Below are 134,754 nucleotides of genomic sequence, written 5' to 3' on the forward strand. Positions count from 1 at the left end.
AGATAGTAAAATTCATAAAGACAGAAAGAATGGTGTGGGACAGGGCCTGGAGGAGGGATAACAGATAGTACTTTCTGGGTTTCAATGACAACATGAAAAGAGTTCTGGGGATTGTATGCACAACAATGTGAATGTACTTAATACAACTGAACCCTTAGATGGGAAATTTTATGTTATATGTATTTTGCCACAATTAAAATTTAAATTTCTTAAATGCTTCCACCTAAAAAATAAATAGAATATACCTCATATGCTATTGTAAGGATTAATAATAGATGAAAAATATTTATGATTTGTAGACTTCTCTTTTTTAAAGATTTTATTTATTTACTCATGAGAGACACACAGAGGGAGGCAGAGACACAGGTGGAGGGAAAAGCAGGCTCCCTGTAGGGAGCCTGATGCAGGACTCAATCACAGGATCCCAGGATCAAGACCTGAGCCAAAGGCAGATACTCAACCACTGACCCATTCAGGTGTCCCAATTTGTAGGCCTTTCTTAATATGTATTGTACTTTAATAAAAAGTTTACACAAAGAACATGTGAAGTACTTAGGGTGTGCAGAATAAGTGAGCAAGTGAGTGCTGGGTGAGCGTGCACCATGACAACTGCACTGCAAGTGCCTGACTGCCCAGCTAGACTATGAGCCCTCGAGAACCCAGACTGGCCCACCCATCCCTGCCTCCCCAGTACCCCACACAGGACGCCACACAGTGCCTAGCAGACACAGTAACAGCAACAACAACCAATAATAAGAACAAATAACAGCAAAATAACATTGATTGGGTTTCCACCATGTTCCAGGAACTGTTGTAAGTGCTTTATCTACATCAATCCATTGAATCCTCACAATAACCTATGAAGTAGGTACTATCACAATCCCCATTTTACAGACGAGTAATTTGTCATCAAATTACTTAGGTGACATGATGTGGTATCATCCACTTCCTGCCTCTGCCTGGAATGCCTCTTTGCCAGTCAAACCCTCCTTGTCCTTCCTCATCCAGCCTGGGTACCATCTGCTCCACATCCATCCCTGATCCTCCTCCCCACACTCTTATCAACACTGAGTTAATTCTTCTCCCCACTCCATCAAATCTTTATACATCACAGCATTTTTCCTGCTTTGTTATGATTCATCTCTTTCTTATCTGCCTTTTCTTTGGGACAGGGAGCCCCTTTAGAGTAGAAATCACTTCACATTCCTGGGGCCTGGTATATAGTAGGTGTTTGATTAATGGTAATTGAGGGGATAAATGAACACAAAATTAAACATTGGATCTATCCCGTATCCAATGCAGAAATTCCCTTTATCACATCCCTCCTGTGTAAATCATTTTGGGAACATGGCAGGATGTAAATGTATCAACCAAATGCAATTTAACTTCCTTGATGAGAGGTGAGTCAACCTTTTGATAGAAAAATGGGGCTGCTCCTGACATATACAATAACAAGTTTCAATTAGTGAATAAGCACTTAGTGCACACCTATTGTCACCAGGCCTCTCCTGCGTGGACCTGGCATAATAGCACCTTACTTATCCCAAATAGTACAATATACTTCTGAAATATTTCTATAACACTGCCTCATCTGATAACCCTTTGAAGTGGACATTACAGGTACAATCATCCCTATGTGACCAATGAGGAAACAGAAGCACGGGGAGTTACTCAAGTTTCTTCCCATGGCATGTATCTGCTTAGTTGCCAAAAAGCACACATTAGAACCAAAAAAAAGTGGCTTTTCTGAGACTCTCCTTAGGATCTGTTCACAAGCTTGGGATGGGGCCCACAGTGACCTGTCTCAGTGAGGGTGAGGATGCGGTTGATGCAGATGATGTCATCCCATATCCCTGGCCCTTCAAGGGATGCTTCCTTTGGAGGCAGTCCCCTGAGAACAGTCCCAGTGGAGACAGCTTTCTTCATCCAGAAATTAAGGAAACCAGGCTCCAGGTCCAGGGAGAAGACCAAGGCAGACATAAGCCATGACCTCCTTCCAGCATCACATGCTTATTCATGGAACTTGCTGAGTAGCGAGGCCTTGAAAGTTGCCGCAGAGATGCTCCACCTGGACCGACAGTCCCGGGGCCTGAGGGGGAGCAGGAGCCAGGCTGGCAGCAGGCTGAGTGACTTGCTAGAAGAATGTGCCAGGAACTGGGTAAGCACATCAGGGAAAAGGCACAATCTGTAATCAAACCAGCGGACATGGGGAAACCCCAGGACAGCGGAACCTGCTCCTACTTACAGGAAAGAGTTTAGTCCTGGGCATGTGTCCCAATAGCTCAACCAAGCCTGTGCCCACGGCTGAGGAAATGAGGACACAGCGGCCAGTGTAGAAACCACTGCACACTCCCCCCACCCATACTACAGGAAAGGGCAGGAGGTCTAGGGTGAGCCAGTCCCTTAGCCCTCGAAGGTCTGTGGAAACCAGCAGTCTTAGGTCAGACAGGCAGGAAGTATCTGGCCCTAGGCCTGGCTCACTTGGCCATCCATGCTTCTGGTCATGACTAGAGATTCCCAACCACAGGCCCCATTTCTGCATTCCTTACTGCAGCCATGCTCACAACAGTAGAGGGCACACATGGCAAAACACACCCAAGGTACACCAGCACATGCACCTCTGCAGACCCCATGGAGCATGCAGGAAAGTCCAGAGGAAGAGCGCTGGGACCCAGCCTAGTCCTGAACGGCAAGCACTGGTGGATTGGCAAATGTACAAGGGGCGTCCGTGGCAGGCCAGGTCCAGGGAACAGTGGGGGCAACACCATGCTTTAGAGCTCGACTGGTCAGAAACAAGGGCCCCTGCTCAGCCCACAGGGCGCTGCCCCTCCTGTGGCACAACTGGGAGAGGGAACCTAACCAAGTCCCATAAATGATTCCTCAGTCATTGGCATAGTGGCCATGATGATTGCCCGTCGTTCTTGGTAAACTCCTCATTGTTATCACAACACACTCAGGACATAGATTCCCAGACCATCCTCTGAGAACTAAGCCACCATGATGGGCCCCAGCAGGGCCTACGGCAGAGAAGACTGACCCAGAGAGATTCTGCGTCAGATTCCGCGTCAGATTCCTGGGCTCCCGGGGAGAGAGAGAGAAAAATAAACACAAAGATGGGCAGGGGCAGATCCCTCCTGGGAGGGGGTCAGAGACCACAGGAGGACTTAGATGGTAAGTCACATGAGCCCCAAGTACAGTAATCCCCACGTCAGCCTCGATTAGTAAAACCCAGACCCCACCCTTCCCTCCTCCAGGAAGACTTCCCTGATTGACCGTATCCCAGGTTCCACTCATCCCTCTTCACCATAATAGGCTGGAGTGTTCCCTTTGCCCTAATCCCTGTCTCTGACTCAGCATGTGCAAAATCCAGCTCACAATCTCCCCCAGACTGGCCCTGCCTGATCCAGCCAGCCCAGGACAATTACCCACATCACCTCCCGGTCTTGTTCCAGCCCCTTCTCAGGCCCAAGCTACTCCTGCTTTGGAGTAGCTGATTCCTTGGCTCTGATTCCTTGGCTCTCCTCCAAAGCAAGGAGACCCTCAAGTGGGTCCTGGCCCAGTGTACATGTGCCTTCTTGGCTCCTGTCCCATAGTGTACGCATAGAGCATGAGTGGTCAAAACATCACCAGTAAGGCCTATCTTCCATGTCAGACAGACAGCTCCCCAAGAGAAGAAACTCCTCCCTCAGACAGGGGCAATTGGAAGCAGGGGCGTTCTTCCCTCCCCCCTCAGACTGGGCCTTCTGGAGGTGAGACCATGTCTCCCCTCTCAGTCCAGGGCTCCCTCCTCAGACTGGGACTGGAATGGATGATCCCCAAGGGAGCAGCAAACCTCCTCTCTGGACTCATAGCAGATGCCCAGAACCATAAACAAAGAATTCCCAGCACATTTGTGGTGTTGCTCTATTCTCTTCTCTCACAGGTATGCATTGCACATGCCTGTGCACAGGTACAGGCACATGCAGGCACACGCTGACTCGCGGGGCAGAGCTCTGCAGCAGCTCAGGCTCCTGCTCCTGCTCCTAGATAGACACCTGGGGGCAGAGGCTGTGCAAGGCGTCCCTGTCCAGTGCGGGCTGTTCAGGGGCATCCCCGTCCTGTGCGGGCTGTTTAGGGACGTCCCTATCCAGTGTGGGCTATCCGGGGTGTCCCTGTCCAGTGTGGGCTGCTCAGGGGCATCCCTGTCTTGTGCAGGGTGCCTGGGGGCATCCCTGTCCAGTGCAGGTTGTCCAAGGGCATCCTTATCCAGGGCGAGCTTTCCGGGGTGTCCCCATCCAGTGCGGGCTGTCTGGGGTGTCCCTGTCCAGTGTGGGCTGTCTGGGGTGTCCCTATCCAGTGAGGGCTGCTCAAGGCTGTCCCCGTCCAGTACGGGCTGTCTGGAGTGTCCCTGTCCAGTGCGGGCTGTTCAGGGGCATCCCTGTCTTGTGTGAGGTGTCCGGGGGCGTCCCAGTCCTGTGCGGGCTGTTTAGGAGCATCCCTATCCAGTGTGGGCTTTCCGGGGTGTCCATGTCCAGTACAGGCTGCTCAGGGGCGTCCCTGTCTTGTGCGAGGTGTCCGGGAGCATCCCTGTCCAGTGCGGGCTGTCCGGGGTGTCCCTATCCAGTGCGGGCTTTCTGGGGTATCCCTGTCCAGTGAGGGCTGTTCAGGGGCGTCCCTGTCTTGTGTGGGGTGTCCGGGGGCGTCCCTGTCCTGTGCGGGCTGTTTAGGAGCATCCCTATCCAGTGTGGGCTTTCCGGGGTGTCCGTGTCCAGTGCGGGCTGCTCAGGGGCGTCCCTGTCTTGTGCGAGGTGTCCAGGAGCATCCCTGTCCAGTGCGGGCTGTCGGGGGCATCCCTGTCCTGTGCGGGCTCTCCGGGGCATCCCTGCCTAGTGCAGGCTGTGCCGGGCACAGTAGCAGGCACACAGTTGCCGGTGGTACAGCAGGTGGTAATCCTTCAGGAGCCGGCCCAGGATGAACAGGAATTCGTCGAAGCAGATCTGGTTGTCCTTGTTCTTGTCTGCAGCCCGGAACAACTCTGAGACATAGTAGGGCTCCTTCCGGCCCTGAGGAGGGGCAGAAGGTCAACCACCTGCCCAGGCCCCCCGCCCCACAGCCACTGGGGCCTCCACCACCTTGCAGGACACAGCCCCTCCCTCAGGCAGAGGCCAGGTCACCATGTGGGGCAGAATCAGGCTCCAAGGGGACATGTGGCAGGCCCTCTGCCCACTAGACCTGGGGCTATGTGGTGGACTGCACGGCCTGAGCACCCCCACCAGCTGCTGAGCTGTGCTGAGTGGCCTGGGGCATCCTGATACATCTGTCCACCGTCAGTGGCTGCTAAGCCTATCTTCCCAGCGGCCCTGGGAGCTGCCCTGCAGGGACAGCCAGGCCAGGGGCTTCAGGGTGGAAGGCTGTGCCCCCTCCTTCACACAGAGAGCTCCTCAGGCACAGCCCACCTGCTCCTCGTGTCTGCATGTCCAGTGCTATTACGGGGCCCCCGAAGAGCAGGATCAGATGTCTGTATGCTGTGGCATCTGCCCAGGAGTTGTTTATGACACTGAGCCTACGTCATCTTTGGATAGTGCAAAATGGGGAGAAAGACAATGTTGTGGGCCTTGAGGCTGTCCAGCACGGCCCAGAGCAGGTGGCCAGGAGGGCTGAGGATCGGGGATGCTATAGGGGAGGAGCAAAAGCACTTGAGGTGGAAAGAGACAACAAGAAGGAAGGCCAGGGTCAGCGGGCAGGAGCACCAGGCAAGGCCTTGAGCTGGTTTCAGCAGGATTTGGCTGGTAGATGTGGGGACCCAGAGTGGAGTCCTTGGAAAGCCTCCCAGGAAGGAAGTTGCATCATCTGTCAGCAGCCAGGGGTCTGGAGGGTGACCCTCATCCCTGTGGGCAGGTCTGCACCTCCTGCTTCCCCCTATAGCCCACCAGCATAATTCACCTCATCTGATGTCCTCTGCAAAACTGGTTGGTCCTGGACCCTGGGGCTTCCTGCATGAGCAGGCTCTCCCTGGCTCCCCTCAGCTCAGCCCCCCTGGCCCAGGCTGCCCACTGTCTGTCCCTGAGGGCCCTGTACCTGGGCAGGGCTGTGAGCCCCTCGTGGCAGTGTCTGGCAGTCCCATACCCAGCCACACAGTCTAGGCATTTGGCCCTGGATGACAGTCGCCCTAGTCCCCTCTGTGACCCTCATGGTTATACTCCAATAAACTGAGGGCAAGACTCTCTCTGATGTTTCCCAAAGGTAAGTAAGGGGACATGCCAAGTGAATGAGGCGGCGCTCCTTCTGGAAGGCAGTGGCCTCCAGTCAGTGTACGGATCTGAAATCCTCTAGAGATGGTGGTCCAGAGACCCGCCCCCAGGCAGGCCCTGAGGGCAGAAGACAGCACCCCAGACGTTCCTGCCAGTCCCCAAGACACCTGGTAATTATAGGGCCTGAGAATGGAGAAGCTGTGCAGGCCTGAGACGGTTTCTGAGCCCCCAAGCTGGCCCAAGAGCCTCTATTAGCCCTTCAGACAGCAGCTGGAAGGGGACACTACATTTTCTTTCCCCACCTGGCTTCTGCCCAAACTGTCCTCACCCTGGTGTGGTGACAGGGAGGCTTGTGCTAGTCCCTGGGAGGGGAGCTAAAAGGGCAGGTTTGGGGCAGGGCCCCTGGCTGAATGGGGCTGCAGGCAGAGCAAAGACTCAGGACCTCTTCTCTTAAGAAACAGGGTGAGCAGAGGGATACACAGGCTGGGATAAGGACAAAGTCTCAGGGATTAGCTGCAGTAAGGACCAGCAGGGAGTTTTAGGAAAAAGAGGAGGAGAAGCAAAGCTGGGCCAGATCCACCCTCCCTCTGTCAGACCCTGCCCTCCCAACCCTGCCCCAAGTAGGGGAGATAATTCCCTGCACCTATACCGTCACTACTCACTTCCAACCCCACAACCAATCCTATACTTCATCCCCACCTGACCCCAGACCCCACACACCAGGCTCTCCATGAAGCAGGGCACATTATCCATAAGCAGAGCCTTCAACTCCTCCAGGGACAGAGTCTCCACGTCCCCCTCCCGGGCCGCGTACTGGTGGTAGCAGTGGACGATTTGGAAGAAGGATTCCTCCATTGGCTTGTGTGTCATGGCAGCGAGGCCCTGGCCAGGACCAGGAGCACCTGGGAACAGTGGAGAAACTGAGAGGAGAGCAGCACCTTGGCTAACTCTTAGGGAGCCAGCCAAGCACTGGATAAAGCCTTGTATACAGAGAATCACATGTAATCTTCATAGTGACCTTATGAGGTAGACATTCCCACCATTTTCCTGACGAAGAAATGATATCCAGAGAGGTTAAGTAAATTTCCCAAAAATCACACAACTGATCCAGCTGGAGATTCAAATCAATTGGAGAACCATGACTTCCTTGTTAGGACATCCATCCACTGCACACATTCTCCAAAACAGGTGAGCTGCCCACTTCTGCTTTCTCAGACCTGCACAGACCCAGGCCTGTCCACCCACCTCCACCATTCTCACAAGAAGTGCTGACCTGTGCTGTTGGGATGGGGTTGCTCCAAAATCACCGTGCCAGCGTGTGGTTTGTCCTAGAGATTTCCCAGAGCTTAGGCAGGAGGCATCAGTGCAAGCAGGGGCCCAAGCACCGAGTCCTACGTCCTACCCATCTTTGGTGCTTCTAGTTATGGCAGCCAGTGTCCTGACCTTTCACAGGTTCTTCAGCAAAACGACTAAGCCATAATTGCATTCCTGAGATGATGTCACATGACACTTGCTTCCTACAATTAACTCAGCCAGTTTCAGGGACCCACCTTCCCTCAGAGCCTGATCTGAAACATCTCAGAACCACGGGAGGTCATAATGTCAGTCTCTCTACCTCAGAGTTCACCCTCCCAGCTCCAGGCCTTAGGTGGGGTCAGACACATAAATTAAATACATCCTCCTCAGATGTCCTCCCTCAATTACTGAGCCCCCGGACGCTAGAGTCATAAAGCATATTAATTCATCCAAAAACATTTCCGGAGTCCCCACAGTGTTCCAGGACCCGGTTAGGAATGTGCGTACAACATGAGGCCAGCTCACAGTGTGGGGAGAGCACAGAGTCACACACTGGTATGATCCACTGAAGAGTACTAGTTTCATGGCATGAACAAGGTACCCTGGTGCCCAGGAAGGAACACTTGCTGCCTAGAGAAGAGTTGAGGAAGATTCCTTAAAGAGACAATATTTGAGTTGGGCCTTGAAGAAAACATTTAACTGCAGGGAGAAGCATGGAGAAGGCTGGAGAGGCAAGGCGCCTTGGTGCCAAGCCAGGGCTGCGCTATATCTTATGCCCAGAAAGAAGCTGACAGGATTTTTAATGGATTGGGTGATGAGGAGGGGATGAGAAAGAAGTGGTAGGAACAGGTTTGTTGTAAGAAAATTACCAACGGTGATATGGGAGTGACCCTACCCTAAGGGGGCTCCTTACAAGTGTCCCTCTCTCAGCCCATCTCAGGCCCTCGATTTCCCTGGGAGGGGCCACACCAGCTGGTGAGTGCCTCTCCCAGAAGGCGGCGCCAAAGGACAGGTAATTGAGTCCCTGAAGGTATGAGAGTAGGAAAAGACGAAGCCAAAACTTTTTCAGTTTGCAGAGTGAGCTTTCTTCTACCCAACAGTGATTTCTCCAGCAAGTAAGTGGCTCACCAATACACATTTATGTTTCCAAAGTAAAAACAGGGCTCAAATTTCTAATAAAACAATTGACAATGGTAACCTATTGTCACAGAGATATTTATTGAATACCTTTAATTTAGCCATCACTGTCCTGGGAATTTATCCCAAGAAAGTAATTAAACAGATATTAAAAAGCAATAGATGGGGCATCTGGGTGGCTCAGCAGTTGAGTGTCTGCCTTCAGCTCAGGGCATGATCCCGGGGTCCTGGGATGGAGTCCCGCATCGGGCTCCCTGAAGGGAGCCTGCTTCTACCTCTGGCTGTGTCTGCCTCTCTCTTTGCATCTCTCATGAATAAATAAATAAAATCTTTAGGAAAAAAAAAAAGCAATAGGTAGTAAAATGTTCACCTTTGCATTGTCTGGAGCTAAGAAACAAAAATAAAAATAAAAACTTTGAAACCACCTAATTAACAAATTTGGTATGCCAATATGTCCTTGGACCATCACTGGATAATAGTCTGTCACTCAAAAGGAGCTCCGTTGCTAACCCATAACTGGTTTGTGAGGAGGAGATCATACTGCACCCCTCTTTACCCTGCCTTTTGCTCAACCTGGACACAACGACTCCCCTCACCATCCCAGTGCACAGTGATGACCTCCTTCCACAACTGTGCTATAACCACTCTTTTCACTTAATGCTAGACTGTGGACATCTTCCTAGATCATCTTCCAGCCTTCCATTAATCAATGCTCCCTGATTTTAATGAATGCCTAGTGATTATTTCTTTGCATGTATCAAAATTTGTTTCATTAATCTATTATTGGTATACATTTAAATTACTTTAAATTTATACATTTCAACTAACTCTTCCTTAATATTGATGTTTCTTAAGAATTTTACCATGTGTGTTAGGTGCTGGGGGGCAGGGGGACAGAAATGGCTTTATACCCCCTTCCCCAGCCAGATCTGCCCTAGTGTGCACTGAACCCCACCTCCCAGACCAGAGCTGCCACCCAACTCCCAGATGGAAGCGCCTGAGCTCCATAGCTCCATAGCTGTTTCCCATACACCCACATCTAGACACAGGTGTCAGTGCTGCAGCAAGTACACCCATAAGCAGACCCATGAGAGATCCTATTGGCCATGACTTCCTTCTGTGGGGGAAAAGAACAGGAGTACCCCCAAAGACTTCCCTGCTTTAATATAAAAGTCAATAGACACCTTTACAGTATTACATTAATCTGTATATCTCCACATATTGACCTTTACCTGTGAGATTTATGCTTTCCTATGCTTTCATGTTGCTGTTTAATGGGTTTTCATTTCAATTTTAAGAACTGTATTAAGGATTCCTTGTAAGTATAGTGATGAGCTCCCTGTTTTGTTTGTCTGGAAAACAAAAGAGTAAAACCTAGGACCCATGGATTTATGGGTGAGTTCTACCAAACATTCAAAGAATTAAGGCTAATGCTTCTTAAACTCTTTCAAAAAATGGAAGAAGGAACACTTCCAAACTCATTTAATGAGGCCAATATCACCAGATACCAAAAGTAGCAAAGACACTGCAATAAAAAACTACAGGCCAATATCCTTGTTGAACATACATGCAAAAATCCTTAATCAAATCCTAGCAGTGAATTCAGCAACACATTAAAAGGATCATGCACCACGACCAAGTGGGATTTATCTCAGGAATACAAGGATGGTTTGACACATGCAAATCAGCCAAGGTATTATAACAAGTTAACAAAATGAAAAAAAAATACATAATTACCTGAATAGATGCAGAAAAAGCAATTGACAGAGTTTAACACCCCTTCATGATTAAAGCCTAATAAAATAGGTACAGAAGGATCTTAACACCATATATGAAAAACTTTAAAGCAACCTTATAATTAATGGGAGAAACAAACTAAAAGCTTTCCTTCCAGGATCTAGCAGAAGGCAAAGACATCTACTCTTACCACTTCTTTTAAACATCATACTGGAAGTCCTAGTAGAGAAATTAGATAAGAAAAAGAAATAAATGGAATCCATACATGAGAAGGAGAAATAAAGTTATCTCTATTTGCAGATGATCATACATAGAAAATTCTAAAGACTAAACAACAATAAACTTGTTATAAATAATAAATTCAACAAGGTTGCAGGGTATGAAATTAACATAAAAAATCAATATATTATTTACACAAACTATCCAAAAGAGAAATTTAAAAAACAATCTCATTCACAATTGCAACAAAAAGAACAAAATGCATAAGAAATAGCTTACTTAAAGAGTTGAAAGACCTACACACTGAAAATTATGAAAATATTGATGAATGGATTTTTAAAAGACACAAATAAATGGAAAGACATCCTATCTTCATAGACTGGAAGAATTAATATTGTTAAAGTATCCATTCTACCCAAAGTTATCTACAGATTTAATGCAATCCATATTAAAATCCCAATGGCATTTTTTTATGGAAATAGAAAACAATCCTAAAATTCATATGGAACCACAAAAGATCCTGAGTAACCAAAGAAATCTTGGGCAAAAATCACACTTGCTGATTTCACAATTCATTACAAAACTATGATCACCAAAGCAGGATGGTATTGGCATAAAAACAGAAATGAAGACCAACAGAACAGAATAGAGAACCCAGAAATAAGTCCACACATTGGTCAACTGATCTTTGACAAGAATACTGAAATGGGGAAAGGGTAGTCTCTTCAGTAAATGGTGCTGGGAAAACTGAAAGCTGAAGAATGAAGTTGGATCCTGATCTCACATCATATACAAAAATCAACTCAAAATGGAGTAAAGGCTTAAATATAGGACCTGAAATCATAAAACTACTAGAGAAGAACATAGGAAATAGCTTCCTGACATTGGTCTGGGCAACAATTTTTTTGGATGTAGAGACCAAAATCACAGCCAATAAAAGCAAAATTAAACAAGTGGGATTACATTAAATTAGAAGCTCTGCACAGCAAAGGAAACAATCAACAAAGTGAAAAGGCAACCAACAGAATGGGAGAAAATATTTGCAAACCATATATTTGATATCCAAAATATATAAGGAAGTCATACAACTTAATAACAAAACAAAAAATATTTTTAAATTAATTTTTTTTTATTTTTTATTTTTTTTTAATTTTTTTTATTTTTTACAATCCAACAAAAAAAATTTTTTTAAGATTTTATTTATTTATTCATGAGAGACACAGAGAGAGGCAGGGATACAGGCAGAGGAGAAGCAGGCTCAACACAGGAACCCAATGTGGAACTCGATCCCAGAACCCCAGGATCACGCCCTGAGCCCAAGGCAGATGCTCAACCACTGAGCCATCCAGGCCTCCCCAACAAAAAAAATTTTTTGCCTGTCTTTTTTTAACAAAAAAAATTCTTAATGGGCAAAGAATCTGAACAGACATTTCTCAAAAGAAGACACAGAGGCACCTGGGTGGCTCAGTCAGTTAAACATCTGCTATTCGGCTCAGGTCATGATCCCAGAGTCGTGGGTTAGAGCTCCCACTTGGGCTCCCTGCTCAATGGGGAGTCTGCTTGTCCCTCTGCCTTCTGCTGCTCCTCCTTCCTGCTTGTGCTCTCTCTCTCAAATAAATAAATAAAATCTTTTAATAAACAAGAAGACATACAACTAGCCAACAGGTATGTGGAAACATGTTCAACTTCACTAATCATCAGAGAAATATAAATCAAAACCATAAGGATATATCATCTCATACCTGTTAGAATGGCTATATTCAGAAAGACAATAAATAACAAATGTTGGCAAGGATGTGGAGAAAAGAGAATACTTGTATACAGTTGGTGGGAATGTAAATTAGTAAAGCATTGTGGAAAATAGTATGGAGTTTCCTCAAAAAAAAAAATTGAAAATAGAGCTACCTTATGAATCCAGCAATCCTACTTCTGGGCATACATCCAAAAGAAATGGAATCGGGGGCGCCTGGGTGGCTCAGTGGTTGAGTGTCTGCCTTTGGTTCAGGTCGTGATCCTAGGTCCTGGGATTAAGCCCCACATCGGGCTCCCCGCAGGGAGCCTGCTTCTCCCTCTGCCTGTGTCTCTGCCTCTCTCTCTGTGTCTCTCACGACTAAATGAAATCTTTTAAAAAATAATAGAAGAAAATAAATGAAATCAGGATCTCAAAGAAATAATCTGCACTCCTATGTTCATTTCAACATTATTTAGTAATAGCCAAGATATGGGAACAACATAAATGCCCATTGAACGATGAATGAATAAAGAAAATGCAGCATATACATACAATGGAATATTATTAGTCATAAACAGAAGGAAATCCTGCCATTTTCAACATGGGTGAACCTGGAGGACATTATGCTAAGTGAAATAAGGCAGACACAGAAAGACAAATACTGCATGATCTCACTATATGTGGAGTCCAAAGAAGTTGAACTCATAGAAACAATAGAAAAGTGGTTTCCCGGGGCTGGAGGGAGGTTGGAAATGGCGAAATATTGGTCAAGGGATATAAAATTTCAGTTATGCAAAATGAGCAAGTTCTGAAGATCTAATGTAAAACAATGTGACCATAGTTAATACTTTATTGTATACTTGACATTTGCTAAGAGAGTAGATCATAAGTTTTCTCACCACATAAAAAATGTAATTATATAAGGTGACTAATATGTTAATTAGCTTGATTATGGTAATTATTTCACAATGTATCATGTATATCAAATCATCAAATAGTACACCTTAAATGTATACAGTTATTAACTGTCAAATATTTCTCAACTCAAAAAAAGAACAACACCCTATCTTCTAGAAGATTATAGTCTGGAGGTGGAAGCAGACACCTACACAACAGCTGAAGGTCATGTGTGCTTAGAAGACATCCACAAGCTTTGTGCCAGAGAGACATACCTGCGGTAGCCAGGGCATAGTCCTCACCTCACCTCCGTCCAATTGTAAAGACAGGCCACAAGCTGCTGCAGCAAAGGACTACCTGTCTAGTTAGCTTGAGAAAGCTAGCTCAAAATTGGCCCTGAAGCCCAACACCTCTAGAGAATATTAGGTTCCGGGAGGCAGGGGGTGGATTTCAAACAATTACTTTAAAAAGTAAAGAAATACGGCCACTTTGACACCAAAGATAATGAACCAGGTTATAATGGTTAAATGAAGCTCCATTTGGGATTTTTACCAGTTCTCATCAGTGTTTATCTACTTTCTATTTTACAGACCCATTTTTATCTTTATCGTTAGAACCAACTAATATCATACTCAATGGCCTCCCTGGTCGTATCTGGAACTACCCAGTGATGGTCTAAGCCTGAGAGGGGTTATTAGATGCTTTAGAATCATTAGGGAGACTCTTCGAGATGAAAGACAAAGTGTGACATTATTGCATTTTCTGGGTAACTTCGTTTCTTTGCCATGTAGAAAATTAGAATGGTATCAGTGTATGAAGAGTGACGGGGCTGCTTCTGTAGAATCAGAAGGCTTCTGGAAACAGAGAATATTACTAAATATATAGAAATAACTAAATGAGCACTTCCTCTGGCCTGAGCAGACTCCACACCTACCCATTCGTCTCACCTGCATAAGGATTGGTGATAAAGGGCAGCCCCGGTGGCACAGCGGTTTAGCACCGCTGGAGATCTGGGATCGAGTCCCACGTCAGGCTCCCTGCATGGAGCCTGCTTCTCCCTCTGCCTGTGTCTCTGCCTCTCTCTCTCACTCTGTATCTCTCATGAGTAAATAAAATTAAAAAAAAAAAATGATTGCTGATAAAGAACCCAAGGATTGCTGATAAAGAACCCAAGGAATCAGTCAAGGAACATGCTCAAAGCAACATAGTTACTAAATGCAAAGGCACAATTCAAACCTAGACTGGCTCCATGGCACCTATTTTTCTTTTCTCTTTTTTTAACAGCTTTATTGAGGTATCATTGACATATAAAAATTATATATATTTAAGATGTACAACTCGAAGGTTTGATACATGTGTACATTGTGAAATGATCACCATAATCGAGCTAACAAACATCTTCATAACTCTCCACTATTACCATTGTGTGTATGTGTGTTGGGAAGATTTAAGATTTATCCTTTCAGTAGATGACAAGTATGCAATACAGTTTTGCTAACTATCATCACCATGTTGTACATTAACCATGTTATCGTGCCTCTGAATAACAGACGATCCTGCTGAGAGAAGAATCCTGTAGTTTGAGAAAATGGCTGATCCAAGCGCACATGCAGGTGGGAGAGACAGAAGGAAAACAGCCAGAATAATGTAAACGAAGAGCAGAGAGACAGAGAGAGAAAGGAGGTGAGATTACATCTGTGAGGGATGCAGAGGCCAGACCAAGGAAGACTTTGCAAATTTGGAGTTTATTTGGAGTTTATTCCATTCCTAAATGGGATAGAAAGCTATTAAAAGATACACCATGAAAAAAAAAAAAAAAAAGATACACCATGTTCATGGACCAGAAGATTCTGCTTTTTTTTTTTTTTTTTAGATTCTGCTATTGCAAAGCTGTCAATTCTCCCAAAACTTACCCGAAGATTCAGTACAATCCCTATCAAAATCCATCCAGGATTTTTGCAGAAATTGACCTACTAATTCTAAAAAGTATATGGAATGCTAAAGGCTAAGAATAGCACAGACGATTATGAAGAAAAATCGGATGAGTCACAGTACTAGATGTTAGGGTTTATTACAACAGCTACCACAGGGACTGAGAGGAAGCCACAGAGGCAAGAGTGACACCCCAGAGCCAGAACCTGCCAATCTTTACACAACTTGGCATCCCGCCACCCACTAAACGAAGTGCTCAAGTCTCTGGTCTGCAGGAGATGGCCCAAGTTCTGGCCAGAACAGAACCAGAACCCTGGGAGACCTCACCTCCCCACTCAGGGGCTGATATCAAGGCTGAGGCAGCAACTAAGGCTCCATAAGAAAATGGATGTAATGTCAGGGACCTTCTCTGCCCAGACCTCCATATGAAGAAGTCACTGGACTGCACTGGTTTTAACTAAAGCAAACAGGCAGCAGCACCCTCCCCTTGTTTCAATCCCTGGATACAACATTTTAAGATGGAAGAGAGAGAGAGAATCGTTGGTTGGAGAACAAAGGCTCTGGCAGCAGATGGAGTTTGCTTCTGGACTCTCTCAGTAAATGAGGTGAAAGCAAAGGGCCTTTGGCCCTTTGTTATTATATTCAGCCTGAGCAAAAGTACTTGGACAGGACAGCTGGCCTTCAGTTTGGGGACTTAAATCAAAACACAGAATAAAAAAGGCAACTTACGGAATGGGAGAAGATATTTGCAAATAACATATCCAATAAAGGGTTAGTATCCAAAATATATAAAGAACTATAACTCAACACCAAAAAAATAATAAATTTAAAAACTGGCAGAAGACATGTACAGACATTTCTCCAAAGATGGTATCCAGATGGCCAACAGACATGCAAACACACTCAGCATCACTCATCATCAGGGAAATGCAAATCAAAACCACAATGAGATATCATCTCACACCTTTCAGAACAGCTAAACTCAAAAACAGAAGAAACAGCTAGTGTTGGCAAGGATGTGGAGGAAAAAGGAACCCTCTTGCACTGTTGGTGGGAATGCAAACTAGCACAGCCACTGAGGAAAACAGCACAGAGGGTCCTCAAAAAGTTAAAAATAGAACTACCCTAGGATCTAATAGTCACACCATTGGGTATTTACCCAAAGAATACAAAGACACTAATTCAGAGGGATGCATGCACCCTGGGGTTTATGGCAGCATTATCTACAATAGCCAAGTTACGGAAGCAGCCCAAGAGTCCGTCAACTGATGAACAGGTAAAGAAGGTGTGGTATATATACAATGAAATATTACTCGGCCATCAGAAAGAATGAATACCTACCATTTACATTGACGTGGATGGATTTAAAGAGTATCATGCTAAATGAAATAAGTCCGTCTGAGAAAGACAAATATCATATTTGTAGGGTAAAAAAGAGAGAGAGACGAACCAAGAAATCGACTCTTAACTACAGAGAACACAGTGAGAAGGGTGGGAGGAGAGGGAAACAGGTGACGGGGACTATGGCATGATGCAGCATGATGATGGATGATGATGGGTGATGCGTGGAAGTGCTGAATCACTACATTATACACCTGAGACTAATAGAACACTGTATGTTAACTATACTGGAATTTAAATTAAATTAAAATTTCAAAAAACAGGGGACACGTAGGTGGCTCATAGGTTGAGGGCAGCTCGGGTGGCTCAGTGGTTTAGTGCCTGCCAGGGCGTGATCCTGGAGACCCAGGATCAAGTCCCACGTCGGGCTCCCTGTGTGGAGCCTGCTTCTCCCTCTGCCTGTGTCTCTGCCTCCCTCTCTGTGTCTCTCATGAATAAATAAATAAAATCTTTAAAAAGAACTTTTTTTCAAAAAACAGAGTAAAAAAAACACACACACACACAAAAAGGCCCAGAACCAATTAGCTTTTACTCTATCCCATGCCACCCCATTCCCAACTGCCAGGGTGAATGATTCAGAGGTCTGTGTTCTTTGGAGCTGAGAAAATAGATCATTGGTTTCTGCTCTGAATGTACGGCACAAGCCCCTGAAACCCTTGGGATTTCCTGGGTGATGAAAGCACTGAGAACATCTTGGGTTCTAATATTTGGTCATTTACTCCAGTTCCTAAAACAGGGCTCCTGAAACCCTTGTAATCTCCTATGTGATAAGAACACTAGAAGCATCTTTTGTTCTAATGAGGTGAATCTGGGTGGGCACTTGGATGGCTCCCAGGTTGGGGCTGGTCACTGGTAAGAGCAAGCCCTGATTAGAAATTGAAACTTTCACTCCCCCCTCCCCACCCTCCAGACGGGGGAGAGGGGCTAGAAATTGAGTTAATGATCCATCATGCCTATGTGAAGAAGGTTCCATAAAATCCAAAAATGTGGGGTGCAGGAGCTTCCAGGTTGGTGAACAGTTGGAGGTATTGGAGAGGGGTGCACCCAGACAGAGCATGGAAACTCCATGACCTTTCCCACATACCTCTCCCTATACCTCTCTTCCACCTTGATGTTCGTCTGTATCTTTATCATTCCCTTTAATAAACTGCTAAGTGTTTCCCTGGATTTTGTGACCTGCTCTAGCAAACTAATCAAATCCAAAGGTGTAGGAGTTCAGAGGAAACTCCAATTTGTAGCCAAGTTGGACAGAAATTGTGAGTGACCCAGGGGCCTACTACTTGTGATTGGCATCTCAAATGGAGGTATGGGCATAGTCCTGTGGGACTGAGCCCTTAACCTGTGGGATCTGACACTGTCTCCAGGTGGATGGTGCGGTGTCAGAACTGAATTAAATTGTAAGACGCCCAACCAGTATCACAGAGAATTGCTTGGTGTAGGTTAAAACCCCACACACTGGTGACCAGAAGTGTCAGAAGTGCGATGTTCTGGGACACCTGGGTGGCTCAGCGGTTGAGCATCTGCCTTCAGTTCAGGGCGTGGTCCTGGAGCCCTGGGATGGAGTCCTACATTGGGCTCCCTGCATGGAGCCTGCTTCTCCCTCTGCATGTGTCTCTGCCTCTCTCTGGGTCTCTCATGAATAAATAAATAAAATCTTTTAAAAAAGAAGAAGAAGAAAAAGAAGAAGTGCAGTGTTCTGTGTGAGTGTGGTAGTCATGAGAGAGTAAAGAAGGTGAGCAGGAAAGAAGACCACGGTAAAAAAAGAACTGGGATTTCTGGCTCAGGAGGAAGGATTGTGGGTTTTACCAATTTAGCGCACCTGAGAAGAAATGCCAGGAAAATAAAAAACTCTCTAGAGTTTTAGGGATGCATTTCACTTGGTATTATGATCTCTACTGTGTTACTTCCACTCTTAGGGGTACATGAGGAGAAACTACCAGAAGCAGCAGTTGAATCCAAAGAGGTGAGTCTAATGGGGGGAGATTTTTATTGCAGACAAAAGACACATGTTTGACCAACAGACCTTTCCCTGACCCACAAACCAGCATGGATTACTGTCTAATAATGATTGTTAACATCTCTACCCCTCCTTCCACTTTCCAAAGCATGCTCACATACGTCGCCTCACTTAAGGAGGCTCACCTATTTTACATCAAAGGTAACAGGCTCAAGGGGTAAGTGATGTGGGACGCCTGGATGGCTCAGTGGTTGAGCACCTGCCTTCAGCTCAGGGCATGATCCCCAGGGATCCAAGGATCCAGGCATGGAGTCCCACATCGGGCTCCCTGCATGGAGCCTGCTTCTCCCTCTGCCTGTGTCTCTGCCTCTCTCTGTGTGTCTCTAATGAATAAATTTAAAAAAATCTTTAAAAAAATAAAAGGGGGCTAGGCGATGTGAGCCTATTTGGAATAATATACAAACCCCTGGGTCTACAGTTCTGCTTTCCCTGGTTTGTTACTGTCAACCATTCACATCACTTTCATTACAGCATATTGTCATGCTTGTTCTATCTATCGCTGTCGGTAATTCTTTTAACATCTTACTAATTTATACATTAGTAAAAAGTAGTGCCTAATTTAAAAATTAAGCTTTACCATAGGTAGGTGTTGGGAAATGTTGTGCCTACAGGGTGCTACAGTGAGTCTGGGTTTCAGGCATCCACCGTGGGTCTTGGGCCATGTCCCCCATGAATAAGTGGGGAAACACTTAGCAGTAAATGTCATTGCCGTGCAGGAGCCCCTACTGCTGTGCTGGTGAGCTGTGGGGACAGAGAAAGCCTTCAGAAATCCCACGGTTAGGTCTCAGTCTTTTAGTGGGGCCTGGCCCAGGGCTGGGACCTTCACAAGCTCTGCAGCTCCTCCTCATACAAGGCACAGGAAAGCCTCGGGGCTGAACTAGGCATCTCTCATCTCCTGGGTTGTCTAGGCCCTGATAAAACCCCAGTCAGATAGACTCTGGTAAAATATTTACCTTCAAACAGGAAAGGAGAGCACAGAGCTCTAGCTTATTCCAAATGGTTATGATTTTCCTCCTTGCTAGAAGCCCAAGGAGGTTCTTCTGTGATCTTCACCTTGAGAAGCCAACGCGACTCCCAGAGGTAAAACTCAGGGAGGTATAAAGGCTCCGGGAAGGCCGGGCCCCAGGAGCTTTAGTCACTCACCTTCTTCACACTGACCCTCTAGCCAAGTCCCCTCCAAGTGCTCCCCCCAGGCTCCAGCAGTGGCCTCTGCTCCCGTCAGCTGGGATTTCCTGTCTTTCTCTCTCATCTTCAGGACAATGGTTTGCCCTGTGACCTCGATTCTCTGAGGAACCCAAGTAGAGTTGTTGGCTTTTAGTTTTTTCAGCTCTTTTCTTATTGCAAGAATGGGAATGACAAAGTCCACACTGTTTGCACACTGGACTGGGAACCAGAAGTTCTGTGCTGATGATTTACATACACCTTTCCAACCTCTAAGCTGAGTATTGCTGTCCCCGTTACACAGATGGGAAATTGAGGATTTGAGCAGCTCAGTAACACAGGCAGGATGTGCATCTACTATATGCAAATCCAGGACTCGAACCCAAGTCAGCCCAGCTCCCAGGCACCTGTGTTCCACGTTCTATGGGACACTTGTTGTGTCAGCCTCTGGGGCAGGTAAGGGGTCACCCAGGGCCTGTGCAACACCATCGATGATCTGGAATGCAGATAGCCGTGAACACGAATGTCTGCACAGCAAAGTCACCAGGACTGTAATGGGGGCAAGGGGACCTCCGTCCAGGGAGCCATGTAGGCTCCAGGTCCCAGCAGCACTGAGTGGTTTCCAGAGCCCTGGTTTTACCCTCCTGCCGCTCTGACAGGGACAGCTGTGTAGAGAACACTGACACTTTGAACAAGGGACTTTCTCCAACAGTGAGGCTCCCTGAGCCAGTCAAGGCACTTTCAGTGACATCATCTTACTAGACTCTCAAAGAAACCCTGGGGGAAAGACAGATTATTGCACAGAGGCAGTGGAATGACAGACATAGAACTGGAACCCAGGACCCCTGACTCTGCCACTTCCCCATAAAACGCCAAGGGAAGCCTAGGCCATGCAGAGAGAACCACTATCTAGACCCAATGAGATGGTGACCCCAGAATTCAGACACTAGGAACAAGGCCAATGACTCCAGGGTTATGAGACTTGACTTAAAGAAGCCAGGAAAGGGTAAAAAGCTCTAGAGCTGAGCTTCTCCACAGAGCCTCCCCCACCAAAGAGCAGATAGGATTTCAGACGGCAGGGGCCTAGGAGAGGGGTCCCTTGGACTCATGAAGAACGGCCCAGCTGACACTTTTTGGGTTTCCTAATTCCATCTGCCACATTCCCCAGATAGGCTTTCCCATATGGATGCAGGATCCTCAGGCAGCCACCTCCATACAGGCACCTGTGTCCCTTAGAGCATTATCTGCTCCTCACAGTTTGTTCTGAAGGAAATGATATCTTTAGCCTTCCATGTGTTTACTGGGATGACCCAAAGTCATCTGGGTTTCTCCTGCAGCCACTTTGCCGAGAAACAACAAATCTAACACGTGCTTCCTTGAAAGGATCTCTTCATGCTTCTCCCCACCTCCCCAAGGCAGGGCCTGGTTCCTGGTCGCTCCTCTTTCTCACCGATACCCCAGCCTCTCCATAGGCTCCTATCTCTTCATTTGCTGCTTCCTCATGGTCATTCCTTGGCTCAGAGGTGTCTGAAGCCTTCTGGGACCAGCAGCAGAGGCCTCAAACCTTTTCTCTACATGCCGATAGATAAAGTAGGCTCCCTTGAGGGAAGCAGAATGAACCCCACTCACTTTGTCAGTTCAGGACAGTCTCGGGCCACTGCCAAGAGAGCCTGACAGCTTCCACAGGTGCTTAGGGAATGCCTGGACCCAGGATAAAGTCCAGAGAACTTGCCTTTCTGTCACCACCCTCAACACCCCCCCTACAGGCTGCCCCCTGGGCCTGAGGACTCCACAGGTCATCCCACTCACAGCGAGACTCTGCTGCTCCCTGGTCAGCACTCGGCTAGCTCTACACCACAGCAGTCCTGCCCTCCGACACTAGGCTTTCCTTCTCTGGGGCATGGGGCCCTCCACTGAGAATAGAGTAAATTACACTTTAGATTGCATTGTCCTTCACTGCCACAAATTTTCTACTTGTTTCTGAAAATATTTTGAGTATGACCTCTGGTCTTGACTTCAAGGTCCCTGAGAGCAGGGCTCAGATTCCCTCATCAAATATCCAGAACAACCTGGAAGCAGAGTACCATCTCCATACCGGAGAGACCAGGCCTCGAAGGAGGAGGCCCACTGCACCCTGCAGGGTTTCCTGAACTCTCCATGCCCTTGCCCACACCATGCCCTCTACCTCCCGTTCACTTAGAAAACTCTGGTTCATACCTCAGACATCCACACTCACCTCTGCCATGGAATATTCCACTATTTCAAGTAGAGTCTTTGCCAGGACCCCAGGTTCCAACGGCGCCTCCTCTTCTCTGTCTGTCCTTCCACACAGCGACCTGCCTGTGGCCCCCAGACAGATCAAAAATAGGGGTGCCCGTCCTAGGCCCTCTTCTCCATATACTGTATTTCTCTATTTTAACTGCCTCCACTGCTCACTCTCTTGTTCAAAGCCCGTAATTGGGGTACCTGGGAGGCTCAGTAGGTTAAGTAGCCCACTCTTGATTTCAAGATCTCAAGGTCCTGGGGTGAACTCCATGCTCAGCAAGAAGTCTGCTTCTCCCTCTTCCCCTCCCTGCACTCGAGGGCTCTTTCTCTGAAATAAATAAATCTTAAAAAAAAAAAAAACCTTAATTGAAATTAAGGCTCTGAAAGCCCAAAACTTCTTATCCCAAAACCCTTTTCTTTTTTTTTTTAAGACCTTATTTATTTATTCATGAGAGACACGGAAAGAGAGGCAGATACAGGCAGAGGGAGAAGCAAGCTCCCTTTGGGGGGCCTGATACAGGACTCAATCCCAGGACCCAAGGATTATGTCCTGAGCTGGAGGCAGATACTCAACCTGAGCCACCCAGGCGTCCCTCAAAAATACTTTCTTCAAACAATCGTGTGAAGAAAGCAGATACTTATAGCCAACAACAGAACTGCTCTGATAAAGGAGAGAGACAGAGCCCGAAGTTGGAGGAGGAGGCTCAATCCCAGGACCCTGAGATCATGACCTGCGCCCAAGGCAGGTGCTTCACCAGCTGAGCCACCCAGGTCCCCCAGAAGCTGCATTTAAAGGAGTGTCCAAAAAATAGAAATAAAAATAAAAATAAAAATAAAAATAAAAATAAAAATAAAAATAAAGGAGTGTCCCAAGGTTGTTTGGTTTATTCTCTCTTGCTTTGCTTTGAGTTGGGCTGGAATTTTTCTTACTGTGTCCTAGAGAAAGTCTGAGAACCACTGATTGTAGTCTAAGTTCCTTGGGGGCAGGGACTGGGTTTCCGGAGGCATCATCAATACAGATATGTGGGCAGCCCAGGTGGCTCATAGTTTAGCGCCGCCTTCAGCCCAGGGCCTGATCCTGGGGACCGGGGATCGAGTCCCGCATTGGGCTCCCTGCGTGGAGCCTGCTTCTCCTTGTGCCTCTGCCTCTCTCTCTCTCTCTCTCTCTCTCTCTCTCTGTGTGTGTGTGTGTGTGTGTGTGTGTCTCATGAATAAATAAATACTTTTAAATTTAAAAAAAAAACTTTAAAAATTCATTAAAAAAAATACAGATATGTCCATGACTCCGTCACCTCAGGGACATGCAAAAGAACCAGAGACAAAGGCCATGGGGCTACTTCAAGGGGGCTACTCTCCACTAGGAACAGGACTCCAGGTTCACCTGCATGCACCCCACCCCCCACCACATGAGCCCCTCTGGACCCCTGACCATACCACGTCCTGCAGGGACCCCTCCCAACCTCCATCCACTCTCTCAGCCTTGCCTGTGATTCTCTTCCCCCCATTCTCTGACTGCTTTACAAACCCTCCTGCTTCACCCAAAAGAGTTCCCTCCCCTTCTCTCCAGACTCCCCAGGACCCACATCCGTATTTCTCAATTCCCACATTGTACTGAATGCAAGGGTCTCTATCTTATTCTCACTGGTTCCACCGCAGGCAGCTCCCTCCTTAAACCCTCACAACCAGACACAGTACCTGGCACAGATGAGGAGTAATGAATCACAGGGAGAAAAGACCCATGTGAAAGAACTGACCCATGAGTTGGAGGTACTAGGGCCTCCGCTTCAAGATCCATTATCAGATCTCCATATGGCTCTGGAGAGCCACTCATAGTCTCAGGTCCAGGAACAGCCAGAAATGATGGAGATGAACACATTGTATTCAATACAAGTATGAGGTGATAACAGAATTGCAGGTTGATTTGTTGCTGAGGGAGTAGACTATAGAAGCCCACCAAGGAGGTAACAAATGTACTGAAAACAGCTCTGGGCAACCGTTCTATTTACTATCTTGAATTCTTTGAATGGAAGAACTTTCCCTCCACAAGTGGGCTATTTGGTTATCCTGAAACACAGCTCATACCAGAGAAGCAGAAGAAATGCTTAATTCCTTCTCTTTAATCACAATTTCCAGAGAAGTGAGATGAGGACGCTGACGACCACCAATGACATCCTGGCATTCATTAAGGCTGTGTCCCCACCCTCCCAATCATCTGTCTATCCCTTCCTCCTTCCTTTTCTCTCATCCTTAGGAATACTTGGATTTTCACATATTCATTTGTCTTTATAAATAGCTGACTCTTTTACCTTATTATATAACCTCACGAGCCCTTGACAGAATTCTTGATTTATGGTTCACCAACATGTCCAAGCTTACCTCATCTATCTTCTGGCCCAGTTTTATACTTTTTAATATTATTTTAGTTGATATACTTCCCATTTCTCTCTGAATTGGGGATAAGGAAAAGTTGTGTTAGCAATAACAATGGATTAAACTGTCCTGGAGAGGCCTTCATTCATGAATTAATTACCAATGGGTCTCTGAAGAATTGAAGATCAGCACTAAAACTTGCAGGAATAAATATGAGCAATACTAAAGAAAAATGAGCCTTGAATCAGACAACGGTTGAGGGGAGGGTGTTCACCCTCAGCCTCACCTAGTTCACTCACTGCCCTGGGAGAGTGGCCACAAGACTGCCAGGTCATAAGCCCACTCTTATATCTGCCTCAGTTCCACCCCCAAACTTCCTCAGATTTGAGTTCTGTCCCAGCCATTGTTCCTGGGACTATCTGGCATCTTCTTCCATCCTGGGACCTTACTCCAGCCTTACCAGGAAACTCCTGATCTTCCCCAGAAACACATGAAATCCTGCTTGCCTCCATCAACCCCAGTGCTTCCATGATTTCTGTGCCCTATCTCTCTAACTTTTGCTTTTCAAAATAAAACTAGTTTTATATCACTGGTTTAAAAAGTAATGCCTATTCATTAAAAATAAGATCATAAAACATGGTGGCCTAACATAGTTTCATCATCCAGAGGTATCTCCTTGCAGTTATTTTCTATATATTTTCATATGAGAAGCAATTTAACAAAAAAAATCAAGTCACTACACATACAAGCTGCAAGCATATTCTTGATACTATTTCATTTATTTAAAAAATATTTGTGGTACCTGGGTGGCTCAGTCAGTGAAGCATCTGCCTTCGGCTTGGGTCATGGTCTCAGGGTCCTGGGATTGAGTCCCACATAGGTCTGTCTCCCTGCTCAGCAGGGAATCTGCTTCTCCATCTTTTCCTCTGGCTTCCCCTGCTTGTGCACTCTCTTTCTCTCTCTCTTTCTCTCTCTCCTCTTTCTCTCTCTCTCTCTCTCCCAAATGAATAAACAAAATCTTTTTTAAGACTTTATTTATTTATTCATGAGAGACACAGAGAGAGGCAGAAACACAGACAGAGGGAGAAGCAGGCTCCATGCAGGGAGCCCGATGCGGGACTCGATCCCCAAACTGGGATTTGCCCTGAGCCAAAGGCAGATGCTCAACCACTGAGCCACCCAGGGATCCCGAATAAATAAACTCTTAAAAAAAAAAAAAAACTGGGTTTGAAGCTTAGAAAAAAGAGCATTCTGACACCTCACTGATGTAAAGTTTATATTTATAGCAAAAGACCCAGAGAACTCCACTTCCACAGAACATTCCAGAGAATGTCAGGCTGAGGATGTCCTCCAAATAGTTTCCTCATTTCTCCCTCATGTTCTCAAACTTGTCGTACTGAAACTCCAGCAGTTTCAGAAACTGCCTTTAGGAAACCACATCACCTGGATCTAACTCCAGCATCCAGATATAATTTCTTCCTGGCGATGAGCCCTGTCTTGCTGCATCACTCACCCAGGCAGAGCCACACTGTAGCTGGGTCAGGATGGCCAATCGGCCACTGTCCGTCAAGTGCCTCCTATGTGACCGTGCCAGGAAGGACTGGGCACAGCAGGCTGGCCAAGGCCATCGGCACCAGGAGCAGTGCTGAGGGAGCAGCCATGCCCACGGTCAGGTGCTCATCCTGGGGCAGGTAAGAGTAAGGCAGTATGTCTTGGAGCACCACCGGGTTGAGGTGGCGGTAGGGAAGGGGCAGTGGTCAGACTGGTGTGGCTGGACGTGAAGGCGGCAGTAACACCAAGGACCGACTGGCCTCCATGGGCCTTCGCAGGGAACTCTGAACTTCCCAAGTCCTTCCATACCAATAACCTGGTCCCCGTTGACTCACTAGCTCTGTGCAGCTATCATGAAATAAAGTGTCCACTTCCAAGACAAGGAAGGGGGTTGCAGAAATGTTTGCAAGAAAACCACAAGAGCACATGCGTCAGCTGCCCAGGCCAAGACCCGGGTCACTGCACCGCCCAGCCAGAGAGGAGAGATGACCCCATGGGGAGAAAAGAACTGGACTAGTTCTCAGGGATGCAGGACCCCCCTCCCTGCACACACACACACACACACACACACACACACACTGGTGAAAGCCCACAAGGCAAGTTGTCCCCAAGCAGACTGAGCGAGCATCCTCAAGGACAGGTAGGTGGGAGCAGCCTCGGCAGGGACCTGTCTTCTCCAACAGTCTCCTGCCCAGGGGCCAGAAACCAGCCTCACCCTCCTCTGAATCCCTCACCATGAACCCACCTCCCAGACATCCTCCTCCTGACGCTTCCTGCCAAACCAAGAAACCTGAGCCGCCCGCCTCACTCCCATCTGCTACCCACCCACCTCCCACCGAGGACAAGTGACACCAGAACCAAAGGCTCTGCCAGAGTTGGGACACCCCTGTGGGCAGCCCTGGTCTACCTCACCGCCGTATGGCAGGCTCCGCAATTATCCTGATTTTAGAGAGGAGACAACTGTGAAAGAGAGGAAGTGGTGTTCCATGTGTTCCATGTGTTCCAAAAACACATGCCAGGCAAGGAGAGAGCTAGGGCTCACGTCTCCACCTGCACAGCCACAGTTCTGCTGGTGACAGGCCTGTCACTCGGGACACTAAGTTCAGCTGTGCATGTGTTCATTCCACAAACCTAAACTAACAGGGTGCTGTCTCCCTCACTGTGACCTCAAAGCTGAGAACAAGGCTGTTATATGTCTACACAACCACCTTCAAGGCAGGAGGTGACTTGATCCATCCCTCACCTCAAGGGTAGGGAAGACTGGGGTGCTCAGAGAGACGAGTAAACTGGAATGCTGGCAGGGTGTGTCCTCCTTCCCCACCCCACACCCCATGGAGGGTGAGGGCAGGGTGCTTCCCCTCTCCCTAACCCAGGCGAGAGCCACTCAGAGAGCTCTGGCTGCGTCCTACGGAACTGGCACCCACCAGCAGTGATTCCTGACTCATAGCCAAGACCTACAGGGAAGAAGCGTCCTGCGCAGCAGCAGATGGGGAGAAGTGTCTCCAGAGCGGTGTGACTGCAACCCCAGTAGCCGGGTGGCTGCTCAGGACCTGCAGCCACATGTGCACCCCCACAGAAGGGGGATGGCCTACCAGACAGGGTGGCCCCAGTGAAGAGTCTGTGGAGACTTTTGTTGGAAACCAGGGGCAGCTCTGACAAACCCACAAGAATTACTCCCACCACCCAATGAGGATGCCAAGGCCAGATTATAAATACATTGGGAAGAGAGAACTTTGTGGTCTCACTTTCTCCTCTCACCTGCCTGGAGGGCCAAAGCTCCCATGGAGCAGGAAGGAGGCACCGGTGAAGATGCTGCCCTCACCCTCTCCCATGGCAGCTTCCCCAAGACCAGGGGTGGGGGAACCTCTGACTGGGGCTTTTCCCATCTGAAGACGGAAAGGCTATGAGACCAGAAGGATTTCATTCAGGGGTAGAGAAAAACGATGGCCAAGAAGGGGTTATTGGAGAACACTTGGAGGGGACAGGCTGGTCCACTGCACCTCACAAGTCCCATGCACTCATTGAGCTGCTTATAATAGTAAGTGCCTGCATTAGGGCAAGCACCATGTCGGGTAAAGGCACAGAGCACCCTGTGTGCCCACCAGAGCTGGGCCTGTCCACCAACCCCTCAGCAGCAAGAATGAGCCCTCACTGTGTTCCTGAAATGATGACTGATGGGTTTGTGGGGCTTTGTGGGACTGCAGTCCTACATGAAAACCTCACCCCTAGGTCCTGCCTCCAACCCACCACACTCTCCAGGGTGGAAAGGAGTTCATCCCTTCAACAAAGATTCATCAAACACCTACTGTGTAGTAGGCTCTGTGCTCAACAAACATGAGGATGACATGGTCCGTGGCACTGAATAGGTCACAGTGGGTATCAGGAGTGGGGCTGGAGCTGGAAGCGGTCAGGCTTGCAGAAGGATTGTCACACTCTCATGTGATAAGGACAGGCATAGAGGACTGTGGGAGCTCTTACCTGTGCCTGGGATCCGATATATCATAAAGGATAACCTGAGGGGGCTTCCAGGAAATACAGGGGATTGCATGAACTTGGCAAGATCAGACCAGACAAGTGTCTGGTATGTGAGCAGCCCTCCTTTCTACTCGCAGAGAGCAGCAAGTTTATCACAAGGGCTCCATTCTCTCTCCCTCTCTCTCTTTTTTTAAGATTTTATTTATTTATTCATGAGAGACACAGAAAGAGAGGCAGAGATATAGGCAGAGAAAGAAGCAGTTTCCCTGCAGGGACCCCGATGCAGGACTCGATCCCGGAACTCCAGGATCATGCCCTGAGCCAAAGGCAGACGCTCAACCACTGAGCCACCCAGGCGTCCCACAGGGGCTCCAAGGGCTCCACTCTGATGACCTCTCCCAAACCTGATCATACCCCACAGGCTTCACCTCTCTAGGTACCATCACATTGGAGATTAGGACTTCAGTATAGGAATGGGGGAGGAGGGAACTGTATTCAATCCATAGTAGAAGCTGGTATGATTTTAAACAAAGACAAATTTGACAGCAATGTAGGAGAACTAAGGCCAAGATGTCTAATTCAACTTTTTCCTTACCCTGTGGGGCTGCAGTCACTAGCACTGTGTGGCACATCCCTAAAGAGGAGCAGAATGCTCTGGTTTCTGCTCCAGCCAGCCAGTGTCCAAAGATCTGGCCATCTGCCAGGCTGTCCATGGCAATCATGCTACCTCAGGCCTCTCAGGGCACTCCCAGAGGACAGATGGCACTGAGCGGAGCAGCCAAAGGACTGGCAACCAGACCATCACCAGGTTGCTCAGAGCCTCTCTCCCGTGGAAGCGCCTGGGTTCTAGGCCCCAGTGCAGCCTGATCCCCCAGGTCACTCATTCCCAACCCTGTGCTCTAACCCTTGAATGGGAGCACAGAAGGAGGAGTGCGTACAATTTTTCCCCAAACTGGGGACAAGGGATGGGGAAACAAACACACACAAACATATGCACATGCACACACACAGTTTGTTTTAGAGGCTTTTCCAGTTTCTTGGAGAAGTTTTACTTACCAAAGTCAGTAATTTCCTGATCGAGCTCTGGATCACACATTTGTGTGTTCCTAAACTAAAGCTGTGGCTCTGAGCTGTGCACAAGGACACTTCTCAGAACATACAATAATAAACTGGAGCTGGACTTATGCCACAGAACTGACTTTTTCTGGTAATGACTCACACTCTTGAGACTAACTCCCAAGTAAACACTGTGTTTATGAGAATATTTATTTACGCCCACATAATCTGTGACTGGTTGGAGAAATGGACACCCAGAAATGATCTAGATGTCTGAAATAAATGGACGTCAACAGGAAGGAGCTGTGTGCTGTCACTGAAAAGGTAATTATACACTTAGGAAGATTTGGTAAGAAAACAGAAATATTTGTTTATCTTTGCGGGGGATGCATTAAGGAATTTGACCCATTTCTGGAGGCAGTTTCCTCAGGGCAGACTGTGAACATCTTCCCTCCCCCAAGAGACTGAGAGTGGATGCAGGCATCTTGCTTAGCTGGGAATGTGACTGTTGCTTGTTTTAGGGAATAAATGATTACAATGTCTGTTTTCTGTATTTCAGAATTCTGCTATATTGTACAATTTTTAGGGATCAAACATTAGCATCTTTGTTGGTATAGCAATGCTACTTCAGTATTTTTTAAAGTCTGAAATTTTAATCCTTTATATATTGAGATGTTCCTAAGAATTATAGATATTAAAACTTCAAATCAAAGATTCACTCTACTAGAAAGCATTCTTCTACACCTTCATAATCTATAAGAGGAGAAAGAAAATGCAATCAACAAGCAAAGTCCCCACCTCAAGAATTATTCTTATCTCTGAGCAGGTGATGGATGGACATTTCAGCGCTGAAACTAATACTAATTACTCTGAATTGGAATCTCTATCCATAAATGAAGTAATTAAGGGAGACAAAGCAAATAAATATTTTTCAATACAGAAACTATATAGCTTATGATTAACAACAGACTGCATGCCTCGAAAAAAATTCAAAAGCATCTCATTGATCAAACAAGAAATGGGATTATGTGGGACACCTGGGTGGTTCAGCTGTTGAGCATCTGCCTTCGGCTCAGGTCTTGATCCTGGGATCTGGGATCGAGTCCCACATCAGGCTTCCTGCATGAAGCCTGCTTCTCCTGCTGCCTGTGTCTCTGCCTCTCTCTGTGTCTCTCATGAATAAATAAATAAAATCTTAAAAAAAAAAAAAAGAAATAGGATTATGTGAAGATGGTGTCAGCCAACCCCACCCCTGTTGACCTGAGCGTAGAATCAGTGTTTCCAGCAGCAGAGGACACACCACAGCCCAAAAACAGCTCCAGTGATGAAGATGGTCCTTTCTTTAAGATATCATTTCACCTTCACTTTCAAAGTTAATTTTCTTTATTTTTGTAAAGCATTTACTTTTTGTATGATTTTTATTAATTTGATCAATTTATTTTTTTAAGATTTTATTTATTTATCTGAGAGAGAGAAAGAAAAAGAGAGAGCACAAGCAGGGGGAGGGGCAGAGGGAGAAGCAGACTCCCCATTGACCAGGGAGCCCAACCTGGGGCTTGGTTCCAGGACCCCAGGATCATGACCTGAGCTGAAGGCAGATGCTTCACAGACTGAGCCACCCAGGGACTAATTTTATAGACTTATTTGGATCAGAATAGTAATGGTTCAGTGGTTGAGCATCTGCCTTGGCTCAGGTCATGATCTCAGGATCCTGGGATCGGGCCCCCATGTTGGCCTCCTTGCTCAGTGGGAAACCTGTTTCTCCCTCTCCCTCTGCTGCTCCCCCTGCTTGTGCTCTCTCTCTTTCTCTCTCTCTCGTCAAATAAATGGGTAAAACCTTAAGAAAAAAAAAGGGAAAGGAAGGAAGAGGAAGAAAGAAAGAAAGAAAGAAAGAAAGAAAGAAAGAAAGAAAGAAAGAAGAAAGAGAAAGAAAGAAAGAAAGAAAGAAAGAAAGAAAGAAAGAAAAAGAAAGAAAGAAAGGACGAACACAGAGACCAGACAATGATTCCACTTGGAGGGAAGGAGATAGGATGGGGAAGGCCATCCAAGAGGTTGAAACATAAAGGTAACAGTCGAGGGTTTTGTGCCATGATTCTTACATCTTAGATGTGTTCTACAAATCATTTTGTATACTCTCAATATGTAATTAAGACATGTAGAAAAAAAGATGAAGAAAGAATGGCCAAACTATGTCATGATAAGATGCACACTAGGGGCGCCTGGCTGGCTCAGTTGGAACAGTACTCAACTCTTGTCCTCTGGGTCGTGCATTTGAGCCCCCTGTGGGGGACAGAGATGGCTTAAATAAAGAAAAAAAAAAATTTTTTTAAAGGCACACTTGTGCACTGACAAGGGGCTGGCGAAGGCCCAGCTCTGATCCCATGCCCAAGTAGAGGCTCTTACCTCCCTTTTCACTCAAATGGGGCTGATAACCCATAGCACATGCAGGTCTTCTGAGGATTACAAAAGACAATGGATGTTAAAGTGTCTGGTAAAAACAAAAGTGCTACACCAAAGTAAGGTGGCCTTATTCTTACTAATTCCAGATTTGCTGGGCAAGGAACAGAGAGCTCCATTCTGTGACTCAGTCCTCTCCCCTTCCTGGGCCCACCCCAGCTCACAAACACAGCAGCTTCATGCAGGGCCATGAGGTAGAAGAATTAACATCAATTATACACAGCAAACAGAAAAGGACCCTGAGCTAGGTGAATGAGGTCACACTGCCACTTCCACCGTCCCACCAATGGGTGACCTAGACTCCCATCAGAACCTCTCCCCTTGGGCAGCTCCGGTGGCTCAGCAGTTTAGCGCCACCTTCAGCCCAGGGTGTGATCCTGGTGACCCGGTTCGAGTCCCACATCCGGCTCCTTGCATGGAGCCTGTTTCTCCCTCTACCTGTGTCTCTGCCTCTCTCTCTCTCTCTGTGCCTCTCATGAATAAATAAATAAAATATTTTTTAAAAAAAGGAAACTCTCCCCTCCTGTTAGCCCAGACCGCTTCACGGAGTGAGCTCCAAGCGTTCACTTCAACTTTACATCAGAGTCAAATACAATAAAAATGAATAGTTCATGCATCCACTACCCCTAAGAACATGACTGCACCCACCAGATAGCATTGGAAATGTTGCTTCCTCCCACCACCATCACCTCCAAAACAAAACCTTTAAAATCATACCCTGGGCTGCCTAGCTGGCCTAGTCAGTAGAGCATAGGACTCTCGGTCTTGGGATCTTGAGTTTGAGACCCACATTGTATGTACGGATAATTGAAAAATAAAATCTTTTAAAAATTGTCATACTCCCAAAGCAAACAAAAAGATTTGCTATTTATTCAGGGTTTGTTTTAATTTTTAAATCCTCTTTCCCATTCCCTCCACTACTGTGGAGAAGCAGAAGCCAAAGAATAATCCTGTTTAAAAAAAAAAAAAAAAAGAATAATCCTGTTTATTCAGCAGGCGGACTGTGCATGTTTGTAGTCTCACTTCAGCCTCTTGGTCCTCCAGCCAGCAGAGCACCCCAGAAACACAGGGGTGAGCCTGGCCAGAGCAGCTCCTCCCTGGGGAGGGGTCTTTACCTGCTGAGACAGCTCCCCCTCTCACTTTGCACCAAGGTCTTTTCACCCCTGAAAGAGGGGAAGAGGTTCAAATTCTGACTTTGCAAAAGGCCTTCCTTTCACTGACTCACTCACATAGGTGCCTCGTAGACAAAGTTGAGTTGTTTATGTAGGAATCTATGCTGGAGCCGCTGACATCCCCTGGGTGGCCAGATACTGTCTCCCTCTTCATAAGAGGAACTCCCTGAGCACCAGAGCTGTGGCAGCTTCCATCCCCCAGGCTCCTCCCCTGGGGTTCAAAAGAACCCATACCGGTATCCCCCAGCACCCTGCTGTCTGCCCACAGGATGGTGAGGGTGAACGCCCCATGCTCCAGGGGCCACCCCCACAGGCAGGGAGGGTACTTTTCCAGATGGAGTTGGAAGGACCCCGCCAAGGCTGAGATGAGGCTTTTCAGCCTGTGGGGGCTGAGTCCCTGGCTGGTGATTCTGACTCCCTGAGGGGCAGGAGGGGTTACTAGAGGACTCGTCGCCCTTTCTCCCCATCGTAGCCCGTTGCCGTTCTCCCCTGTTCACTCATCGTAGCCCGTAGCCCGTACAGAAGGATGACAATTCCACCAAGTTGGGCCCCCAGGAAGTGGGGGAGGAAGAGGGGAAGGAGGATGTGGTCTCCCTCCAAGGTGCCCAGAACTTACAGAGGAACTTGTCTGGCTCCGACTAGGCCTGGAGGGCAGAGAACAGTGACAAATGCCCCATTGCCCTGAGATACAGTTTACCCCCACACCCCATACCCTGAAACCACAAATACAAACAATGGATTCACACAATAATTCAATTAGTCATCCTCCCTGATAGGGGCTGAGAGCCAGGCTTGGTTCCCATGAAATGACTGGGGTGATTCATTCTGAGGCTACAGGGATGGGCTCACTGAATACTGATCCAGAGGCCAGAAGCTGTGGCTAGCCTGCACCCACCCACCCCCACCCCCCCCACCCCGATCCCAAGCACCCCCTGCAGCTGCCAGCTACTCAGACCTCCACCCCCAATGCAAAGAACACTTACACACTGAATACGGAGACAGTATGCCCCCCCTTCAACTGGGTGGTGGGCAGCTGCCATGGACGCAGCCATCCAGTGTCCCGGGTGGCCTCTCCAGCCAGGCTCTGGGCCTGCCAGATGTGGCCTCTCTGCCTCCGCTTCACTGCGGCACAGCCAGGGCCAAACAGGCAACTCGATCATCTTCAGGGGTTCAGGGCCCCGACTAGCCACGCAAGGGAACAGGCAGAAGGAAATGTAAAAAACCCTAAACGTCCTTGTAATCTGCAGTGCCTTGAGGCCAGCAGAGCAGAACCTTCCTCTAGGAAGCTCCTGGCTGTCTCAATGCCCTGCTGGAGGGAAAAACAGCCTTAGCTGGATAAAAGCAATGCCCCCAGGATCCTGTGAATCTCCTTTAGCTGATAAAGATCCTTCTGGAACTTCTCTTTACTTCCCCCAACCTCAATAATCAATTGCACTATCCCGTCCCTGTGCATTAACAAAACCACCTTTTTGCACCAAAGAAATCTCAAGAATTCTTTCTTGGCTCCAGACCTTGCCAACCTCACCAACATCCCAAAAGTACAGCACCCGGACTTTCTCTGCCCCAATCCAGACCCATCAGAGCCAAGTTCAGGCACCATTTCCTTCTCCACTCCTCTTGGTCCCATCCCAGAAACCTTTTTCCTGGGAACCATGTGAGCCTTCGCCCAGAGTGGGACCCTTTTCGAATCCATGTAAAGGCATCTTATGACCTAGCAGTGGCCTCATCAGGGTGGCCCCAAGTGTGGGGCCTTGCAAGTCACCCCCGGAGGTGACTGTGAGCAAACTCTGATGGCTGGTGCAGCAACCAAGCAGAGCAGGACATAAATCACTAGGCTACCAGGACACAGAGGAAGACTTGACCAAAGAAAGGTATTTATTGAACAGTTACCCAGCACTGGATCTCAATTAGGCAGGCCCGATGGAGGGTGGTGTCTCCACCTTCCTGCTGTATGCTCAGCCCTTGAGGGCGTCATTATAGATCAGAGCCAAGGCCCCCAGGAAGGTGACGTACTCCTGGAAGTTCACCACCTGGTCCTTGTTTCTGTCCAGGTCGTCCATCAGCTTTGCAATGTCAGCATCCTGCAGCTTCTAACGGGACAGAATGGGAAATCCAGACTCAATGTGAGGAGAGCCTGAGGTTCTCTTCCTCTCCTCCTCCAGGCAGCCCTCCCTCATGCAAGTAGCTCTGCACTCTCCCTGTCACCAAAGATGCGAGTCCACCTTGGGCTGGTTCTCCACACCTGCTCCTCACTGGGGGCAGGTACCAGGCTGAGAGTATCAAGTATCGGGAAGTGACCAACCGTCTCAGTGAGCGTCCCAGTAACTGTGAGTCAGATGCACCTGGCACCTCTCCCTCTCCTCACCCTGCTTCTAGGGCCTAGGGGAGACTTAACTCACCGGGCCAATGGTCAGCTCCTTCTGGATCAGCTCCTTCAGCTCCTTCTTGCTCAGAGTGTTCTTGTCGCCTTCCTTGCCCGAGTACTTATGGAAGATGGCCACGAGGAGGCCAATGGCCTGATCCAGGGGGCACGCCATGGCTGGGCACTGGGCTGGGAGCTGGGGGCGCAGAGGCTGCTCAGTGCTGGAGGCCCCCCCCGCCCACCCACATTCCCCAACAGCTGTGTCCCCACCCGCGTCGGGGTCCCCATCAGGAGTCAGCCCAGGGCTTGAGGGGAGGGAGAGGCACTCTGGAGGCCCGCAGGAGGGAGGTGGCCAAGGAACCAACCGGACGGCAGCGAGAGCGGCCCGGGGGAAGCTGGGGAGCCTGAGGGGACCCGCACACGCCCCCGCAGCCCGGGGCCCCTCGGGCCGGGGCGGGCGCCTGCTGGGCGCGCAGGGACTCACCGCTCGGCGGGAGAGCGTCCAGGGACCGACCGGTGGCGGCCTGCGCGCCTTTTAGCGGCGGGGAGCGAGGGCCGGAGGCCGGAGCCCACTCCCCCCGCCCCCAGGCCCCCAGCCCCGCCCTGCCCCCCCTCGCCCATGTCCCCCCAGCCCCGCCCCCAGCCCCTCCCGCGCCCCCACCCAAGCCCGCAGGGCGCCCGCGTCTACAGGACACACCCTGGGGCGGGCCGGGGCGGGCCGGGGCAGGGGGGGGGGCAGCCCTCCGCGCCTCCCGCTCGGGGCTGTTCCGGGTTCCGCGTTCCCAGGGTGGAGCGGGGATCGCAGGGGAGACCGCTGCGGGGCCGTGACACCGAGGTCCCGGCCAACACCACAGCCCACGGGGAGGGGCGGGGGTCCCCAGAGGGTGTCGGGTCAACCCTAGCTGAAGGAGAGGGAGCAGCCAGGTCTATAGGATATGACTCAAAGGGCATCTACAGCACCCACCCCTCAACAGAAGCAAGTTCCCGCCCGCACCCCACAGCCCTCCGTCCCCGCCCGCAACCCCACCCTCACCCCCATAGCCCTTCCTCCGCGCCGCCCGCACCCCCACAGCCCAGCCTGGAATCCCACCTGCAAGCCTCTTGCGAGGCAGCACTTGCTGACCAGCCCTGGCCTTACTTAGCTGCTCTCCAGTGAAAGGATTTTCACAGTGGGGAGTGGAGACAACAGAAAGCACAGATTGGGGTGGGGTGGGGTGGGGTGGGGTGGGGTGGGGTGGGGTGGGCTTGCTGGGGGAAGCTGGCATGGGGTAGCCTCAGGCTGGCTTGTCCACCACTGCCCTCAGGACCCTCCCCAGTACCTGTGCTCCTCAAAGCACTTCATCTTAGCTTTCTCTGAAAGGCAAGTGAAAGCCTGCCCCAACTTCCCCATCTCCCTGAAGGGCAGAACTAAGCCCAGGAAGCCAGGTGGCATCCACACTGGGAAGGGCAGGAGGTAGGTGACCCTAACGCCCCGAGGCTCAGTTCAGGGAGAAGTCCTGCCTCACCCGACCCACCCCCAGCCCAGGTGGACAAGACATCTGCAAAACCAGCCAGGAATGGAAAAATCTTTATTTCCTCTGCTGGAAGGGAAGGCAGAAGCAGGGTCCATCCAGAAGGGAGAGCAGGGCCAGGGGCCAGGGAGTGTCTGGGAGACAGCTGAAGAGGCCAGGGGCAAGGGGCTGAGCCCTGGTCATTTATCTTCCTCCAGGAAGAAGTCGTTGTAGGCCATGCACAGTGTGGTCAGGAACACCGTGTACTCCTTGAAGTCGATCTCCTGGTCACTGTTCTTGTCCAAGGTCCTCATCAGATCATCGATGCCGCTCTCTTTCATCTTCTTCAAGAGCACAGGGAGAGGGACAGGTCAGCCACCCCATTCAGCCCTGCCCCCCAGTGCACGGTGCCACCCACCCCTGGGAGGACAGCCTCAGGGTGACCCTCAGCTGGTTCAGCAACACTGAACATCTCAACCCCCACGGTGTCCCCAGCCCACACCCAGCACAAGGCCTGGCACCATGTGGTGACCTGACTCCTAGTCTGAGCAAATATCCAGAGGAAAGCTGGTCCACCCTCCCTTTTCCTCAGCACTTCCCACCATCCAAAGAAAGAATCATCTGGACTTTATACAATATCTAACAAAAATGCTTTGGTGACTATGTGGCACTGAGCATGATCCAGACTTCTGTCCCCACAGTGGGTAGCTGAGAACTGACCCCGACAACACTCCAGGAGAGCAGTGTTGGGGCCGAGCAGCCACTGCCACCTCCCTTTCTGGGGGGCACAGCCATATGGAGATGAATCCCTGGCTCAGCCACACTCCGTCTGTCCCCTGCTCTCCCAGCCCTCCTCCACTAGGAGGATGGAGACAGGGCCCTTGGGTGGGACAGGAAGACAGACAGACACATTCTGCCCTCCCCTCTTTACTGCCCTCAGCTCCCACTTTTCCACAGGAGACGGGCGTCAGGAGAGATGGAGATGGAAACAACATCTCTGTGCTGTGGTCCTTGCCCCCAGACTGGGCTCCTGTTAAACTCAGGCCTACCCCAGGGCCTCTGTCCCCCGTAATTAACCCCTAGGGGATCTGTGGCCCCTCCCCTCGCCCTCATTAACTCCAGAATGCAGGGAGCCTGGCAGGCAAGCCAGAGGGCAGGCCTGGTGAGACCCACACCTGCTCCATCCAGTCCCCAAAGGAAGGCTCTCTCTGAGGAGGCCACCAAGGTTGACCATGTGACTGGAGAGGCCTCAAGACTGGATTTTCAGGGGAAAAGGAAGGACTCAGCCTCTTACTCGCTGAGTGTCCTTAGACAAGCTAGATAATGTTTCTGAGCCTCTTTTTTTTTTTTTTTTTTTTTTTTACCCATAAAAATAATATAACTTCCTCATAGGCCCTCCCCTCCGTCGGCCGCCTCCCAGCTTCTCCATCTGGCAAGAAGCAATCTGTTTCCTTCCAACCTTGTGTTCACACTCCAGCAGAATGATCCTTTTTGTTCCCATGTCAGTGCCAGCTGAGAGCCCCAGCTGTGCCAGGCATGCAGGTGGGTGCCCTGCCCTTGCTCTAGCTGGGCGCCCTGGTGCCTCATGCCCCATGGCTCCTCACACAGGCTCTCCCATGGCTGATGGGCTCCTTGACCGCTAACCCCTCACACGGGCTATAATTCAGCCTCTGACACTGCCCTCCCTCCTTCTCAGTGAAACCCAGTTCCTCCCACACACACAGAGGTCTTGCATCTGTTGGCCCAAGATTGGCACCTTCTTCACCACAGGGGTTCCCTTTGGCCACCCTTCTCCTGGCTGAGACTAGAGCACTCAGAGAATGGGTGTGGGTCCTTTCGGCTGGGTCTCTACAGATGCAGAACTGAGGCTTCCTCCTTCGCAGGAGGGGAGCCCCTGACAGTGGAATGTAATTCCACTTTTTTCCTCCTCCCCCATGCTGTGCACAGGGAGAACTCAGGTCTTCGGCTGCAGGTGACAGTCACCTACCTCTCCAAGACACAACTCCTTCTTGATCAGCTCCTTTAGTTCCTTCCTGCTCAGGGTCAGTTTGCTGCCTTCTCTCCCAGAATATTTATGGAAAGTGCTGACCATAGTGGTCAGGGCCTTCTCAAGAGGAGTCTCCATCAATGGGTACCTCTGGAGGGTGAAGGGAGAGAGAAGGATTACCTCCCCGGGAAGCCAGACCTTTTACTTTCCCCATCACTAGCCCAGCCCTGAGGCTCTCTCTCAAGGACCAGAAACTAGAACCCAGGTTGAAACAGAATTTACCATCAAGTGGACTCAAATGTCCCAGAACAGGTTGTATAGTAAGACCTGAAGCAAATGTGGAGCAGCTAGACCCATGAGACCAGCCAGCCCCAAAGGAGCTGCATGTTCCAAAAATGCTGGAAAGGGCTCTAGGTGCAGATGACAAGAGGACCTCCCCAAAAGATAAACTGGTGGTAAGGGCCCCTGGCCCACAGAGCATGGGCACTCATTTCCTAAGCACCCTCCTTTGCCCCAGTGCCTGAATCACTGGATGACAGAGTGTGTCCTCTTGTACAAGGGGAGGACCGGGCAAAGAGAGAGTCCAGGGCTTGGAGGGGGCTGGGGTTGGAACTGGGAGATATGGTCTCAGCAGGAAATAGGGGAGAGGTTACTGGACTTGTCCAGCTGGTCTCCATCTCTGGCCCAGAGAAATGCACACACGACTGGCACCAAGTGGGTTGGGCGCATGGAAATCTCCGGAATCTGAGATTGGACCCAAAGATTGGGTTGGATGTGGTCCTCCTCGTCCATCAACACAGCCACATCCACCCAATCCATCCACCTTCCATCCATCCACCATGGAAGGCAGACTCAGACTCAAAAACCACTTCCTCTTTGGAAGGGACTATACCCCCCAACACGTGGGGATTCCAGGTTAATCTGTGTGGAGTCAGAGCAAGGAGGAAAGAGCATCTGGTTCCCTCCCTCAGCCTGAAGCCCACCTAGTGATTCTTGAACTGGATCCATCAGTGACCTCTCGGCACCCCAAAACCTCAGCTTAGCCTCCCCCAGGAGACTCAGCCAGGACCACAGGGAAGAAAGGGCTTCCGGACATCTGCAACAGAGCCCCTTCTCAAGAAATTCTGAGAAGCACAGCTTCACACTTGGCCGTCCTTTCTGAGCAAGTGCCCACTCATGCCTGGCCTTCCTTGGTGGAGGTCCCAAGGCTTGTCATCGCCCACTTGCCCCACCACAGAGAGGAGCCAGGAGGTGAGAAGGAAGGACTCACCTGGGAAGGAGCCAGCAGACAGAGCACACAGCAGAAACACACTCCCTTCTACACTCCCTGCCTTTGTTTCCTTGCTCTAATCCCCAGGAAACCAGGGCAGGGAAAGAGCCAATGAGAACGGGTGGGGACCCGAGGAGGCCTCCTGGGACGGGGCTGAGGAAAAACCCCTCTGCCAGTCTTGCCTCCCTCCTTTCCCAAGGGGAAGGGACACCTAGAGTTCATTGTGCCACACACAGCTTCGGGGCCAACCAAAAACCAGCACTCAATCTGTTGGGACAAGGGGATGGAAAAGAAACCAGCTACTCTGGGAACACGACCCAGGAGTGTGGGCCAAATATAGGGACTGTGCTTGTGCCCGAGGCCACTGTCTACACCAAGAGCAAAGCAAGCTTACCTGGAGATGGGAATCCATGAGGGAAGATGTATCCTGCCAAGGGCACTGTCAAAGTCATTACTGAGGATAGAGCCTATGGCGTTTGCTGAGTTTTTAAATAAATGATTTCTCTCAGCCTCAGTGGTCTTCATGGGAAAGATTTGTCAGACTTGGAATGGAAGCCTAGGATCAGGGTCCGGGGAAGGCACACAGAATGGGGAGCCCAGGCAATGCGGTGGGGGTGGGTTGGAAGCAGGTTCAGGGTGTGTGAAGGAAGGGGACAGGGTCAGGACGAGTCCTCTGAATCCCAGGAAACACATAGCTCTACCACCAACCAGTTCAGGTCTGAGAACAGAGCCAACTTGGGGTTTGTTGTGGTGCCATGGCCCCACCTGGCCTGTCTGGGCTCTTCCTGCCCCGCTGTGCTCTGTGTCTCACCACCATACACCCCCCACACCCCCGCCCCTGCAGGGCTGCAGAGGCAGCAGGGACTGGTTGCCCAGCAACAGGACTTTCCAAGGCAGAGTGCTGCAGGCCCAGGGGAGGGCTCCCTCCGACCACAGAAGGGGAGGAGGCGGCTGCTTCCTGGACCCAAATCCTCCCCAGGCCTCTGCAAGTCACATCTGCAGGAATATCTGAGTCACCTGCCCTCTGCTCTGACACTTGAGAGAAAAACAGGATGGAATGAGAAGGAAGGAGGAGAGCTTGAAAGGTCAAGGGGACCAAGCCCCCTGCTGAGGACATGACCTTCGGAGGCCCCCAACCCACCCCAGCCTGGCCTGGTCGGCTGACCTCAATCACCTGCCTGTGACCAGAAGGGACACATCATGCCTGATATTTTCTGGGGGAAGAACAATGTCAATTTCATTTATCAGATCCGGTGTCTGGAATTTCATCTCCAAATTTATGGCCGTTTTCAGCTCCAAAGTTATGGCCACCTCCCACCACCTCCCTCACCCTCACCACAGCCACGATCCTCCACTCATCCCTTTGAGGTCCTTTGTCCTTCTCTGGAGGACCATGACCCTAACTGCTAACAACCCTCATCCCAGGATCTCTGGGGCAGGAACAAAGGTCAAAGGGGTGATATCCTGGGGCTGCTGCAATGGTGTGGCCTCCAGAACCTCACCATGGACAGGCTGGACTCACCCATCCCTGGGTTGGAAGCCAGGCACTGATTCAGCCCCCTGTCCCAAGGCACCCAAACCCCATTCCAGACCCCAGCAGGCGCACTACAGTCTTCTGCTCACCACTCCCTGACCTTCACCAGTCTGCTCCCCACAGAACTGCCCCCACCAGCCTGATCCCCCACCCAGACCCAGAGTCTCCCAGACCATCAGCCTCAAAGCTTCCAAGAATCTTTATTAAACATGGTCTACAACTTGCACACATCTGGGGAGCCAGGGTGAGGTCCCGTGTCTGCTGCCAACAGGTAAGACCTCAGCTGGTGGACCCAACCCCTCCGCACAGAGGCCTTTACTTCTTCCGGGGCTGCTTATCAGGGAAGCCTTCGAAGAACTCATTGCACATCATGGCGACGCAGGACAGGAAGACACAGTACTCCTGGAAGTCAACCTCGTTGTCTCTGTTGCTGTCCAAGTTGCTCATCAGCTTTTGGAAGGCGGCTTCATCTGTCCTTTTCTGCAGGAAGAGGCTACAGGTAGGACCGCAAGCTCTGGGGATGGAGCCAAGACTAAAGCAGGTTTCCACCTGCAGGTGGGAGCTCAGGGAGGCACAGCGTCTCCCTGGGCCTGCCCTGGGGGCCCTGCCTGGGAACCCTGCTCTCGGCTGAGCACCTGCACTCGGCTAGACCAGGGACCACAGTGCCTTCCCCCAGGGTTGTCCAGAGAATAACATATAAACTGCATAAAGTTTGATATAGACGAGAGCCGTGAGTGCTCAGGGGTGTGGGCAGGTGTCTCCGTAACTGTGTCTTCTTGTCCACGGAGACTCAAACCTTGCTCATTGCTGGGCTGGTGGCAACCAGAAGACTGTCTCAGTGTGTGAGTCTCAGCTTTGCCCTTCCACTACCTGAGGGAGTAACTTAGGTCTGAACTTTTCTTCCTCTTCCGTTAACTTGTGCAATGCCTGGCACATCTGGCCTGCACCTTACCCATTGGGTCCCGGCCCTCTTCTTACTAGGCTCCAAGAAATGAGTGGCAAGTGCTCACCGTGTTTCCAACTGCGTTTCCACAGCAAGCTCTGTGCCCGACTTCCCCATCTCAGTGAGATGCTGGCTGCAAACCCTGCCCCCCCACACACCCTGGCCCCAGCCCCTCCTCTGTGGGGAAGGGGGCACTCAGAGGCATACTCTCAGGCAGGAGCCACTCACCCCCAAGAAGCTGGGCAGCTCCCGCATCAGCAGCTCCTTTAACTCTGATCTATTGAGCTTGAACTTGTCACCCTCCTTGCCAGAGTACTTGTGGAAAGTAGACACCATCACATCCAGAGCCTTCTCCAGGGGGAACGTCATGGTGGCTGTCAGGATCTGAGGACAAGCCCAGAGACACCCTTATCTCCCCCAGCCCCAACTTGGGGTCTGCATGCAGCATGCCCCACCCCATTTCCATCCCTCAGGGAGCACCGGGTGAGACTCTGCTCCCACCAGAGGGGGACCCCAGAAAGGTGGGCTCAGCCCTGCTGAGAAGCGTGTGCTTCAGGCCTCCAACACTGACCAGGACCGTTGCACAGGCTGTGTGGGTCAGGCAGCATCCCTCAGGCTGGGCCTCACCGACTGCCCCCCCAGTACTCCCGTGACCACAGCAGCCCCACCCTGCCCCATCCTCCCCCTCCCAGGGCTGCTGGAGGCCTGCCCAGGGGCCTGCATCGGAAAAAAACAGTGGCCTAGCCCTAGAGTAGGGAGGGGCAGGGTGCGGTGGCAGAAGCAGGGGTTGGGGGGGGGAGGCAGGCTCCAGGCGGCTGGTGCAGAGCAGAGGCTCCAAAGACACAACCAGACAAAAGGCTACAGTGGCCTTGAGTTAGCATCCCATTCCAGAGTATGCACACACGCATGGCTCACACACACACCAACACACACTACAGCAATACACGTGCAAAGCCCAGCATCTCAGGACCACCCAACTAGTCAGATCCAGCCACGGGCACACTGCTTGTGTTGTTGTTTTATCTCTTTCACATGCATGCATGTAGGAGCACGCACACACACATGCACCACCCCACACCAAGGCCTCCACATCATGATCTCACACTGGACCCAGTTAGTGCATCTGGCTCTCACCAGTCACTCCTTCCTCTGCCCAGAGCCTGACCCCAGCCTGGGCCCGACACCCCGTGTGTGCTAATCAGGAGACTCAACTCACCAGACCAAGAAGGAGAAGAGATGAGGAGAGAGGGTGCGAAGAGAGGAAGAGTGGGGGAAGCCCAGCGCTCTGTCCTATTTATACCCTGGTCAGGCCCTGCCCATAGCAGGGGTTGGGGATGAGGGAGAGCCAGTCCTCCCGTGGGCCTGCAGCTTCCTGCCCAGGGCAGGCACACAGGACAGTGGGAGAGCCCGTACGGGCAGGGGTGTCAATGTGGTGGGCACAGCTCAACCTGACTTCAGGGCCATGGGGGTCAGGGCGCAGCATCCCACAGGCAGCAAGGAAAGAGGACACAGGCGTGCTGAGTGAGGCCCGGGAAACCACCTGGCTGACTCAGTGGGTAGAGTGTGTGACTCTTGATCTTGGAGTAGTAAGTTCAAGCCCCGTGTTGGGTGTGAAGCCTTAAAAAAATAAATAAGATGAAAAAAATTGAATATTGGGGAAATAAAAGAAAGAAATTACCCTAGAGATGTAGCTGCCCAGGAACTAAGGAACAGACCCCAGGCTCAGTGGCACTGATCTCACTGTCCTTCCCCTCCATAGAGAGCACTCCGCCACACTGATGAGGCCCAGGGCAGGGGCTGGGGGTCTGTAGGAAGAACAGAACAACACCCAGAGGTGATGCTAGGACCAGCCCAGGCATGTCAGTGGACAGAGGTCCAGGTGAGGTGGTGATGAAGTAGGGAGCAGGAATCAGACATGGGGCTCAAGGATGGACGGCAGGTACCCCGAGGGCTGGGCAGTGGGAGGATCTCAAGAGGGGGTATCTAGAGTTGGAGTGGCATTAGGATGAAGAATGCAGGTTGGAGTGGATAGTTAGAGGAGAAATGGCACAAAAGGGGGAAGGCAGGGATTGGGGTCACCTTCTCAGAGTGGGGTATGAACTCAGGGTGACTGAGAACCAGGAGTAGAGCCTAAGGCACTCGGCTGGCCCTGGCTCCAGCGATGGGCACTGGTCAAGGTGTCCCCTTCCCCTCCGATGCAGGGCACCCCTCTCTGGCCAGGAGCAATCCCCTCATCAGACCTCAGACACCCTAATCCTATTAGTTCTGCTCTCTGGACTCCCACAGCCAGGCAAACAAGCCCGCCCCACCCCTACACCCCACCCTCCTCCTCAGAACAGGAACAGCTCGTGAGAACTGAGCTCCCACCCCAGGGAGCCTCTGGCTGCCCCTGCATCTTCCTTCACAGTCCAGGGCTACCGCTTCTTCAGAGACCCCAGAGAGAGAAAGAGAAACAGACACCCCGAAGCCCCTAGACTCTCCTGGTACGGAGCCCAGCCCTCCTGCAGGAGGTGGAGACGGTGTGTTGTTGCTGAGCTGACTTTGGCCTCAGCCTCCTGCTCCCCAGGGAGGAGTGAAGACTGCCCCAAACCCCAGGCTACCCTCTCAAAAGAAGCAAGCCAAACCAAGTGACGCCAGTTCTTTATTAGGAGTTAAGTGGGCCTTTCCCTGTCGTGGTCTCTCGTGTGCACACAGGCTCTGAGCGCTGGCCGCCTCCCACCACCACGGCCTCAGTAGGGAGGCAGCAGCAGCCTGCTCTGTGTCTCTAGCCATGACAGCCATGATGCTGAGGAGGTCCCCTCATGACTCAGGCCTCACAGGTACAGGGCCAACAACCCAGCGTAACCATGCGGAGGGTACAGGACGGGGCTGGGGGAAGCAGGGCCTACTGGGAGCAGGGAGGGTCGGGGGCGCAGCCCTTGAAATACTCGTGGCAGTAGGTGCAGAGGCAGGCGAGGGAGCGCATGTACTCCACAAAGTCCACCTCGCAGTCCTGGTTGGCGTCCAGCACACTCATGAATTTATTGTAGTCACACTCTCGAAGCTCCGTCTGTGCAGGGGAGGGGGGGGAGGAGTGAGGGTGAGGAGTGAGCATGCCACGTCCCACCCTCCCCTTGTGGGCCACCCCTCCCCCCACACACACACCCCCCACCCCACGCGCACCCCTTCCAAGGCCAACCTCAGCCAGCCCCTGGCCGTGCCCCCTGAGCACCCTCCCCAGGTCCCACTGTATGCTGCTCAGGGCCCACTATGTGTTGGGAATTCTGCACAGTGCTCTTGCTCCAGCCTCCCAGAAGCCCTGCAAAGCAGCAGCAGTGGCGCCCACAGGGATCCCATCTTGGTGTCCCTTCCTCGCAGCTCCGCCTGCGCCCCACCGGCTCAGAGTGCATCCCTGGGTGCTCACCGGGGTCCAGGTAGGCAGCTCCTTCTGCAGCAGCTCCTTGAGCTCTGCCTGACAGAGCTTGTGCTTGTCCCCGCAACGGCCTGAATATTCCTGGAAGGTGCACACGATGGCAGCTACCGCCTGCTCCAGAGGCCTGGCCATCCTCACTGTCAGAGAACAAGGATGTGAGCCTCATGCCGGAGACTCAGGGAGCCTTTGCCCAGGTGTCTCCCACGGACCACTCCCAGACCTTTGTCTCCCCAAGGCTTCTGGCCCACACGCTCTACCTCCTCCGAGTGGCCTTCCCTGACCACTCCAGCCCCTTCTAAGACATTTCCCAACTACCCCATTGTTATTCTCCTGGACAAAGGTCTTCTTTCTCCACCATCACTGTGAACTCCTCAGGGAGTGTGCCCCACCCACCAACAACACCCCCACACTGGGGACCCGTGAGGATTCCCTGATCATCCTTGACACCCAGTCCCACTCTGTAGCACCATAAAATGCAGTCATCCAACCTTTAGGACCCAAGGTCCTTCTGTAGGAAACAGCACGAGCTCTCAGAGGAGCTGGACATTGTCGGGGAGGGGTGAGGACTGAGAGGCACCCCCACCAGCTTATCACCACCACCCTCACCCACCCCTCCTCCCCCGAACTCTGCATCCAAGTAGCCATGCCTCCTCAGATGAGTCATTGACACTGGGTGTCAGGGGCCTTATCTGTAAACTGGGGTTTGTTTCACCTCTCAGGCAGACTCAGGGACCTGAGCCAGGTGGTGTACAGAGAGCCAGTTTGGGGATTTGCCCCACCTGAAGCAGTCTCCCACTTCCCTGGGGGTCTTGAGCTACAAGCTCTGCAGAGGAATACCCTGTTCTGTTGGAGGGGCAGCCTTTCCGGGAAATGCCTGCTTCCCCCAATCCCATCACCTGCTCGGAAACTACCGAGGCAGCCGGGGAGGCAGGCTGGTCCCCATGACCCAGGGGACAGGAATCAGCAGCACTGCAGCCAAGGCCAAGGCTCTGTCCCTGCCTCCCCTTTGCGGGCCTGTGGGGTAGAAGGCTGGCCAGGCAAGGGGCAGGAGTGAGGGGCAAAAAACTGCCTGTAGGGTCCTTGTGACAGCCAGCATTGGAACAGGGTGTCTGGGTTCCCAGCATAGAAAAGGGCCACAGCCCAAGGAATGTGGAACCTAAGAGGTGCTCCGTGGCCCTTCTGGGCTCCTCTGGCCTGGCTGGCACCAGGTTGCTTTTTCAGAAGCTGGTTGTCTGGAGACCCGAAGGAATCCTCTCTCCCCATCGAGGCCCCTGCCCCCACCAGCCCTCAGCTCTGCACACCCCTAACCCAAACTCCGGGCAGCCTTTCACTGTACAGAAGCCCCCTGAGCCCCCTATACCTGATATCCCTTCCCAGCCCCACTCCCATCCGCAGACCCTGAACTACCTGACACCCACTGCAGGGCAGGACCCCAGCAGCTGGCACTCACCACTGCTGCTGGTTTCAGCTGTAGGAGGCTAGAGACGAGGCATCTCTATTTGTACCCTCCCAAGGAGGGGAGGAAGCAATTATGGGGACCCAAGCAGGTCAAGCTGCGGATGCCCCTAGGGGCTCCCCTGCCTCTTGCCCTGGCGGCCCTTATTACAGGCCCCGCCAGCCCACCTACCTGTGAGTACATCAAAGGCCCAGTCTGGGCCACAGACACCACCACACCCTCATGCCCCCATCCCCTAGCAGAGCACTTGGAGGAGACAGGCCAATCTGTCACATCCACCACTACCTCCTTACTCTAGAGGGGTGCCAAGTGCAGGCACACATAGCCTCCTCAGAAGACCCCTGTGCCAGAGGGGATCTTGGGGAGCATCTGCTTTGCTCCTCATCTGCGGGCAAGAAACTGAGGCCTGACATAACCTCCCTGCCTGATGAGATCGATGGTCCTCAGTGGCTTCAGGCAGGGGCTGCTCTGTCTCCTGAGGACCACCTGCAGGATGTTGGAGGAATAGGAGGAGGTGGCTGCTCTGAGGCCCTTCCATACTCAGGCTGACTGCTCCCCATCCACAACTGCCCTAAGAGCTGTGAGGAGCTACAGACCCTATGCACAGGGTCCCAAGGTATGTCCTGTCCTCCCTTTCTTGAGGCTTGATGTAATGGGGCTGGGATCCTTCAGGCTGCTAGCAGGGGTATGTAGGTAGCCCTTTGGGGTCCCGACATGATGGGGGCTGCCCTTCATCTGCCCTCCTCAATGAGCCCTGGCTTCAGCATCTGTCTTCCTCATTCCACACACTATGAAAGCCAAAGGTGGTTTTGGCTCAGCTTGGCCAATGCTCTCGGGACATGAGGGCCCCTGGTGCCAGCTCACCTCTCAGAGTTGGCTTTCTCTTAGATTTTGGTCTCCTCATTCCTTACTGCCCCGTGAGCTCCTCATTGCTGGAAACACATTTTTTTAAATCCTGTCCAGCATTTTTTATTGTTTTTAGATGCAGTGGGCACAGACCACTGTATTACCTAAAGTGGAAACCCCTCCGTATCATTGACTCTATTCCCTCTCTCCCACTCCCAGCCTGAGAGACCCTCCCCATTTCATAGCAAGAGAACCCGAGACCTGCCAGACTGTGCAGGAAGGGGAGACAAGGTCGCACCCAGGCCTCCGTGGAAGGCCGTGCTGGTGGAGGCAGTCAGAGAGCCCACAGTGCCTGGACCCCAGCCCTTCCCAGCACCCAAACTTTGCCCCTGTGGGTGAGGGGAGCCAGCAGGGGCAGTTAGGGAAAGGAGAACTGTGATTAGCCCTGTTTTATAGGCAAGGTTACAAGAAGGAGGGCACAGAAGTGGGGGCCTGTGATTTCTGGGCTCTGCCGCCAGACGCCTCCCTGCCACAGGGCAGCCCGCCTTCTGGGCCTCACTTCCGTCTTCTGTCCATTACCAAGGATCATAATGGTGGCACTTCATAGGATTGCTGTGGGGCGTATACGAGTTCAGATACACAAGTTCACAGATAAATAGTGTCTGTGCATAGGAAGTGCATAGGAAGGGCATAAATGTTAAGTGAGGTCACACAGCTAAGTGGCAAGCCTAGGAGCCACTCATTACTCATGTAGATATTTAAAGACACCTGTCCAAGGCTTGGTGAGCATAGTCATAAGGAAGACAGGTCAGTCCTGGGCTCTGTGGAAATGACACAGATGGGACAAATAAACATATGGTGGGCTGGTGGAGTCCATGCTAGCAAGACCCACAGAGCAGGGCCAAGGGGGAAGACAGTGGTGGCAGGCTAATCCCCTACGGGGTGGTCTGGAGAGCCACAGCCTGGTACTCAGAGGTCCTTTGCAATCCTGAGTCAGTCGCACTTTCCAGAAGCATGCTCCACCTTTGTTTGCCTGCTACTGGGAAAGGCAAGAGCTCACCTGGGACTTTGGGGTCAGAGGACAGGCATGAAAAGAGCCCTTCACTGGATTCGGCCACAGACTCCAACACCCTCCTGCCACCTGGAACTTAACCCTGGCCTTGTCTGGCCCTCCAAAGTGGGTTTGGAAGATTCCTACCCTAAGACTCCCATGTGAAGGGGCTTGATGTCATTCTCCATTCCAGCCTTCCAGCCCACTGAAACCCCTCCACAGAGGTGTCAAGAGTGGGGAGGTGGAAGGAGAGTGCAAGGCCCTTGTCACTGGGCCACTTGGTGCAGACTTTTGCCTCCACACAGAGCACGGGTAAGCTGCAAACCCTTGCTTTCCTGGGTCCTTGCAGTGTTGGGAATCCACCTGCCTTCCCAACCAGCTGGCCTGGACTCTCTTCTGCAGAGTTGCAATGGTCCCTAAGGTACCTCACACACACACCCCAGGCCAGTGGGTGGCCACCCTCTTTGTCCGCTGCCGGTGGAGACCTATCCTCGATTCTCTATACTTGGGCTCTCCCCAGAGCTGCCCTGTGCAAGTGTCCAGCACATTTGGAAGGTGAGGGTCCCTCCTTGGCCTGTGGGTGTGCGGGTAGGAGTAGACACAATCTGATCGGGGAGGACTTCCCCTAGCGCTGGCCCTCCCTTTCCCTGCCTCTCTCCCTCCGCTCTCTCTACTGCCCCCACCTTATCCACCATGGTCTTTGAAAGGCTCCTGGGAAACTACATTGCCCTCTGAAGCTCAGTGTCTGGTTCTGCACTTCAGGGAGAAATAAGATGAAGTGTCCTAGAGCATCTGGACATTCACGTGCTTGTTCCAAAAGGACATGGGCCTAGGGGCAGGGTGAGTACCCCCAATGCCATAGCCCCGTGGGGCCAATGAAGTGTTGTCAGACTGATCCACCTTCTTCCTCATCATCTAAGCCCCTGAAGAAGAGGTGAGCAGGGAATATTTGATTACTGGGCTCCAGCCAGGGAGCCTTTGCTGGGAAGAACGGAGGCCAAGGAGAGCCTGTACAGCTTAGGACACCACCTCTTTTGATGGCCGAGCCGGGTGGGAGCGGTGAGTCATCGGAGAGCTCATGTGACCTGAAGACAGGAGCACGGGGAGCTCTAGTTCAGTCATTCATCTCAAGAGCCACACTTGACGTCACTATCTTTTCTGCAAGGGTTAATAGGCTGCCAAAGGTAGATCCCAAAGAGCCAAAAGCCAAGGGAACAACAGGCCCTCCTCCCAGCTGCGGCTCCAGGAGGAGGGAGGGAGAGAGCTGGCCAACCTCTTTGAACCTGCCATTTCTGGACTCTTCTGCCCTCTGCCTCAGCACAGATTTTCTAGGAAGACTGTTGCAACCAGCTAGCTAAGTCTAGTGTTTGTAAGTCTCTCAGATGTGCATAAGGAAAAGAAATTAGCCCCATTCAGTGCCCAGCCAGCTGAGGCCAGTCTCCACAAGACAAAACAGCCCAAGAATGGGGAACTGAGCCCCAGCAAAAGCCAGGGTCCACTGTGAGCATACAGACCACCAACAAATAAGCCGTATTTCCCCTTGATTCATCAAGAGTCCAAGAATGAAAAAAAAAAAAAAAAAGAGTCCAAGAACGTCTGGACTCTGCTTACCCAGGTCCCCTTCCCTTCCCACAAAGCCTAAGCTTCATTTATTTTTTTAAAATACCATCTTTATTCATTTATTCATGAGAGACACAGAGAGAGAGAGGCAGAGACACAGGAAGAGGGAAAAGAAGCAGGCTCTATGCAGGGAGCCCAATGTGGGACTTGATCCTGGGACTCCGGGATCATGCTCTGAGCCAAAGGCAGACGCTCAACCACTGAGTCACTCAGGCATCCCAAAGCCAAAGGACAGGGGCAGGGGAAAAGGTGGGCGGGGGAAAAGGAGGAAGGCCCAGACCCCTGCTCCATATCCCATGTCCCATAGAAGTGAGGCCTTTTCTTACAGACCTGGGTAAAGTCCCAACACTGTTCCTTATTCAGCCTCTCCCAGCTCCCAGACAGTTCAGGAAAATATTGTCGATTGCTTGTCCACTGTCCATTCTTGTCTCTCCTTATTATTAAAACCCATTTTGGGGGCACCTGGATGGCTAGTTGGTTGAGTGGCCAACTCTTGGTCTTGGTTCAGGTTGTGATCGCAAAGTCCTGAGACCAGATGGCAAAGCCCTGCATTGGGCTCTGTGCTGAGTACAGAGTCAGCTTGTCTCTCTCCCTCCCTCCACCTCTGTTCCACCCTCTGCTCCCACATATGTGTGCTCACTCTCACATTTTATTTATCAAATGATAGATAGATAGATAGATAGATAGATAGATAGATAGATAGATAGATAGAATCTTTAAAAAAAACAATTTTTTTCTTTCACATGCCCTGGTGAAAATACTTGGTTGCAGCTAGGACTAGCCATAATATATCCTTAAGATCAAAGAGATGCAAGTGGAAATCCTTGGAGAGACTAGTTTTTGCATAATAAAAAGGCAAAGTCTAAGGAAAAGGTTTTTGCACCTTACCCTTCCTCTAACTTCCAGACTAGAACACAGACCTGGAGGTATAGCAGCCATCTTGTGATCATGAAACAGCATGCACGAGGTAGAAAGCATATATACTATAGGTTACAGAGCAAAAAAACTGAAAAGACACTTGGTGTCATGTGGCATCTCTGCACCCCTTGAACCAACCCTGAACTGCCCACCCCAGACTTGTTATATAAGATAATTTAAGTCACTTATTCATCAGGTTATTGCAACTCAGAGCTGAATACATTCCAAACTGGTGGAGAATTTTACATCTGAAAGTGCAGTCCTCAAATAAAAGAATCAAATGTAGAATTGGCTATGTGGAGGAGGAAAGATAGAGAGATACAAGAGCCCAGATCGTCCAGGCTGGAAAGCCAGGGACCCTTGTTATGAAATGACAAAATATTTCATTGAACTGTTCATTGATGTATCTTGGGGATGCAGGCCAAATGGAAACTACACATAGTGATAGAGGAAGTGGTAGGAAAAGCTTAGTAAGTTAATATGAGCTGGTTCCTTGCAAGAAGGGATGATGCTGTTACACAAACCATTGGCTTTGGGAGCAGGCAATAAGTGAAAGCTAGGAACACCTCAAAGAGGTTCACAGGAATAATTTAGAGGGTAGTGAGGCAATTATTACTGAAGGCTGAAGGAAGGGTGACCCCTAGTAGGCAGTCGTGGAATGTCTGGGAATTCTATGGTAACAGGAAAATAGAAAGAGTACCTAATGAACTCATGATCCAGCTAAGGAGATGTTTAGACAGAATGCTGAAAGGGCCTACTTATTCTGACACCCATGATAAAATATGAGAAGAAAAAAATGACCTAAGAAGGAACAGCTCAGGTTTCTCAGAAGAAGTATAGAGGACCCAGAACAGTCTTTATGGCCAGCATGGCTCTCAAAGTGATAAATGGCCTCAGGGCAAAGTCAAATGCAGGGCCTCACCAATAGAGAAGGACACCAGGTAAAAACGAAGTCAAAGGTATAGACTTGGAAAGATTTAAAGGCAAGTCTCACATATCTTCTTGGATAAACAAGTTGGCTTCTAATAATTCACAAGTGTGCCTTTCAGATAAGAGCTCCCTGGCTGTCCATCTAAGGGAGGGAGGGGCTGGTCTCTGGATGGTTAGCTAGTGTGGCTTTTGTCTAATCAAATGAATTATAAGTTGATACACAGAAAGCCCACAACATTTTTTTTAAGATTTTATTTTATTTATTCATGAGAGACACAGAGAGAGAGAGAGGCAGAGACACAGGCAGAGAGAGAAGCAGGCTCCATACAGGGAGCCCAACGTGGGACTCGATCCCAGGTCCCCAGGATCACACCCCGGGATGAAGGTGGCACTAAACTACTGAGCCACTGGGGATGCCCCCCACAACATTTTTAAAGGAATTACATAATCTTGGGCTGAAAATCATAGAGACGGTGCAAACAAAAGAAGCTTTGGGTTGTCAACTTCCTTTGGGCAAGAGACAGCTAAGAAAGCTACAAACAGACATTTCTTTTTTTTTTTTTTTTAGACTTTATTTATTTGTTTTAGAGAGAGACAAGCAGGGGAAGAGGCAGAGGGAGAAGCAGACTCCCCATTGACCAGGGAGCCTGATATGGGGCTCGATCCCAGGACCCTGGGATCATGACCTGAGCCAAAGGCAGACACTTCACAGACTGAACCACCCAGGGGCCCAACACAAACATTTCTTATGGAAAAATAAAGAGTTAAAGAGAATGAAATCAAGAGCTTAGAAAGTGGACCCATGAAGAATCAGTTATAGGGAGCAAAACTGGCCCTAATCAAGATTCTGGTGGCACACGTCCAACTCAAATTCAGAATTGCTATGGGCCAATGACACTTTCATGCCCTCAATCCACCACCACTCCTTTTAGACTAGGTGTGTTTATTACCTGTCTATCTCACCTTTGTGCGTTGAATGTGTTGTTCATAGGTCTTCAGGTCCAGGGGAATTGTTCTCAAGGAGCTGTACTCAGCAACACCCAAACTTGGGGCTGACATAATGGCAAGACCCTGGACTTCACATTGATGCCTTAATGGGGTGAGACTTGGTAGGTCTAAGGAAGGATGCCTTAATAGGGTAAGACATGGTAGGTCATGTGCATTCTACACATGGTTGCTAGAAGTCAGACTATGGTATACGGTCTCCAAAGGTGGCCAGTGTCGATTTTGTGCTACTGCTCTTCACATGAAAAGATGGAACCTTAAATCTGGGCCAGACTAATGACTTGCTTGATGAATAGAATGCAGCAGAAGTGATATTCTTGGGTTTCTGAGATAAATCTTGAAAGTCTCATAGCCCCCATTGGGACCTCTTGGGATACTCACTCAAGGGACACTCCTTATCAGAACCTAGCTGCCATGCTCTGAGAAGTCCAAGCTACATAGAGAGGTCCAGATGACAGTTTCAGCTGAGCTCCCAGCTTACAGCCACCACCAGTTGCCAGACATATTAAGTGAGCTACCTCAGAAGTTGAATTGATTGGAATTTTCTGATGACTCCAGCTCCAACATCCATCTGAAACCACATGAGGAATTCCAAATGAGAACCCCACTGACTGATCGTGGTCTTCTTACAGAAACTGGAGGGAAAATGAATCTGTCTTAATTCACCAAGTGTTGGGTGACTTTAATGCAGTGACAGGTAACCAAACAGCATCTCTGAGTCACTGAACCAAACCTGAATTGCATATCTCAGACTTATTTAATGAGGCACTTAAATGCCAATTTATTTATCCCATTGTTAGTCAGGTTTCCTGTGCCTTACAACTGAATACATTCCTAACTGTAGAGAATTTGGTAACGAGGATTGGGACCCATTAAAAAGAAAGAGAAAGAGAGAGAGAGAAAACCTAATGTATGTAATTAATTGAAGAGAGGACAGAATAAAATATGCAGACCTCGGGCAGCCCAGGTGGCTCAGCGGTTTAGCGCCACCTTCAGCCCAGGGCTTGATCCTGGAGACCCTGGATGGAGTCCCACGTTGGGTTCTCTGCATGGAGCCTGTGTCTCTCTCTGCCTGTGTCTCTGCCTCTCTCTCTCTCTCTTTCTCTCTCTCTCTCTCTCTCTCGAATAAATAAATAAATAAAATCTTAAAAAAATATATGCAGACCTCAACTTTGCTAGTTGGAAAGTCGGTGACCCTGTAAGGCAGTGACAAAGCACTTGGTTAGGCTGTCACCTGATTGAACATAGGGTGCAGAACAGATGGCAACCTCACTATACAAGCTTAGGGAACATGGTAGAAAACAATCAGGATGCTGATAGGAATGAGCTTGGTAGCTTCCAACAGAGACCAGAGAAGGATGAATTCACATGAAAGCCAATCTGAGAGCAGATATCAAAAAAAAAAAAGAAAGAAAAGAAAAAAAACTTTGCTAAAACAGGGCCACTGCTGATGGCCTGCAACCTGGCAAGAAGTCCTTCATGAGGAGGTGTGCCGAGTCATTCAGACCAATGTATACCTCTTGAGCAGTTCTGAGTACAACTGTTCACAGCATTGAATGTCAAGGCCTGTCCTTTGTTCTGAGTATATCCTTCCTCCTTTGTTGGAATTTTATCTTTTTATGAAATGATGGTGATGGTGAATGGGATTTGCCTTTTTTATAATATCTTTATTTGGCAAAAAAAGAAAAAAAGTTAGCAAACTATCTCAATTTTTTGATGGTATTTGAAATCACAAAGTCTGGGACCTGAGGCATAGCTCTGGCCTTGAGGAGATTTCCAGAAAAGAGTCAGGGCCCAGGGGAGGTAGGATCTAAGGAGGCTCTGGTTTTCCAGCACCCCAATTGTGCTGACCAGGGTATGGGGCATCACTGAGCAATTAGAATACCATCAACAGAAAAGTTTATTGAATACAAAAAGGAAAGCTAGAGTCCTCGTAGGCCAGGAGGCCCTTGGCAGAGTAAGAGTTCTGCTTCAGGGCCGGTCTGGGGAGTCCTGGAAGAAGTCATTGCACATGATAGTGACCAGGGCCAGAAAAACCGCGTACTCCTGGAAATCCACCTGTTGGTCACTGTTCTCATCCAGATTTCCCATCAGCTTCTTCAGGCCCTCCTCATCCACCTTCTCCTGAAGGGAGAGAGAATACCTCAGCAGGCTGCTCTCCACCCACCCCCACACCAAACCCACACCCACTATGGGTTTGGTTTTTTTTTTTTTTTTTTTTTTTTTGGTATTTTTAGATCTTTATTGCTGATTCATAAATGCTACAAGTGAAATTTGTCCAAAAACAAAAGAGGGGAAGAAGATAGGTTAGTCTTGAAGCAGTTTAGGTCAGATACCAACCACTGTTCAGCAACCCCTTCCAGTTGGGGCCTAAAGCATAATATCCCACTGGGATCATTCATCTGTCACCGGTGATCCAGTATCTCTTCTGTACCACACATTTGGTAAGGTGCAGGCACACAGAGAAGACACAGTCCTTGCTGTGCTCCAGAGCCCAGCCCTCTGTCTGCACTGGGCAGTAGGTAAGTGGGCCGGGAGCTCCGGGGAGCTACGAGGAGACCACATGAGTGAGGACAGGTAGGCCTTCGGTGAGAAAGGTCTCCAGCTGCCTGTACGGGGAGTGAGGGGCCCCCAGGTAACCACCACCCCCCGAGACCAGCAACGTGGGCATCGCTACCTCACGTTGCTGATGAAGAAATTCCTGAATTCAGAAAAGGCAAAGTTTTTAATACCAGCCAAAAGGAAACCAAATTAGAAAGGCTTAACCAAAAAACATTTTAAAAGAATAAAGGACATGCTGCATAAGTCCACAGCCTGAGGCCTGACTTAAAATTATTCAGTAGTCAGTATGGGGAAGGCAAGGGGCAAACTGAAAGTTGACTGCATCTGTCTGCAAACAACCCCAGGCTGCATGTGCTAGCTGCACTTTTCTCTCCCGGTGTCCCTTCTTAGTCTGGCATAGAACATGGAAACTAAGAGCAAGAGAGCTGTGTGCTCCTGGGCCAGTCACTTCCCCTCTCGGGGCTCTGGCTTGCTCAACTCAGGGAGGGGACTGGACAGATGGCCGCTGAGGGCCCTGACAGCCATCCATCCTCTGGAGAGCCGTGGGAACAGCAGTGATAGGGTACTCCCACTGGGGCCTCAACCTCCTGCAGCAGCAACCCCCCCACACACACATCAGGACCCTCTCATCCCAGCCAGCCCCACTCACCCCAACAAAGCTGGGCAGCTCCTTCTGCAAAAGTGTCTTCATCTCCGCCTTGCTCAGCTTGAACTTGTCACCCTCTTGGCCAGAGTACTTGTGGAAGGTGGAGACCATCACAGCCAGCGCCTGCTCCAGGGGACTGGACATCTTGGATCTGGGGCACAGGGGTGGCAAGTGATGGAGACACTTCAGCCCTTGTGCTCCTCTCTGCGTCTGTCCAGACACTGTGCCTCCCTGGGTAGAAGCTATATATCCACTGCCCGCTGCAGGCAGATGCTGAACTCTTCCCCGTGTTTGGAAATCACCAAGGGCAGGGCTTCGTGTCTCCTCCGATCGCACCTGTGACACAGACCTGAGGGCAGGGCTCCCCACTTTGAGTGTCTGTGGAAAGGGAAATGAGCAGGTGGCCAGAGTCCCACCTACTGTCCTCTCCATGGAGCCTCTTCCACAGACCAGTGGGCTCTGTGCCAGCACCAGGAAGGTGGCCTCTCCACAGGCTAGTCAGTCACAGCTGCAGCCCAGGGTATGAGAGTCCCCGAGGAGTCATCTCCCTCATATACGAGGGGCCCGTAAGGCTGGAGGCAGTGCCCTTGGGCAAGTGTGTTTTGTCCACTGGACTAAGGACTCTCAGAGGACAGGGATGGATCTTCACTCACACTGGAAACCTCTGAGCCCCCAGGGGAGGGGCATTGTCTCAATCAGACAGGGAACTGGTGGAGGCCACTGAACAACCCTCCCCAGAAAGAAGGATCCTATTACAATTGGTACTAAAGGAACTGCATGTCCTGTGCCCTGGGAACAGCAGGCAGAACTCAGAGGCCATCTTTTCCACGGCTCTGCCCCTGAGAATGCTCTGAGCAGCCCTGGGAAGCTTGGGGGTCCTGGGGTGAGGGTCCCGGGCCAAGGAGTGCCCTGGGCCCACCCTGCTAGCACTGCCTTCTCCAAGGGGAGGAGTTGAGAAGGGGGAGGGCAGGGCACCGTGCCGCCACTCAGGGCAGGACCCAGGTACTTGAGATCCCTGGCTCTTTCCCTCAGTCCTGCTAGAACCCAGGACTTCACAAAAACAAAAACCACAGTCAAGACTCTCATTACAGCACCACCCTCCACACCTCATATTCCTGGGCCTAGACCCCCAAGAAGGGTCTCTAGACTGAGATGCCCAGAATAAGACCCAAGAGAAGGCCTCAGAGCTACCCCCACACTGAGACCTCACAGAGGAACCTGGGAAAAGCCCTCATTCCCACACTTCAAACAAGGTCCCCTAGAGGGAGAGATCCAGAATGAGGAAAGTATGGAGACAAGGGTCAAGACACAGGAATAAGGCAGAGACCCAGGGGACCCCCCCAACCAGCCCTCAGCAGGATGGAGGTACTCACCAGACCCGATGATGACAGACACACTCTGCAAGGAAAGCAGAGGGCCAGGTGTGCACAGTGGGGTTTATATGCCTGCCCCTCTGGCCCCCAAACCTGCCCTAACCTGATCCCGCTAGAGTCTGGCCTCCTGCCACCCCCACCCACTCCTGGCTAGCCCCCTCCCTCCCAGACACCTTGAGCTCCACCACCAGCTGGAAAGGAAGGCCTCACCCAGGTCGCAGAGAGGAGTGGGAGGTGTCTGGGGAAGGGGCAGCCCAGGCCCAGGGTGAGGGGCAGTGGCCCCCGTTGGTGGGCTGAGCGTCTCATGCCAGGCCTCTTCTGACACATGCCTGCAAGTCACAGCTCATCTGTGAGTCAGAGGATACAGGCTCCCAGGGACTTCCCGGGCAGGCGTGTAAGTGTGTATGTATGTGAGCGTATGTGCGTGTGAGTGTGTGAGTGTGTGTATGTGTGCAAGCTGACTTAAGGAGCTACGGGAGTGGGGATCCCTGGGTGGCTCAGCAGTTTGGCACCTGCCTTTGGCCCAGGGCATGATCCTGGGGTCCTGGGATCAAGTCCCACATCAGGCTCCTTGCATGGAGCCTGCCTGTGTCTCTGCCTCTCCCTGCATGTCTCATGAATAAATAAAATCTTTTTAAAAAAAAAAAAAAAAGGAGCTAGGGGAGCTCCTGGGAATTCCTCTTGGTAAGGTAATGAGGGAAGCCTGTGCAGAGAACACGCTGAGAGGCCCCGTGGGCAGGAGGCGCGTCAGGGAGGCAGGAGGCGGAGGCTCTGCTCGCCCTGTTGGTCTGGGCGCTGTCAGGGTGCGGTCTGGTTGGTGGGGTGAGCATTCTGTGCGAGACTGTGAGGGAGACCCTGGAGGTTTGCAGGGAGCAGGGAAGGCCAGGATCCCCTCTCCAGTGTGGGGGGTGGGCAAGTGAGCAAGGCAGGCAGCTTCCCCAGTGGAGGCCAGGCCTGGGGCAGGGCACAGTCACCACCCTGGGTCACCCCATCCTGCCAGGCTCCTCCCCAAACCCAGCAGCCACTCAGGGCCCAGCCCAGGGGAGGGGTTGCCAGGGATGAGTGGCTCCCGGCTCTTTGTCCACTGCCCCTGGTCCCCCCCCCCCCCCCAGAGCTGGCACTGCCCTTCCTGCCTCCGCCCAGCCCCCCTCCCCCTTCCAGATGTCCAGCAGCTCCTTTTCCATCCCCCGGGCCCTAGTCCCAGGTGACTCAGCCATGGCTCCAGCCCCAGATACCCAGGCAGTGACTCAGCGGCACCCGCCTCCTCTCAGAAGGCCGGAAAGCCGGGGCAGTGCTTGGGGAGAGGGCACTGGCACAGGGCCCTTCGTGGGGCACCCCTGGGGGCTTTGAGTGAGTGTGGAGGAGCTGGGACAGATGTGACAGGGTCACATAGATGCTGGGCTGCTCCTGCCCAGGGTCACCATGGGACCTGTGGCAGACTGACCCATGCAGATGGACTCAGGCCTTGGAGCCCCCCTAACCCCCATGTCCCCTCCTTCCCAGTGCTGGTGGACCCCTCCCTGACTGACCCTCCCCATCAAACCCTACTGCACCCCACCAGTAAAGCCCAGTGAGTGGAGTGCTCTTGAGAAAAGGCCTCTCAGGCTTAGAGGGCACTGTGGCCCGTGGACCCCATACACAGCCTGGCCCTGAGGTGCTGGGACTCTGGCCCCACCTGCTTTGGGGCCTCTTCTGCACACAGCCTACCTGCCTCGAGCACAGCTCTGCCTTCACCATGAGACCTGTTGCGGATGCTGGCCCCTGCACCCCATAGCCCTCTTTCCTGCTGAAATCTCAGCTACCCCCCCAAAGGCCAGTTAAAGGCCACCTACTTCCCCAGGCCCAGCCAGATTCCATCTCTACCTGCTCTGTCCCATACAAGGACTAGAGCATCTGCTCTGGGTTGAGTCAGCCGAGGGCTTGTCTTCTCTTGCCCTCACTCCCACATGGTGAGCTCACTGGGTGAGGACTGGGTCTCGTTCAGTTCTGCATGAGCAAAGGGTCACGCACACCCGGTGCCAACCATGTCTGTGGTTACTGAACACAGTGGGGGCACTAGGGATGGTATTTAGGAGCCAGGGGACTTTCTCACCTCCCAAATCACACCACTGGCTCTGCTACCAAATCATGATTTCTCAGATCCCAGGAGTGACACTTAGACACTGGAAAACAGCTTCCGGAAGCTATAAATCCCTGAGGAACCCCCCTGAGGAACTGCCAGCTCCAGCCCTGGGGCCCAGGGAGGGAAGCTGCTGCGCAATCGCCCCAGTGGCAGGCTGGAGACCCTGGAGCCAGGGAGAACAGTCCAGAAGGCCACAGGAACAGGGTGGGGGGTGGGGGGCACAGTGAGGGGTATGCCAGAGAGCCACCGACTGCCAGGGCGGCACCGGGAGGCCTGTTCCTCGGGAACTGAGGCCCCACGGTGCCCATCAAGGGGCCAGAGGCCTGACACTGGTGAGAATCACATGCCGCTGACTCACAGCGAGTGGAGCAGCTCCCTCCCAGTCAGCAGACAGGAGGGCTGGAGAGAATGACCCCAGCGACCAATCCCAGTTCATCTCCACTTGCCCACGAAGGCAGAGAAACCGGGCACACTTGGGCCATGGGCACGTCCCGGGCAGCGACTCCGCCCACGCCCAGCCCGCGGAGCTGTCTCGGCTCCACGTCCACCGGCCCGGGGGCCAGAGGCCTCCAGCACTGGGGCTGCTTTTCCCCTGCCTGGTTCCTGCCCCCTGGTGGTGGAGACCTGTGCTGGCCGGCCCCGCCCTGCTCCGCCTCCTCCCTGCCAGCCGGCCCCCACCCCTGACTCACCAGGGAGGAGGCCGCTGACTCACGTCCAAGGGGCCTTCCCACACCCACAGCCTCACACCTGCCCGACTTACAAGGCGTTTCCTGGATGATCCCAGCCGGGCCGCACAGGCGGACCTGTGAGAGGGAAGCCACAGGTCTAGAAGCTGTTAACAGCCAAGGACGGGGCGGAGGGACCGAGGTAGCAGAAGGGGGCTGAGTACTGCCAGGTTCTGCCCACACACCCCACCCCAGGGCAGTTCGGCAGAAGCCCTGGTGTTCCCTCTAGCTCACCTGGAGATTCTGCCTGGTCGCACCACAACTTTGAGCTTCGACCTTTTCACCATAAGGATCCCTTTTATTATTCCTCTGCCCCAAAATATAGTTTGAAATGTTTTCTCAGAACAAACTGCATTAAATATTTTATCTAACTATCCCCTAAGAGCATGATCACAAGAAATCCTGCTGATCTCACCAGGTGATGAGCTAGTGCGGGCCCAGTGCTGGCAGGCGACAGGGCACCCACTGTGCTCTGGGTGATCTCTGCAGGTTATTCCACTTAATTTACACAACAATCCCAGAAAGTTGATACAATCTCACCCCACTTTACAGAGGAGGAAATTAAGGCTCAGGCAAGTTTGCCAGAGCTCACACAGTAACCGAGGTATGATTTAAACATGGGTAGTCATAATGGTAAATCTTGATAAACCCCAATCCCTGCAAATCCCTGAGAGCTCTAACCTTCCTATTCCCACTCAGACCGTGACTCTGCCATTCTCTCCTCACATCTACACCAGGCCCCTTGGACTCATCTCTCTCTCTCTTTTTTTTTTAAGATTTTTATTTATTTATTTATTTATTTATTTATTTATTTATTTATTTATGATAGGCAGAGAAAGAGAGAGAGACAGGCAGAGACACAGGCAGAGGGAGAAAGCAGGCTCCACACCAGGAGCCCGACGCGGGCGGGACTCGATCCCGGGACTCCAGGATAGCACCCTGGGCCAGAGGCAGGCGCCAAACCGCTGAGCCACCCAGGGATCCGTGGACTCATCTCTCAACCTCACCGGTGCCCAGGGGAGCATCTCCTCCACCCGCGCTGCTCTGGCATCCTCAACCACCACCCTTTCCTCTTGCCTCCCAGTGCACTCCAGTCTGCATTTAAAGCAGACTTAAAAGAAACCTTACCTAGACCTCCCACCTCCCTCAGTATCCCTCTGTGCCACAAATAACACCACCATTGACCTAACCCAAACCAGAAACATGGCTGTCCTCCTAGGCTCCTGCTTCCCCTCACTGCCCTCCAGGTGCTAATTAGGCCACCTGCATCCTCAATACTGCACATCTCTGTCTCACTGCCTGAGCTGTGGCCCCATCCCTGTGCTCCTGGATGGCTGGACTCTCCTGCCACCCTAACCTTGCCGCCATTCCGACTCCATCTCAGCTCTGCCACCAGAGTGATCTTAAATTCAAATCTCAGCATGTCACCCCTCAGGTGAAAGCCCAGTGATGTCTCATAACTTTGAGGAGAAAACTACCAAGTACAACACACCTGCTCAGGCACCAATCTCGCTGATGCACAGGCCTTGGCCTCTCACACCTCAAAGCCCTTACAAGCCATTCATTCTCTCCAAGAGCCCATCCTCAGTGTGTCCAGTCCATCTCCTAATCACAGTTTAAAGTCTGCTCAAGAGATGTCTAGGCAGCTCAGTCAGTCAAGGGTCTGCTTTCAGATCAGGTCATGATCTCAGGGTCCTGGGATAGAGCTCTGCATTGGGCTCCCTGCTCTGCTTGTCCCTCTCCCTCTGCCGCCCCCGCCCCCTGCTCATGCTCTGTCTCTCGCTTTCTCTCTCTCTTAAATAAATAAATAAAATCTTTTTAAAATTAAAAAAAAAAAGGGATCCCTGGGTGGCGCAGCGGTTTGGCGCCTGCCTTTGGCCCAGGGCGCGATCCTGGAGACCCGGGATCGAATCCCACATCAGGCTCCCGGTGCATGGAGCCTGCTTCTCCCTCTGCCTGTGTCTCTGCCTCTCTCTCTCTCTCTGTGACTATCATAAATAAATAAAAATTAAAAAAAAAAAAAAACTTAGCTCAAAGATCAACTCCTCTGCAAACACCCCAAATTTACTTCACAGCCCCCATACCTGCTAGACACACACGCGCACATAGTTAGGTGTTCCTCCTACGGACTTCACCAGTCCCCTGCCCTATAACAGCAACTTTTATGAGACTATTCTTTATGTGTCTCCCCCAGTAGACTAGGCTCATTCTCAGTGTCCCCAGCACCTGACACAGAGCAAGTATTTGGCCAATGGCTAGTGCTGTCCCTTATCGCCACCATCCCCCCACTCCCTTCAACACCACGTTTCCAGACCACCCCAAACCTTCCAGAAGCTGACTTGCTACCATGGCATCCACTAGATGCTGCTTGCTTGCCCATGCCAGTGCTTTGGGGAGGAGGCAATTCAATACCCCACTCCCCAGGAGGGCTTCTAGGGGACAGAGCCCTTTCACTCCTCTCTCTGTCCACAAGCAAGAGGTAAGACTCCACACTCTGGCTCTCTTTCTCAACGAGCTGGCTGCACCCTCCTCACCTCCCCAATGGGCCCACCCCCCAGGGACAGGGTTACAGGTGGGTAGCTGCTTTCCATAAGTGGGAAAGGTCAGCTTCGGAGGCAGCAGGAGAGGAAAACATACCATTAAGGAGGATCAATACTCAGAGGATCTGGTCAGAAACAAACCACACCTTGTGCCCCCAACCTCCAGCCACCCCCACCAGTATCTATGTCCTCATGAAGGAGGCAGGCCATTCCCCCATACTGCTGGACCTCAGGTTTGGGGACTCGTTGGCCCTATCCACAAGTCCTTGCAGAAAGTCAGTGTACAGAGGCCTGTAGCTCCTGACTCAGGAGCTGAGACACTACCCCCACAACCCTGCCTGCAGTTTCCTCACAGCCTCACTCTGCCTGGAGACTGGCTGTTGGCTCAGCAAACACCCAGGTCTGAGGGGCAGGTTTCTACCACTTGCCAGGATGGAAGTTCCAAGGATGGAAGGTGTCACTTGGTAAGACTGGTGCCAACAGAAATCAACACAAAGCAGAAAGATTAGCCATCAGCCAAGAAACACCCAAAGTGAGAGATGCATTCTGATATGTTCTGATAAACCAGGGAAACCTCCCTTCCCAAATCTCAGAAAGGGACAAACAGCAGCTTCAAAAAAAGAAAGTTGACTCAGGAAGATGAGCGGTGATTTTAAAAATTACAGGGTGTTGCTCATGAGGAAGTGGTTTAAAGAGAGATGTTTTAAGAGATTGATATGTCATACTAGGAAATGGTAACAGCAGAGAAAACATCAGATTCTGGGTTTTAACGTTGACCTCACCATTTTCTCATTCTATCCATCCAGGGTCTTCATCTGTAAGAAGTTCCACGTAAGCTCACTGAAGCAAAAAATGGGAAATATTGTGTTATGTAATTGGTAATCTCATTGAGATAATTCAAAGGATCAATGAACCATAGCCTTGGGACTAAAACAGGGAACTCAACAACATCCATCCATCTGTCCATCCATCTGTCCATCCATCCATCCTTCTCTCATCACTGTTCATCTCTTTACACACTGGCTTTAATCTTACCACAGCAGGAAAAAGGAACAGGCCATAAGCTGTCCCAGCTTTGTAAACCCAGTACCAATCTATCCCAGGAAGAGCACTGATTGGCCTTGCTTGGTTCACACACTCAGCCATGAACCAATGCTTATGTCCAGGGAGTCAGGGCACTATGACTGGGCTCTGTGGGTCAGGTTCCCAGCCCAATGGTCAAAGGATTCTTACCAGAAGAAGGAAGTTATCACAGTTACTACACTAGCCATATGACCTTACAGATGGTCCTTAATTTCCCTCTAAACATCAGTTTCCTCTTCAGTATTGTGAGGATGCTATCATCCCCCCTCAAAGATCAAACAAGATGATACACATAAAGCACATAGTGAATACTAAAAGGATTTTTGGATACAGCAGTAGAAGAAGTATAGTAAGAATTTATGTCATTGCTGAGATGGGGTTGTCTAACACCTCAGCAACATGAAAATACAATCAAACGCCATACATCCCCCAAAACACAAAAACAATAATGTATTCCTGGTTTCCTTGTCAATATTTATTCATCCTTTGAAACTTCATTTGGTCATCTGCTAGTATCAGATGTTAAGAGCTTAGGAAAAAATAATAAAGTAAATCTTAAAATTGAGAAAAATCTGTTTATTTGCTTGATTATTTCTCTTAGTTTGGAAATGATCACATTTTTCCCATTGTAATTGGCAAAACACGCAAGTCCAGCTTCAAAGATAGTGGAGTTTGGTGACAACCTAGCCTGATCCAGTTTAATGCCTCCCTGCACCCCATGTCATAGAGAAGGAAATTGATACCCTGCATAGGGGCAGACACTCACATCATCATGCCAGCTCCCCACGCAACCCGCTAAGATTGTCATCTTCATGTGCCCTGGCTCTCTATCCACCAACCAGACTCTGGTTTGCATTTGGATTCTCAAAGGGACTTTCCTGCTGGGAATAAACTGAGCTGATTTCTGGAATGTTTGGGCTTGCCAGGCAGTCACAGGAATGAAGAATAATTAATCTCTCAGAACACGATCATCACTAACTGAAGTGGTAAAGAATGCCTTTCTGAACCTACACAGCTTCGAGCTAGATAAAAGAAAAAAAGAGGAGGGCAAGCAGGAAGGAGGAAAGACACTGAAGTTTACTAAGGGCCTACTCTTTGTAGACATTGTTTTGAGTACAACACATACACTATCTAATTCAATCCTTTCAACCACCCTATAATGTGAGCAATGTCTGTGATTAACAGATCAGGAAACAGAGGCTCAGAGGATGAAGCATAGAGTCAGGATTTGAACTCAGTCGCCCTCACTGCCACCTCTCCACCCCAGGTTCCTGCCCTGGCCACTTCCTGGTTATTCTTCCTTCTCCTGTGCCTGCTGGTGGGGCTGTCATTAGTGTCTACCTTCTTCTCTCTTGTTCTCTTGCTCGCTTACAGTGGTTGCCTTTCTGTCTCTCCCCCTTTCTCAGAGCATCATCATCTAGACAACTCCTAGAATGAAAGGATTTGCCTCTGCACTCAGGCAGCCCCACCAGTGCAGCCCTAGGCCCTGGCTGCTGCCCCAATGTGGACATCGTCTCTGACTTGCCCCATAGAATCCCAGGCCTAGCCAGGCAGCCCTGGCCATCCCAAGTCCACCCAAGGACCCTTCTTCTCTGTACCTACAGCTGCTGCCTCATCCCAGCTGTCCTAAGGCAGCAACCTCCTGACCAGTCTCTTCCTGGACTCCCTTCTTCATCCATTCTGATCATAGCTGTCCATTCTGCCACTCACTTGCTCAAAACCCTTCTGAGTCTCTCTACTCACCACCACATCTTTTAAGATTTATTTATTTATTTGAGAGAGAGAGAGCACAAGTGGGAGGGCCAGAAGGAGAGGGAGAGAGAATTTGAAACAGATCCTGTGCTGAGCGCAGAGCCAGATGCAGGGCTTGATCTCAAGACCCTGAGATCATGACCTGAGCTGAAACCAAGACCTAGACACTTAACCGACTGTGCCACTCAGCGCCCTGACCACCATATTATTTAAACTCTTAAGTATGTTGGGCAACCCCAGTGGCTCAGCAGTTTAGCACCACCTTTGGCCTGGGTTGTGACCCTGGAGACCAGGGATCGAGTCCCATGTCGGGCTCCCTGCATGGAGCCTGCTTCTCCCTCTGCCTGTGTCTCTGCCTTTCTCTCTCTCTGAGCTTCTCATAAATAAATAAAATCTTTTAAAATAAACAAACAAACAAACAAACTCTTAAGTGCAGCTCTCAAGGATCCAACTCCCTAATTCATGCTTTATGCGTACACTCAGCAAATCTCTTTTCAGCAGTGACACTGTCTAGGCCCCAGGGATACAGTGGTGAACAAGAGAGACATCCCTTGCCCTAGTAGAACATGTAATCACATGGGGAAGATGGGACATAAATGTAAAGTACAGGTTGTAGTAAGGGCTAGCAACAAAAATGAACAAGTGTACCAACAGAATTATCACCTGGGCAGGTGGTCAGGGAAGGATTTGCTAAGGGAGGAGCCCTGAAGGATGAGGAGTGCCTATACTGGGAGAGGAGGGTGTGTTCCAGGCTGGCCCAAAGGTACAAAAGAGTTTGGGGTGTGAAAGAAGAAAAGAGCAGTGTGGCAGGCCATAGATGGTGATGGGGAGAAGGGCCGGTGATGGAACTGGGAAGGTCAGGAAGGGTCTAATCATGTAGAGCCTTATAAGCCAGTGTAAGGATTTTGGATTTTATTCTAAGTACAACAGGAAGTCACTGGAGGCAGGTGGGATACGCCTGGCTGGTTCAGTCAAAAGAGCATGCAGCTCTTAATCTTAGGGTCATGAATTCAAGCCCCACGATGGGCACAGAGACTACTTAAAAAAATAATAATTTAAAAAAATAATAATAATAATAATTTTTTAGGGGCATCTGGATGGTTCAGTCACTTAAGTATCCAACTTTTGATTTCAGCTTAGGTCATGACCTCAGGGTCGTGAGATCTTGCCCTGTGTTGGGCTCCATGCTCACCACGGAGCCTGCTTGTCCCTCTTCCCCGGCCTTGTCAGTCCATCCCCCACCCCTTCTCTCTATCTCTCATAAGTAAATAAATAAATAAAAAGATAGATAAAGGGATGCCTGGGTGGCTCAGCGGTTGAGCACCTGCCTTCTGCCCGGGGTATGATCCTGGGGTACCAGGACCAAGTCCCACATCTGGCTCTCTGTGAGGAGCCTGCTTCTCCCTCTGCCTGTGTCTCTGCCTCTCCCTCTCTCTCTCTCTCTGGGTCTTTCATGACTAAATAAATAAAACCTTTATAAATCAATCAATCAATCAATCTTAAAAAAGATAAATAAAATCTTTTTTAAAATTATATATATATATATATATTTAAAGATTTATTTATTCATTCACAAGAGACAGAGAGAGCAAAAGAGGCAGAGACACAGGCAGAGGGAGAAGTAGGCTCCCCAGAGGGAGCCCAACACAGGAATCGATCCCAGATCCCAGGATCACACCCTGAGCAAAAGGCAGACACTCAACCACTATGCCACCCAGGCATCCCCCAAAATAATATTTTTTTAAAAGATGTTTCTGGAGGGCAGCCCGGATGGCTTAGCAGTTTAGCACCACCTTCAGCCCAGGGCCCGATCCTGGAGATCCGGGATCAAGTTGCACATCAGACTCTGCATGGAGCCTGCTTCTCCCTCTGCCTGTGTCTCTGCCTCTCTCTCTCTCTCTCTCTCTCTCTCTCTCTCTCTCTGTGTGTGTGTGTGTCTCTCATGAATAAATAAATAAAATCTTTTTAAAAAGTAAATAAAAAATAAAAGATGATTCTGGAGAATTCTCAGTGAAAGATGGCAAAGTAAAGGTACTTATTTGTGTCTCCCCTTCAGAGCCACACTAAGAATAACCAAACACAACAAAATGTAAAGAGAAGAAAAGACCATGTTCAATGAAATTTGTATAACTTCAAGCCACAATCATGAAAGGCACCTGCCAAATGTAGTTATGTGTGTATCTAAGCAAGGGCATTACATGAAAGCAGAAATATGCTGCCCAAACCCTTGGATAGGACACCCCCTTAAAGGGATATCCAGGATCCCTTTGTCTGAAGCAGTAATACTGAAGTTGAGAACAGGCTGAGGAGATGTTTCCCCTAGAAACCTGGTTTGACACCTCAGGACAGCAGAAAAGGAGTAGTTTAAGAAGAAATCATGCTGGGATGACATTCCTATTGCTTTGTGACATGGCCTCTTAATCAAGGATGAACTGAGGGGGAGCAGGACAAAATGCAGAGAATGTCAGACTGTGTGCCAGCAAGTTTTACCATGACATGACCCTATCTCCCAAATATCAAAAACTGAGAGGAGATGTGTCCCTCCACACACCTTCAGGTACTCTCCGCTGAGCAGGGAGCCCAATATGGGACTCAATCCCAGGACCTAGAGACCATAACCCAAACTGAAGGCAGACACTCAACCATCTGGGCCACCTAGGTGCTGATGAATTAGATTTTAAACCAAAGACTGTAATGAAAGATGAGGAAGGACATTATATCATAATTAAAGGGTCTACCCAACAAAAAGATTTATCAATTCTAAATATTGATGCCCCTAACATGAGAGCAGCCAGTTATATAAGCCAATTAATAACAAAATTAAAGAAACACATTGGGGACACCTGGGTGGCTCAGTGAATTAGCATCTCCCTTCAGCCCAGGGTGTGATCCTGGAGTCCTGGGATCGAGTTCAACATCGGGCTCCCTGTGTGGAGCCTCCTTCTCCCTCTGCCTGTGTCTCTGCCTCTCTCTTGCTGTGTCTCTCATGAATAAATAAATAAAATCGAAAGAAAGAAAGAAAGAAAGAAAGAAAGAAAGAAAGAAAGAAAGAAAGACATTGATAATAGTACAATAATAGTAGAGAACTACAACACCCCACTCACTGCAATGGACAGATCATCTAAGCAGAAGGTCAACAAGGAAAAAGGGATTTGAATGACACACAGGACCAGATGGCCTTCACAGATATATTCAGAACATTCCATCCTAATGCAACAGAATACACATTCTTCTCAAGTGCACGTGGAACATTCTCCAAAATATATTCTATACTGTGTCACAAATCAGGTCTCAACCAGTACCAAAAGATTAGGGTCATTCCCTGCATATTTTCAGACCACAATGCTTTGAAACTGAAACTCAAACACAAGAGAAAATTCGGGAAGAACTCAAATACATGGAGGCTAAAGAGCATCCTTCTAAAAAATGAATAGGTCAACCAGGAAATTAAAGAATTTTAAAAATTCATGTGAACAAATGAAAATAAAGGCACAACTGTTCAAAACCTTTGGGATGCAGCAAAGGTGATCCTAAGTATATAGCAATACAACACTTTCTCAAAAAACAAGAAAGGTCTCAAATACAAATACACAACTTAATCTTATACCTAAAGAAGCTAGAGGGCAGCCCGGGGGGCTCAGCAGTTTAGCGCCGCCTTCAGCCCAGAGCCTGATCCTGGAGACCCGGTATTGAGTCCTGCGTCGGGCTCCCTGCATGGAGTCTGCTTCTCCCTCTGCCTCTCTCTCTCTCAATGTGTCTCTCATGAATACATAAATAAAATCTTTAAGAAGAAGAAGAAGAAGAAGAAGAAGAAGAAGAAGAAGAAGAAGAAGCTGGAGAAAGAACATCAAATAAAGCCTAAACCAAGCAGTAGGAGAAATAATATAATAAAGATCAGAGCAGAAATCAATAAAACAGAGACCAGAAGAACTGTAGAACAGATCTATGAAAGTAGGAGATGGTTCTTTGAAAGAATTAATAAGATTGATAAACCCCTGGCCAAATTTTCCAAAAATTAAACAGAAAGGACCCAGATAAATAAAATCATGAATGAAAGAGGAGAGATCACAACTAACACTGAAGAAATACAATTTTAAGAATATATTATGAGCAACTACATGCCAACAAATTAGGCAATCTGGAAGAAATCAATGTATTCCTAGAGACATATAAACTACCAAAAATGAAACAGGAAGAAATATAAAATCTAAACAGATCCAAAGCCAGCAAGTAAACTGAAGCAGTCATCAAAAACCTCCCAACAAACAAGAAGAATCTAGGGCTGGATGGCTTCCCAGGGGAATTCTATCAAACATTTAAAGAAGAATTAATACCTATTCTTATGAAGCTATTTCAAAAAATAGAAATGGAAGGAAAACTTCTGAACCCTTTCTATGAGGCCAGCATTACCTTGATCCTAACACCAAAGACCCCACAAAAAAGGAGAGTTACAGACCAATAGCCCTGTTGAACAAGGATGCCAACATTCTCACCAAGGTATCAGCCAATAGGATCCAAGAGTACTTTAAAAGGATTATTCAAAAATAAATAAATAAATAAATAAATAAATAAATAAATAAATAAATAAATAAATAAAAGGATTATTCACCATGACCAAGTGGGATTTATTCCTGGGCTGCAAGGGTGGTTCAACATCTGAAAATCAATCAGCTTGCTACAGCACATTAATAAAAGAAAGGACAAGAACTATATGATCCCTCTCAATAGATGCATAAAAAGCATTTGTCAAAGTATAGCATCCTTTCTTGATTAAAACTCTTCAGAGTGTAGGGATAGAAGGAACATACCCCGATGTCATGAAAGCCATCTACAAAAAGCCCACTGTGAATATCATTTTCAATGGGGAAAGCCTGAGAGCTTTGCCCCTAAGGTCAGGAACACGACAGGGATGTCCACTCTCACCACTGTTAGTCAACATAGTACTAGAAGTCCTAGCCTCAGCAATCAGACAACAAAAAGAAACAAAAGGCATCCAAATTGGCAAAGAAGAAGTCAAATTCTCAATCTTTGCAGATGACATGATACTTTATGTGGAAAACACAAAAGACTCCACCCCAAGATTGCTAGAACTCATACAGGAATTCAGCAAAGAGGCAGGATACAAAATGAATGCACAGAAATCTATTGCATTTCTATACACTAACAATGAGACAAGAAGAAACAATAAGAAAGAGAAATTAAGGAGTCAATCCCATTTACAATTGCACCCAAAAGCATAAGATACCTAGGAATAAATCTAACCAAAGAAACAAAGGATCTGTACTCAGAAAACTATAGAAAATTCATGAAAGAAACTGAGGAAGACAAAAAGAAATGGAAAAATGTTCCATGCTCATGGATTGAAAGAACTAATACTATTAAATGTCTATGCTACCCAGAGCAATCTATTCATTCAATACAATCCCTATCAAAATACCATGAACTGGGATGCCTGGGTGGCTCAGTGGTTGAGCTTCTGCCTTCAGCTCAGGGCATGATCCCAGGATCTGGGATGGAGTCCTGCAGCAGGTTCCTTGCAGGGAGCCTGCTTCTCCCTCTGCCTATGTCTCTGCCTCTCTGTGTGTGTGTCTCTTATGAATAAATAAATAAAATATTTTTTAAAAATACCATCAACTTATTTCACAGAGTTGGTACAAATAATCCTAAAATTTGTATGAAACCAAAAGGACCCCGAATAGCCAAAGGAATGTTGAAAAAGAAAACCAAAGGGGCGCCTGGGTGGCTCAGTAGTTGAGCATCTGCCTTTGGCTCAGGGTCGTGATCCCGGGGTCCTGGGATCGAGTCCCATGTCAGGCTCCCCGTTGGGGAGCCTGCTTCTCCCTCTGCCTGTGTATCTGCCTCTCTCTGTGTGTCTCTCATGAATAAATAAATAAAATCTTTATAAAAAAAAAAAAAAAGAAAGAAAAGAAAAAGAAAACCAAAGCTGGCAGCATCACAAGGCCTTTATACAGCTAGTATAAAGTTGTAATCATCAAGACAGTATGGTACTGGCACAAACAGACACATAGATCAATGGAACAGAAGAGAGAACCCAGAAATGGACCCTCAACTCTGTGGTCAACTAATTTTTGACAGAACAGAAAAGAACATCCGCTGGAAGAAAAAGACAGTATGGGGAAATGGTGTGGGGAAAATTCAACAGTTCAACACCATTCAACAAATGGTGTGGGGAAAATTGGACAGCCATGGGCAGAAAAATGAAACTGGACCATTTCCTCACACCATACACAAAAACAGACTCAAAACGAATGAAAGACCTAAATGTGAGACAGGAATCCATCAAAATCCTAGAGGAAAACACAGGCAGCAAACTCTGTGACCTTGGCCACAGCAACTTCTTGCTAGACACATCTCCAAAAGCAAGAGAAACAAAAGCAAAAATGAACTATTGGGATTTCATCAAGATAAAAAGCTTTTACACAACTAAGGAAAACAGTCTACAAAACCAAAAGGCAATCTACAGAACAGAAGATATTTGCAAATGACATATCAGATAAAGGGCTAGTATCAGAATACCTGGGTGGTTCAGCGGTTAAAGTGTCTGCCTTCAGCTCAGGGCATGATCCTGGGGTTCCGGGATGAGTCCTGCATCGGGCTCCCTGCATGAATTCTCCCTCTGCCTATGTCTCTGCCTCTCGCTCTGTATCTCTCATGAATAAATAAATAAAATCTTTAAAAAGGGGGAGGGGGCTAGTATCAAGATCTATAAAGAACTTATCAAACTCAACACCTAAAGAACAATCTAGTCAAGAAATGGGCAAAAGACATAAGCAGACATTTCTCTGAAGAAGACAAATGGCCAACAGACACATGAAAAAATGCTCAACATTGCTTGGCATCAAGGAAATACAAATCAAAACCACAATGAGATACCACTTCACACCTGTCAGAATGGCTAAAGTTATAAGTCAGGAAATGACAGATGTTGGGGAGGATGTGGAAAAGGGGAACCCTGTACACTATTGATGGGAATGTAAGTTGGTAGAGCTGCTCTGGAAACCAGTATGGATGTTCCTCAAAAAGTTGAAAATAGAGCTATGCTATGACCCAACAATTGCACCACTGGGTATTTCCTCCAAAGATACAAATGTAGTAATCCAAAGGGACACCTGCACCTCAATGTTTATAGCAGCAATGTCCACAATAGCCAAACTATGGAAAGAGCCCGGATGTTCATCAAAAGATGAATGGATAAAGAAGATGTGGTATATATAATGGAATACTACTCAGCCATCAAAAACAATGAAATTTTGCCATTTGCAAAGACATGGATGGAACTAGAGGATATTATGCTAAGTGAAATAAGTCAATCAGAAAAAGACAATTATCATATGATCTCACTCGTGGAATTTAAGAAACAAAACAGAGTATCATAGAGGAAGAGAGGAAAAAATAAAACAAGACAAAATCAGAGGGAGAGAAACCATAAGAGATTCTTAGTCATAGGAAACAAACAAGGGTTGCTGGAGTGGAGGAGGGTTGGTGGATGGTAACTGGGTGATGGACATGAAGGAGGGCATGTGATGCAATGAGCACTGGGTGTTATATAAGACTGATGCATCACTGACCTCTACCTCTGAAATGTATTATATGTATTATTATACATTATATGTTAATTAATTGAATTTAAATAAAATTTAAAAAAGAACCAATGGGGGGAAAGACTTAAAAGTAATAGATTAGTTTATGTGTTGACTGAATATTATAAAGCATAATGAATAATAGCAATGACCCCCCCCAAAAAAAAATCTGGGTAATAATTTTGATATTTGATAAAGAAAAGTTCAACATGAAAAAAATGAGACAAGTAGAAAATAATACAAATATCGGGCAGCCCCGGTGGCTTAGGGGTTTGGCGCCGCCTTCTGCCGGGGCGTGATCCTGTAGACTCAGGATCGAGTCCCACATCAGGCTCCCTGCATGGAGTCTGCTTCTCCCTCTGCCTGTGTCTCTGCCTCTCTCTCTCTCTCTCTCTCTCTCTCTCTCTCTGTCTCTAATGAATAAATAAAATCTTTCAAAAAAAAAAAAGAAAGAAAATACAAATATCATAAACATAGAAGCACCAAGAATATAGCCTCATAGCCTCAAAATATATGAACCAACAACTTTGCTTTGGAAGAAATAAATAAATAAATAATGGTTAGATTTTAACACACTCTTCTTAGAACTGAATGATCAAGGAGATGAAAATAGAGGTATAAAACAGATGAGTAATCTTATTGATAAATTCAAGATACTGGCAAATATAAACTTCTACACCCAAGAAAGAGAAAATACACATTCTCATCTAATGCATTGATATTTATTTATTTATTTATTTATTTATTTATTTATTTATATCCCAGGACCCCAGGATACAACCTGAGCCAAAGGCAGTTATTTGGGCCACCCAGGGGTCAGCGGTTTAGCGCTGCCTTCAGCCCAGTGTGTGATCCTGGAGGCTCAGGATCGAGTCCCATGTCAGGCTCTCTGCATGGAGCCTGCTTCTCCCTCTGCCTGTGTGTCTGCCCCCACCCCCCACCCCACCCCCGCCGTCTCTCTGTGTGTGTCTTTCATGAATAAATAGATAAAATCTTTAAAAAAAAAAAAAAAGGCAGATGCTCAACCACGAGGCACCCAGGTGCCCCACTCCTTTTTATTACAAATAACATGTATTATGGTCCATGTTTGTGGCTTTTTTTCCTGTAAGTCCCTCTCTCTCTCTTTCTAGCTGTTTTATACTGTGAGAGATCTAAATGGTGCTCACTCAGTGCTAGTGCTTATTCTGGGTGGTGGGATAGTGATTCCTGTGTTGCATCAGGATTTGCTGTATTGCTTGAATTTTTGTCAATGCTGCTGGGACTCATGGATATGGGTCATGGACATTCTAAAAAAGAAGCAGAAAAGATGAGCCAAGTGGTTGTTTCTAGCAGCCACATGGGAGGCGGGTGACAGGCTCCTGTAAAGTGGGGGGTGTCGGGGGCCTGAAATGAGGGGAGGAGCATCTGAGAGGGAAAGAGAGAGATTGAAGACTGATTTCTGAGGTAGAACTTGCTGATGAATTGCATATGGGAAGTTAAGGTGAGGAAAAGTCCAGACCTGAACGGAGGGACTGAGTAGATGGGGGCACCATTACCGTGTGGGGGGTAGCACAGATTTAGAGAGGAAACCAGGAGTTTGTTTTTGGACTTAGTGGGTTTCAGACACTGCGAAACATCCATGTGGACATCCGTGGGCTCAGCAGGTGTGTGCCCTCACTGTGTGCTGGCCCAAGGACAGCCCAGGGCACAGGACAGACCTGACAACCTTCCGTCCTGCAGCTTGGTTGGTGCCAAGGGAAGGCCAGGCAGCATGAGTGATGCACACGTATTTCAGAAGTTACCTGTGCAGTGCAGGGGGAAAGGCCACAAGGAGGAAGAACCTGCGGGGAGGCTAATTGAAGGGAAACTGGCCATGAAAGGCTCCATGGGAACAGCTGCATTAAGCAAAAGCCTCGAGGAGAAGAGGTGGGGCGGAGGGGGGAACCTGGCAGGTGGCGGGCAGGTTCTGGGCTCACGGGGGCCTCAGGGCCACTGACAGGACTTCGGCTTTCCCTTGGAGGCCAACAGGGGGCCACTGAGATATTTTGAGCATAAGGCAGACATAATCTGATTGGCACTTGCAAAGGATCCCTCCAGCTGCTGCACGAGTATCTAAGATGAACATGTGATGCCGTCATCCCCCATTTGTGCGGGTGTGTTTCCAGGCCCCTGGGGGAGGCTGCACCTGCCCATGGTCGCCAGCCCTCACCACTGTGCTTTCCTGGGTATGCATAACCTATACATCCACCTTACAGACTAGGCTCAGCAAGAGATGACCATGATGCCATGAAGGACATGGATGACAACAACAAAAGTACTCAGAACAGCACCTGGTATAGTATAAGTACTTGGTAAAAAAAAAAAAATAATAGCTGTTATTTGCTATTGTTAAAAATTACCTCCTCACCTGTCTCCCTGCATCCACCCTGCCGTTCTTCTCTCAAGCTTTTCCATATTGCAGACTGAGATTATTCAAAATTACTGATCACATCACATGGACAAGTGCGCACACACACACATACTTAGATTGCTGAAAAAAAACATTTAGGAGTGCCTGGGTGGCTCAGTAGGTTAAGTGTCTGCTTTTGATTTCAGCTGGGGTTGTGATCTCAGGATCATGAGATTCAGCCTCAGGTCAGGTTCTGTGTGCATGGCATAGAGTCTGCTTGGGATTCTCTCTTTCCCTCTCTTTCTGCCCCTCTCCCCCTAAAGAAAAAAAATTCAGTGGCTACCACTCTTTAACATGCTCTTCGAGTCCTGTGCACCTCTCTAGTCTTGCCCTGTATCTCTGTCTATTTTGCTCTTGAGCTACAGCCACACTCACTTTCCCTCAGAAATTCGGGCTCAACATGCCCCCCTCCTTCTAGAGGGCTTTTGCATGTGATGGTCCCTCCATCTGGGAAGCCCTCCTCCCCTCAGCTCTGCTCTTCTCCTGTCCTGCTCATCTTGCACATTGCAACTCCAGCATGGCTTCCACAAAGGTGCTCCCCACTCCCAGGCTAAGTTACATTCTTATTCTTTGTTAAAAATTACCACAAATGTGATCTTTCAGAAATTACCTCTATTTGTAATTATCCATTTGTTTGTGTGATAGTGTGGTATTTGCTGTCCTCCCCTCTACACTGAAAGCCCTGTAAAATCAGGAGACATATTGGTTCCTACTGTTTTTGCTGCAGCATTCTACCTTGCCTGGCACATACAAGTACTATATTCTGAATGCATGAATGAATGAATGAATGAATGAGTCTGCAGAAGAAGCAACCACAGCCAACACACAGGGTCCATAGGGGGCACTCTTGGCCCTTCCTAGTGACAGGGGTAAAGCCGCTGACTCCAGTTAGTGAGAGGCAGGGTCTGCGTCGCAGGTGTGGTGGAGCAGCAGTGTGTCCTTGGCTGAGTTCTGTCGCCTACATGAGCCTCAGTGTCTCCATCTGTAAAATGTGGATCATGATTCCTACATCACACGGTTGTCAGAAGGACCAAATGAGCCTTGGATAAGATAGCACGTTTTTAAAATTTTAACATTAAACAAGGTAATAAGTTGTTCAGTTTTTCAAAAGGAATTTTGCCAGGAATCCAGATGGAAAGAAAAACCAAATATACGAGTACCAAGGCTGACACCGGCAGTTCTGACAACTTACTCGACGTGTAAGCCCGGGTCTTAGCCCAGACAATGGCAAGTCTGGCTACAGATGGGCTTGATGGGCACTATTCCCTGGGACCACCTCAGTGTCCAATGGTTTGGACACAAGGCCAGGCCACTGCGAGACCCTAGACAGAGGGACCCAGCCCAGCCCAACTCTGGGACCCTCAAAGAAACCCATTTCTGCCACTCGCTCCCCAGGGTGGCTCAGGTCCTGCTCAGGCTGTGCCTTGTGGTCCAGAGACCTCTGGGTGAGGGAGGAGGCACTCCTGCCCCAAGCTCCCTCAGGCGGACACTCACTCCCTGGGAGAGTCTCCAGCTGAGCAGTCTGAACCTGTAGCAGCTGCTCTTGTCCTCTGGGGCTGCTCGAGCTCCAGGCAGTGAAGCCCAAGGCCTGGCTGCCTCTGACCTTCTCTGGCCTCCCTGAAACCCAGCTTCAACAGCAGAGCTCTGGACTTGGGCTTAGGCCTCTAGAAACAGGCCTCTAATTGGGGTCACACACGTTTGTTTCACACCAGCCGTCCTAAGGTCTTTGGGGATGGGGTTTCCAGAAGCACAACCTCTCCTCTCAAAGAAGCCAAAATGGGTCCTGGGGAACAGGGCTGGGAGTGGTCCCCAGACACCGGGCTCTCTGGTCTCTGACCAGGCACCCTCTCTGTCCCACTTTCCCCTCCCTCCCCACTTTCTCTGTCCCTCTGGAAGGAAGGTCGGAAATGTTGAGTGGGTAGGAGGGAGCAAGCACAGCATAGGAAGTGGGAGATGAACTGAGTCGTTTGTGGGAAGAGGAGCAGGAAGGGCTGCCCTAGTCTGAGTTCCCAGGATTCTTCATGGCTCCAAGTCACCCCGACCTGAACACTGTGCCTGCTCTATCTTCGTCCCTGCCCACTAGATCTGCCCTTCCCCTGCCTCTAGCCCAGCCCGTTGATCCTCCAGAGCCTCCTCAAGTAGCACACACTCCACACCTCAACTCAGGTGACCCTGCTGCTCCCCCAAGGAGCGGTCTATCCCCATAGTCTTCACATCTGTGCTCCCTAAGAGAATTTTTGGGGAAAAAGAAATTACATGGGACACCTGGGTGGCTCAGTGGTTGAGTGTCTGCCTTTGGCTCAAGGCCTGATCCTAGGACTGAGTCCTCCATGGGGCTCCCCTCAGGAAGCCTGCTTCTTCCTCTGCCTATGTCTCTGCCTCTCTCTGTGTCTCTCATGAATAAATAAATAAAACCTTAAAAAAAAAAAACCTACTTACTACCTTGAATGTATTTTGACAGCTAATTTTTTTTTTGTCATTAGTTTAAATCATTACAGAGGATATTTCTGATGTCATGACTTTTCTTGTTTAAAATAGGCTCCACGCCGAGTGTGGATCCTGAGATGAAGACCTGAACTCAAAAACCAACTGAGCTTCCCAGATACCCCTAAGTGTTGTAACATTTTTAAATAAAACCATTAAGACTTTTTTTTAACATTTATTTATTTGAGAGGGAAGGAGAGACAGAGAGAGAGAGCACTTGGTGGGAAGAAAGAAAGATCAGTGAGCTGCAGGAGGGGCAGAGGAAGAGAGAATCTCCAGCAGACTCCATGCTGAATGTGGAACTCAAGATGGGGAGTCAGTCCCATGACCTGGAGATCATGACCTGAGCTGAAACCAAGAGTCAGGTGCTCAACCAACTGAGCCAGCCAGGTGCCCCCATTAAGACTGTTTTTGTTTTGTTTTGTTTTTTTAAACTGTTTTTAAATGTGTGTTCAGGGACACCCAGGTGGCTCAGTGGTTAAGTGCCTGCCTTCAGCCGGGGGTGATCCTGGAGTCCCGGGATGGAGTCCTGCGTCAGGCTCCCTGCATGGAGCCTGCTTCTCCCTCCCTCCTGTGTCTCTGCCTCTCTCTCTCTCTCTGTCTATCATAAATAAATAAATACATAAATAAATACATAAATAAATAAATAAATAAATAAATATTTTTTTAAAACCTTTAAAGATAATAATAAATAAATAAATGTCTGTTCAATACAATCTAAACATCACAATGGTTTGACACCATCCATTGTCTCTTTATATACAAATAGACAACTAGACAGAAGAGCAGTAAGGAGACAGAGACACTTAGCACTATGTGCGGTGGATCCATCACACATACAGATGGCAGCAGAATGCACACATAGAACATTCTTCAAGACAGATCACATGTCAGGCCACAAAACAAGTCTTAACAAAATTAAGAAGATTGGAACCAAGTGTCTTTTCCAATCACAGTGGAATGAAATTAGACATCAATAGCACTAGGAAAACTAGAAAATTCACAAATATGTAGAAATTGAACCACCAAGGACCAAAGAAGAAATCATAAGGGAAATCAGAAAATATCTCAAGACAAATAAAATGAAAACACAGGGACTCCTGGCTGGCTCAGTCAGTAGAACTCTTGATGTTGGGGTGGTGAAATCGAGCCCCACTTAGGGCATAGGGATTACTTAATTTTTTTCAATAAAAGTAAAAAATAAAAGGGCCACCTGGGTGGCTCAATGGGTTAAGCGTCTGCCTTCATTCAGGTCATGATCCCAGGATCCTGGGATCGAGCCCTGCATTGGGCTCCCTGCTCAGCAAGGAGTCTGCTTCTCCCTCTGCTCCTCCCCCCTAACTGTGTTCTCTCTCTCTCAAATAAATAAATAAAATCTTAAAAGAAAAAAGGAAGGAAAAAAAGAAAAAAGGAAGGAAGGAAGGAAGGAAGGAAGGAAGGAAGGAAGGAAGGAGGGAAGGAAGTAAGGAAGGAGACAGGAGACATGACAGCTAATGCTGAAACAACACAAGGAATCATAAGACAGTACTGTGAACGATTACACACCAACAAACTGTACAACATAAAAGAAATGGATAAATTCCTAGAAATACACGACCTACCAAGACTGAATCATGAAGAATTAGAAAATCTGCAAAGACCTAAGGAATGAGTAATCAAAAACCTCCTGACAAAGAAAAGCCCACAGCCAGACAGCTTTACTGGAGAATCTCACCAAACATGTAAAGAAAATTAATGCCAATCCTTCTCAAACTCCTCCAAAAAATTGAAGAGAACAGAACACTTCCAAACTCATTCTATGAGGCCAGAATTATCCTGATACCAAACACAAACAAAGACACTATAAGAAAACTAAATACCAATATCCCTGATAAATATTAACACAAAATCCTCAACAAAATACTAGCAAATCAAATTCAACAGTACATTAAAAAACTTATACACTATGACCAAATGGGATTTATCCCTGGGATGCAAGAAAAGTTCAACATAAAAAAAAAAAACAATAAACATAATACACCACATTAACAGAATAAAAGAAAAAAACACATGCCCATCACAACTGATATAGAAAAAACATTTGAGGGAATCCCTGGGTGGCTCAGTGTTTAGCGCCTGCCTTCAGCCCAGGGCATGATCCTGGAGACCCGGGATCGAGTCCCACATCAGGCTCCCTGCGTGGAGCCTGCTTCTTCCTCTGCCTGTGTTTCTGCCTCTCTCTCTCTCTCTCTCTCTCTCTCTCTGTGTGTGTGTCTCTCATGAATAAATAAATGAAATCTTTAAAAAAAAAAAAGAATACTTTGAGTTTCAACACCCTTTCTTGATAACCACTCAACAAACTAGGAAAAGAAGGAACAACCTCAACATAGTAAAGGCGATATATGAAAACACACAGTTAACATCATACCCAAGAGTGAAAAACTGAGAGCTTCACCTCTAAGGTCAGAAAAGGGCAGGCACCCCTCTCGCCACTTCTGTTCAGTTCTGGAAGTCCTAGCCACAGCAATCAGGTAATGAAAAGAAATAAAAGACATCCAAATGATCAACCAGGCAGAAGACTCATCTGCTGAAAACCATAGAACATGCTGCTGAAAGGAAGAAGAGATCAATAGAAAGAAGCTCCATGTTCATGGACTGGAAAACTTCATATTGATGAAATGTTGGTCTAACTCAAAGTGATATACAGATTAAATGCAATCCCTATCAAAACCCCAAGGGTGGTTTTTTTTGCAGAAATAGAAAAAAACTATCCTAAAATGCATATGGAATCTCAAAGGACCCCATATAGCCAAAAAAATCTTGAGAAAGAGGAACAAAGTTGGAGGTATCATACATTCTGATTTCAAAACATATTACAAAACTACGGTAATCCAAACGGTATGGAAGTGGCAAAAAGACAATAAAGACAGGCATATACACCAACTGAATGGAATGAAGAGCCTAGAAATAAAGCCTCATTTATTTGGTCAAATGATTTTCAGCCTTATACGACATACAAAAATTAATTCAAAATGGATTAAAATCCTAAACATAAGACCTGAAACCATAAACCTCCTAGAAGAGAACATGGGGGAAATCTCCATGGCATTGTAACAGGCAATTATTTCTTGGATATGACACCAAAAGCAGGTAGGTAACAAAAGCAAAAATAAACAAATGGGACTACATCAAACTTCAAAACTTCTGCAGCGAGGAAGAAATGTCAGGGTGAAAAGTAGCCCACAAGAGGGGAGAAATATCTGCAAACCATACATTGCACAAGAGGTTAATATTAAGGATATATAAAGGGGCACCCAACTGGTTCAGTTTGTAGAGCAGACAACTCTTGATTTCAGTGTTGTGAGGTCAAGCCGTACACTGGGTATAGAGATTACTTAGAAAAAAAGTTATTAAATTTAAACAGTAAGGGACACCTGGGTGACTCAGTGGTTAGGCATCTACCTTCAGATGTGCCTCAGGATGTGATCCCAGGGTCCTGGAATTGAGTCCTGCATTGGGCTCCCTGGGGCTCTCCCTCTGCCTGTGTCTCTGCCTCTCTCTCTGTGTCTCTCATGAATAAATAAATAAAATCTTTGAAAAACATAACTAAAGATAATAAAATTTTTAAAAATTAAATCTTTTTTTAAAAATAATACATAAAGACCTGCTACAACTCAATATTAACAACAACAAGACACAAATAACCTCATTTAAAAATAAGCAGATAGGGAACACCTGAGTGGCTCAGTGGTTGAGCATCTGCCTCAGGGCATCATCCTGGAGTCCCAGGATCGAGTCCCACATCAGGTCCCTGCATGGAGCCTGCTTCTCCCTCTGCCCGTGTCTCTGCCTCTGTGTGTGTGTGTCTCTCTTGAATAAATAAATAAAATCTTAAAAAAAAAAAAAAGCAAATAGACATTTATGCAAAGCAGATATGCGAACAGCCCAGAAGCACATGAAAAGATACTCAACATCAGGGAAATGCAAATCAAAACCACTACAAATCACCTCACCCCTATTAGGATGGCCACTATCAGTAAAACAGAACATAACAAGTGTTGGCAAGAACGTGGAGAAATCAGGGCGCCTGGATGGCTTAGTTGGTGAAGCGTTGGCCTTCAACTCAGGTCATGATCTCAGGGTCCTGGGATTGAGACCCACATCAGGTTCCCTGCTCAGTGGGGAGTCTGCTTCTCCCTCTGCCTCTCACCCCACTCGTGCTCTCTCTTGTTCTCTCTCCCTCTCAAATAAACAAAATCTTTTTTAAAAAAAAAAGAAGAATGTGGAGAAATTGGGCAATGTCAGTGGAAATGCAAAAGGGTGCAGTCGCTGTGGAAAACAGTGTAGAGGTTCCTCAAGAATTTAAAAATAGAACTACCAGCAATCCCACTTCTGGGTATATCTCAAAAGCATTGAAAATAGAATCTTGAATGGGACGCCTGGGTGGCTCAGTGGTTGAGTGTCTACCTTTGGCTCAGGTTGTTTGGCTCAGGGTGTAATCCTGGTCCCGGGATCGAGGCCCACATCGGGCTCCCTGAGAGGAGTCTGCTTCTCCCTCTGTCTGTGTCTCTGCCTCTGTGTGTGTGTGTCTCATGAATAAATAAATAAAATCTTAAAAAAAAAAGAAAGAAAGAAAGAAAACAGAATCTTGAATAGATGTCAGTGTTCCCAAGACACTGATGCAAATTGCATGTCTGTCCACCCACAGGTGAGTGATAAAGAATATGGTACACATTGAATGGAATATTAGCCAGCCTTTAAAAAGAAGGAAACGGTGTTGTGCGCAACAAGAGGGATAAACCGTGAGGATGTTATACGACATGATGAGTGATAAAGAATATGGTACACATTGAATGGAATATTAGCCAGCCTTTAAAAAGAAGGAAACGGTGTTGTGCACAACAAGAGGGATAAACCGTGAGGATGTTATACGACATGATATAAGCCAACCCTAAAGAGACAGATATGGCATAATTCCACTTATCTATCTAAAGTCACTGAACTCAGAGAAACACAAAGTGGAGTAGTGGTTGGCAGGGGCAGATGGCCTGCCATGGGATGGGCACAGTCTTGGGCACGTGGGAGTTCTCAGGCCCTGCAGGACCATGACAAAGTGCAGGGAGGTAACAACCATGATGTACAACTTGAAAGTTGTTGGGCATGAAATTATGTTACGTTTGTTTTACCACAATAAGATAGAGAGCCCCCTTGCCAAGGAATGTGAACAAGCTCTTCCCCACTTAGGGACATTGGGACAGGCACAGGGGAGCTGGCGACGGGCTGTTGGGGTGGGGGTGCCACCTTGACTACAGACCTGTCCTGAGCAGATTATTCTAAGAAGTTGAGGATCTGTAAATGGAGTCTAATAAAAGTGTCTGTGCCTGCACATCTTGAAGACTGAAACTTTGGAGTACCCAGCCCCAGACTGAAAAGCCCTGATCAGAGCCTGCTGGCTGGGTCTCCTGCCCTCCTGGGGGGCCATGGGGCACTGTCCCTGTGCAGGGGGCAGCCAGCATCGTCCCCACCTCACAGTCCAGATCTGGCCACTCTGTCCCTCCTCTTCACTCCTACTTTCTGGTTGCACAAACTATTAGAAGGATCTATTGAGAAGGATTCAGGACCCCAGCACGGCTTGCGACTCCAGGCCGAGGGTGGCGGCTGCTTGCTCAGAAAACTGGAAGGAGACCTGATGGGACACCCTGTGTGCCCGAAGTGGAATGTGTGGCCCTGGTGAGCTGTGAGGGCCCTGGGAGGCTAACAGCCCTGCCAGGATCAAGCGTTCTGGCTCCTTTCTCTGTCTGGCCAGATCCCCCCTTGCCTCAGAGCCCAGGGCAAAGACCACCAAGGAATGAGGACGCTCCAGGGAGTGGAAAGGCTTTAATGAGCGTCACAGATGGACCGGATGGGATGGGTACACATTCCAAATGCAGTCATTGCCTCAGTGAGCAGGACAGTGGAGGCCCAGGCCTGCTCAGCTGTCCTCCGACCCACTGGCAGCTGAGGGGAACCCCCTAGGCATCCCCTGCACCCAGCACAGGCCTTGAGAGGAGGGGGCAAGGGCTGCTGCTGCCACCTCAGCAGGAAGACCTCAAGCAGCAAGCTGACCTCCAGAGGTCAGGAGAGGCCAGGAATCAGAGAGAACATGGAATCCCGTGGGGTCCCCAGACAGCACGGAAACTCACAGACGGGCCCCCAGAGCCAACTGGCTCCAGGAAGTAAGACCTTTAGGGGACACCCCCAGACTGAGACACTCACAAAGGGCCAGCAGAAGGTCTGGAGGGAGAAGCAGGGGTGGGGGCAGGGGGGTAGAGGAGGCAGAGGGGAGCCGGGAAGAGCACCAGGGCTAGGCACCAGGCAGTGCCATGAAGGGTGCCGGAAGGGGTCCTCTAGCTGCTGCTCTGCTGCTCCTGTTGGCGGATGAGGTTGGCAATGGGGCTGGTGATGCCACCTATCAAGGTCCAGTACTCGTCGAAGCTGATACGCCCATCGTGGTTGGCGTCCAGGTTCTGGATGAGCTTGTCTGCCGCCTTCCGGTTCCCCGTATCCTGAAGAGGAATGAGGGTCAGCGGCGCTGAGGGCAGGAGTCCGGCCTGGGGCTCTGGCCTGAGCGCTGCTGCCCTGGAAGATGTGGACCGAGCCTTCCCTGGTCATGCCCAGGCAGGGTAGGGGGTGGGACCCTGGTTTGGGGGTGCCTCACCGTCAGCATATGGTTGAGCTCTTTCTGGAGCATCTTCCGGAAGCTGCTCTTGCTGATCTTGTTTTTGACCAGGCTGTGCTTAGACACATATTTGTAGAAGTTTTCCACCAGGACCACGACCGCCTTCTCCAGCTCCGTGTAGCTGTCTGCCATCTCACCACCTCACTCCTCAGGGCCTGGGAATCAAGAGCACAGGGGAGGTGAGGAGACCCTGCAGGCCAAGTCCCCTGCAGCCTCCTGCCCCCATCCTTCTGCTGCCCGCCATCCACCCCTGCAGGTGCTCCACAGGAGAGATGAGGCTGAGACAGGGAAGCCTGACTGGGGCAGCCAGGCAGCTGGGTGGGCCTGGGACAGAAGTGTGTGGCTGCTGCAGTAATCCAGGCGCTCACCAGCTAAACCGCCCCAGCAGGTTCCCCCAGCACATTCCCGAGGCCCTGCCCCAGCCCCAGGCACTGGGCCTGTCAGGGCCCCAGCCAGAGCAGTAGGTCCTATCCCTCTGCTCTCTCCACACCTGACCCACCCAGGGCCCTCCTCAGGAGCAGCACAGCTACAGACTGCGAGGACAAGCCAGAGGGGCCAGGAGGCAGAAGCCATGTCCCCACCCCAGGCAGCAAAGCAAGGGCAGGCACCTAGGCCCTCCCCAGTCCCTTCAGCCAGGCGCCAGGACAGGGACTGCAGGAGCCCAGGGAAAGGAAAGGACAATGTCCTCATTCACTGAGTTAGACTTTCTGCAGACCCCCAGCCACCTCCCGCTAGCCTGCCCTCCTTAATATCCACCCCCAAATACATAGGAGGCCCCAAGAGCCCTGCCCCATTACCTAAGGAGGAGCTAGGCCTGGTTCTGCCCCAGCCGGAGGCAGAGCTGCAGCCAGTCAGAGACTACACGCATCACCCCCTCATCCCAGGACAAAAGGCACTCAGTCCAAGCGGATACAGCCTTCAGAATAACAGGATATGAGGGGAACAGGCGGATCTACTCCAGGAGTCGCCGCCCATGCCCAGAGCCCCCACAAGTGAACCCGGGCAAATGAACCTCCCCTCCCGCCCCCAAGCCCAGGAATGAGCTACAGTCACCCTGCCCATCAGGTCCCAGCAAGGGAAGGTAGACACAGCCACTACGTGGGCCTGAGTATCGTGTGCCCCAACTTGGAAGAGAGGTCTGCTGGCCAGGCCTCCCTCAACACAGCCTCGTGCCCTGCCAGCGTCCCTCTGCTTCCCTGGCTCTCACAGGCTCACAGGCCGCACTGGCAGGGGCTGCCGACTCTTCCAGGATCTGGTCTCCCCAGGTACCAGGCAATTCCTGAGGCAAGGATAGTGTTTCTTATGTGCAACCATTGTGTTTTCTGAACCAAAATGCACGACTCACAGACTTTAGGACCATTTTTTAAAATCCTGGGTCCATGAGCTCCCTGCTTTTAATTTCTACCTTTCCCCTTGCCTGCATCATCTGGCCCAGTGGCTTACTGGAGGTAGACGTTCTATAGATATGATACCTCCCTCCAGCCCTGGAACCAGATATCCAGAGCCCCTGACCACTCTTCTATCATTTGTCCCTTAGGAAGCTCTTTATGAAGGAGGAACATCCAGAGGGACGAGGCCCTAATGGAGGGAGAGAGGTGGGCTGAGAGAGAGGAACAGACCAGGGTGTCTCTGAGACGGGCCCTTGCCTTCTGTCCCTGCTTCACCCACCTGACCACTCTGGTCTAGGGCCAGAGGACAGAGTGTGGAAGTGGGACTACAAGAAACCACATTCTTTCCCCATGCTCCTCATTTATCAAGTGTGTGACTGTGAGGTCCAATGTTCCCACCTTTGTGAGACTTTCATACAAACATCCTAACACTCACCAACGAAGAGGGAGAAAAGTTCCGATCCACAAAATGCTGCTCCACTGGCCCTAGTCAGGGGAGGCCCAGGCCCACGGCCAGCACTCCTAGGGGTTCCAGAAGCTGTACTCACTTCCACAGGGACTGTGTGTCAAGCCTACTCCCAATCAAGCTTCAAGAGTTTGAAGAGAACCCCCCAAACTTAACCATCCCAGACCTCCTTCCCTAAATGAGGAACCCTGTGGGAGGCAGCAAGAGGAAAGAGGAAAAAATCAGGTTTGGGGTACTACACTCTGACCCTGACCCACCTTCCCCTCAAAGCCTTTCTTAGAGTCTGGTCTCTCTGATCAGGGGAGACTCCTCTGGCCCCGACCTGGCCTCTGGCAGCCATGCAGGCCAGACACTGCTGGGCACCCAGGACCGCCAGCTGCTGTCTCCTTCAACACCCTAGTTTCGGGTCCCTAGCAGTCCGAGCCCGCGCCCCGACCTTCTTCTAGTCAAATGGGAATGCTGGTGATAGCCATCTGGATAAGGGCTTCTCCGAAGCTTTTTCTGAAGGAAGGCTATCAGAGTGGGATGGCCAGGTGCCATTACCCTGGTCCTCCTGCTTCCCTCCCCTGGGGGCCAGGAGACAAGCTCTGCCACCACACTCACTCACCACACCTGCTTCTCCCACCTGCCCCATTCTGCCACCAGCCAGAGGGAACTAGGCCGGAGGGGTCAAGCTGTGGACATGGACATTAGAGCCCAAAAAGTGGGAGTGGGGGACCACTTGTCCTCCAAAGGGTCCTCTCACCCAGAGCCCCCCATCCTCCCCCAATGTCCTCCTTGTCCCTTCCTCAGCTGATTCATCCCTTGAGCAACCAAGAGGCCCCACCCCCCAACCCCGCCCACCTCAGTCCAGCTTGCTGATTTCTCCCAAACTCTGTGGGCGCTCTGACACTTGACCCTGGGTCTCAGCCACTGCAGCCCCGCCTCCCACCCCCAGGTTCTAGGCTCTACCCCTCCAAGTGCCTCCTAACCACACCCAACCCCCTTGGGTCCACCACACACAATCCACCTCTCCAACCAGAGTCTCCAATGGTCTCTAGGGGCCAGTGATGTCCCTGAACTTCTCTACCTCTTGGTCACTGTCCTCTCTAGAGCTTGGCCCTCTCTCAAGCCTGAATTTGGCCTTTCATGTGTCCCTTCCATCCACCTCAAATTTGTTCACTTGTTTCTCATCATTTATTTCCTTCTTCATCCATTGCCTCATTTATTCACTCCTTCATTCACCTACTGGTTCTCTCATTCATTCACTCACTCATTTCCTTCTTCATTCATTTGTCTGCCCCAAGTACCTGCCCTGCACAGGGGAAGTGTGATCTAAATTGGCTAGTAACCGGTCACTCCATTTGCAAGGCTGTTTCAAATGAATGTCTCCAACCTTAATGGCCCCATTCTGTGCTCCCAGTTCCAGAGGCTAATGCGTGACCCCAGGACCCCTGCCTCGCCCTCCGCCCTCCACCCTCCATGACCTCACAGGACTCACTGCATCCACCTCCCACATCCACACATAGAGCCCCCAGGTGCCGTGCACTCACTTCTGCTTCAGAGCAATGTCGCTGGAGGAAGAAGGCTGCTTCTCTGGAGCGTTGTCCAGACAAGTGGAGTTGGAGGATGGTGTAGCGTCTCACACACCCGGCTGCCCCTGGTCTCACCAAGGGCCAGAGAGCTCTTTACTAGTCAGCAAGGAAGCCTGAGCCCAGAGCACAGGCACCCCCAGGGCTCCCTCTCCAAGCGCCCCTGCCCTCATCCCCACCCTCCAGGGCAGGGCACAGCACAGGTGGCTCCGTCAACCACAGCCAGTCCAGCCACCGTCTGCCTGGGTCCCGGAGTGGAAATAAGCCTCCTGTCTTTGGGCTCTCGGGCTGACTGGGCCCTGCCCGGTTCCTCTCTCAGAACAGAGTTCCCAGAGCCCAGTGAGGCCTATGTCCAGGTCTGACCACCCCCAGCAGCCACCAACACGCACTTGCCCTTGTTCTGAAGGCAGGACCGGAGCAGCTGAGACAAAGCTCCTGACGCTCTGCCTTGTGGCACAGGCCCTGCCCGAGAGCCCAACCAGCATCCGGGTGGGGAGGGGGCTGCCCCAGCCGCTCCTCTGAAGGCCTCTCCAGTCCCCAACCCCCCCAGATGTCTCCATTCTCAAACCAGCCTGTGGGAAAATTAACAATTAACCAAACCTTCCTGCCCGGGGTCTGCAGGCCCCTTTCACGGCCCCCTCTCCTGGCCCCAAATGCCGGCAGGGCCTCTCGGGCAGCCCCCAGACCTCCCAGGCTGGGCGGGGGGTGCTCACCTGCCTCCTGGGACGGCGTCCTCTGCAGCAGGGCTCTGGGGCCTGGGCTCTGGCACTGCCAAGCAGCTCCCCCCCGCTCAGCCGGTCCAGGACTCCTCCCCGCTTCGCTCCCAGAATCTGTCCTACTCCCTTCAGCCGTGCCTGGCTGAGCTGGCTGGTGGGGAGGTAGTGACTGAGATCCCTCTTGACTTGGCCCTGGGGTTGGGCCCTCGTTAAAGGGATACACACCTTTTTTAACACCCCTCCACCCCCACCCCAAAGGGAGTGGTGGAAGCTGGCACCCCCCACGATTCCACCCTCCTTGCCCTGCAGCGCCTGAGGAAAAGAACCTAGTCAGTGGAGAAAGAAAGGGAAAGGCTATCACCTGCCCTGATCACCTGGATCCCTAGCAGCCCAGTTTCAAGGTCCCCCCCACCACACACATTCAGTCAGCATTGCAGGCCAGCCTGGCTGGCCACAGACCCCCTTGCTATTAGGATTTCAGGAGTATTGCCTGAGTTCTGTGGGTCCCATGAGAAGCCAGCAGCTGAGCCTGGCCCCTGGCCTTCCCACCCCCATCTCAAGCACCAGGAGCTGACACCCAGTATGCAGTGGAGGATTGTCCTAGGAACACCCCTCCACCCTTCCCCAGGACACCCAAGAGGAGCAGCCAGTTCAACATATGGAGGCAACAGAGCAAACTCCAACAGTAGAGACCTCAGCTCTGGGTGCTGGCTCTGTCAGGCTCTCCGCTAAGGACTTTACACAAGGTGTCCATTATTCTCCAAACAAATCTGTGAGAGATATGGACAGGCCATTTTACAGAGGAGGAAACTGACACCCTGGGAGCATGCCCAAAGCTCCAGAGATGGTCAGTGGCAGAGCTAGGCGCACACCCAGGCAGCTCAGCCTGCTTCTCAGCCCAGCATTCCCCTACAGCCAGTCAGCCAGGCTCCAGCACACCCGCTTTCTCAGGGGAGCACGCAGTGCCTCCTCTCCCATCAGAGAACAAGTGACTTGGCAAAGAGAAGCCTACCCTTCAGAGAAGACCAGGTCTCCCAGCTTTGGGGCCTCCACTGATATCCATGGGGGAAGTGAGTCCCCGTTCACTCTCACTGCAACGACTGCAGCCCCACAAGTCCCGTGCCTCCAAGGACTCTGACATTCACCCCAAGCACCCATGGACCAAGGGGGAAGCATCCAGTCAAGACAACATCTTTCACTTTTTCCATTTTTTTATTCATCAAATGATACAAAACAACCATCCTTCTTTAAATGCCCAAGCACCCTGTTGATCCTCCCCAAAGTCACACCCTCCTCAGCCTGCTCTCTCTTTTCCTGCCCAGGGGCAGAGCGGGAGGCAGGAAGGTGTAGCACTGGACAGACAGCTACCGTGTGGGTTGGGGAAGAGATCTGGAAGGGCAGGTTCTCAGAGGCCCTTCTGAGTACCAAACCTCTAACCCCCTGCTTCAAAACATTTCCAGTAGCCCAGCTCCCCGCTGCCCTCCTCTGTAACCCAATCACTCAGCCCTACACCATCTTTGTCCCCCCAGCCTCTCACCGAATCCATCCCTGGCCCCCACCCACCCCCCTCAGCGGGGGCCTCTGGGGAGCTCTCAGAGACCCTGGGAAAGGCTGCTGAGGCCTGGCCCTTGCAGAGGTGAGGCAGGTACAGACAGGGGAACTGTGTGGTGCTGGCAGAGAGGAGTTTAATTTCTAGGCCCACAGTCTCCAAGGTCCCCTTTCCCCCAACATCCCCCAAGAATCCCAGGGAAAGGTTCTCAGCTGCTCCGCACAGGGCTCTCCAACTTCACGCTCCTGGCTGCTTCTCCAATCAGCTCCCAGAAACTCCCAAACTCCAGTTTAGAGTCAGTACAGCTGCCCAAGTTGGCAATTTTCTCTTCCAGCCCATAGTTGCTCTGAGGGGAAGGAAGACAGCACAACTCAGCAAGGCGGCACCTGCCGCACCCTGCCCAGCAGGAAGCAGGCCCTGATTCTACCTGCCATTGGCAAGGGGAAGGGCTAGGGCTCCCTCGTGCAGGGGCCAGCCCAGCTGTGGGTGCGGTCTTGCGGCCCTTGCCTGGAAAGTCAGGACCTTGCCTGGGAAGTCAGGGTGCTGCCTGGGGCGGGGCGGGGCAGGGCAGGCCCACCAAGTACCGGCATAAGGTGGGGCAGCTGCTGGGTGACCAGGGCCTGCAGTTCTGAGGGAGTCAGCGTCTCCTTTCCGCCTTCCACAGAGTACTGGTGGAAGCTCCTGATGAGGGTCTCGATGGCCCTCTCCACCTCACTGAAGTCTTGTGTATCCTGAGGACGGGAGAGGGGGGAGCACTGGGTTAAGGAGGCCCCGCCCACCCAACCACACTCCACCTCCCCAGCCCCCCAAGGCCCACAGGGCAGAAGACAGCTGGAAGGCAGAGGGGCTCTCACCCACCACAGAGACCAGCATACAGCTCCCCTCGCCCCCGCTGGCCTCTGCCCTGAGCCTCAGGCTGAGCAAGGCCTCCTCCCTGTCACCCACAGCCCCCACGCAGGATGGTCCCGGCATGAGGCAGAGATACCCTTTCCCCAGAGGGCTCCTTGTGTGGACACATCACCCTGTGTGAACCCCAGAGAGGAGTTGGGGTCTCCTGGGCAAGGTCTAGGGCACAGGCAAAGGGGGCAAGTCAGCAGGGATGCAGACCCTCAGGGTGGAAGACGAGCCTGGGAACAGAAAGGCATGGACTGGGCCCACCTCAGCATTGGCCGACCGACACTGTCCCATAGCGACTGGTGTGCTGGTCCTGGTGAGAGCTGCGTCGTCCTACAGCTGGCCCTAGAGGAGCGGAAGGTTCATGATCTGCCTGGAGATCTATGGAGACAGTGGGGTTGGTGTCAGCATTTCTTTCTCAACTATCCCCTCTAGCTGTACCCCAGATACTCTGTGCCTCACTCAGGAGGCCAGAGCCAACTCCACATGAGGCCGAGTTCCTGCAGGGGATCCAGGAGCTAAGATCACAGCCTCCAGGCCCACCCATCTAGAGGGAATCCCTTGGACCTCACCCCAGATCAGCCCTCCCATTTCTTCCCACCACTCACCTCTGCTACACACACACACACACACACACACACACACACACACACACACACACGCCAGCCTCCAGGACCTGCCTTTCTCCTGGCTGGCTAGGGCAGAATAATGAAGTGTCACCCTTTGGACAGGGGGCAGCCCCTTTGAGTAAAGAGCCCTGCATCTCCTTACCTGCTGGCAGCTGCTGGGACAGGAGGCTAGGAGTCAGCTCACCTGAGCTTAGTGCTTATACCTGGGGGCAGGGAGAGAAAACAGGGGGCTGGGCCTCCTCCTAAGCCTCCCCTGTTTTGGCAGTCATCCGGGCTGTGAGCCAGCTGTGCGGGGCCCCACCCTCCACGGCCAGAACTCCAAGCCCGCCCATCCTGCCCTTGGAGGGAACCCTGGATTGCCCCTGGCTCCAGACCAGCAGGCCAACTCAGGGCAGGAAAGAAGGAAGGAGAGGTCAGGGAGAGAAGAGTTGGGGGTTGGCAACACTGCAGTGTCAAGCCTGGGGGGAAATCTTGGAGGAACTGTAGAGCAGGAAGTGGAGGGGCTTCTAGTCAATAACCAGGAAAGGAGAAGCAGAGGCTCATGGTCCAGAGGGAGTAAGCTACCCATGAGCTGAGAGGTCCCCCTGGACCGCACTGTCCTTGGACAAGTCTCACATACATTCCTACTCCTCCCAGCTGGGCCAGTCTGGGCTGGGACACTCAAACCTGCAGTCCCCACAGCTGAGAGGTCAGGACTCAGGTGGGGAAGGAGCTCAGAAAGGGCACAGTGTAAGAGACACCCACATGGCTCAGCTGGCAGGGAGTGACCTCCCCAAACAGGTTGGGCTGCCTACCCCTCCCTCCCTCCCACGCCTTTCCTGAACCCCAATCCAGTGCCCAGGATGACATCCCCAGTGGGCCCTTCACCACCAGATGGGGAAGGGGAGGGAGACAGGCAGGGGAGTTAGGGGGGTCCAGCCCATGATGAGGTGGGGTCCAAAGCCTGAAATCTGAGGTCAGGAGCATGTCTCCCAATGCCCTTCCCTGTGTCTCCTGCTAGGACTCCCCTGTACTTCCAGAAGTGTCTCCATGAAGAGGCCCTCCCAAGAGCATCTCATCTCAATCTGAGGGCTTTTCCAAGTGTGTCTCAACCTGGGGTCCCTGTGAGAAGTCTCTGTCTGGGTGACTCTCCTAGGGTCTCTCACTGTGGGGAAGCTCCTGTGAGATCCCTTCTGGGATGTCTCAGCCAAATGACCCCTGGAATGGTCCCCCCACTGGGGGTTCCTCTAGAGTCTCTCAGTCGTCTGAGGGCAATTAGATCAAAGGTCTCAATCTAGGACCCTTTCTGGTGTGTGGTACAGAGGTTGCCTCAGCCTAAATGTTCCTCTGGACTAATGGACACCGAACCCTGGAGTGACTTCAGCTGGAAGGCCACAAGGCCACTACCCCCCCTACCAGCCCCCCGCCCTCCCTGCCCTGCCCTGGGCTGCCCCACCTCTGCTCCCTCTGGTGGCGGGCAATGCAAACCACATACCCTTCAAGTCCAGAAGAATGGAGAGGATGCACCACTGCCCATCCCAGCCTTCACACCTTGTGTCCATTCTTCTGCTTCACCCCTGCTATGGTGGGAGGAAGGACAGGAGGGCTTGCTTCTCCCAAGCCACCCATCCAGAGAGGACCCCAGTTCATCACAGACATTATGGAACAGCAACCCAGTTCCCCCTATTCTTGTCCTGGTGAGCTCAGGCTCTCTAAAATCTGTCTCCTCATCTCTGATACAAGACTTAAAAATAGCACCTCCCTGGAGGGAGGTGAGCGGGGATGGGCTAGACAGGACCCGCAGCAAGGAGGGCACCTGTTGTGATGAGAGCTGGGTATTGTATGGAAGTGATGAATCACTAAAGTGTGCTCCTGAAAACAATACCATACTGTATGTTAACTAACTAGAATCTAAATTAAAATGTGGAAAAAAGGGACACCTGGATGGCTCAGCAGTTGAGCATCTGCCTTCGGCTCAGGACATGATCCCTGAGTTCTGGAATCAAGTCCTGAATCAGGCTCCCTGAGGGGAGTCTGCTTCTCCTTCTGCCTGTGTCTCTGCCTCTCTCTGTGTCTCTCATGAATAAATAAAATCTTTAAATAACCAAGTATTTAATTAATATGTAAAAAGAATACTACCTACCTCAAAGGGCTGTGAGAATTAACTAGGTTAACACAGGAATTGTTTGGTACTGTGCCTGGTACATAGCCAGCCCTCAACACAAATTCACTGCTATCATTATCATCCTATAGCACAAAACTCAGGAACTAGAAAAGTGGGAGCCTGAGCCCCAGGAGTCACTTCACCTGCCCCAGAGATCTATTCTCTCCCTTTCATATACTCATTCATCAACCATTCATTGAACAGCTACCCTGTATAAAACCTGGTGCTAGATGCTGTAGAGTATTCAAAGAGGAGTAATATTCCTGGTCCTTAAAGAGCTCATAATTCTAGGGATCCCTGGGTGGCGCAGCGGTTTGGCGCCTGCCTTTGGCCCAGGGCGCGATCCTGGAGACCCAGGATCGAGTCCCACATCAGGCTCCCGGTGCATGGAGCCTGCTTCTCCCTCCGCCTGTGTCTCTGCCCCTCTCTCTCTCTCTGTGACTATCATAAATAAATAAAAAATTAAAAAAAAAAAAAAGAGCTCATAATTCTGGACCCACTCTCAGGTCAGGGCAGAGCTTTCCCACCACCTACTCTCAAGAGAAGAAAGCAGGGCAGGGTGTGTAGGAGAAACGTGTATTTTCAGGAAGAGACTTTATTTGAGGGGAGTGGGGTTCTGCTGGCCAGCCCAGCCCAGCCTATCCTGGTCAGGGGCTTTACTTCTTCCGGATCTCCAGGGCTCTCTCCTTCTGGATCTCCTTGGCCAGCTCCCCAATCAGTCTCCAGTACTCATGGAACTTGAACTCGGAGTCCTGATTCACATCCAAGCTCTTCATCTTCTCATCTAAGGATCCAACGTCCTGAAAGGACACCAAAGGAAAGGGCGGGTTAGAAGTGAGAGTTCTCAAGACAGCTAGAGAGGAGAGAACAACTAATCTCCATTCTCTTTCTATGGGACGAGGCTGTAGCCCCAGGACAGCACTGCCGTGGTGTCTGCCACTGAATAACCTCTCCAAGCTGTGTGGGCTCCAAGGGTGGCAGCAGTAGGACATGGGGGACCTGACCTGTAGTCTTTGCCAGCAGGACCACCACGTGGTGTCAGTGAACACAGAGCTGACAAGACATGCACACAATGCGCTGTCGCCTACAGGTGAGGTGGGTCTGCTACAAGATGCTTGGGCAGCCCCAGAGGCCATCAGTAGCACCCTTTCAGGCCCCTTCCTCCTCCACAGAAAGCTAGAGAAATTCACAGCCCTAAGTTGCTCATTTGCATGACCCCTATATAGTCTCCTTTTTCCACTTTGGTTATTAGCCTGATTGACCAGGGCAATGGCAACAAAGGATTTTGTCTGTGACAAAGTTTCCCATGACAGGCCTATGAAATAATCTTAATTATTTAAGTAAAATCTTTTTTTTTTTTATTTTTTTTATTTATGTAGTCATACAGAGAGAGAGAGAGAGAGAGAGGCAGAGACATAGGCAGAGGGAGAAGCAGGCTCCATGCACCGGGAGCCCGACGTGGGATTCGATCCCAGTCTCCAGGATCGCGCCCTGGGCCAAAGGCAGGCGCCAAACCGCTGCGCCACCCAGGGATCCCTATTTAAGTAAAATCTTAAAAAAAAATTGCAGGGAGGCCAAGAAGCCATGCCAAATGCACAGAAGCTAAAGCTCATTCATAGAAACACTAAGCAAGAACGTTGTAAAAGCCACAATCATACTTTTTAAAAATAATAAGATTTTGGGCTCAGAGGTTTAGCGCCGCCTTCATCCCAGGGCGTGATCCTGGAGATCCAGGATCGAGTCCCACGTAGGGCTCCTTGCATGGAGTCTGCTTCTCCCTCTGCCTCTGTCTCTGCCTCTCTCTCTCTCTCTCTCAATCTGTGTGTGTGTGTGTGTGTGTGTGTCTCATAAATAAATAAAAATCTCTAAAAAATATATAAATAAATAAATAAAAATAATAAGATTTTATATATTTGCGGGGGGGAGAGACAGCGAGTGCACAAGAGCAGGGGAAAGGGCAAAGGAAGAAGCAGATTCCCCCCTAAGCAGGGAGCCCAACATGGGGCTCAATCCCAGGACCCTCCTGGGGTCATGACCTGAGCTGATGCTTCATTGGCATTGGTGCCCCCACAGTCATGCTTTTTTTTTTTTAAGATTTTATTTATTTATCCATGAGAGACATGGGGGGGGGGGGACAGAGACATGGGCAAAGGGAGAAGCAGGCTCCATGCAGGGAGCCCGACGTGGGACTCGATCCCGGGTCTCCAAGATCACGCTCTGAGCCAAAGGCAGATGCTAACCCCTGAGCCAGCCAGGCGTGTGCCCCGCCCCACCCCACCCCCGCCGGCCCATAATCATGCTTAATTGTAAAACGCTATAAGCATTGTCAGTGGAAGGCAAAGATGCCCAGGGTATTGGGAGGGGGGAAAATATACAAGAGAAAGAAAGAAAAACTGTAAGTACTAGGAAAGAAGAGGCAAATTCACCTCTTATTATATTAGCAAGTATGTAATTGCATAGGTAGGAGAAACCAAGAGTGATAATGACTAACATTTCCACAACTGTAAGCCCTTGATCACGCCAACTGTTCCAAGTCTTCTGCTAAACACGGTACATGCCTTCCCCCATGGAACTTCGCAATCTCTGAGTGTGATGGTGACTCTGTCCACCTTGCTCACCTTTACAACCCCAGAGCCAGAGAGAACATCTGGCACACAGCACGTGCTTGTTCATCACTGCAACCCAAAGCCCAGGACATGGTAGATGCTCGATAAATACTGACTGAATAAATGCAAGACCAATCCCACAAGAAAGGTATTATTAGGAGACCATTTCACAGGTAAAAAATGATGACTCAGAAAAAGTAAATGACCAAGGAAGACATGCTAGAATCTGCATTTGAGCCCTAGATTGCCTGACTCAAAGTTCATGCTCTTATCCACTATTCTGCATCTCTTCCCCAAAAAAACTATCAGAAATGATTAAGTATCTGCTTACAACATTAACACACAAACCCAGTACTTTTTAGGTGTTATATTAACCAGTCATAGAGTATATGAAAGATCCTGCTTAAAACACTAAAAAATGGGGCTCCTGGGCGGCTCAGTCAGTGAAGCATCTGCCTCCAGCTCAGGTCATGATCTCAGGGTCCTAGGATCGAGTCCAGTATCAGGTCCAGTATCACGTTCCCTGCTCAGTGAGGAGTCTGCTTCTCCCTCTCCCTCTGCCCCTCCCCCTTGCTTGTGCTCTTTCTCTCTCAAATGAATAAATTAAAAATCTTTAAAAAATAAAATAAAATGGCAAAAAAATGAAATAAAGCAATTAGGCATAAATTAAGAAATCTATTAAGCTTTTGTGAAGAAAAAAGAACTAAAGAATCTAAAACATGAATAGAAAAATGTACCCTTAACAACTTTTGGAGAAATAAAAGTCAATTCTGAGGGTGAAAAAAAGAAAAGAAAAATATACCCTTTTTTTTTTTAAGAGAAAGACTCAACAGTGTAAAGATGTTAATTTTCCCTGAAATATAATTTTATATGATGCTAATAAAATATCCACAGGATTCAAGTCCAACGTGGGGCTCTCTGCAGGGAGCCTATGTGTCCCTCTGCCTATGTCTCTGCCTCTATCTCTCATGAATAAGAAAATAAAATAAAATAAAATATAAAATAAAATAAAATATCCACAGGATTCTTTTTTTTTTTTAGTTTTATTTTATTTTATGTTTTTTTAGTAACCTCTGCACCCAATGTGGGGCTCAAACTCACAATCCTGAGATCAAGAGTCACATGCTTCCCTCCAACTGAACCCACTAGGTGCCCCTCCAAAGGATTCTTTTTAACATGATTAAATGTTTCTAAAATTCAGGGTACCTGGGTGGGTCATTCAGTGGGCTTCTGCCCTCAACTCAGGTCATGATCCCGCAGTCCTGAGATCCAGCCCAAAGGCTGGCTCCCTGCTCAGCAGGAAGTCAGCTTCTCCCTCTGCCTCTGCTGCTCCCCCAGCTCATGCTCTCTCTCTCTCTCTCTCTCTCTCTCTCTGTTGTTCACTCTCTCTTAAATAAATAAATAAGATCTTATTTTTAAAAATGTTTCTAAAATTCTTCTTGAAAAACAAACTGCAGGACCCACCACAAAATTTTGAAAAATGAGAATGAGAGAACCAATGCTACAGGTAATTAAAGCATAGTAAAACTACAGTAAACACAATTGGTACTCAATAAATAATAAAAAGGTTAATGAAACACAGTAACGAGACCCAAAATACGCACGGGAATTGAATAAATAACAGAGATGGTATTTCACATCAGTAGGAAAATTTTATTTATTTATTTGTTTTTAAAGATTTTATTCATTTATTCATGAGAGACACAGAGAGAGAGAGAGAGAGAGAGAGAGAGAGGCAGAGACACAGGCAGAGGGAGAAGCAGGCTCCATGCAGGGAGCCCAATGTAGGACTCAATCCCCGTTCTCCAGGATCAGGCCCTGGGCTGAAGGCAGTGCTAAACCGCTGAGCCACCCGGGCTGCCCGGAAAATTTTAATAATAAAATAAATTGGTTTTTTTTAAGATACATTAAACTCGGGAAGACCTTTCCAAATGTGGCATAAAACAGAGAAGCCATTCACAAAACTTTGAAAGATCTGACTACATAACAAATTTTTATATTCTGTATGGCAAAAACTACCAAAAATAAAGTCAAAGGACAAACAAAGGGCAAGTTAGGAGAAAATATTTGCAACACATGTAACAGACAAAAGGCTAATTTCTTTATTCTACAAAGAGTACAATAAATCAGTATGAAAAAGAAAATCTCTTTAATCTCTTTAATAAAAGAAATAAACAAGCAATTCACAGAAGGATTACACATGTCCATCAAAAAAAATTTTTAATGTTCCATTTCAGTCAGAACTAAGTAAGTGTAATCAGAACAAGATATCATTTCCACATATTAGATTAGCAAAAATCAAATCTGATAAGACCTGATTTGGACAAGGACACATGGAAACAGGCATTTGCATACACTGTTGGCTATGAAACCTAATACAGCCTGGCTGGGAGGCAAACTTGAAATAGCCATAAAAATGAAAAACAAACATGCCTTTTGACCTAACATTTCTACTGCCACACATTTACCCTAAGTAGATATTTCCCTCAAGTATGTAAAGATAGGGATCCCTGGGTGGCGCAGCGGTTTGGTGCCTGCCTTTGGCCCGGGGCGCGATCCTGGAGACCCGGGATCGAATCCCACGTCGGGCTCCCGGTGCATGGAGCCTGCTTCTCCCTCTGCCTATGTCTCTGCTTCTCTCTCTCTCACTGTGTGCCTATCATAAATAAATAAAATTTAAAAAAAAAAAAAAGTATGTAAAGATATGTAAACAAGGAAGTTTGCAAGAGAGAAAACGGACATGAGAATGCCCATCAATAAAAACTCAGCTGCATACATTTGTTAACCCATGTACCATCATGCGCAGTGCATCATCTTCTTAAAATGGGAAAATATCCTATATGCATGGTTCCATTTTTTTAAAGATTTATTTATTTATTCATAAGAGACAGAGAAAGAGAGAGAGGGAGGCAGAGACATAGGCAGAGGGAGAAGTAGGCTCCTCACAGGGAGCCCGATGTGGGACTGGATCCTGGATCCTGGGATCAGGCCCTGAGCCAAAGGCAGACACTCAATCACTGAGCCACCCAGGTGGGCCCGCATGGTTCCAATTTTAAAAAGGCATTTGTAGAACAGTAGGTAAGATGCATTTATTCATTTACTCAACAATTCTCACTCTTTTTAAATAATTTTTTTACAATTTCACTTACTTGACATTTTGCTGGGCACCTACTAGAAGTCAGGCACTGCTCTAAGTGCCAGAGATAAAACAGTGAGCAATCCCTTTCCTTCATGGGACTTATGTTCCTGGTAACATGCAAGTGTGTAACGTAAGTCAGGTTGTGATGGGTGTGTTGTGAAAGAAAATAAAGAGGGTAAAGGAACAGAGCACAAGGGAGGTAAGAGGTGAAGGAAAGCAAGCTGAGGATTTGCCATCTGAAAAGAAATTGGATTTCAGTGAGGAATAAGCCTAGCCAATACCTAAGGAGTGAGCATTTTGAAACAGGAGAACAAATATGTATAAGTAACTTTGCTGCTGTTGAGTTTTGCTGTAAAGGGGAACAAAGATATAAGACATAGCTGGAGAGAGTTATAGAGCCAAGAGAGAAGGGTTTTTTTCATTTGTTAAGATGGGAGATATTACAGTATATTTGGGAACCAATCAAAACAATCTAGTGGAGAGGGAAAATTGATGATGCAAGACAGAGAAGAAAGTGAAAGAGTCCAGATTTTAAGTGGTGAGAAGAATGGAGCCAGGCAGCAGAGGAGAGACTGGCCTGGGGCAGAGACAGATGCTTCAGGTAACAGGCAGGCAGGGGAGATGCAGCTCTTTGCTAGATTTGGGGAGATAGTACACAGGAGTTTCTTGATTGCTCTTATTTTCTCCAAGAAAATTCTCACTGAGAAGAATGTGGAGAGAGGGACCTTTGAGAAGACAGGAAACATTATGAAATTATCATCTGAAAGGGCTAGTGAGTGAACCAAATTGGGAAATGGAGAACTGGCTGGCTGTGCCCAGGGCCCCCTTGGAGCTTGTCCTTATAGACTTAGAGATGGGACACCTGGATGGCTCAGCACTTGAGCATCTGCCTTTGGTTCAGGGCATAATCCCATGGTGCTGGGGTCGAGTCCTACGTTGGGCTCCCTGCGAGGAGCCTGCTTCTCCCTGTCTAGTCTCTGCCTCTCTGTGTGTGTCTCTCATGAATAAATAAATAAAAATCGGGCAGCCTAAGTGGCTCAGCGGTTTAGCGCCGCCTTCAGCCCAGGGCGTGATCCTGGAGACCCAGGATCGAGTCCCAAGTCGGGCTCCCTGCATAGAGCCTGCTTCTCCCTCTGCCTGTGTCTTTGCCTCTCTCTCTCTCTCTCTCTCTCTCTCTCTGTCTCTCATGAATAAATAAAATCTTAAAAAAAAAAAAAAAAGACAGTGATTTCGTAAAAATAAAATAAAATAAGTAAAAATCATTAAAAAAATAAAGATTTCGAGACAAGTCAACCCAGTGTACCAAGAATACTTCAATTTTAAAAATAAATAATAAAATTAATAAAGTGGGACAAGTCAACACGGCAGCACCTTTTTCTGCAGGCAGATTCAGCTACACAAGAGCAAACGCAGAATGGTTTGCAGATTCATTGACTGGGTTTTGTTTTGGGTTTTTCTTTTTTTTTTTTTTCTGAGAATGGAAATTTTTGCCTTATTTTGGATCTGAGAAAAAAATGATAGATTTAACCATCAAGTTAATGCAAGTGAAATACTGGCCTTAACCTAGATTAAGACTCTGTCAAACAATGAGGACAGGGAGAAATAGAATCAAGGGAGCTGGGATCCCTGAGTGGCTCAGTGGTTTGGCGCCTGGCTTTGGCCCAGGGCGTGATCCTGGGGTCCTAGGATTGAGGTTCACATCGGCCTCCCTGCATGGAGCCTGCTTCTCCCTCTGCCTGCGTCTCTGCCTCTCTCTCTCTCTCTCTCTCTCATGAATAAATAAAAAAATAAAATCTTAAAAAAAAAAAAAAAGAATCAAGGGAGTTGATTGAGCCTTAGGACCCCTCTGGGTGAGAAGAGAATGAGGACAGGTGGGGATTGCATGGGAAAGAAAATGTGGTGGTCCCCACAGAGTCGGGGAAATGCTGGAGTGGATGAACAGAGCTGGAATGGCAGGTGGTGGTGTTCACAGAAAAAAGAGTGGCTGTTCTGAAACAGGACAGAATCTTTGAAGGTGAGGGGCTGATGAAGTGTGAAGGCCCAGGTGTTGGATGAATTTTCTGTGTGCAGACTGAGGGCCGCAATGAAAGCAGTGGTGAGAAACTGCAAGGCAGGAGCTGAACTTACAAGGAATGTAGGAAAAGGCGGGTAGGTGGCCCATGAGCTTCCAAGGAGCTGTGCATCTTAGGAAGAAGAAACCAAGATCTGGAAGCAGTGACAAAAAGCAAAGAGGTCACTTCTTGCATCTCCAGGCCCAGAGGGAGTTGGATTTGGAGGGAAAACCAGTCATTATGTGGTAAGGCCGCAGGGAATGTCATACCTCCTGTGGAGTCTCAAGTCTCCTGGAAGAAGACTAAGGGAAAGGTCTGAGAAGTCTAAGACTGTAGGGGGTTTGTGGATGATAGACTGAGCTTCCAAGACTAGTTTTTTGTTTTTTGTTTTAATCCGTATGCACACACTTCATTTGCCAGTGAATTCTCAGAAAGGGTGTAAAAGAAACTGTTAACAGCCTGGGATGATTAGGCAACCCAAGCGGACGAACTCTAAATTCCTACTCTGTCCACCAAGTGGGAGAGAAAGAATGACCTTATCAGGGTCATTATTAAGGGGATTCCCAGAGGGAGTGAGAAGTAGCCAATGGTTACTTACAGGTCCCTCCTACCCTGAGCTTTTATCACTACTTTATTATTTTTGGCAAATCCCTTTCTGCAGCTGGGCCTCAGTTTCTGTGAAGTGAGGCGTTTGGACTGTCTTCTCTTGGCCTCCTTCTAGCACTGATGGTCTACAACTCTCCCAGAAGCACCTTTGGGTCCCCTCCTATACTGGGGGAATGAGACCAGAGAAGCACAGAGTAGACACAAGTGCCCACAGCACCGTTTGAGGGTAGCACACTTGCATGCTCACCAACACAGCCACTGAGCTACACATGCAGTCACTCAAACCCTGTGTTCACAGTACTGTGTCAGGAATATCACCTCACACCCACAGGATCCTGTAGCCACTGTCTCCTAAAGTCTCAGGCCCAGAGACCCCCACATAAGACCCCCACATACCTTGAGCAAGTGAGGCAACTGCTGAGTGACCAGTTCCCTAAACTCATGGATGCTGAGGCTGCCCTTCCGGCCCTCCTGCCCTGCAAAGGTGAAGAAGGTGGTGACCACTGTCTCAATGGCGGCCTCCAGCTCCGTCAGGGGCTCTGCTGCCATCAGGACTCTGCAGGACAGGAAAGGAGGGAAAGGCAGAGTCAGAACAGACACAAGGGCCCCTGCCGGGGCATCACCACCTGGGCCCGGCCTGAGAGAAGAATTACAGGGAAGCAACGGGGAGGGGGCGGGGACAGGGATGGAGATGCGGAGCAGGAAGAGTGGCGGTGGGGGAAGGGAGGTGGCGCTCAGAAACTGGTTCTCCCCAGCTCCTGGGGACCCTCTGCGTGGTCTGAGCGGACGCCCGGCGGAGTGGCCTCTCTGTAGGCTTCAGTCCCAGGGCTCTTCCTGGGAGGCTCCTCCGGCCCCCAGAGCCCAGGAGGCTGTCTCCTGGCCTGTGTGCGCAGGGACCCCTGCCACCCCGCCCACACCCGGGGTCAGGCCTGGGGACCCCGCCCGGCGGCCTCTTCCCGCCCTCCCCTCCGGGAGCACTGCCCTCCTGGCTCAGGGACTGCCCGGGGCCCAGCGCGGGGACGCGGGACTTACGGCGGCCGGGCCAGGGGCAGGTGGGCGGTGGGCGCCGGGACCGCAGGGACCGCAGGGACCGCAGGGACCGCAGGGACCGCAGGGCGGGAGGCAGCAGAGGCCCGGCCCGGAGGTGTCCTGCCGCGGCCTGGATGCTGGAGGGAGTCTCCGCCCAGCCCGCCCCGCCCCCGCCTCGCCCGCTCCACCCGCCTCGCCTGCCCCCAGTGGCCCCCCGTGGCCCCTCAGCCTCCGGGTGGGACCTCAGCAGGGGGAGGCGGTAGGGAGCCGCTTGGCCCTCTCCGCTCTGCGGCCTGGAGGACTGAGTGTGCAGTCCGAGAAGCACCGCAAAGAACCCCCCATGCGATCCTGAGAAGGACCTCACAGCCCAAGACCCCTGAGAGGGGGACCCCGCTGAGACCTCCGTGGAGGAAAATTAGGACTCAAACCTCTGAGGGGGTATCAGGCCAGGGCCCCCCAGCTAGACTCCCGAGACGAAGTGATTGACGGAGAGGCCCCCTTCCTGAGAGCCCTCAGCAGAATCAGGATCGTCCCTCTCATGTCTCTGCCAGGACCTTTCCCACCTCCCTTCCTCCTGTCCTCCCGGGCCCTGCCTGGGAGACCGTGGGGGAGGGGAAGCCAGTGAGGCTGGACAGGACACAGGGCAACCTGTTCCAGCTCGGGAGACAGAGGGCGCCTCTGTCCACTCTGGGCCCCTTGGCCCCCTGGGTGTCTGTCTGGGAAGGGGTGGAGCCGGTGGGAAGGGGGGGCAGAGGGGGAAGGCCTGAAGACTAGTCTCCCCACACAGCTCCGTTAACCACATTTGCAGACTGTCCATCTGTCCAGAACCTGCCCCCACCTCAGGTCCAGGCTGACTGACGGTGAGTGTCCTGCACCCTGTGTGCTGGGTCTCTTCTGTGGCCAGCTTAGGGGGAGAGGGGGCTTGGATGGTGCTCCCAAAGTCTGGGGTGGGAAGAGATGGTCTGGGAAGAGTTCCAGGGACAGCAGTTTGGGATTTGGGAGAGACAAGGTGTGGATGGTAGTGCAGGGAAGCCAGTGGAGGTCAGAGGGAGGTGTGCAGTGTTCCTCAGAGAACGAAGAAGCCAGTGGGGAAACCAGACACCAAGCTTCCTTGAAGCCCTCCAAAGTTCCCTCAATCTCCCAGGGGGTGGGGTGGGGAGGGCAGCCCCCACATTGCTTCCAGTTGGGTAAGCAGAAGAAAGCAAATGGAACTGTTGCTTCTGCCCCCACCTGACCGTCCCCTAGCCTTGCCAAGAACTCAGGTCCCAGGGAAGTCTGGGGGTGGCAGAGCATGGACCACGTGAGATCAAGAGGAGGGGGCATTCAGGTCCTGCACCCACTCCCAACTCTCCTCGCACATGACCTTGCCTTTCCCCTCCTCCTTCTTTGGCGCAGACTTCCAAACTCCTCTTTCCTTCAACTCTTTCCTTCTGTTTTGCTGTGTGCCACCCCCACCCCCCGTCCAAGTCCTCTCCAAATGCCCCCCACATAAAATCCCAGGCTGCTCAAGTGCCCCTACTGGATGGGGCCAATAATGGGGCCACGGACAGCCAACCTCTTCTCTCCATCAGCCTCAGCTTGGGTTCCATCTCCCCACATCTCTTTGATGACTGTTCCTCATGTCCAGAGTTCAGGTGACACTCACAAGGCTCCCATTGTAAAGATGGAATGTCATTGGATCAGGGCCCATTGTTCAGCCCTCAGGCCTGGGGGAGGACAAAGACACTTGATCTGAGACACCAGAGCTGTCCCCTGAGGCTGCAGAGGGGATGACCATCCCAAGACCAAAAGAAAGAGACCCAGTGGCATGGCAGTCCCCCTCCTCAACAAAGCCTTCCGTTTCCCTCTTCTCACCAGCCTCTGGAATTCAGAGGACACACTCAGCCTTTCATGTCCCCCAATACATGGCCCCATTCTCCTGCGAACTGTCCTCACATCATCCAGGCTGGGCCTAGGTGGGGGAGTGAGCAGCAGGAGGGACCAGGCCCCAGAGGCCTCCTCTCACCTGGCTCTGGGGAAAGGCTTGGCCATTCCTCTCTCCCTTCCCACCATCACCTGATGGAAGGCCTGATTCTGCAGAGGAGTAGGAGGAACCAAACTAGAAGTAATGGAGGTGCACCCCAGCACAGCTGAAGCGACCTGCTGAGGACAGAGCAGAGTTGAAGGACCAAAAGAGGCCTGTCTGCCAACAGGAAGCTCAGAGGCAGTTAGATCCCCCTCCTGCATGAAGCCTTAGGCCAGCCACTCTGGCTGACTCCATCAGGCTGGCTGAGGGCATCAGACTGATTCCTTGCTAGGAGCAGACAGCAGAATCAAGGCTGTGGGGGGGAACGAGGCCCACCACCCTCAGCAGCAGAGCTGGGCTGTGCTAGGCAAGCAGAGCAGAGTAAAAATAGAGCCAGAGAAAGCTTGGCAGTGTCCTGTGACCACTCCCGCCTGCCTGCCTCACCCTCCTCAGTGTCCACTGTGGCAGCCAGGAGCCACTGCAGAGGCCACTGGAGCCACTGCAGAGGTCCAGAGCTGCTCCACCTCCACAGCCCAAGCCCTGAGTCCCTCTGGCTGGGATATGGATTGAGGGAGAGAACAAGCCTGGAGGTAGGCCTGCTTGGGTTCCCACATTCTAAAGTTTCAGTGAGAGATAAAGTGCAGTGTGGCTCTGATCTCATAGTGGTTTCAGGTAAGGGACCAGGCCAGGTCTGAGGGCTCCCCTCACCCCAACCTCAGATACCCTGAGCATGGTCCCCTACTTACTTCCATGGTGGGGGTGGGTAGGTGAGCTACGCAATGGGCTCTGAGCTGGAGACAGCGATGGAGACTCTCATCAATGTGTTCCATGCCCACTCGGGCAAGGAGGGAAACAAGTACAAGCTGAGCAAGAAGGAGCTAAAGGAGCTGCTGCAGACTGAGCTCTCCGGCTTCCTGGACGTGAGCACAGGGCAGGCGTACAGGGTGGTATGGGTGAGGGGAGGAGGAACACCTGGGGACCTCTCTGCCACCTTCCCACCCCACCCCCAACCCATTCCAATCATCTTCTTCCTCTGCCAGACTTCTCTCCTGGATTTTTCTGGGCTCCCATACTTATCCTGTTTCAAGACAAAAATACCCTAATTTGTTCATCTCCTGTTAAGTGCTAGAACCTGTGCAGATGCATCATTAAGAAGGCTCACAGTCTAGGAGGGAAAGACTGACATGAAAGTAAACCATGAACACTGGGAAGTGAACTATTGAGGTCAGACGAGTTGAAGGACCAAAAGAGGCCCCCAGTCTGCTGGCAGGAAACTCGGAAGCAATTAGACCCCCTCCCCATGAAGTCTCTGGCCAGCCACTTAGGAGCTACACAGAGCATTAACATAATTGCCCGAAAGGATTATGGGACAATAGTAACCTGACTGAAGGGGGCTTCTCCAAAGAAGGGGCACTTGAACCGTGGATTTCCTTTGGAATATTATTAGGGTAAATGTAGGCATTTTAGGAGGTATCTGCATAAACAAAAGCATGAAAAAAAAAATATGGAGCACACTCAGTAGTTTTGACCCGAATGAAAGATGCAGAAAAGTAGGCTGCAAATGCTGACAGGGGCTCTATGATACAGAAGCCAGTAGTTAGTGTAGTAAGTGCACCAGCTTCGAGGTTTTATCAGCCCTGGGGTTTCAGTTCTGATCCTGCCACCTTCCAGCTGTGAGTTGGGCACATTATTTAACCGCCAACTGTTAATTTGTTTATTCCTCTAGCATTTGTGCTAGAATTAACAATTTTACAAGACAATGCTTGTAAAGCTTCGAGTGTACTACTCTTATATAAGCACTCACCATACGGTCATCAATGTTGTTATTACTCTGCCTTGTTAAGGAGCTTATTTGGTGGGTAACAGAAGGCCACAAGTGTTAGTTGTTTTGTTTTGTTTTTTTAAGATTTTATTTACTTATTCATGAGAGACACACAGAGAGAGAGGCAGAGACACAGGCAGAGGGAGAAGCAGGCTCCATGCAGGGAGCCCTAGGCAAGACTTGATCCCTGGACTCCAGGATCAGGCCCTGGACTGAAGGCAGCGCTAAACCGCTGAGCCACCTGAGCTGCCCAAGTGTTAAAGAGGATTCAGAACAGTCCCATAATTAGATGTAGTTCTCCCTCCTACCTCCTCCCAATCACCCACCTCCCTAGCCCAATTCCATACTATCTATCTCCCGATGTACCCACCTCTCCATCTCCTCCCTCCACAGGCCCAGAAGGATGCGGATGCTGTGGACAAGGTGATGAAAGAGCTAGATGAGAATGGAGATGGGGAGGTGGACTTCCAGGAGTATGTGGTGCTGGTGGCTGCCCTCACAGTGGCCTGTAACAACTTCTTCTGGGAAAACAGTTGAGCAGACACCCCCAGTGGCCAGCGCCCTTCCCCATCCCCCTGCTTCCCTCCCTACACTCCTACCCTTGCCCACCCTCCACCAAGGGCGCAAGAGTAGTGGGCCAGGCCTGCAACTCATCTTTCATTAAAGGCTCTTCTCTGGCCAGCTGCTGTCTGTCTCCTTTGGGGTCTGGAAGTGAGTGGGAAAGTCAAGGTTCCTCACTCCCAAGTCACCTTATTTGGTAAAGGATCTTATTGTGAGAGAGGTCAAGGGGACATTACATCTTCCTGGCTGAGGAATGCTCAAGGCCCAGGAAGGTAGGCATTCGAAGTTCCAGCTGCAAATGTAGGAGACTTCAGCTTCTCAGCTACAAAGCCAGAATTCCCCTTCAGTCTGCAGAGAATATTTACTGAGGACCTACCGTGCGCTAGACGTTGTGAAGGAGCGGTGAAGTTCAGTAAGGACGGCAGACCATCACACACGTGCAGGTGCTGGGAGGGAAACAAAAGACCCTGATGCACTTGCGCGCAGAAGAGTCAAAGAAGCGCCTGTGCCTCATTTGCCCAACCCCGGCGTGTTCCTACTGTGCACCCAGGCCCAGGGAAAGTCCCAAGTCGGTGTGCATGGAGGTGCAGACTGGCGGATGGGGAAGGCATCATCAGGGGAACACGGACACAACGCCCACAGGGGTTTAACAATATTCAAGACGAGGAACAGAAGCAGAAGCGGGGGCGTCCCTGACTCTCCCGGGCTCGGGGCTCGGAGACAGCAGCAGGTGCTGCTCGGCCAGGGGCAGGGGGCACACCCCGCGCGCAGAGCTGCGGACGGCCGCCCTGAGCCAGGCCGAGGCGCCGCGAAGACAGAGGAACCGCTGTCTCCCCGGCCCCCGCGCGGTGCTCCGCGAGACGGGCCGGCGCGCGCTAACCACGCCCCTCAGTGGGCGGGGCGAGTAGTGGCCCGGACCCCGCCTACTCTCTAGGGCTCCGCCCCAAGCCTCGCGCAGGCGTAGCGTTCAACGCCTCGCCCCCTAGCTGTGCGCGGATCTGACGTCTGACGTAATTGCGTCGACGCCATTTTAGCCGGTCCCAGTCGGCTCTGGGCGTGGCGGCCATTTTGTTTTGGACACCGAGCGGGAGGCGGCGGCGGCGGCTGTGGTGGCACCGACACAAGGCAGGAAAGGGCAGGCCGGGCAAGCAGGCGGACCCGGCCGACCAGACAGCCGGCCGGCAACAACGAGCTAACCTAGCAACCTACCGCTTACATCTCTAACCAACCGCCCACCAAGTCAAGTCAGGTTCCGCCGGGCCCCGGCCCGCGCGCCGCAGCCGTGGTGGCAGCCCCGGGAGGCGCACTGGCGTCCGTTTCCTTCGGTGCGTTTCCGTAGCGTGGGGGGAGTGGCGGGGCGGCGGGCCCCGGGGGGGCGGAGCCGGCGGGGGGGGGCGGTGTCGGGGAGGGGAGCGGGCGGCGGAAACCAACGTCCGGGTGGGGAGCGTTGAGGGGGGCGCCCCGTGGGTCCTCCTTCCGCCGGGGCCAGTGAGGGCCTTCGGACCCTCGTGTGTGTGCGGAGGCTCCTCGCGGCCCCGGCTGATGAGGACCGGTCCGGGTTAAGACCAGTCCGCTCTGTCGCGTTGGGGGTCGGGCGGTGGCCTGCAGGCCCGGATTGGCCGTAAGTGTGTGGGGACTGGAGCCCCCAGAGCGGTGTTTACGGCGAGCGTCGGTCCTCGAGACAGGTCGTCCGTTGTCCTGCCTGTCAGGCCCTTGCCCTTGAGACGAGGGGTCCTTGGTCTGACTTGGTTTATCCTCTTACTGTCCTTTGTAGATTCTCGGGATTTGAAGATGGCTGCACAGTCAGCGCCGAAAGTTGTGCTAAAAAGCACCACCAAGATGTCTCTAAATGAGCGGTGAGGCAGCCAACAGCAACTTCAGCTCGTTCATAAGAAAACATTACTTAACTTGGCCCTGGGGTCCGATGCACAAAAACCAGTTGTAAATACCAACAGAAGGCTACAGACCTCTGTTTTTAGTTGCATCTGATGTGGTACACGAAACAAATTGGGCGGTTGTTTCAAAACCCCTTATCAGTAGATTTTTATGTTAAGCTGTCTGAAATATTTAGCTGGTGGGATGTATTTTAAAAAGACTCCTCACACCCTCCCTCTTCTTCACATTTTTTACATTGATACAGGGGTGGTGCAGCTCGGTAGCATGGTACCTCAGCTGCGGGAGGCTTGCTGCTCAGTCCAAGGCCAGCAGTGTTGTGTCTGGCCTGTAAGAGGCAGGCAGCAAGCTGTGGATATGTCCAAAGGCCCTTGAATGCCATTCTTGGGCCTTGTAAGAGGCACTTGCTTTGCTCCATTTCTCTTTCTTTGAATTCTGCTTTTAGTTTGTTTTTGTGTTAGATTCTTTTACAGTTAAGTGTTCTTTTTTGTACAATTAAACATACTTTGACAGGAGTAACAGAGGAGTGTCTTCACAAGCTTTTAAGTGATTAAAGTAATCTGATTTTCTCAGAAATAATCACATGCAGTCAGGAAAAGTAATCAGATCAGACTAAAAAAAGTTAGGGTGCCAAAAGCTCTTTATTGAGCGCCTTTGATCAGTGATTTTATTTAGTTGATGTTAGACCACAAAAGATCCAGAAGATTGGCTTGATGTTTGCTTTTGCCTTTTCTGAAGCATATGTACTGCTTCTTATCTCTTACACTATGATATACTGATTTTCCATACTTCTATGTTCCTGAACGAACAAATACATGAAGAAAGTGAGATCTACTCTGATGACTTACATGGGTGTACTGCTTCCATGGGCTGTGAAGGTGCTCTGGTCCTTCCCTACATTTGCCCTTACAGCCACCCTCCCATTCCCCCAAGAGTTTGGCTTTCTTTGTTTGTCTTTGAAACTACGTTTTCTGTCTTTTGTTGTCCTCATATCTGCTTATTGCGTGTTTTTCATACCTCCCACCTCTCTAAAAGCCGTTACCCTGAGCCCTTGTTATCACTTTCGATTGAATGTGCTGCTGCACTTAGCTGCGTTTCTGAGTTTCTGATTCTTGCAAGTTTGTGGAAGCCGAGGAGTCTTTAACCCACATCAGCCTTGATCTAAGTGTACCACTTTTACTTAAAGTTCGTGGGATCTGGAGCTCCTGGTCTAGCAAGCCATGAAAATGCCAATAAATGTTTTGTAATAAAGCTTTTATTTAAACATCCATTCTGTTCGACCTTGAAGCTTTACTAATATGCTGAAGAACAAACAGCCGATGCCAGTGAATATTCGGGCTTCGATGCAGCAACAACAGCAGCTAGCCAGTGCCAGAAACAGAAGACTGGCCCAGCAGATGGAGAATAGACCCTCTGTCCAGGCAGCATTAAAACTTAAGCAGGTGAGAAGATGAGTCTTAATGCTCCAGAAGCAGCTGGTGATCTCTGTCAGGCAGTCCAACTGAGGCTGTCAGGACGTGATGGATGATTGTAAGGTGGATCAGGGCAAAAGCAGAAACTTCTCTGGAGGAAAGAGAAGTTCAGAGAATTCCCATTTTGGCAGGTACCAATAAGTAACTTTGGTTGTCTTTCTCTTTTAGGTAGTTTGCCATCAGTGGCCTGTTTCTGTGTTCTCAATGAGTATTAATCTCTTTCTTTCTGATCCTTTGCCCTTAAAGTAAATTGACTGGATTTTCCCACAAAGAAATGTTGGTGTCTGTTTTAGATGACTTTCAAAAAATGCTTTATTCCCTATTGAGTGATTTACACGTGAGGGAAATAATTTTCTTGTTTCTTCCTTGAGCATAGGAAGTCTGAACAGCCTTAGTCAAGGATTTTCAGTGCTAAAATAGAGAAAGAGTAAGGTGACCCTCATCTCCACAGCACCTAAAGTTTTGTCAGTAAAATAGAATGAGAGCACTGAATAATTAAGAATTAGTAGGTTATTTTTCAAACTTCCAGTAGGAGATAATCCTATTCAGACTTGAAATAAAACCTGCTCTTTATTATTCATAGACTTTATGTGCAAGTCCGGACAGTGGCTGTGGAAGGATATGTCCAAGCTGTGGCTGGGCGTCTGGAGGGCGATGCCATGCAACTGTAAGGACTTTAACTGGTAGCACTGCATGGCTGTGCATAAATTCAGCGGTTAAATATAACACCATCCCACCCCCACCCTGAACTGTTGGGCTCACTGACCAAAAATAAACAGGGCCTTCTGCTTCAGCTACCTTAAGCCTTGGAGTTCCTGTATTTGTCCCTGACCAGGAAAGCGGTAAAAAGGGCCCCACCATTTTCCAAGAGAGGCAGTTCTAAATTGCTATAAAGATAAATCTGTGGCAGATCATTCCAAGGGACCTTTCTAGAAGAAGCTTTAAATACAGGCTGGGCAGAAAGTAGCCTCTGGAGCAGAGGTGTCTGATAGAACTTTGCGCGGTGAAGGGAATATTCTTATCTGCTCTCCAAATTTGGTAGCTACCAGCCAGCCATGTGTGACAATTGAACACTCAAAATGTGGCTAGTGTAACTGAGGAGGTTTTTTTTAATTTTATATACTTGAAGTTTAAATAGCCACATGTAATCTTAGCATTACAGCCTAGCTCTAGAGTAAAAGCTAGATGGTATAGGAACATCCTTAAGCTTGCTGAGGTCTCTATACGTTATTCCCTGAAGCACAGGTTTTGGGAGAATATACTCAGGATCACTGAACAGAAGGGATTTGGAGAATGAAGTCCTGACCTCCTAATGTGTGCCATCAGGGGAATGATGCGACAGACTCTTAGGGTTGGTTATGCCTAGGTGCATAATGTTCAGAGCTTGCCCTTTTAATTAGAAGCAGTTTATTATGTTGTGCTAGAAAGCTAGTAATAACAACTCAAAGCATGTGGTTGCAAAAGAAAAAGTCCTTGGTAACCATCTATATGAGTGAAGTCTGAGGATACACAGAATTTATTTTCATTCATACTGATGGCTTTATAGGAAAACGGGTTTGCTAGGGCCTTGGTTGTGTTCAAGGCTACACAGTTTTCCTTTTACTTTGAAGGAATTTAATTCGCTGAGATATGGTTTTAATAGTTTCTCTCTGAGGGACAGTGTATTGAAAATCTCCATGTGTGGTGTGTCCTTGTTCTCAAATACAGCCCTGAGTTTTGTGATTGTAGGTCACCTGTCTTAACTCTAATGCAAGTTGGCCTTTTCACTGGAGATACATTTGAGTATTTTTAATTAAAAGGTCATTGTACTGGCTTAATGGAGGTGTTTGCAAGGGGAGACATGGAATTAATAGCGATTTAAGAAATGTAAGGAAAGGAAGTTTGACTTTTTTGTGTTTATTTACATCTTAAGGTAAAAAGTGGACCGTCTGGAGATAGATACTCAAAGGAAAAATGGAACACCCTGGCCTCTTTGACTGAAAAAATCAAATCTTGTTTTTAAATGACAAGAATTCAAATGAACTTATAATTTAAATATTTCCCAGAGTGTGATGAACTTCCCATGGTGTTTGAGTAAGCTTCTGAAGACAGTGGTAGTCCTTGGGCAGGTACGAATCAAGTCATATCATTGTCAACCTGTGCTTCAAAAACAGCAGAATCCAGGATTTGAGATACAGAGTCCGAGGAATGGTCTGTGGCTTCTGTAGCCAGACTAGAGAGGTAACTTTTGTTGGGGCCAATGTCAGGGGACCGTACTGAAGCTGGATCAGAATTCTCCTCCTTTTATACCATGTCCTGAGGCAAAGGCTAGTTTCTGGTTTAGGATCTTTGTGACACCTACAGCAGGTTTATTTATCTCCCTGCACACAGCCATCTCACTTGCTTCTTTTTCTCTGCACTTTGAGTTGCTGAATCCCACTGGAATGCTTTTTTTGATCTCAATCCCCCAACACCTTTTCTTCCAGAAGAGCTTAAAGCAGCGCCTGGGTAAGAGTAACATCCAGGCACGGTTAGGCCGACCCATAGGGACCCTGGCCAGGGGAGCAATCGGAGGACGAGGCCTGCCCATAATCCAGAGAGGCTTACCCCGAGGAGGACTGCGTGGGGGACGTGCCACCAGAACCCTGCTTAGGGGCGGGATGTCGCTCCGAGGTCAGTGCTGTGTACTTGATCATTGTCGGGCCTACCCCCCCCTTTTCTCTTGGGCTGCTTATGGACACATTTGTTTTAACATCTTGAATCCTGAATTTGTATTAATATAATAACTTTTGAAATCACGTATTTTTAATAGTGCTGCATGTCTTTTCTCGATACCATTCCCTTTCTGATAATGTGCAATGGTGAGAGGCTATGACCTGCATAACGACAGGTAATTCATGTCATCTCCATTCCGTCTAAACACCCTGCTGCTGCTTGAATCAAAGCACATGCAAGTTCTAGAAATAAGTCAGATCTGAGAAATATTTGGTCCCATGGCCTGTATCTTAACTAACCATCTCTGTGCTAGTGAAACATTGTTCTATTTGGAAAAGAGAACAAGTTGACCCATAGCTACGTGTTATATTTTGGGCACTGTTACACTGTTCCCTGTGTTGTTCTTGTCCCTTGTAAGAATGTATTGAGAGCAGGAACCATATCATTTATTTTTAAATCTATGGTAATGCTAGGCGCACCTATCTGGTTATTCAGATATTCATTGTATGTACTTACTAATTAACTCCCAGCTTCTTCAATGGGTTTGTGGTCAGACTTACTGAATTGATTGAATAAAGAGCAGTTTGATCTGTTCACACTTGGTGTACAGCTTGCCCCAACCCAACCTAAAAATTAACTGAATTAACTCACTTAACCCTCACCTCCTTCCTTTGGTTAGAGTCTACTTTGTCTCTCTTGGATTTACCTGCATATACATTGTATGCCTCCTCTCCAAGGTCAAAACCTGCTCCGAGGTGGACGAGCCGTAGCTCCCCGAATGGGCTTAAGAAGAGGTGGTGTTCGAGGTCGTGGAGGTCCTGGGAGAGGGGGCCTAGGGCGTGGAGCTATGGGTCGTGGCGGAATCGGTGGTAGAGGTTAGTCAGCTACCAACTTCAGAGAATAGCTCCCCCTTATTTCTCTCCCTTCAAAACTCAGAGCCACCTTTCTGCACAGCTTTAAGTCATAGGCAGGCTTATTTGTTTGTCTTGTTTTGTTTTTTGAAACTGGCTTATTTTCTAAATTCACATGCTGGTAGTGCGAAAGTCTGTCATGGGTTGTCTGAGAGCCAGTCAGGTACATGTCTCGGCCAAACTATATGCAGTCTTTTTCCAGGTTCTTGCAAATTTAAGTCCTATAGTCAGTTTAAGGTTTTACCTTTCTGTGCCCCTGCCCCACCACACACACCCATCCCATAGCTCAAAACCCCACTGTGAGTCTGAGAATAAAGAAGGGAGGTATACAAAAATGAAGCAGTTTAAAAGGATGATGAGATTGGAACTGGGTATTGACTTTGAAGCCAAGTAAAGTCAGGGCACAGTTTGTGTCTACAGGAAATCGGAGATGACTTTTTTTTTTAAATCAATTTAGAAAGCAAGAACGTACCTTGTCAGTTAACTGACAGACTCTTGTTGATAATCTTACCCTTGAGACTTAGTGATATTTGTCTTGTGACCTCATGACCCAGATGGGAAAGAATTTAATGGTGTTGCTGTCGTTAATCCAAATCTCATGGGAGTTTTCTGACTTAGAGCTTAGTGGAAAACTCTCAACAACACCTGCCCGGGGCGGGATAGAAAACCTGTTCCTGTGGCCTCTGCCTCTATCTGCTCTGGTCTTTTGCAGTGTGTGGTGGGTATTCCATAATTGATGACCTTGAAGTTGCCAAAGGGTAATAACTGTTAGGAAAGGAAATTTGATAGCCAAGGACTTGTTTTCTTCGCTCCCATTATATGTTTGGCTTTCTGAGTGAAGTACAAGCTAGTTTGGGTTTCAGGATGAAATAGCATATTTCCAGATTATCTTGACCTGGTTTCTGAGAGAGCATTACAGGGCTTGGGGGAGTCTAAAGGAGCTTTCCAGAAACCTTGCCTACGTTTTGTTAAGTGGATTGAAACCACCTCTCAGATAACCATCATTGTTATAAGGCGACTAGAATCTGAGATGGAAGTGGCTACTCTAAATGTATTCTTTCCCCCCGCCCATCCTCTCACTTTGTTCCTATGTCAGAATAACTCATCAGGCTCCCAGTGTGGGGTGGGTGAGCTCATTAGGTTTAACAAATTGAGAAGAGATAAGATAATTTTCCAGAAAGATCTCCAATAAGGCTTTAAGAACTGTTTAGCCCTCCCCCCTGTTTCTCTGTGCCCCTTTTACTTCCTATCTTACTGAGTGGGGTTATCTAGAATGTATTTTAATTATGAATCAATAGTGGGTCTCAAACTTGAGATACATTTGTTTTAGGAGAAGTTAAGATTCTTTTAATTGTCAGTTAATTTCCCTTTGTTGACAATAAAGTCTTTAAACAGCACATAGAGATGAGCATGTAAACAGGGATTCATTATGTGTGCTTTCCATGTGTTGCTTTCTACCCAATGTGTTTCCTATTTTCCAGATTTCTCCTCTTTGCCCTGCCCTTTCAGCCTTTCTCAGCTAGGCCCTGCTGCTCTGAGGGGCATTTGCCATAACATCCATTAAACCTACTTGTAACTGTCTCCTTTTTTTCCCCTTGGGCCAGGTCGGGGTATGATAGGTCGGGGAAGAGGGGGCTTTGGAGGCCGAGGCCGAGGTCGTGGACGAGGGAGAGGTGCCCTCACTCGCCCTGTGCTGACCAAGGAGCAGCTGGACAACCAGTTGGATGCATACATGTCGAAAACAAAAGGACACCTGGATGCCGAGTTGGATGCCTACATGGCACAAACAGATCCAGAAACCAATGATTGAAACCTGTCCACCCTACTGTGAGAGACTCTTATTCAAAAGTCACCACATCTGTAAATAACCTTGAGATAACAGATGGAGAAGAAACCTGATCGATGCTGGAAGGACCTATCACAATAGGCTATGGACTTATTTGCCACCAGTTTGTGCATTTAGTGTGTTCCTTTTTATTTTTTTTGATACTGTGTTGTATGAAACCTTTCTTTCCTCTGACTTGGGTTTTGTTTTGTGTTTGGGGTTTTTTTTCCCCAGTCGCTCTGACTTCTAAACATGAATGTGGTGGCCTTGTGGCTAGAACACACTCTTCCCACCTCTGCCTCCCTTCATCTGTCATATGCTCTGATATTCTGACATTCCTCTCGTCATTTCTGTGTCCCCATGGATAAAGCCCCAGAAAGAGCCCATCAGTGTTACTTCCTGGGTTTCTGAGAAACAGTTCTGTTCTACATAATCTTTAATAGCTTCTTAGAACTGTTTAGAAAATCTGAAGCTCAGAAATGAATTCTGCCACATTGATATTTTGGGGTAGTAAATTAGGGACACTGATGTAGCCGCAGGGCCGCATAACAGGTTACACGTGGTAGCACTTAAGATTTGATTAAAGTTACTTCCCGTGTAAGTTGACACCACATGACAAGTGTGCTGGTGGGTTGGGTCTGTGCACTTCGACCCTGAAATAACTTTGCTCCTGGCTTTGTATCATGTCCTAAGAGCTGCTGTTCTGTTGGCTTACACCTGCAATAGAGAGGAAATCGCCATTTGGTTTGGCAGGTTGTTCAGAGAAAGGGCTATAATGATAGCACATACCTTCTAGGAGTCAGAAGATACCCACCCTGGAATGCTATTGTCCTTATGTTTATCCCAAACCAATCCTGAGCCTCTCCATTCATTGGCTTTGTTTGAACCTCTATTTCCCTTGAAGGTTTAAATAAGTTCAACCATTTTCGGTCAACTGTTCCAGTTTTCAGTGGAATCTTGTATTTCTGGTTTATCATAACAAGAAATCGTTCTCAAATCTAGTCAGGACTTTTTCTTCTATCGTTGGGCTCCTTGAAACGCTGTGGCCACTATAACAATATCCTGACCTACCCCTTGTGGAATTCAGAGTCCTTCCTAGGTGTATTAAAATCAAGTCCCTAAACTGTTAGAAGGTGTGTGTGGCACACTGGGGAGGAAATTCTGGTAAAGACAGCTTGGACTTGAGTCCTATCTGTAGGACTTGGGCTTCATAACTTCCGGATTGTGAGGCAAGTGGCTTAGTTAGTCCTGTGGAAGAGCAAGATTGGTAAGACCACTTGGTGTCAGGACAGAACCACACTCTCAGAATCCCACCTGGTTTGATTTTGAAGTGTCTGTACTATAATCACTTTATAAAGAATGGACTGTGAGCCTAGAGGTCTTCAGGCAGGCGTTCATAACCCATAAGTAGAAAGGATGCTAAGTATTTTTATGTGGCCAAGGCCAGTCGTAATGATAGGTCGTTAAATAGACCCCAGATTGGTCAGCACCCAAGGTATGTGAGGGAGGTGCTGACTGGCAGTGGGCAGGGTACCCTTTGCAAACACCTCCACTGGTTACATCAGGGACTTTCCAGGACACCTTTAGAAAGAAGGAAAGGGAACTAACTGCAGGGTGTGGAAGTTCTTACCCCCTTCACACAACCTTGGATGACCCATCCTCAAGGTAGCAGGTGTGTGCCCCCAAATAAGACTTTACTAACTTAGTACTTGCCCTGAAGTTATTTATTCAATGACTCTCTTAAGATTTTATTTTAGAGTGTGCGCAAGGCTGGGGCAGTGAATAACCCCAATCAGATTCCTCACTGAGTTGGAGCCCAATGCAAGACTTGATCCTAGGGCCGGCCCTGAGCTGAAACCAAGAATCCAGTGAGCCACCCAGGCTCCCCAGCCAGTGGCTTTAGAACACTCCCCACCACCACCAATCCACTGAGCTCCTCTAAAAGATTCACAGAAGGCTTTGGGGTGAATGAGAAAGGAAACACTGTGCTCCCCACACCTCTGTGCCCGTGTCCCCTCTGATTTACTCACAGATGACCCCACACTTGGGCAAGATTCCAGGGTTAAAGCAAAATGTGTGAGTTGGGAAACGGCAGTGCAAGACATGGAGTGGTGGCGCTAAGCCCACGGCACTGCCCTCTGGTTTACTGGTTGAATTCCTTTGTATGTTCCCACCCCACTCCTGGGTTAGAGAAGCAGAGGTGTGGTCTGCTGAATGGCTTTGCTGCTCCCTCATAGATCAGTCTCTTTCAGCCCCACCATCCTGCTGGCACTGGGCTCTTGCCCACAGGTGGCCATCAGGAGGACTTGCCCCATGGCCTCTGCATTCAACTGTTGAATGGACCCAACTTGCTGTTTCTGGCACCTGTGTGAATGCTGGGAACCATGAGGCATGGGGGGCACTCTGAAGGTCCCAGTGGACCCTCCAGTGTATCCTCCCTACATTAGGAAGGAGCTTTTTTTAAGATTTTATTCTTGAGAGACACAGGCAGAGGGAGAAGCAGGCTCCATGCAGGGAGCCCAACGTGGGACTTGATCCTAGGGCTCCAGGTCCATGTCCTGAGCCAAAGGCAGATGCCCAACCGCTAAGCCACCCAGGCATCCCAGGAAGTTCATTCCCAGCAGTGAGCACAAGGAACTCCCTACCAGCCCCAGACACTCCTCCTGCTCAGTGCAGTTGTCCTCTCCTGAGCCCTGTGACCATTTTTGCGACCCTCAATCTGAGTGTCCAGGGTAGAGAAGGTCAAGGATATTGAGCCCGATTACTGGGTCATCCTTTTGCTATTCAGCTACCATCTGCCAAGGGTTTGCTGTGCAGACAGTGACCCAGCTGTTTGTTAGGAAGATTGGGGCCCATCTGCCTCAGTGGAGCATGTAACTTGATCTGTGCGTTGAAGCCTCACATTAGGTGCAAAGAGGTTTTTTGTTTTTTGTTTTTTGTTTTTGTTTTTTTTTGTTGTTGTTGTTTTTTAAGTTTTTAAAGGGATCTTGGGACCACAGAAAAGAGATTAGAGCTAGACCTTGAGGGCAGCCCCGGTGGCACAGCGGTTTAGTGCTGCCTGCAGCCTGGGGCGTGATCCTGGAGACCCTGGATCGAGTCCCATGTCAGGCTCTTTGCATGGAGCCTGCTTCTCCCTCTGCCTGTGTTTGCCTCTCATTCTCTCTCTGTGTCTCTATGAATAAATAAATAAAATCTTAAAAAAAAAAAAAGCTGGACCTTGAAAGTCACAGTTTGGGGCACCTAGGTGACTCAGTGTGTTAAGCATTGCACTTGATATCTGCTCCTTTTTTTTTAAAGATTTATTTATTCAGAGAGAGAGGCAGAGAGAGAAGCGGGCTCCATGCAGGGAGCCAGACGTGGGACTCGATCCCGGGTCTCCAGGATCACACCCTGGGCTGCAAGCGGCGCTATCCACTGCGCCACCACCACTGGGGCTGCCTTCTGCTCCTATCTTGATGAGGGTCGTAAGTTCAAGCCGCACACTGGGTGTGGAGCCTACTTAAAGTCAGGAGAGTTTCACAGAAGGGTAAGAATCTCCCAAGCACAGAAGCCTAAAGGTGAGTTGCCTGCTGGGGAGGGAGTGTTCAGTGGGCCTCCATGCCAGGGTGGGAGGCAAGACACAAGGTCATGTAGCCTGGAGCCCACCTGTCTGCTAAAGAGCTTGGGCTTCATGCTTTGGGTAATGGGGAGTCTGCAAATTTTCAAGGAAGCTCGTGGGATGATGTACATACACATGATGCTGGGAGACCCTGTGGCTGTCGGGTTGGTGTGACCACTGGAGCGGGCTTGAACCTGCTCAGTGGCAATGTGGCTGTGGAGAAGCCCACACCCTCAACGGTTTCCGCAGGGACATCTGGGCATCGGTCAGACACAAAGAGGCAGTTGGAGCAGCCCAAGCAAGCTGCCTGTCCCCATGGTGAACCCATGATGTCTGATCTGGAACCAATGGCAGCACTGCTGCCCACGGTCCAGTCAAGCCTCTACCACTGCTTCCCACTCCTACGGCCTCATACCCTAGAAGGTGCCAGGCCTCCAGGTAAGAGCAGTTGGCTGAGGATCAGGCCCCCGCATCTCCCTCCCCTCTCAGGGATTTCCTGAGGTCTCGTTACTAAGCCCCGACAGCAAGGCTATGCCCAGACCAGCACCATAAGCCAGGCCCAAGAAGCTGGAACCTGGGACAAGGGCCTGGCCTCTGTCCCCTCTCCTCTTCCTATGAGCTGTCCTGTCCAGCCCTCTGAAGCCTAAATGCCCTTCCCCCAGTTTCCCAGGCAATGTGGGAGGGGCAAGGGGGCCCCATCCTCCATTTCTCTGGGCTCTGGGGACCTGTTAGGGATTCACTCCCCACAAACACAGACGCAGTTGACACGGTCTTGAGTTCTGACCCAGGACCTCCAGATACCATCTCCAGGCTCCTGATGTGTGGGACAGGTGTTGAGCTGCCACTGGCTGCCCTCTACTGTAGGAGTGGGCTCTCTGGCCTGCCCTGCACTCTGATCAGTGAGGGTCCTGACTGACCACATGGCCCAGGGGCAAAGGACAGCAGGATAGGGGGACCTGAGGGTGGAGACAGAGCCCAGGACGGCCATGGGGCCTGTGATAGCGGTAGCAGTCCTCGGTCATAGTCCTCTAACTGTGTCGGGCAGGCTGGCCAGGAGGCCCCAGGAAACCTCTTTAAAGGATTCACTTGATTCTCTAAGGCTTGATTTATTGGATTTCTTTGCCCTTTAGTGTAAGATGACTATCAGCTAAATATTTATACGTATCTGTGGTGTGATCTTGTGGTTTATAATAAGAAACATGTATTTGGTCCTCATCCCCTTCCTGGCACAGAGCTCCTAAAACCAATGGAATTTCCTGTGATAAAGGTGTCTTTTGTTATGCTAATAACATAAAAGCCCCTAGGCAGCCTAAGGATGGAGGCTGGTTGCCAGGGGAACCAACCTGTGATTGGAGCCCCCCCCCCCCCCCCCCCCCCCCCCCCCGCCCCAGACCTCCAGGACGAGAGAGGGGCTGGAGGTCCAGTCCATCACCAGTGGCCAATGACTTAATCAATCATGCCTCTGGAATGAACCCTCCATAAAAACCCAGAAGACAGGGTTCCTGAGAGCATCCTGTTGGTGAGCACTTGGAGATGTGGGGAGAGTGGTCCCCCCGGAGGGCATGGGAGCTCTGTGTCCCTTCCCACACGTGTACCCCTCTGCATTGGAGCTAGATCCTTATATAATAAACCGGCGCTCCTGTAAGGAAAATGCTTCTCTGTGACCCATGAGCCACTGCAGCAAAATAACTGAGCCCAAGGCAGGGGCTCTGGGGACCTCCAGGCTACAGCTGGTCAGCCAGAAGCACAGGTGACAGGCCGTGCTTGCCTGTGACTGGTGTCTGAAGGGGGACAGCCATCATGTGGGACTCACTTAACCTGGGGGATCCGGTGCTGTCTCAGGTGAGGTAGGGCCAGGACACTGGTTCTCAGATCCCAAAAGACCTTGGAGTAAGATGTGCACACAGTGGAAAAGCTACCTGGACGTCTTGGGCGAAATGAGTTCTTCTAAAATGCCCTAGAGCTTTCTCCTTTGCATTTTACCTCTTAAATTCTGCTTAAACCTGTTTAATGCACATGTTCCAAAGGAGTCACTTAGATTGTCACCAGACCTGGGCTTTATACCTGACCAAATGGCAGTTTCACCCTCCCCCAGAAACTCAGTCTTAACTGGTCAGTCGGGATTAACCTGTCAGGAGCCCGCCACCCCCCACACCCGTACCCCATGCCCAAGAAGGTGAGGTCATCTGCAGGACAGACCCCTCTGCTTTTCCCCCCCAAGGGAAGGGGACCTAGCCTGGAGCAATCCTTCCCTTTCTTTTGCTGATAACTCTTTGCCCCACCCTCCCCCCTACAAAACCCTTCCAGTCTGTATGACTCTCCAGAGTTGCCCTCTCCTGCCTGATTCATGACCTGCTTAAAAAAGCCAATTAGATCTCCAGATTCATTAAGTTGAAATTTTGCTCTTTATCAAACTGAAAGCACATCCTCTAAAGTAATTTCATTTCATTTCTGGAGAAAGCCAGGTTAGCAACCAGAGAGAGGAGATTCAAGGAACCTGGAGAGATAACAGGCCAGGCCTCTGCAGCCTTCCCACACTCCTCAGCGCTGCCAGGGCCAGGCAGGACTCCACCTCAGCTTCTGACCCCTTATTTGTAAGCAGGAATCCTGCAGTCTGACCGGTGAGCCTAGATATGGGGTCTGTGGGGGCAGCTGCTCTCCAGAAGGCCTTCTGCCAGCTCTCCCCATTTCCACCCCCATCCCTGTGCTCATCCTTCCTTCCTCTCTGCCATTGAAGCATCATAGGGTTCCCTCAACCAAATTCTGATCTCCCAGAAAGCAGGGTGGATGAGGAAATTCCTGTCCCCTATCTGTGATGAAGTTTTGGAATATAGGTGAGGCCTGGAGCCAACAACCAAGAAAGAACTCTTGAGACATTTTTGGTGCAAAATGGTGGTTTTATTAAAGCCCTGGGATGGGACCCGCGGGCAGGAAGAGCTGCTGCCCTGGGGATGTGAGGGGTGGCTGATTATATACCCGGGAGTTGGAGGGGTTTGGCGGGGTTTGGCGATAGCGTACTCTCTGAGGAATTTTGGGAGCAAGGTTTCCAGGACCTTGAGGGGGGCTAGCTGTTGTTGGGGAAAGGTCACTTATTACTGTCTAATAAACACTGAGTCATGAGACCCTTCAGATGGATATGGGTGGGCCATGTACTTGCAGGATGACTGCCAACATGTATCTTGGGGGCTAGAGATAAAGGAAATTTCTGAAGGAATTTTTATTTTATTTTTAAATATTTTATTTATTTATTCATAGAGATGCAGAGAGAGAGAGAGAGAGAGAGAGAGGCAGAGGGAGAAGCAGGCTCCACTCAGAGAGCCCAACGTGGGACTCGATCCGGGGCTTCAGGATCACGCCCTGGGCTGCAGGCGTTGCTAAACTGTTGCGCTACCAGGGCTGCCCCCTGAAGGAATTTTTATATGTTAGGGTAGACTTCCAGCCTCCTGGGGGTCGGGCTAAGATTGCCTTTTGCCCTCAGCAAAGTATGAACTTTGAGGCAGTGGAGTCCATAGAGGAATGTCCCTTTGTCTGTTTCAAGGACTTGTCAACGTGCTGCCCCAGGCTTGTGCCTTGTCCTCAGCTACCCCTGTGTTCCCCCATCATTAGGACCTGACTCTAGGGCCCCTCTGCCAATCAGGACCTTCTGAAAACCCTGACCACCCATCCCACTGCCCCACCCAGGCTCTGGGCAAAGGGCATGGTGTGGCTGTACCCAGTGCCAATGCAGCTTCTTCCTGTGCATGGTCCTCAGGACCTATCCTGACCCATGGCCAGCAAAGAGGGGGCAGGTCAACCTAAAATCTCCTATGGCCTCTATGGGCAAGCCAAGAACTGAAGGCCACGGTTCTAACTCTGTAACCAGCAGGGAGGGAAGGCTTCTACAACAAAGACTTTGTGCCCTGATGCCTGGAATTCGATAAACATTTAAAGAATGAATAATTCAGCCAGCACTGGACTTAAAACTGTTACCAAATCTCAGAGTTAAAAAGCAAATTTCAACTCAATAAATCTGGAGATCTAATTGGCTTTATTAAGCAGGTCATGAATCAGGCAGGAGAGGGCAACTCTGGAGAGTCACACAGACTGGAAGGGAGAGAGGGGCAAAGAGTTATCAGCAAAAGAAAGGGAAGTATTGCTCCAGGCTTTCCCCCTTCCTTTGGGGGGGAAAAGCAGAGGGGTCAGTCTGGCAGATCACCTCACCTTCCAGGGGGGTGGGGGATGGGCCTCGTGACAGGCGGCCTGACTGACCAGTTAAGACTGAGTTTCTGAGGGATGGTGAAACTGCCATTTGGTCAGGTATAAAATCCAGGTCTGGTGACTTGGCCTAAGTGACTCCTTCTTGGGCCCTTGGTTTTCAAGACTCTTGCCTGGCCTCCTTTACAGAAGTGTCGAAGAGACCGTGGAAAGATTCTCAAGTTCCTTTCAGAAAAAAAATAATAAAAAAAATAAAATCCCTTTCAGAGGCAACTGGTTGTCTCTCAGTGGAGCATGAGATTCTTGACCTTGGGGGGGTGAGTTCAAGCCCTACCTTGGGGTCAAGCTTACTTTAAAAATAAATACAGGTTCCCTTCAGCATCTGTGTTCTCTGAGGAGGTTCTTCTGTGACCTGATATTACAGAGCGCAGGCAAGGCCAGTCAGGAGGTGTTGCAGCTGGCGGTGAGAGGAAGAGTGGAAAGAAAGCATAAACAGAACAGTGAGTGATTTTTCTCAGAACCAGCCTTTGGGGCAGCCCGGGTGGCTCAGCGGTTTAGCGCCACCTTCAGCCCAGGGCCTGATCCTGGAGACCTGGGATGGAGTTCCCTGCAAGGAGCCTGCTTCTCCCTCTGCCTGTGTCTCTGCCTCTCTCTGTCTCTCATGAATACATAAATCTTTAAAAAAAAAAAAAAAAAAGAAGAAGAAGAAGAAAAGAAACAGCCTTTGAAGTATTACAAGATACTTACACTCAAACATTATTTGTTGTTGAATGGTGCAATTGAGTGGGTGATTCTTAATATCAGCTTAGGTCATGATGTCGGGGTCGTGAGATCAAGCCCCACATCAGGCCCTGTGCTCCTCCTGTCCCAGCAGGAGTCTGCTTGGGACTCTCTGCCCCCTCTCTTCTGTCTCTCAAATAAATAAAATCTAAAATAAATAAAAAATAGTCATTTGTTGTTTATCTGAAATTCAAACCTATCTAGTATCCCCGGGTTCTTGATTGTTCTGTTTTCCCAATCTCACAACCTTACCTCATCAAGGTACCTGAAAGGACTGTGGCCCAACCCAAAGGCTTCTTGTGGAGATGCTGAGCCACAAGCCTTGTTCTCTGTCCAGGATTCAGCCCTCTCCCTTTCCTCTTCAACATGGTCACCAGTGGCTCAGCGTGACAGGCCAGTCACCTCACTGACCCACTGTAACCTTCAGCCTCTCATGAGACTTTCCACTGTAATCACTGGATGGAATGATACAGGGAAATAAAGATGATATACAAGTGCACAAGGCTTGAACCCTCAGATTTCCATCTGTAGACCACCCTGGTCCCTCCTCTTCTGAGAATGAAGCTCCAGGCTGGACCCTGGTGCTGTGAGACCCCCTGGTCCTCCGGGAGCACAGTGCACACACCTTAGCTGGCGGCCACAGGACCACGAGCCACTGAGCACACCAGGACACATAACCCAGGGAAGCCAAAAAAACAAACAAAAAAAAGAAACAACAAAACTAAGGAAACTTTTTTTAAAATAATTTTTAAATTTTTATTTATTCATGATAGGAGAGAGAGAGAGAGGCAGAGGGAGAAGCAAGCTCCTTGCACTGGGAGCCCGATGTGGGGTTCGATCCCGGGTCTCCAGGATCGCGCCCTGGGCCAAAGGCAGGCGCCAAACCGCTGCGCCACCCAGGGATCCCCTAAGGGAACTTTTTAAAGGAAGAAAAAAAATTAAAATATGGAAATACAGCTTTCAAATATTGCTTTACTGTGGCAAAATACACATAAAGTTTACCACATTAACCATATTTAAGTGTACAGTTCAGTGGCACTGAGTAAATTCACATTATTGTGTTGCAATTACTGTCTAATTACCCTGATGTGGTAAAGACTGTACACCCCATTTTATCTCCACCTCTGGGCACCTGACGTAATGTGTCCCCCCGCCAATCCGGCCCCTGGCAGCAGGGCACACAGACTGCGCGGCTCGGCCTCCTCATGGGGGCGACACCAGCACTGTCCCCTGCACACCTGCCCCCCACCCCAGCTATGCACACAGCCTGCGCGGCTCACGCTCCGGGGTGGGGGTGGGGGGGCATGAACACCGTCCCCGGCACACCTGTCCCTCCACAAATACGAGCCCTGCCTGTTGAGGGCAGCCGGGGCAGCGCGGGGCAGCTACGCACACCTGGCCACACAACATCGGTTTTCTCCTCTGCAGCACAAGCAGCCGCCCCGACAGGGCTCCTTCCACCCCCCAGATCTGGATGACCCGGAGCCCGGCCCCGCCCGCGGAGACGCGGTTTCCCGGAAGTCCCCAGGCCACATCCAGCCGGCAGCTCCCCGGCGCCCCCCGGCGGCGCACTTCAGCGCAACTCCAGTTCCCGGCGGCCCGCGCGGCAGTTCCCGGCGGAAGGGCTGCTCGTGATGGCGGCGGCTGGTTCCGCCGCAGTGTCTGGGGCAGGGACCCCTGTGGCGGGTCCCGCAGGCCGTGACCTCTTCGCCGAGGGGCTCCTCGAGTTCCTGCGACCGGCTGTGCAGCAGCTGGACTCTCACGTCCACGCCGTCAGGTCCGAGACGGAGGGGCGGGGCGGGGCCGCTCCGCGGGTTGGCCGGGGGCGGGGGGGCGGAGGTGGCCCGGAAGCGGCGGGGCCTGCGTCGGAAGGGGCGGTGGGGCTGGCGGGAAGGCGCGCGTGGTGGCGGCGTCTTCCGGCGCTAGGGGAAACCCTAGGGAGTGGGCTTTCCAGTGTGGGCCTCGTCCCTCTTCACAGAGAGAGCCAGGTGGAGCTTCGGGAACAGATCGACAACCTAGCCACTGGTGAGTAAGCGCCCCGCACCCTCGGGGCCTTGGGCTGAGGTGACCGCGGGGCCTCCATCCGGTGTCAGCGGCTCCCTCCTTCCACCCCAGAGCTGTGCCGAATCAACGAGGACCAGAAGGTGGCCCTAGACCTCGACCCCTACGTGAAGAAGCTGCTGAACGCGCGGCGGCGAGTCGTCCTGGTCAACAACATTCTGCAGAACGCGCAGGTAAATCGTCTCCCCGAGCTGCGAAAGCAGAGGGAGCGGCCTGCGAGGGCCCCCTGCTCCCCCGTATGGGCTTGCGTCCTGGATGGAGCGAGCCTGGGGGCACAGGGAACGCCAGGTCTTCCACGGAGCAGTCAGCGTCCCACATCTTGTCTCCTAGGAACGGCTGAGGCGGCTAAACCACAGCGTTGCCAAAGAAACAGCCCGCAGGAGGGCCATGCTGGATTCAGGACTTTACCCCCCTGGCTCCCCAAGCAAGTAACCGGCAGGAAGAGGGAACCCGAGCCGCCCTCCGGCCTGCCCTGTGTCCTCCGGGGCGCCCGCAGACCTTAGGACATGGAGAAGGCAGCCCTGGCGTGTGTCGGAAGCATTTATATCTTACCCGTGTAGAGCGGGACTCAAGATCCCAAAGGATTATGGCTCTTGCTTCCAAGAATGAGCTGAGGCTTCTACACATTCACTTGATCTTAGCCAAAAGGCGGAAAAGCGATGCCTCTACACATTCAAAGTCCAACTCCTCTGCCTTCAGCCCTTGTTAATGAGGCGCTTCCTGGGTTGCATGTTCTCTGACTAGTTTTCCTTTATTTATAGAGGATTTGGAGAAGAGGGCAGGCAAAGTCATGGGAATGACCTCTGCCTACCCTCGTATTGATTGCACTTGGCTTGAATATAGTGGCAGTATTTCTAGAACCATTTAATTAAATAAATTCTTAAACAGTGTTTTTACTTTACTCTGGTATATGGAAAGGTTCCAAGAGTCTTCATGCATTAATTCTAATAAAGCTTTAAATTGTGATCTAGAGTTTACAATGAAAAGACTCAAGTATCCTTTTCACTGAAGACTATGGAAAGCAAAAAAAAAAAAAAGTTGCCAGATGCCAAGGAAAAACAAGACCCAAGAGCCCTACTAGGAAGTATTTTAATCATTTTTCTTAGAAAAAAAAAAAAAATCCAGACACTTAACAGTTCACAACATTTCAACAACAAAGTACTGGTTGGAGAGGTTTTCAAGAACTGGGTTTTCTGAAGTCTTAGGAGAAAAGCTGGTATTGTTTCACTATACATGGATGGCATAGGTCAAAAATGGAAGACTTCTGGCTACTGAGCCAATCAGAACCCAGTGGAATGACACTTCCTGTCTCCCCTATCCCTCAAAAATGCCCCCTTATTAAAGCCAGGAGCAGTTAACTTAGGCTGCAGTCTTCCCCTTGGACAAGAAAGGGGGTGAAGAGAAAGGAAGGTCACTCTTGAGTCTCCATGCTTTCCTCTTCCTCTCCTTGAGGTGGTTCTTCTGTATTCTCCTCCTCTTCTTCTCCTTCCTTCTTCTCTGGTGGCTTCTCATAAGCTTTTTCTGAAGGTGTCACTATCACTCCATCCCAGGTAGATATTTCAGAAGCAAGATCTAGAAAAGAAAAAGTGATTTCAGGCCAAGTAGCCCAGCATACAATTAGTGATCTACACAGTGGAAATACCAAGACTATCTGAGTAGTGCAGTGCTGCTTTACAGACCACAGAGTAGCATTAACAACCCTTGATGCAGTGATCACTCACAGCTGGCATCACCCTCCTGGCCAAGAATCTTCCGAAAACCACCATGTGAGAGGATACGGACCAGAGTCTGAGCTGTATAGCACACCATGTCCTGAAGGAGAACCAAGTGAGGGTAAACAAGGTGAATCAAAATAACTTACCTGACGAACATTCTCATGAAAATAAAGATGAAGACAACTTTAATTTCAAGACCAAAGTCTGAGAACCCCCAAATCCTGACCCCTAAAGACATTCCCTTTGCCTTCTGACCTGGAGATTCAAAAGTGGGTCACAACAGACTGTATCTGAGCCGTCCAAATACCTGTTGTTCCAGAGTCATGACTGTGTGTACTCTAAAGTTGCCACTTTCACAGGGGTCAGTGATTCCCACTGACCCTGGCAAGAACAGTCCTGCAGCCAGAATCTGTAAGCAACGCCTGAAACACAAGAACATTGAAAGAACAGACAAGACCACATATATCCAGCCCCAGACCCAAAGCAGCATGTTATACCTGTATGCCACATTTAGGGCCAAAGGCTGTCTGGTGGGATTGTTCATCACAGCATAGTGCCCCTGAAAAATAAACAATCTGGTTGGTGTCCTATAAACAGGACAAATCTAGCCAAGCAAACTGAAACCCCAAATCATCACAGAGAAAACTGGTTACTACGGCCTAGCTACAATGTTGAGAAGCAATTATGAAATGGTTGCTCCTTCAGTAACTTCCTTCCATTATCACATTACTAAAATGACATCAGTAACGAAAAGGCATAGTGGCATCAATTACTCCTTCAACTGAATATTCCAAAAACCCAACAGTAATTAATAAACATTTGAGTATTTACTGGATTACTTGTCCACCACGAAAATTTATTTTCAGATTCACCAAATTTCAGACCCTGATAGGTTTCAGAATAACTACTGTTAAAGAGGGATGATCAGAAACTCCCAACTGCCCTTGTTAACTTACGAGTAGGTCAAGGATCCAGGGTGTGAGTGGCTCAAACCCAGGAAAACGAATCCTCAGGTCCTTCAGCAGTCTAATGAGAACTTTAACTCTGAAGATAAGAGGGACCCAGGCATTAAAAGTAGTAAGATCATGTATTTCCATCCCTGAGGTAGAGAGCTAATGCTACTTCCAAAACTATACATTCTGTTTCTCTCAATCTAAATTTGTTTACTTAAAGTTTAAAAAAAAAAAAGAAAAGAAAAGAAAAAAAAAAAAACCCTAACAAATTATACCCAAAAAAGTTCTGAGAGAGGCAGTATGGGAGATCTTGCTACTACTTATTACTAATACAATTAGAAGGATTAGATTATTTTAACTCAAATAAGGACTCACGTGGACTGAGAAGCATTTTCCTCAAACCAGCGGGCATGTCTGATGGCTGCTAAGGCACTCTGCAACACCTTGATATCCACTATAAGACAAATACAACAAGCCACGATGAAACACTCCTGTTATTAAGTGAGCAATTCGACCCCATTAGCATAGTTCAAAATCTTGGAAGGAGACAGGGTAACTTCCTAACTTCTTAAACCACCCCATGTTTCTCAGATTAGCGAATCACTTGTCCAAAAATCACTATTCCTCCCCCAAACCAAATTTATAAGCATGCAAGATCTACCACTTTCCCAGAGAGCCTACAACCTCCATAAATATTTCCTCAATCCTTAAGTCCTGCACTCCAGTTGCTTTCTTGGCTATCCCATTTGACAGTTTCACTAACAACCTGGTAAAACAGTCTCCAAATTCCAGAGGGAAAGTCTAGGGGTCAATTTAGGTCCAGAAGGTTTCACATGGAATAGCAACAAGCTAATAAGTAAACTCAAATGCAATCTTATATACCATGTTTTGAATTTCCCCCAACTATCCCAGCAACGGAAAAAAAAGAACTAACAATGGAGTTCTGGGTCCAGTTTTCGGAGATTGGGTGGCACTGTTGTAATGAGAATCTTCACTGTAGCATCAGAAGAACTGATCTCAAAGCCAGTTTCATTGGTAAGCATGGTTAAAACTGAAAGAAAGTAAAAGACTATAACTTTCCTATTTCCTTTACATGACCAGAGATAAATCTACAGTGGGAATAAGGGAACAGATAGGTTTTTAAAAACAGCAAGAGTTCAGGGGCACCTGGGGGACAGTCTACTGGGCTTTTGGCTCTTGGTTTTGGCTCAGGTCCTGATCTGTCATGAGATTAAGCCCCGTGTTGGCTCTGCACTGAGCAGAGTCTGCTTGTCCCTCTCCCTCCCCCTCTGCTCCTTCTTCTCTGTGAAGGAACTCTCACTCAAATAAAATAAATAAAAACGTTAAAAAAAAATTGCAAGAGTCCAGAATGAGGATTCAGAATACAATTTTTAAAGTAACAGAGATGGGGGACCTGGCTGGCTCAATTAGTAGAACATGGGAATCTTGATCTTTAGAGTATGAGTTCAAACTCCATGTTGGGTGTAAAGCTTACTTAAATAAACTTAAAAAAAAAAAAAAAAGGGGGGGGCACCTGGGTGACTCCGTGGTTGAGTGTCTGCCTTTGGCTCAGGTCGTGATCCTGAAGTCTCAGGATTGAGTCCCACATCGGGCTCCCTGCATGGAGCCTGCTTCCCTCTCTGTCTCTCTCATGAATAAATATTTATTTTTTTAAAGATTTTATTTTAAAAAAAATAAATAAATAAATAAATAAATAAAATAAAGATTTTATTTATTTATTCATGACAGACACTGAGACAGAGAAGCAGATACAGGCAGAGGGAGAAGCAGGCTCCATGCAGGGAGCCCCACGTGGGACTCGATCCCGGGTCTCTAGAACCAGGCCCTGGCCTGAAGGCAGTGCCAAACCACTGGGCCACTGGGGCTGCCCTAAATATTTTAATAAAATAATAAAAAACATAAAAAGCAGGAGCGCCTGGGCGGCTCAGGTTACGTGTCTTACTCTTAATTTTAGCTCAGGTCATGATCTCAGAGTTGTGGGATGGAGGCCTGCATCTGGCTCTCCACTCTGCACGTAATCAGCTTGTCCCTCTGTTCCTCCTCCTGCTCTCTCTAAATAGATAAAATCTTAAAAAGAAAAAAAAAAAAAAAAAAACAACTAGGGCTGCCTGGGTGGCTCAGTTAAGCATCTGCCTTCAGCTCAGGGCAGGATCCCAGAGTCCTGGGATCCAGCCTACTTCTCCCTGGCCCTCTGCCCCTCCCCCTCCCTCCTTATGCATGTGTGGGTGCACTTGAGCTGTCAAGTAAATAAAGTCTTTAAAAAATAATCATATATATATATATATAAAAGTAAAAGAGATGAACAGGATCTTAAACACTGGAGATCAGTGGCAAAAATTTCCCCAACACTGAACTCTGCATTCACTCCTCCTTCTAGCCTGATCTGGCTTTATTAAAAGTGTCCTTGTAGTTACAGACCTGCCTCCTATGACCATTAAATACATGTTCAGCAACAAACTCAAACCTTCAGAAGGATCCTGTGCTCTCAGGCTTTCCACAACTTTGTTCCCTAGGGCAGCAACAGCTTCCACTAGATTGAGAGAAAAGGACATCATGAATATTATAATGATTTCTAGACATTCTATACATGTCTATACCACTCCACACTCTGATTTCTGCCCCACAGGCAAGGCTGGAGCAAAGGTAAGCAAGAATTAACACTTTTACAAGGGAAACTAGCACCTGAACACAAAAACTGGAAGACTCAGGGAACAGGATACCTCCTACACCCACACCCTTTTTTTTTATAGTAGGGTTTCTCATCAGTGGCACAAATGCCATTTGGGGCTGGATAATTCTTTGAGGGCTGAAGGGCAGAACATGTCCTATGCACTGTAGGATGCTTAGCATCATCCCTGATCTCTATTCCTTTATTGCCAGTAGCCCAAACTGTGTCTAGACACTGCCAAATAGTCCATGGAAGAAAAAAATCACCAATTGAGAAACACTACCCTTTAGTAACAGCCATACGTTCTTTCAGACACACAGTCCAGACTTTGTCCCTTATTACCCCAACACACGTTAAAAAATGACCTTTCTCACAAGAAATTTGGGCTTTGAAGACACCTATGCCTCAAACTCAACTTTCTGCTCCTGTGGCCAGAAAGAGATGCACTCACATGTTGGCAGAATCTTTAGGATTACCACCAGGTCAGCCACATTGTGTCCTGTAGTCATTGTTCCTTTTTTATAGGATCCCACCTGTCGCACTTCTTCAATTTGCTGTTGGAAAAGGGATTGGGAGATGCAGAAGTGAAAAAGACTATCTAGAGGGGCCTGGGTGGCTCAGTCAGTTAAATGTCTGAGTCTGACTTTGGCTCCAGTGGTGGTCTTGGGGTCCTGGGATCAGTCAGGCTCCCGGCTCAGCAGGGATTCTGCTTGTCCCTCTTCCTTGCCCCCCCCCCAATCCACACGTGCTTACTCTCAAATAAGTAATAAAACCTTAAAATTAATAAAGGACTGCCTAGTCCTTCTCAGAACTCAATTACAACACAATTATTACCCAGGTTTAGAAGTAGCA

The 134,754-nt window shown here is 49.5% G+C and overlaps 13 protein-coding genes and 1 long non-coding RNA gene across 33 annotated transcripts in view; 3 read left to right on the top strand and 11 right to left on the bottom strand.

Moving 5' to 3' along the window:
• Positions 1 to 298: 298 nt before the first annotated feature.
• Positions 299 to 34,231, bottom strand: LOC140594963 (protein S100-A15A-like). 3 transcript variants are annotated; one of them, XM_072732339.1, is made up of 3 exons: positions 34,089 to 34,231; positions 6,951 to 7,132; positions 299 to 5,042 (listed from the first exon to the last, which is right to left on the bottom strand). In XM_072732339.1, the coding sequence occupies exons 2-3, from the start codon at positions 7,098 to 7,100 to the stop codon at positions 4,866 to 4,868; spliced, it is 327 nt and encodes a 108-aa protein (XP_072588440.1). In that variant the 5' UTR covers positions 7,101 to 7,132; positions 34,089 to 34,231; the 3' UTR covers positions 299 to 4,865. The 3 variants fall into 3 exon arrangements, with proteins under 3 accessions (XP_072588440.1, XP_072588438.1, XP_072588439.1); XM_072732337.1 differs by lacking the exon at positions 34,089 to 34,231 and adding an exon at positions 29,477 to 29,554; XM_072732338.1 differs by lacking the exon at positions 34,089 to 34,231 and adding an exon at positions 7,504 to 7,719.
• A 726-nt stretch (positions 34,232 to 34,957) lies between these two features.
• LOC112918751 (protein S100-A6) lies at positions 34,958 to 36,609 on the bottom strand. 2 transcript variants are annotated; one of them, XM_025996879.2, is made up of 3 exons: positions 36,558 to 36,609; positions 35,505 to 35,663; positions 34,958 to 35,195 (listed from the first exon to the last, which is right to left on the bottom strand). In XM_025996879.2, exons 2-3 carry the CDS (start codon positions 35,640 to 35,642, stop codon positions 35,061 to 35,063), a joined length of 273 nt encoding a protein of 90 aa, XP_025852664.1. In that variant the 5' UTR covers positions 35,643 to 35,663; positions 36,558 to 36,609; the 3' UTR covers positions 34,958 to 35,060. The 2 variants fall into 2 exon arrangements, with proteins under 2 accessions (XP_025852664.1, XP_072588441.1); XM_072732340.1 differs by lacking the exon at positions 36,558 to 36,609 and adding an exon at positions 35,952 to 36,089.
• A 408-nt stretch (positions 36,610 to 37,017) lies between these two features.
• Positions 37,018 to 40,962, bottom strand: S100A5 (S100 calcium binding protein A5). Of its 2 annotated transcripts, none has more exons than XM_025996880.2 (3): positions 40,609 to 40,962; positions 38,945 to 39,094; positions 37,018 to 37,301 (listed from the first exon to the last, which is right to left on the bottom strand). In XM_025996880.2, the coding sequence occupies exons 1-3, from the start codon at positions 40,624 to 40,626 to the stop codon at positions 37,158 to 37,160; spliced, it is 312 nt and encodes a 103-aa protein (XP_025852665.1). In that variant the 5' UTR covers positions 40,627 to 40,962; the 3' UTR covers positions 37,018 to 37,157. The 2 variants fall into 2 exon arrangements, with proteins under 2 accessions (XP_025852665.1, XP_025852666.1); XM_025996881.2 differs by lacking the exon at positions 40,609 to 40,962 and adding an exon at positions 40,215 to 40,292.
• A 967-nt stretch (positions 40,963 to 41,929) lies between these two features.
• On the bottom strand, positions 41,930 to 43,384 carry S100A4 (S100 calcium binding protein A4). The gene is given in 4 exon segments (XM_025996884.2): positions 41,930 to 42,228; positions 42,920 to 43,075; positions 43,263 to 43,342; positions 43,345 to 43,384. Coding segments are annotated over 4 exon segments (426 nt in total). The 5' UTR covers positions 43,370 to 43,384; the 3' UTR covers positions 41,930 to 42,063.
• Positions 43,385 to 45,315: 1,931 nt separating this feature from the next.
• On the bottom strand, positions 45,316 to 46,235 carry S100A3 (S100 calcium binding protein A3). Its single transcript, XM_025996885.2, has 2 exons — positions 46,095 to 46,235; positions 45,316 to 45,740 (listed from the first exon to the last, which is right to left on the bottom strand). The coding sequence occupies exons 1-2, from the start codon at positions 46,233 to 46,235 to the stop codon at positions 45,576 to 45,578; spliced, it is 306 nt and encodes a 101-aa protein (XP_025852670.1). The 3' UTR covers positions 45,316 to 45,575.
• A 9,340-nt stretch (positions 46,236 to 55,575) lies between these two features.
• On the bottom strand, positions 55,576 to 61,456 carry S100A2 (S100 calcium binding protein A2). Of its 3 annotated transcripts, none has more exons than XM_072732342.1 (3): positions 61,393 to 61,456; positions 57,141 to 57,288; positions 55,576 to 56,053 (listed from the first exon to the last, which is right to left on the bottom strand). In XM_072732342.1, exons 2-3 carry the CDS (start codon positions 57,279 to 57,281, stop codon positions 55,901 to 55,903), a joined length of 294 nt encoding a protein of 97 aa, XP_072588443.1. In that variant the 5' UTR covers positions 57,282 to 57,288; positions 61,393 to 61,456; the 3' UTR covers positions 55,576 to 55,900. The 3 variants fall into 3 exon arrangements, with proteins under 3 accessions (XP_072588443.1, XP_072588442.1, XP_025852672.1); XM_072732341.1 differs by lacking the exon at positions 61,393 to 61,456 and adding an exon at positions 58,721 to 59,077; XM_025996887.2 differs by lacking the exon at positions 61,393 to 61,456 and adding an exon at positions 58,511 to 58,693.
• Positions 61,457 to 82,168: 20,712 nt separating this feature from the next.
• Positions 82,169 to 90,358, bottom strand: S100A16 (S100 calcium binding protein A16). Of its 5 annotated transcripts, XM_025997077.2 has the most exons (5): positions 90,081 to 90,236; positions 89,329 to 89,435; positions 87,767 to 87,984; positions 85,922 to 86,097; positions 82,169 to 85,769 (listed from the first exon to the last, which is right to left on the bottom strand). In XM_025997077.2, the coding sequence occupies exons 4-5, from the start codon at positions 86,072 to 86,074 to the stop codon at positions 85,611 to 85,613; spliced, it is 312 nt and encodes a 103-aa protein (XP_025852862.1). In that variant the 5' UTR covers positions 86,075 to 86,097; positions 87,767 to 87,984; positions 89,329 to 89,435; positions 90,081 to 90,236; the 3' UTR covers positions 82,169 to 85,610. The 5 variants fall into 5 exon arrangements, with proteins under 5 accessions (XP_025852862.1, XP_025852861.1, XP_072588445.1 ...); XM_025997076.2 differs by lacking the exon at positions 87,767 to 87,984 and having other exon boundaries at positions 90,081 to 90,238; XM_072732344.1 differs by lacking the exons at positions 87,767 to 87,984; positions 90,081 to 90,236 and adding an exon at positions 89,757 to 89,939.
• A 918-nt stretch (positions 90,359 to 91,276) lies between these two features.
• On the bottom strand, positions 91,277 to 95,668 carry S100A14 (S100 calcium binding protein A14). Of its 3 annotated transcripts, none has more exons than XM_025997090.2 (5): positions 94,630 to 95,668; positions 93,298 to 93,358; positions 92,791 to 92,907; positions 92,217 to 92,363; positions 91,277 to 91,978 (listed from the first exon to the last, which is right to left on the bottom strand). In XM_025997090.2, the coding sequence occupies exons 3-5, from the start codon at positions 92,818 to 92,820 to the stop codon at positions 91,841 to 91,843; spliced, it is 315 nt and encodes a 104-aa protein (XP_025852875.1). In that variant the 5' UTR covers positions 92,821 to 92,907; positions 93,298 to 93,358; positions 94,630 to 95,668; the 3' UTR covers positions 91,277 to 91,840. The 3 variants fall into 3 exon arrangements, with proteins under 3 accessions (XP_025852875.1, XP_025852876.1, XP_025852877.1); XM_025997091.2 differs by having other exon boundaries at positions 92,791 to 92,871; positions 94,630 to 94,714; XM_025997092.2 differs by having other exon boundaries at positions 92,791 to 92,871; positions 93,340 to 93,358; positions 94,630 to 94,710.
• Positions 95,669 to 95,875: 207 nt separating this feature from the next.
• S100A13 (S100 calcium binding protein A13) lies at positions 95,876 to 105,303 on the bottom strand. 2 transcript variants are annotated; one of them, XM_025997093.2, is made up of 3 exons: positions 105,158 to 105,303; positions 104,097 to 104,256; positions 95,876 to 96,098 (listed from the first exon to the last, which is right to left on the bottom strand). In XM_025997093.2, the coding sequence occupies exons 2-3, from the start codon at positions 104,247 to 104,249 to the stop codon at positions 95,955 to 95,957; spliced, it is 297 nt and encodes a 98-aa protein (XP_025852878.1). In that variant the 5' UTR covers positions 104,250 to 104,256; positions 105,158 to 105,303; the 3' UTR covers positions 95,876 to 95,954. The 2 variants fall into 2 exon arrangements, with proteins under 2 accessions (XP_025852878.1, XP_025852879.1); XM_025997094.2 differs by lacking the exon at positions 105,158 to 105,303 and adding an exon at positions 104,733 to 104,896.
• A 151-nt stretch (positions 105,304 to 105,454) lies between these two features.
• S100A1 (S100 calcium binding protein A1) lies at positions 105,455 to 109,237 on the top strand. The gene is made up of 3 exons (XM_025997095.2): positions 105,455 to 105,589; positions 107,502 to 107,654; positions 108,950 to 109,237. Exons 2-3 carry the CDS (start codon positions 107,514 to 107,516, stop codon positions 109,091 to 109,093), a joined length of 285 nt encoding a protein of 94 aa, XP_025852880.1. The 5' UTR covers positions 105,455 to 105,589; positions 107,502 to 107,513; the 3' UTR covers positions 109,094 to 109,237.
• LOC140594964 (uncharacterized) lies at positions 108,621 to 108,997 on the bottom strand. The gene is made up of 2 exons (XR_011996253.1): positions 108,927 to 108,997; positions 108,621 to 108,802 (listed from the first exon to the last, which is right to left on the bottom strand). It is a non-coding gene; the product is annotated as an uncharacterized lncRNA (long non-coding RNA).
• Positions 109,237 to 118,913, top strand: CHTOP (chromatin target of PRMT1). Of its 6 annotated transcripts, XM_025997080.2 has the most exons (7): positions 110,150 to 110,442; positions 110,892 to 110,973; positions 112,299 to 112,452; positions 113,066 to 113,149; positions 114,948 to 115,134; positions 115,914 to 116,051; positions 117,692 to 118,913. In XM_025997080.2, the coding sequence occupies exons 2-7, from the start codon at positions 110,909 to 110,911 to the stop codon at positions 117,895 to 117,897; spliced, it is 834 nt and encodes a 277-aa protein (XP_025852865.1). In that variant the 5' UTR covers positions 110,150 to 110,442; positions 110,892 to 110,908; the 3' UTR covers positions 117,898 to 118,913. The 6 variants fall into 6 exon arrangements, with proteins under 6 accessions (XP_025852869.1, XP_025852868.1, XP_025852867.1 ...); XM_025997084.2 differs by lacking the exon at positions 115,914 to 116,051 and having other exon boundaries at positions 109,237 to 110,442; XM_025997083.2 differs by lacking the exon at positions 113,066 to 113,149 and having other exon boundaries at positions 109,484 to 110,442; positions 114,951 to 115,134.
• Positions 118,914 to 127,716: 8,803 nt separating this feature from the next.
• On the top strand, positions 127,717 to 129,517 carry SNAPIN (SNAP associated protein). Of its 2 annotated transcripts, XM_072732350.1 has the most exons (4): positions 127,717 to 128,261; positions 128,463 to 128,509; positions 128,600 to 128,718; positions 128,876 to 129,517. In XM_072732350.1, the coding sequence occupies exons 1-4, from the start codon at positions 128,119 to 128,121 to the stop codon at positions 128,975 to 128,977; spliced, it is 411 nt and encodes a 136-aa protein (XP_072588451.1). In that variant the 5' UTR covers positions 127,717 to 128,118; the 3' UTR covers positions 128,978 to 129,517. The 2 variants fall into 2 exon arrangements, with proteins under 2 accessions (XP_072588451.1, XP_072588450.1); XM_072732349.1 differs by lacking the exon at positions 128,463 to 128,509 and having other exon boundaries at positions 128,059 to 128,261.
• Positions 129,518 to 129,618: 101 nt separating this feature from the next.
• The window catches only part of ILF2 (interleukin enhancer binding factor 2), a 6,979-nt gene continuing 1,843 nt past the window's right edge, over positions 129,619 to 134,754 (bottom strand). The window contains exons 6-14 of the mRNA XM_025997101.2: positions 134,354 to 134,456; positions 133,699 to 133,764; positions 132,148 to 132,264; positions 131,589 to 131,667; positions 131,217 to 131,304; positions 130,758 to 130,819; positions 130,568 to 130,682; positions 130,267 to 130,357; positions 129,619 to 130,117 (exon numbers count right to left, since the gene is read on the bottom strand). Of these exons, the coding sequence (XP_025852886.1) occupies positions 129,957 to 130,117; positions 130,267 to 130,357; positions 130,568 to 130,682; positions 130,758 to 130,819; positions 131,217 to 131,304; positions 131,589 to 131,667; positions 132,148 to 132,264; positions 133,699 to 133,764; positions 134,354 to 134,456 (882 nt within the window). The 3' untranslated portion in view covers positions 129,619 to 129,956. The remainder of the gene's footprint in view (positions 130,118 to 130,266; positions 130,358 to 130,567; positions 130,683 to 130,757; positions 130,820 to 131,216; positions 131,305 to 131,588; positions 131,668 to 132,147; positions 132,265 to 133,698; positions 133,765 to 134,353; positions 134,457 to 134,754) is intronic.

This window comes from Vulpes vulpes, chromosome 13 (genome assembly GCF_048418805.1).
Source record: "Vulpes vulpes isolate BD-2025 chromosome 13, VulVul3, whole genome shotgun sequence".
In the NCBI taxonomy this organism is placed as follows: domain Eukaryota; kingdom Metazoa; phylum Chordata; class Mammalia; order Carnivora; family Canidae; genus Vulpes; species Vulpes vulpes.

What these genes read in the sequence shown, in the direction of transcription:
- S100A3 (XM_025996885.2), bottom strand. Translation starts at nt 46,235, where the DNA reads ATGGCCAGGCCTCTGGAGCAGGCGGTAGCTGCCATCGTGTGCACCTTC. An exon ending in AGCTGCCTACCTGGACCCCG is followed by an intron (nt 45,741 to 46,094) that starts GTGAGCACCCAG and finishes TCCCCTGCACAG; the next exon opens with ACGGAGCTTCGAGAGTGTGA.
- S100A5 (XM_025996880.2), bottom strand. An exon ending in AGGAGTTGTGTCTTGGAGAG is followed by an intron (nt 37,302 to 38,944) that starts GTAGGTGACTGT and finishes GTGCTCTTGAAG; the next exon opens with AAGATGAAAGAGAGCGGCAT.
- S100A14 (XM_025997090.2), bottom strand. Translation starts at nt 92,820, where the DNA reads ATGGGACAGTGTCGGTCGGCCAATGCTGAG. An exon ending in GTCGGTCGGCCAATGCTGAG is followed by an intron (nt 92,364 to 92,790) that starts GTGGGCCCAGTC and finishes TCCCGTCCTCAG; the next exon opens with GATACACAAGACTTCAGTGA. An exon ending in AGCTGCCCCACCTTATGCCG is followed by an intron (nt 91,979 to 92,216) that starts GTACTTGGTGGG and finishes CCTTCCCCTCAG; the next exon opens with AGCAACTATGGGCTGGAAGA.
- LOC112918751 (XM_025996879.2), bottom strand. Translation starts at nt 35,642, where the DNA reads ATGGCGTGCCCCCTGGATCAGGCCATTGGCCTCCTCGTGGCCATCTTC. An exon ending in AGGAGCTGACCATTGGCCCG is followed by an intron (nt 35,196 to 35,504) that starts GTGAGTTAAGTC and finishes CTGTCCCGTTAG; the next exon opens with AAGCTGCAGGATGCTGACAT.
- S100A1 (XM_025997095.2), top strand. Translation starts at nt 107,514, where the DNA reads ATGGGCTCTGAGCTGGAGACAGCGATGGAGACTCTCATCAATGTGTTC. An exon ending in AGCTCTCCGGCTTCCTGGAC is followed by an intron (nt 107,655 to 108,949) that starts GTGAGCACAGGG and finishes CTCCCTCCACAG; the next exon opens with GCCCAGAAGGATGCGGATGC.
- S100A16 (XM_025997075.2), bottom strand. Translation starts at nt 86,074, where the DNA reads ATGGCAGACAGCTACACGGAGCTGGAGAAGGCGGTCGTGGTCCTGGTG. An exon ending in AGCTCAACCATATGCTGACG is followed by an intron (nt 85,770 to 85,921) that starts GTGAGGCACCCC and finishes ATTCCTCTTCAG; the next exon opens with GATACGGGGAACCGGAAGGC.
- LOC140594963 (XM_072732337.1), bottom strand. Translation starts at nt 29,516, where the DNA reads ATGTGTGATCCAGAGCTCGATCAGGAAATTACTGACTTTG. An exon ending in TCAGGAAATTACTGACTTTG is followed by an intron (nt 7,133 to 29,476) that starts GTAAGTAAAACT and finishes CACTGTTCCCAG; the next exon opens with GTGCTCCTGGTCCTGGCCAG. An exon ending in CCTGCTTCATGGAGAGCCTG is followed by an intron (nt 5,043 to 6,950) that starts GTGTGTGGGGTC and finishes GCCCCTCCTCAG; the next exon opens with GGCCGGAAGGAGCCCTACTA.
- SNAPIN (XM_072732349.1), top strand. Translation starts at nt 128,119, where the DNA reads ATGGCGGCGGCTGGTTCCGCCGCAGTGTCTGGGGCAGGGACCCCTGTG. An exon ending in TCTCACGTCCACGCCGTCAG is followed by an intron (nt 128,262 to 128,599) that starts GTCCGAGACGGA and finishes CTTCCACCCCAG; the next exon opens with AGCTGTGCCGAATCAACGAG. An exon ending in ACATTCTGCAGAACGCGCAG is followed by an intron (nt 128,719 to 128,875) that starts GTAAATCGTCTC and finishes CTTGTCTCCTAG; the next exon opens with GAACGGCTGAGGCGGCTAAA.
- S100A13 (XM_025997093.2), bottom strand. Translation starts at nt 104,249, where the DNA reads ATGGCAGCAGAGCCCCTGACGGAGCTGGAGGCCGCCATTGAGACAGTG. An exon ending in AGTTGCCTCACTTGCTCAAG is followed by an intron (nt 96,099 to 104,096) that starts GTATGTGGGGGT and finishes GTGTCCTTTCAG; the next exon opens with GACGTTGGATCCTTAGATGA.
- CHTOP (XM_025997080.2), top strand. Translation starts at nt 110,909, where the DNA reads ATGGCTGCACAGTCAGCGCCGAAAGTTGTGCTAAAAAGCACCACCAAG. An exon ending in AAGATGTCTCTAAATGAGCG is followed by an intron (nt 110,974 to 112,298) that starts GTGAGGCAGCCA and finishes TCGACCTTGAAG; the next exon opens with CTTTACTAATATGCTGAAGA. An exon ending in GGGCGGGATGTCGCTCCGAG is followed by an intron (nt 115,135 to 115,913) that starts GTCAGTGCTGTG and finishes CTCCTCTCCAAG; the next exon opens with GTCAAAACCTGCTCCGAGGT.
- S100A2 (XM_072732342.1), bottom strand. Translation starts at nt 57,281, where the DNA reads ATGTCCAGTCCCCTGGAGCAGGCGCTGGCTGTGATGGTCTCCACCTTC. An exon ending in AGCTGCCCAGCTTTGTTGGG is followed by an intron (nt 56,054 to 57,140) that starts GTGAGTGGGGCT and finishes CTCTCCCTTCAG; the next exon opens with GAGAAGGTGGATGAGGAGGG.